General features: G+C 41.8%; 2 protein-coding genes across 2 annotated transcripts; both read right to left on the bottom strand.

Moving 5' to 3' along the window:
* Positions 1-7,453: 7,453 nt before the first annotated feature.
* Positions 7,454-121,096, bottom strand: TP63 (tumor protein p63). The gene is made up of 13 exons (XM_083174732.1): positions 120,972-121,096; positions 59,323-59,577; positions 31,604-31,790; positions 31,365-31,480; positions 31,133-31,242; positions 30,872-30,996; positions 30,328-30,410; positions 28,896-29,020; positions 27,522-27,695; positions 15,697-15,854; positions 12,595-12,739; positions 9,322-9,415; positions 7,454-7,765 (listed from the first exon to the last, which is right to left on the bottom strand). Exons 1-13 carry the CDS (start codon positions 121,017-121,019, stop codon positions 7,469-7,471), a joined length of 1,917 nt encoding a protein of 638 aa, XP_083030858.1. The 5' UTR covers positions 121,020-121,096; the 3' UTR covers positions 7,454-7,468.
* On the bottom strand, positions 71,761-72,874 carry LOC146062662 (uncharacterized). Its single transcript, XM_083174731.1, has 2 exons — positions 72,469-72,874; positions 71,761-72,268 (listed from the first exon to the last, which is right to left on the bottom strand). The coding sequence occupies exons 1-2, from the start codon at positions 72,641-72,643 to the stop codon at positions 71,799-71,801; spliced, it is 645 nt and encodes a 214-aa protein (XP_083030857.1). The 5' UTR covers positions 72,644-72,874; the 3' UTR covers positions 71,761-71,798.
* Positions 121,097-122,635: the final 1,539 nt, after the last annotated feature.

The following is a 122,635-nucleotide window of genomic DNA, read 5'->3' as shown; positions in this document are numbered from 1 at the left end:
AGAGACCGGCACTGAAGAGGAGACCCGGAGCTTAAGAGGAGTCCCGGCGTTGCTATGGAGACCCAGCGCTGAAGAGGAGTCCCGGCGCTGCTGTGGAGACCCAGCACCACCACTGGAGGTACACAGTGCAGATTATACTGGGGGAGGCACAGTGCAACCTGTAAGAAGTAATGATTGCCTCAATTCTTTTAACCTCCTGCTCCCCCCCCCCCCACACACACACACACACGTGCCCCACACACGCCCCCCACAAATAGACCACACATGTTGTTGGCTCTTTAGCTTGGCTACAGATATTTTTCGGCTCTTTACCTCTGACCGGTTGGCCACCTCTGATCTAATACCTTATTGGCCTTAGCTCCTGCTCCTTGACAATGAGCACTACAACTAACTCTGCTGTCAATGAGCATCCCCAAGTCATTTTCCATTAACGATTCCTCTACCCCTACCCAATTTCATTTATAAGTTGAACACTGGTTTTTGGTTCCAAAATGCATAACCTTACATTTATCTATATTGAATCTCATCTTCTATGTTGCAGTCCAATCCTCCAGTTGAAGTCTCTCTGTACATCCTGATCTGATTTTTTTTCACCTTACACAGTTTATTGTCATCTGAAAAAATTTATGATTTGCTCAATAGGCCATCTCCTAAATCATATATATTAAAAAAATAAGTGTCCCCAGCACCCTGAGTTACACCACTTTAGCCCAATTTGAAAAAGTTCCATTTACCACAAGTCTCGAGACCCAGCTCCCCTATTTTGTAGATTAACCTCTTGCGAGGCACAATATTAAAGGTCATAGCAAAATCTAAGTAGACCACATCTATTATATTGCCGTGGTCAAAGTTCCCACTAACAGCCTCATAGATTGGATGTAATATCGTCTCAACATAAAGACATACTCCTCCACTCCTTTTTTACTCTGTTGTTTCTGAAAAAAATATAGTCCTCCCAGTTTTCTGCCCAATCATGAGTATTATTCCACCATGTCTAAGTAATATCTATAATATCTTATATCATATTGCTCCTTCATTGCTACTAGTTCTAAATCCCCCATTTTACCTGAAAGGCTTCTTCCATTTGCAAGCAAACCTTTTAGTCTATTGCCTCCCAATATTTTTTGCGTTGGTGTTTTTATTAATTGGTGTTAACAATAACTTTTTGTTATTGGTTAAGCTTCTACTTCCCCCTTCTCCATCCCCATGAAACTTATTACACCACACCTTACTGCTCTCAGTGTTCATCTCATAATTTATTGCTTTTCCGACCCCTGATGCCTAATTTAAAATCTCTTCCAACCTTCTAACCATCCTGCTTCTTAGCAAAGCAGTCCCCTCCTATTTCTGGTGCAGTATATCTCAACAGTAAAGATGGCATCTGACCGAAAAATCTGCCCAATGCTCTAAGAGTCCAAATCTCCCATTCCTACACCAATCTCTTAGCTATGTCCTAACCTCCCTAATCTCAAACTGTTTCCCCGGACTGGTAATATTTCTTAAAATATTACCTTGGATGGTCTTGCCATAAATTTGCGACCTAGATCCCTAAAATACTTTCTAAGTATACCTCATCTACCTCTAACTCTGCCGTTGGTGCCAACATGGACAAAAACCACAGGGGCATTCCCAGCCCCTCCCAACAATCTGTCTATCCAATCTGCAATATGTCGAACTCAAGCACCCAGAAGACAACACACTGTACAGCGATTGCTGTCCTGGTAGCAGAGTGCCCTATCTGCCTTCATAATGAATATACCCTTACAACCACAATCTTACTAAGTGCCTAAGTAACCTTAGTCCCCTCTATGCTAGAAGGGCCGTTCCTCCAGTTTCTAGAGGAATCAGTATGACCAGATTTTGCACAGATCACAGAGAAAATGTTTGTCACTTCATTTTCCTTGAGGCTTGAACATTCACACTACACTGGCACATCGCTAGGGTCTTTAAGTGACTCCAGTGCTCAGAGTCTGTGCAAATGACTGCGCAGGGGCCACCTCCTCTTTCAATACACACCTGACATTCTTCAACAGTAGAGGTAGCTGCCTAGGCTTTATTTTTTGTCAAAATCAGTCCAGGGTTCGACTGGCCCATAGAGGTACAGGGGAATCTATCTCTCTATGTCGGGGTCCAGACTGTGCTCTTGTGTTATGCAATGTTAAGTTATTAGACAATCGGTTACCTGGTAGAGAAGGAGTGCACACCAGCTTTTCACTGAGATTTAGCAGCCCAACACTCCATTTTCCCTTACATTTTGAAAGAAAGCACATATTTAAAACTGTCTGAAGACCAGTGCATGTGAAAGGGCCCTAACTACATCTAACAGCGACCTGTTTTATTGCTGGGTCGCTGACGTCGTCCAAGGGGGGGCGTCAGGCGGGGATAGGAGAGGAAGCAGCACTAATGTAATGCTGCTACCTCCTCTATAGAAGTAAACAAGACCCAGGTTGCTCGACCTGTGTTACCCGTTTACACTGCCCAGCAACCCAGGTCTGACCTGGGTAAAATCTTTATTTTTACCTGGGTCGGATTGCCGGGTTGCTGGACCCAGGTTTTTCCCAAAAGCCCTTTCACACTGTACAGTGACCTGGGTTATTTGTGCGGTGTTAAAAGAGTTATTAGGCTAAAGCTGGATGCAGTACCAGTCTTGCCCGCTCAAACAGCCATCTGCAGAGAAATTTTAAAATAAAAGCACAGAAAAATCCTGTGGCCTCCTTGTAACCCTTCTTAACTAATTGCCAACCGAGAAAGATGCAACAAGCCGAATAGCTAAGCTGTTTCTGCCAGCAACAACAGCAGTAAATCCTGCTATAAGAAAAAAAAACACTACTTTCAAGCATATTATATGTGCATCATTAACATGCGCTGTTCTCTTTGCAAGACATGATTCTGGGGAATACGAAAAAACTTTCAATTTTTTTTTATTTAGAAATAACTGAAACAACTTTGTACAAAATATTTACATAAAATATTGACATCGATAACAAGATCAATAAAGATATATATTTTTTTGTTTGTTTTAGTTTTTTGTAACAAATGGGAACAAAGCACAAATTATACGGAGATCAGTGCTATACAAAATCCACTACCAGAGAACACAAGAATCATATGAACAGTAACTTCATGTAGCTGGCAATGTGGGTCCTGCAGGATGCCGAGCCAACTCAAGAAATCACTATAAAAAAAAATCATGAATATCCTTTTTAAATTGTGATTTGTTGGAAATTATATAGCTGAATGTATCAGAAAATAGCTTATTATTTAATGCCATCCTGTAGTTTCAATATATTTGAAATATAGGACTTTCACTATGTACAAATGAAACAGTACAATAAAAAAATAATGTGAAAGAAGAGTCCACAGAATAAAGCCAATGTATTAATACAGTAAATCTGATTTGGAAGACCTGCTATCCCACAGTATTAAAACAGGAAGTCAAAACATTGAATGTAGTAGAATACGGATATAAAGAAAGTCTATTTTACAGAAAATAACAGGGTTAGAAACAAAGTTTAAGTACTTGTGAAGCTGTGTCATAACAATATCTTACTCGGTGTAGAGAAAGCTGCTTACAATTCTTAGGTCTGGTCCTCCTACCGTGTTGGGTATCAACCCCTATCTAGGGAAAATGTCTTTCTTCCTGTTTCAACAATGTCTCCATACACACAGCAGTTGGCCAACCAGGTTTTCCTGACTGACTTAAATTTGATGCAACAAGTCATATATAACACAAGGCCCAATGTTGAAAAACTGCCAAAATAGCTGAAAAGATCAACTCAGTTACACTAACAAAACAAAACATGTATGAACTGACATAATTAATTATAGAAACTGGATGGCATTATGTGTTACCCAGGCTAAAGAAAAGGCAGTTATGACTGTATTCTTGCCTAGATCAGGTTTCTAGTTTGTTTTATATCACTAAATTTAATGGAAACCTGCTTACTCAGATCTCTCTGTGTAAGTGTTGGAGTCTTAAAGTTCCCAAGATCAATATTATATATATATATATATATATATATATATATATATATATATATATATATATATATTATTTAACCATTCCAGCTCTGGCAGTTTATGTAGACACTGAGATGGCAGCATTAGCCAATAAGACAGGTGATGTTACCAAAAGCCAACTACTCTATGGGCTGAAGCACCATTCCTAATTTGACTACTAACCATTGCAGACAGCAATACAATACAAATCCTAGTGTTTATTTTCCTTTGTAACAAGTGTAAATCTCATCAGGCTTGGATTGGTTTGATACCACTTTCAAATTGTGGCATGCAATCTTGAGGGAAATCCTGAATCTGAATAGAGACTAACTATGGGTGTGGCCTAACAAGACAAGCTTGTCTGTTCCTGCTATAGTTTGCAACAATGTATATAGATAGAGAGGAGCCTATTGCTATACAATAAAGCTTTAATAAATAGAAAATAGGAGATGTCGGCGTTGAAATGAAGCATCTAATAAAAGAAAATGTGCATACCAAATAGCATGTATTCTAGCCCCGCTCCATGCTTGGTTTGTAAACGATGATACTAAACCATGGGTCCTCCTGGAAAGAGGAATCTCTTCCCCGATGGACCTCACTGACATCTTGTGGCTCCCCCCATCGGAATCTCCAAACTCTATTGAACGCTCCTCTATTCTATTATCCACCAGACGCTCATGGCTAACACTGGTATCGACAATACCGGAGATATCCCTCCCTTCCCCCGACTTGTCCTTAAAGGGAATAGCCCACATGATTCCAAACTTATCACTGGACAACTGGGTTGCCCAGGGCATCCCAACATTAGGAACTATCCTCAGAGAAGGTTCCATGATCCCATTTGGCGATATCCAAACCTCCTTCTCAATCTCAGCTAAGCAGTTTTATAAGTTTCTACAATTGCGACATTGGGTACAGAGCACAAGCCCCCCCCCCCACAAAATAGTGCCAATTCCCAATTACATACATCATAGACTTACAAGAACAAACACCAAGGGCTCCATTTCATGGTGGTACAATGTGTTAACGGACCCGCAGCACCCGGTTAAAACACGCTCCCAATGTAAATGGGAACATGACCTTATGAGCCCTCTGTCGGATGACGAATGGAAAACCATCTTCCACAACTGCTTCCACATCTCCAAATGCCAATCTCATATAGAGCAATTCTTTAAACTGATTCACAGGCAATACCTGACCCCAGCCCTCCTCCACTCAATCTGGCCATCTACCCCCAACACATGCTGGAGACAATGTGGAGGAATGGGAACACTATTCCATATATTTTGGTCGTGTCCTAAGCTGAAGGGAATGTGGACTAGGATATTTACTTTACTCTCAGACATTTCGGGTGTCCTCATATCCCAACATCCGAAAATAGCTATATTCCATCTATTCCCAGACTTTGTCCCTAAGGATACTCAATATGTACTCGGCCATATTCTGATAGCGACCAAGCTGTTTCTGGCCAGTCACTGGCGAACCCCCCTAGTTCCAACGATCCTAACTATCGAAGAAGCGGTCCATAACCACTTCCGATTCGAGACAGAGGGCTCCACCTATGTTAAGCCCTCCACAACTAAATGGTCAGCCTGGCTCGCTTATACAATAGCAAAGGCCTAAACATCCACCCCAAAAAGAACTATTAGCACATATTCCATTTACACACCCCTTCTAGAGTTAATTATTGCTGAAAGTGGGATGTTACCGATGACCTCTGTATCATTATAACCACATGTCTGTACCATGTATGTATATTGCTTATTACTGCAAGTTGTAAAGTGTTGCTCCCCCCCCTTCCCCCTCCCTTCCCTCCCCGTCTCTTCATTCTGTATCCCCCCTCCCCCGTAGCTGTCTATTTGACATGCTGTTGAAAATCTAATAAAAATTCAATCTTTAAAAAAAAAAAAAGAAAATGTGAATGCGCTAGAGTAAATAATTTGTCTAAATAAAAAAAGCTTTAACTGAAATATAATAATACAAGGATGGATGTCCTAGAACATGGTACATCTCTGTGGTTTATAATAGCAAACCTACATAGTGATCAGGCCACAGTATTAATTTATTCCAGCGCAGTTGTGCACAGGTTATTACACAAGTGCTTCTGGGGCTGTAGGAAATAGTTGACAATAGTATCCCAAATAAAATGAAATATAAATATAATATTCTGGTTAGATAAAAATACCTCCCAAAGTAAAGTGTACAATATACCTTACTCAAGATTTGGCAGTGCTGGTAGACATTATCAAGATCAACTGCTTATAGTGTCTAATTAGTCATTTATTTATTTGATCAATTTACTGTACTGCATCAGCATTTTTGGTTTTCCTAAAAAGGACCCTGGTTCCCGTAGTCAACTATTTAAAATGCAATATGTAGTAGGTAGTGATTTACTAACATGGTGTAAAAGTAAAGTACAGTAAGCTGTATCGTCAACGATATTTTTATACAATAGTGTAAAGCTCACAATCAGTCAACGGTTATTACTAGTTGTTTGCTGAGAACCAATGCAAATTTGCACCAAATTAATAAATTATACTAATTATGATTTAATGTAATTATAATAATACATTTTATATGTTATAATGAATGGTCCCAAACAGGAATAAACAAAAATTACATTTTGAGTAACTGATGACATCTCCGTATGCCATGTTTTTTTGTTGCTCAAATCAACACTAAGGATTTAATAAGTGCAACTATATTCATATTAGGTTGGGTTTTTACAAAATATAAACACAGTGTGTTGGCAGTGATTGTTATAGAATAAGGCCTTCATCCAGTGGTGCATGCTGGGAGCCCAGCTAAACAATGCAGGTAGAGAGAAATGACTAAAGAACTGGTATTATTTTGGTGTAGTGGTGGAGGACCAGGGTGCACACAGGAGTAGGGGACTCAAAGCAGACAAAAAACATATCTTAGATTTAAAGGAATGAACAGAAAGTGACGTAATTTTCTCTTAATGTACTATGTCTAGAGAGTACATGTTCATCCATTATCCTGTCAAATGAAATGTAATCTTCCTTAATGATAAATAACACCTTTTTTGTAATAATAATACACTGTATGATATTTTGGGCAGTAGCATACCACCACCTGTTGTCACCCTTGGTATAATTTCCCATGCTCTATTTCCTGGTGCTTCATTCCAATACAGAGCTTCTAGGCACAGGTCCTTGCGCTATTGATGGTGACCTGGAAGACTGAAGCTTGAAACACAAGTGCAACTGATTTCCCTGATACCCTTACCGACATATATGTCTTGTACATCTTCCTATACTCTTGCACAACATTAGATCTGTAAATCTGCATAACATCTCTCCCACATTTACAGTATGTATATATATATATATATATATATATATATATATATATATATATATATACATAAACACACAAGTGGGATGGTGATGAATAATTCAGTCTTAAAATTGGTTGGGGAGAGTTATGAGAAAAAGTAAGATGATAGTCATTCGCCTTCCTCCTTTATGCGCTGCTGTTTATTTCTGCGGGTATCCATATCGAAGTTGAAATCATTCCAATCATCCCGGGGAGGGAAAGATATAGTTTGGCGAAGTGTGAACCTTACAGCATCGATAACTCTCTCTCCGCGAGATTCGTTGGAACCCACACTGACAGTAGAAGCACTGCTGGTTGTTCGGAGTAGGTGGGAAGGTGATGTGAACTCATGGATTTGCCTGTGTTCCACTAGACCCTTCCATATTGCATGCCGAAACTGCTCAGGAATCTTCAGACTAATCAAGTCCTGAAAAACAACAAGATAAATCAAAATGAAAAATGTGCAAAATAAATGTTTTGCCCCATCCTTGGAAAGAAAATGAAATAGAGCTACTGTCCATTAATATGTGTGCCTAACATTAACGTTGTGATTTTGTTTTGTAATATGAACATTTTAAGCATTCTTTGTTCAGATTAAACCTACATGGATAGTTATGAATGTTACAAGAGCCTTAGTTGAGTCAATAGTATTTCATATGTATAGCACAGAAGCTAAGAAGTGTTGGTTCTATCCATGACAGTGGTGCATCATTAGATAGACAGTGTCTAGATGGACAGTCAATAGGTCTACCTCAAAAGATTGGCATGGGAAAGGTTGACAGGGTCAAAATGTCAACAGGGTCAAATGCCGACATGAAAAAGGTAGACACATAAAAAGGTAGACATGAGTTTTTTTTTCCACATTTCATTTGTCACTTTCGACAACTGTGGCTCGCTGTACTCGCCATGCTTCGGGCTCGGTGGCTCACTACCCTCACCTATGCCAACATGGATGGTGAAATAAGAACAGTTAACTATTAAAAAAAATCATGATTTTACCTTTTTCATGTCAACATTTATCCCAATTGTCCTTTTGACCCTGTTGACCTATTGCATGTTGTCCTTTTGGGGAGACCTATTGAGTCTATATATAGACAATGTAGATTTATCAACCGGAACCACATAAATGTGTATATTTGTAACAACCCCTATAAAGTTAACAGAATTGTGGCGGTGCCATGCAACACCGAAAGGAGAAACGTTGCACTGGATCCTATCAGGTTCTTCTGACTTACAAGGGTTTCTAGTATGAAAAGTCAAAAGTCCATAGTACTACTAAGGCCCTTATTCTGGTTGGTGCGGCCGGAGCCGCACACGGTGCTCCGGCCGCACAAACCAATCCCCGCCCACGAGACGGATCGCCACGGCCGTCCGTACACGGACGGCTGGCGATCCGCATAAAAATGGTGGAGGCGTACGCCTCCACCATGGTGGGAGCTGCCCCCTGCATTCGATGGTCGTCGACCATCGAAGGCAGGGCCGCACGCCACAGCAGCTCCCGCAAGCTGAGACCACACGGACAATCGTCCGTGTGATAGCTTGTATGGGGGCTGAGAGCTGACATCCGGCGACGTCAGCTTTCCGCCCCCATGAGTTGCGTCATGCCCTGATTAGCATGCATACGCCCCGCGTTTGCATGGGAACGCCCATGAAACGCGGGGCGTATACATAGGGAAATGAGGGTCTGAAGCCCCTCACGCCCCTATACGCCCCCTTTGCGGCGGACGAAATACGTCTGCGGCGAAGGGGGCTGCACATGCGCAGATTGACCTCTGCGCATGTGCAGAATAAAAACATCGGCGGTACGGCCGCACGCGGGCCGTACCGCCCGAACCAGAATAAGGGCCTAGTTAGGAGGAGGATATTAGTGAAAATGAATTTATAGTCACAGTTAGAGTTTATATCAGTGACAGTCAGCTCCCCTGCTTTATTAAGAGAGAGAAAACACAGCTGAAGGTGAAATACCAGATTATGGAAACTCACCTCCATTGAATAGTGCTCAATCTGATAAATGTTGCTCAGGCCCTGGGCAGTGAAATAGTCCAGACAGGATGAACATCCCAATCTCGCTAAAAAACTGGAGACAGAAGAAAATCATTTATATGACAATGCCGTAAGTTCATGATTAAAATAAATAAATAAGTAAACGGAAGAATGTTCTAAGAATAATACAAGAATTGAGAGAACATAACAATAGTTATGTGCTTTCTGAATCTTTTGATTCCTGGTGTCTGGTAAAATAAAACTCCCTATTAACACTATCATACGTTGCAGTAATAGATATTACTCTTAATGCTGCACTGGAGAATGCCTTCATGCTATATACAGACACAGTCTGCACCGCCTTTGCAGTATTTACATAGGCAGCTTCCAGTTTGGTAATTGTTATCTACAGATGAGGTCTACTCAGTGAAATGGTCAAATACATGCTGTTAAAGGGTACAAAAGCATTTAGGGCTGGAAGACCCCACTGATAGAGGAGTTTGACAGGAGAGACAACTAAGGAACACGATGGCAAGAATAAAGCAACTGACCAAGCAAGCAGCATAGCTGAAGATGGCAGAGTGGTTGGGTACTTTTGGGTTAACCTGGACAGTCCATAATTGACATTTGCACATCTGTATTTTTCTAGCATAAAGTTCCCAAAACACTGCCATATTAGCCAGAAGTCATTTTAGTACAAAGACTAGTGTGGTTGTAGAGGTAAAACTAGCGTTATCTCACCTCACGTCTTTCTTTTACTTGTCCATACGCATGCACAAATTGATTAGGGGCGGGGGATGCATCCATGCCCAGGTGACTGTAAGGGGGTGCAAAATACAACCCCTTACTTTTCAAATATTTTGATATGTTTTAGAAGTTGAGCAATAAAAGATGCAGAAGGCACTTGAAAAAGGTAACAAAACAACCAACTACAGTATGCTAAAGTGGATTACTGTCATGCAAATTGCTATTTAACAAGAACTTGTATAATAACGGGGATTTCCACATGAAAAAAAATATCTTCCAAGATAATGTCCTTTACCGGTAATACTACTTTTATAGGAGCCCCGCTGGCTGGACACCCACCATTCACTGTATTTAGCAGTGTTCTTACACCATTAATAATCAGTTTGTATACTCTCATGCCCCAGTAGTTGTGGAGATTCAAAACAATACTATAAGCCAAGCATGTCCAAACGATGGCACTCCAGCTGTTGTGTAACTATAAGTCCCATCATGCCTTGCCACAGTTTTGTTATTAGGGAATGCCAAAACTATGGCAAGGCATGCTGGGATGTGTAGTTTTACAACAGCTGGAGGGCCACAGTTTGGACATGCCTGCTATAAGCAAACTACTGTAATATACTGTAAGTTATTGTCTGCAAGTGGCGGGGACCCTGATGAATACAGTGAGTAGAGTGGATCCAATATAATTATTGTTAAGGAAAGGACATTTTGTCAAAATGTGTTTTGAAAGTGCTAAACCACTTTAAAAGAATATGAATTCAATGCAATGGTTCACATAAATCTATACATATTCAGTTTGGATGCCACATAAAACTAATTGTACACTAGAAAGATGCACTCAGTAAGAAAGAACAAAGCTGTGGTGACATCATATTTGGATCAGGGCCAGCATAACTTATAGACACACTGGCCATTTTCCCTCAGCTCCACAATTCTAGGAGCCTTCAACACAGTTTGGGTTGCGGTGGCACAATTAGGGCGGGAAAAGACAGACAGACAGTGAATGGCTGTAAAAATGCTGATTGGTAAATGGCTAAAACTATCCACCAATCAGAGTGATGACAACCATTTACTGTATATATGCATGTGGGCCTGCAGGAAGGGCATGTAATGTTTTTTTTTTTTTCCATAAATGAGTATGTACTGTAGGGGCCTTAATGCATTGCATTGACTACGGCCTACAATGCTGTTAGGACAGACTTCATTTGGATAGTCTTGCATTTACAAAACAAACAATACAATATTACTACTGTAGCTGTAGAGAAAGTGGAAGCCATCAGGGACAGATGAGAGCATCCTTAATAAAATACTGTATGCTGACAGAAGTACAGTAGACGTCTAATACTGCAGAGTTTTTGCTGGGATTTATAGCCAATAACTGCTTATACACACATTTATTGTGTTTTTGTGTTAGTCCTTACAGGCTACAGACACAATGTAGAAACTGTCCTGGGAAATGGTGTTAAAGGTGGACTACATAAATCTGAGCTTTACTAGATGGAGTAGCAGGAAGATATCATCTGACCAGTATGTGGTCTTTAGATACATTCTGGAACATTAGTGTATCTATCCAGGAAATAGCTATGGAAGAGATGTTCTACCTGTGAAAGGGTCAATTGTGGGCTTGTCCTATCTGTTATAAATACATTGGTTACCACATACCCGCATAATTAGAATAGTCACAGGTCATCATTGCCTTCACACACAAACTATGGAACTCTGGGTTATGTTGGCTCACTCCTTCTGACAAATTCCTTCTTAGATGGACAAAACCATGTGCACTGCAGGTGGGGCAGATGTTACTTGTGCAGAGAGAATTAGATTTGGGTGGGGTTTTACTTCAAAGTGAGATATATATATTGCAGTGTAAAAATAAAGCAGCCAGTATTTTCCCTGCACAGAAACAAAATAACTCACCCGAATCTCATTCTCTCTGCACATTTAACATCTGCCCCCCTCCAGTGCACATGGTTTTGTCCATCTAAGAAGGATTTTGTCAGAAAGAGTGAACTAGAATAAGGCCCTAAGTTTGGTGGATAGATTGTGTTCCAAAACTATAAATGTTTATAAGAGGTGGAAAATCAAAAAAGGGACTTATAGTATCCATAAAAGTATAATACAGTAAGACTACTACTGTAAATTTGATTCAATGGTAATATAAAACAAGGAGCCCATACACCGGTACGTATTAAATGAGATTTTTAACAATTTTGTTTTAAACTAAAAGTTTAAAACATAAATATTTCCCCTAACAGTGAAATATGTTTTACTTATATTTAATTTTCTATTTAAACTTTGCTAAAATATCTGAATATATAAAAGATACCAGCAGGTGCTCAATATCTACTTAAGCCATGACCAGAGTCTGCTTTCATGTAGATAAATGTATTTCTATATATCCATATATTATATAAACACTAGTAGTAATATTTAAATGTTTATTTTCTATCATCAGAAATAAATCCTCACAAACATTTTATGGTAAGCAGATGATTCATGGGGTACAACATCTCTTGGCACACTTACCTGGATATGCTGCAGTCTGTTGGGTATGGAGGGGGTGGAGTGCAGTGTGATGTGGATGCCATGGATAGCGAAGGAGGCAGCGTCTGAGGGGGGCTAAGCCCATTAAGGTCACCGGGCATTGACATGTGCGCACTCATCATGGGAACTGGTAATAGATAGATAAATACATAAGTACATCATACAGTAGATCTATAGGGCAAACCTATGTCATATACATTTCTGCATCACTATATCTACATAAAATGTTACTGTATTACAATGGTTTACCTATGTGGCTCACATATAAGCATATTGCTTTTGCTGTCAGCAGAATACATTTACAAGAAGATTAGAACCACTATGAGGTGAAGTAAAACCAGTGCCCACTAGAGGCCACTGAACTGACCAAATTACTCCTTTGTGTGCTAAAAGATGTCAGAACAGAAAGTGAAAGCAATTTCTGTATGGGTACTGACTTTTTTCAAACTTGCTGGATATGGAAAGAGTTTGTGAGTTTAAAACTGTCACAGCTCAAAGTGAAAGTAAAAACTGTCACAGATTGAAATGAAACGACATTGCAGAAGCTGTCATTTTGAGAGGCTTTTACCTAGTATTCGTATAACTGTGATCATTACCACTAGAATATAAATAATATGAAATAGTATAGGAATATAGATAATAAAAGTTAAAATGTCCTGTTATCAGAAATGATTGAATAATTATCTCAGTTATAATGCTGTATATGCTGTGAGATAATATCCTGAAAGTTCAGAGAATGCTTTACATTATATCCTACAATTGCAACATAATTAATTGATATTAGCATTGATTCAAAAGACATATTGGATGTTTCTTTGTTATGTTTATTTTTACTAGAACACTCCTGTCACAGGTCTAATCCGTTGTGTAACGTATGAGTGGGAGTCACATCTGTCTCATGATTGTTAGATACGCAGTATACCTTGGCCCTCATTTTACACTAGGTGCAAATCCAGCAATTTTTAAACATGGTGCAATGCATGCCAGGTCATTTCAATTGTTTTTTTTTGGCACAGAAATATCAGACAGATATAACACCATCTCTTAATTTGTATACATATTTTAATGCCCCATACACACAAATCAATGTGGTCTGTTTTTCTATTAGATTTTGCTGATATAAGCAAAATCAAATTGAAATTGAATGGATATAGAACAGAAAACTAATGCATTCAATTTCGATTCGATACCGATGCACAGCATCAAAATCAAATAGAAAACTAGACTGTGCAGACAAGACTATATAGTACAGATCTGTACTATACAGTCGAAATCACATGCGCTTGCCTTGCTGTGCAATTCGATCCCAATAGCACTGCATGTACACCCCTTAAGTTTGACCCAACCACATTTTCAGTACTAGAATCACCAATAAAGATTTAAATAAGAAAAATATGAGAAATGTGGCTTCCATTCAGAAGTTAGATTGTAGAAGATAATATTTCAACTTTTTAATAAACCAAAACACTTCGACAGAAATTAATGGTTCTTTAAGTGCTGCAGAAGAATGTTACGGATGTGTTCAATGGCCTGCAGGACATGCAACTGGCAATGAAATATAATACTGTATATTATTTTGACATATAATTGAACACCTACACCTCTGGCAAATGCTCATAGCAATTAAGAAAGATCGATTTGCCTGCATTTGAAAGAAAATATGTTCATGTTACACTTTTATATTCAGTGTTATGTACATACTGTCTTTTGCAACTATTAAATTATGTTACTTCTTCACAATTTGAAAAAGGATACCTTCCATGCTAGAAGGAAATGCACATAAGTTCACGACATGGTCCAACAATAAGGTAGTGCATCTATATAATGTTACCCTCCACATGAATAAATATTCTGGGAGATTTTGTATCAGGTGGGCAGCATAGATACTCTGACATCTCTGGTCCCCCAGTGCTGTGGGAGTCCAGTCATTGGATGGCTACAGGAGTTCCCCTCCATAATGACAGTATCTCATACTTCATACAAGGTTGGATTTGCCTTGTAAATGATTGCCAATATAAAATATGGGCATTCTCATCTGAAGTCCTGCACTTCAGGCAACTTGGGCCCTATTACATTAACCACCTGATGCTCCTAACTTGACCTCCTGTTTAGTGTCAGATCAAAAACCTATAAAATAAAGTCTCCGGGCACTACTCATTTTCAGAGTATTAGGTTCATATCCTGTAGTCCAATGTCTATTCTTTTACACTTCCACTGTAATACTCTGCAGTCCATACACTAGAACCCAGTTACACAACTGCGACCTGGGTATATTGGGTGCAGCAAAGCCCAAAACCCCTTGCGAGTGTCCTTATTGAAGAGTTGTGACAGTGTACAAGACCAAAAAGGACAACGTGATTAGGTTTTATCAGATGATGATTGAGACTGAGATGTGTATGATGGCTCCATTTGGCTCCATATGCGATATTCCTCCAATTGCACTAAGGGTAACCTTGATGGAGCTAGCTAATTGGCATGAACAGTGAATAGCTGGATCTTTTTAGATCCAGAAATTAGACTCAATGATAGAAGTAGAATTCTAGCAAAGACACAACCTACACCAAGAAGGCTAATTCAACAGATCACCTAAGTCAGGCATTCCCAACCACGGTCCTCAAGGCACACCAACAATGCAGGTTTTAGTGATATCCAGGCTTCAGCACAGATGGTTTAATCAGAATCCCTCAGATACTAATTAAGTCACCTGTGCTGAAGCCTGGATATCTACAAAACCTGCACCGTTGGTGTGCCTTGAGGACCGTGGTTGGGAATGCCTGACCTAAGTTATATTAAATATTTATCTAAATCACTGAAAAATACAATTTGTACAGTATTGTCATCCCAATAGTCTTACTTTTGACTTTGTGACGAGGACAACCTGTCACTGTTACTACTCTCCACAGATATCACAACCACATATTTAAACCACTATTCATGGACCATGTTGGTCTTTTGCCTGCATCTGTGCAATGGAATATAATACAGAAGACTCTGATGCACACTGCATAATTTATATTTATGTAAATAGCGATCAATAAAGCTAGCCAAAGTCAACATGGAGGCTCAGGATTGAGGTAAACTTACTGTTTGATCCCATGCCATCGGACATGGCATTAGGAGTAATGGAATTTCTCTGCTGTGGGTTCATTAGCTGGCTAACAGAAGGAAGCTTGTTCATGTTGTTCATTTTGCCAAGTGGCGGAGAGGCTGACCCAAAGGATTGCTGCCCTTGTAATGAAGACCTGCAGAGATACAAGACATCTGATGTTTAAGAGAGGATATCTAGTGCCTACACAAATACTTTTCTTTGCCACCTTTGAAGTACAGTATCTTTACACCTGCCTAAGCTAAGAGGAGGTTTATGAACAATGTATCACTGGGCCCTAGGAAAAGATTGTGTGTCTCCAAATGCTATTGGGGGAATGTATCAAATCTTCTTAAGAGTGAAAAAGTGGAAATGTTTTCCTTAGCAACCGATTACCTTCTACCTATCATTTTATGGAATGCACCTGATAAATGCCAACTAGAAGCAGGTTAGTTGCTGATAATTTCTCCATTGGTAAACTTTTCCACTCTCTAGGAGATTTAGGGGGTTATTCAATCAGGTTTCTGACTGTTGGTATGTCCCGACAGTCGGATCCCGGGCTGTTTTCTTCTGGTCTGACAGTAACTCGACAGCTGTAATTCAATGTTCTGGCTGTCGAGCGATGGAAAGTCCGTGGATCATACAAAACGCGTGCGTTTTTCAACAAAATGGTTGCAAGTTTGACAATCCGTGTCCGTTTCGGCTAATGCAGACTTGACTCCATAAAGAGGTGAGTCTGTTAGCAGAAAGAAATGTACTCTTAAAGGTCTACACACAATTTTCTATAGGGTCGGTAACCTCAGCTTGGACCAACGAAATTATATTGCTTAACATTGTCTTCAGATTAAGAGGGACATATTAAAATCTTAGGTACAGTATAAAACAAGTGCAAAACTTCTTTGCGAGCTAGTGAGGCTGCTGCCTTGAAATAGATTTGGCATAAGCACAGTATACAGACAAGCCTGTCTTTCCATCTACTCTATATGAACACTTCTCAGCATTCCCATGTCAATGCTCCTATGAGGAAGAGGTGATATTACTTCTAACTCCATCAGTCCAGTAACATTGCATACAGCTTCTGGGCAGGTATGTGAATAGATAGGATCACTCAATTCCCTCCAGGTATATGGCAGCTAACCAAGTGGAGGAGGTAGTAAGCATATACCCTGAGGCGCTGATTGCAGGACCTAGAGATTCAGTTACACACCTCAGATTCCAGACTTATCGTTCACTGTTGTTTTGATTTCGCGTAAGGATAAAAAGGTACATTGCACAGTACTGCTGACAATGATTCTTGCAAGATGAATAGTCTGATTACAGGATGGAATAATAAAATAATCAAAACATATCTGATCCTATTTTAACGCACTTCATGGGCATATACTGTTGGGTTTTTACTTTGCATTAGTGGTAGGTCTCTAAAAGGACCTATTGCAAACTTTAAGCAAAAACAAAGAGCACAATGTGCGTGACTGAAATTCATTTTTTTTTTAAAGTGAACAAAGAATGTTTTTCTGCTGTTGTGAATGGAACTCTGCAAACTGTGCCAGCAAATCTATGTACATTGCTGAACTGCACAGAATGGTTGTTCTCCGCATCACAATGGCAGCTTGTCAAACACAAAGTATTTCTGTTTATACGCTGAATGTTTCAGTTTGTTTTTACATTTATATGTGAATGAAAATGAATAAAATACTAACTGATACATTCTTCCTAGGTACCTTAGCTTTAAAGGGGTTTTCAACTTTAACACAGAATTTATCAACCCCCCATCTGTTCATGTCTAATTTATCCTGTTATTGAAAGCCAGTGGCCGATTGGAGGATCCCTAGGTCGTCCAACCAGCACCCAGTTTCATTGACAGCAGTTCAAATTCATTGAACTTCTCTTATTTTGTGGGACCAAAGATGTTCATCAGAAGTCATAGTTAAAAGTCAGTGGCAGGTGATTAAAATTGATGTTTTCAACTTGTTTTATAGGTGAGGACTATCTGGCCCATGGCTTGTAGATTTGATGTAGGCATCAGCACCTTTCCTTAAAAGCCATCTCAGATTTTACTGTGACTGTGTTCCTTTTTTTATAGAATCTGGCTTAAAAACATGTATTTATACCAAACACCTGGCCCCTGTGTTAAAAAAAAAAACTCTGGGCATCACTGGTTGGTATACAGTATGTGATTCAAGTCTACTTAGTAGGAAACCACAGTGATGCGATTCACATCTAGTCATCAGGCAGCTACAGTGGTGTGTTTGTCTCAATGACCTTATGAAAATCTGGCTTAAGTACAAGAGAGTGAACAGGAACTGGAACAAAAAGACATCCGATGTCCAAGATAAACTAATATAAATATTTATTGGCAATTAGGAACATGCAGCCACTCGAAACAGCACTTCAAGAGGATGCCAAGGGGAAACCCAGTGGAATTTGTCTACACAAAATGAATATTTTCCTACTTTTAAACCATGAACACTTATTTTTAAAAGTCCAATTCTTAGAAGAGTAATTTGTAGCTTTGTAAAGCTATTAACATTAAAGAATGTAATAGAGCAAAGCATGTAAATGCATACAATCCTGTATTATAAAACTGCTTTTACACATTTATTTGTACAGGTTTTTTGTTGGTATTACACATAACAATAAGCAATGGATTTATAAAATAGAAATCTAGCAGAAGCAATTCAAAATAGCACTCAGTGCATGGCTTTAGGTAATAGTGACTAATGGGACCACTGCTAGCCTGCCTACCACACCTTAAATCTCTCTACTGCCCACACAAAATCTGATTGCTTAAATCAGTGGTTTGAAAACTCTCTTGAATCACGGCATCCTAGAGTATCAGCATTTTTTCACGGCACCACTAGGATAAAAGTTTTTATCTGATACATTATAAAAAATGTTTAAATGAAGTAAATTGCGCCTACAGTATCTGTTTTCCTTAGTTATGTGGTGGTGTACAGTTTCATTTATGATTATCCACGTGCGTTATGATTGGCAGCCACTACCTCTAGTTTTGCCTATCACTGTGACCATAAATAATTTAGTCCAGGATCACCAACCCATGGCACCCTGCAAGAACTCTGAGGCACCCCAGGGTGCCTAGGCACACAGTATGGGAACCACTGGCTTAAATACACGATTTTAAAATGACTTATATAGAAGGGCATGTGATGTCTCACACTGATATCACTGTTGTGTATTTTCTCTATCTCCCTTTTACACAATGCTGCAGAGTTTTGTAAATATAAAAATAATATTAGTATTGAGGAAGCTACTGTACAAGCTGTCTTCTCTTCTGGTGCTAACTTCATAAACCTGATGATTTCCTGTTGTACTTAATTAATTCCAAAATACAAGTTTAATACTTAGCTCAGAGCTTTGGGAAAATGAATATTGATAGTAATATTTAGGGGTCTGTTAATTATCACTATTGGGCCAATTACAGATTTGTTATTTAACAGGCCCATTTATTATTAGGATCCAGATAGGGCTGCCTAATCATCAGATTGTACTTGTTCCATGTGCCCCACCCCTGTGAGAAAGAGGTTCTAGAGTTTGAAGAGGGATCCCAGTAGAACATTTCACTTTCTCCACACTGAGAGTTAGATGTATGGAGCCGTGATATAAGTGGAAAAGTGTAACAATGGAGAAGTTGCCCAAGGTAACCAATCAGCTGCTCTGTAAAATGTTATAATAAATGTTACTTTAATGCTGATTGGTTGCCATGGGTAACTTCTCCACTGACCTCACTTCCCTACTCTTATCACTGCATCATACATTTACCCCTGAGTAATCTTTGGTTGTGTGCTAGGGTCACCTAAGGTCACGCATGTAAGTATACGTAAATATCGTTGTTACTTCTGTAGCATTATTAAGGATAGCAGGGACAGCTTCTTTACAGAATGCAATTACGGTAAGTATCCACCAGTGGAATTTGTGGCTAGTGGGATTCTTAACTATTGGAGGCCCGATTTCCCCACGATGATTAACAGACCCCTTAGCGTGTATTCTTGTGAAACCTCCACAGATTTATGGTTGTTACAAATGTCTATTATAAAATAATATGGCATCAATCAGGCAATACTAAATCTCTATATCATGAAATGATGTCAACAGTTTTTAAACATGTATCTGTCCTAAAGGCATGTGAATTTGAGAACATTTTAACTGATTTTATTATTCATGAAATACGCGGTTTGTACTTGAAATAACATAGAGCCTAAGAGGACCTTTTTATACAGTATAAAAGCAATACAAAGCATTTTGCACTTAAATCTGTCCAGCAGCATTTGTAAATAATCTGACATGACCAGCATTCATGAACATCAGCAACTGGGTAAACCATTTCCCAGCACAAAACATTTTTAATATACATAAAATATCTTTAACAAAATGTTTACATTTGAGTCCTGCTCACAACCAACATAGCAAGTTTTGCAAACACCAAACCAAAAATATTTGCCACCAACTAGAAAAAGCTAAAAGGTATGTAATCTACCAAAACAACAGATCAGTGCTTGAGTCCCTTAAAAAATGCTACATAAATTAAAGAAAATATGAAATACAACATAAAACAAACACAGTAAATGTGCCATCTCACACCCCTTAAAATGTCCTTCACTTAATTGTTCTCCCAATGTATAGATCTCCCGATGTATAGATCACATCAGCATATCATTTGCAAACAGTATAAAAAAGTAGCTGACCACTGATCCCTATGACTTGCTGAATACCAAACACATCCCAATATAAGCTGCAGACCAACAAGTGGCTAATGATCTGATTGTTGCTATAACAACACCAGGCACATGCAGATGTGAGTGATGCTTTTGTCATAAGGATCACTGTTTTTACGGACACCTGCAATTTTTGGTTGTTTTTCAGACACTTTACCTATACCTATAGGAATATAAACGGACACTAGGGGCCAAATCTAATAGGGTGTGAGAATGAGAAAGTGAGAGATTTTGGGAGAATTTTATTAAAGTGGCAATCACTTACACTGAAAATCCAGGTTGATTTTGCAATGTAATTGATTGCCACTAACAAAAAAATGGGAAAACTTTAAAAAACTTTTTGATTCTCATACCCTATTACATTTATCCCAAGGTGCTTTAGGAATGTTAGATTCTGACTATACAAACAGATGGCTTGCTCAGGAAAGGTATGGGATATTTTATCTGGAGCCCTGGTATATATTACGAAAAACAAAATCAATAATTGCTGAAACAATGCCATACAGAGGGCCAGATGCATTAAGCTTCAACCGTGATAAAATGGAAAGTGATCAAAACCAACCAATAAGCTCCTGCCTTTCATTTTTCAAACACAGTCTGTGACACATCAGGTAGGAGCTGATTAGCTCTCCATTTTATCACTTTTGAAGCTTAGTATATCTGGCCCATAACAAGACTCTCCTCCTTCTCGGTCACTTTGAGGAGCACTGTTATGTGTATAGGATTTTTGGCAAGGGGCTTATCAAAAAGTTCCAAGCACCTTTAATAAAATTACCCATACCTTAAATTTAATGTTCAAAATATATGTACATAAATTAAGTTTTAAACCTAATTTAAAATGAGCCCCACATAAAAAATGAAGTGCAAGATCTTAAGCCATAGCTGAAATTAGCTGTAAGATTCAGATTCTTCAAAAGACCTTGTCATGGAGCAGTCAAAATTCAAGCAATATAATTTATTCAATGAATTTCGATATATTGCATGATCTGACAGCTATGTAAGTGCTAGTTGTCCTATGTAACAGCAGTATTGTCCATACGATTGGAGAGGTTTTCTCTGCTGCATGGTAGAAGAAGGAAACAGTCTATGTTTTATGGATACATTGAGAGGTGGGGGAATGTAGAGTGTTTTGGGAAGGTATCTTTGTCTTTCAGAAGATCTCCCCTGGGTTCCATGAGTTCATTCCGGAAACAGGCCGTAAGGAGACTGTAGAGAAGAAACCAGAGAAGAAAAGAAGAGAAGATGATGACCATGGAGAGTGGAAAGATGTAGAGACACCTCTATGACCAAAGTGTGACATACTAGTGGGCGGAGGGACAATGTGGAATCATTTGAACAAAGGTCAATGTTTCTTTTAATACATTGGTTAAAATATATTGAATGTACTACTCAGCCTGAGAATGGCACAGTTCCTCATCTTCAGAAGTGAATTAAGGACAACACAAGTAAAAATGGTCCTGGTTACGAGTATCTGCTGGCCAGGTGTAGAACACACTTAAGTCTACCCCTTATTCTATTAGAATTGGCACACAAAGAAAAAATAATCATACAATATTGCCTTTCTGGGAACATGGACGTGAGAGAGCAAGTGTACCACAAAGATCAAAAAACAAAGGCTTACAATGTTGGGATTACAACACGTGCCAGCTCTGTAATTTCCTGAAATTCAAGCCAATTGAGGGAGTGCAGGACAGCAGCATGCTTAAGGTGAAATGAAATATAATGCTTCCTCTACTTCTATATCTTGATATGTCTCCAGTAACAAAAAACTTAATGTCTGCAGTTTGACTTATCATTGAGTCATTGCATAATAGGACACAAAACAGCCATTTATGAAGCTGGATGTCTGGGACACTTTCTGCGTTTTCCAATTGATCTAATCATAATCTACTTTTCTATTTAATAACCAACTGCTTTTGCATTTGTATTTGCTACTGTATGTAACTAAAAGCTAGAAATAGTGTTCCGTTATCAGTAATTTCAATGGGTATGGAATAACCCTCCGACTGTCAGGATTCCAATGGTCATTTCTCCGTCATCAGAATCCCGACTGGGGGGTTCTCGCCACACTGCACTTGCAACGCTGCAGGCTCCATGGCTCGATGCACTTGCCTCCTATTATAATTCTCCCTCTATGGGTGCCATGGACTCCCCATGAGGGAAAAAAGTCAGTGTAAGTCGGGATTCTAACTGTCAGGCTCAGAATCCCGACTGTCAGGGAGTTATCCGGCACCTATTTCAATACAGTGAAGTTGATTCTGTGTTCATTAATAGAGTTTTAGTGCATACAAGTAAATAAAGATGCACCCTGATAACTATAGCTATATAAAGAATTTACACATATGGTAAATGATACTAGTAGATCTATTGTATAAGGTATATTGCATTTTTTAGCAATTAGCGATCCTTTAAAATAAAATTAAGATCTGACACCGGATGTAAACTCTTTTATTTTGACTTTCAATCATCTGTAGTTGCCGGAATGGATAATTTTACAATTGCAGATGAAGGAACAAAACAACAACTCTGCAATGGTGTAATAGAGTGATGCAGATTTTGCAAACTTTGTGGGTGAGCTGTAATTTGAGCAGTCACACTGTGATCACAGAGGTGTGGGGGTTAGTGAAAAACAAAGGAAACACATTAAAAGAAATCCGACATGCAATATGGAAGACATGAAAGAGGGAGAGAGAAAAAAAAATATCCACTACAATGGCAGGCTTGAAAGGACTGTCAACATTTCTGTAGACCGTACATAGACAAAACAAGATAACTCCAAGAAGCTTTTACACATTTACTGGATTACTTAAATAAAATGTGATTTTAGAAATAATTTGTTTTTAAATTTGAATATTTAGATTTTTAAAATCTGCATAGCCTGCTTCTTGGGATATGAGGGTGCTCTGGCCCTGGGGCCAACTCCTGTTGAAAAGTGGCAATGAACAAACCCTTAAATTGAGTCTGATTAACTTGGAAGGCCGGAAGTGTCCTCTTACCACAGAACTGGGAGTGTGGGGTTTGGCTGTAACTTAGCAAGCACCTTATAGAGAGGTAGCTACTAACATCATGTCACGGCTATATCTCCTGCATGCCATTGGCTGGCTTTCAGTGTGGTAGCTCCACAGGGGCATTCAAAATACTGAATGTATGACATTATGCCACTTACTCAGTTTATTGCCATTGATAGACTTCTCTTAAGACCCATAGACACTGGCCAATTTTGAGCTCAAACTTCGTCTTCAGCTGTGTATGGCCTGCCGATGAGCAGTGATGTGCGCTCCCGCATCATCGCCGGGAAAGCCACTCATCTGCTTGTATTGTCAGCAGATGAGCGGCTTTGTGGATGGGTTTGCATGGTGCTGCCCTACGCAAAGCCATCTGCCCCCCCGCTGACAGCGCCAGGCAGGGGGAAAGCTGCTCAATGTGTATGCCCACCGGGAGCCTTTCCCCCAGCGATGACAGCATTCATCGCTGTCCATACACGCTGGGCAAAATCGCCCAATGTGGACCTTTAGTGGGTACAATGTCAGACTTGCCTAAAGATAGATTCTATGTTTCCAAGATATTCCTATAATAATCTGAGACAATGTAACAGCTAACGGTTAATTTGGTAATGGTGTTTCTATAAGTACATTTTAGGTATTAGTAAAATCAACACAAGTAGTTTTATGTTTTATGTAGTTTTATGTTCCTAAACTTTAAATCTTGCTGTCTATTTTGTATCATATTTAAATGATAAAATGTTAGTTCATCTCCTACACTACAATGGATGGGTATTTTAGGAAAGTAAAACGAATGAACTCTGTGTTCTCTAGACCAATGAGTGATACCTGGAACAGACTGTACAGCAGCCCTATATATAGAATTTCTCACTTGCCTTTATAGGACAAATTAGGTTAATACAATACTGTTATTGCTGCTTATCAATCTGCCTCTGTACTTAGAGCAATTTCTTTATAAAATTAAAGACTAAAAGTCAAAAGCAGCAACTTTAATAACTATAAATGCAACTATTTCATTGCCAGCATCAAACTCACTATACCATGAATAATTCTGTATGTAGTGTGTTTGTTTAATGATCTGGCTATTTGGCATATCTGAATAAAATAGGCACAGTAGTAATCAATAGGAATGATGTAATGTATGGAACTATACATCGCCAACTGTGAAATAATGATTCTAGACATTATCCAAAAGTTCCGTGGCCAGAAATAAGCATGCCTAGTAATATTTGAGAGGGTATCTAGATGGCTGACACAGGTTTACAGTCAATATGTTGTGCATATTGGTGCACATATATATGGTCAACATAGTCAAAAGTTTGACACAGGCAAAAGGTCGACATGGCTATATCGACATATGAAAAGAAAAGGTTGACATGAGTTTTTTGGGATATTTTTATTTTTTGTGTAACTTTCTTATACTTTACTATTCACATGGACTCTGTTTGGGAAGTGTAAAGTGTGTAGAGCGCAGCGTTAGTGGAGCGAGGCACTAGGCCCGAAGCATGGCAAGCGAAGTGATCAATGCACAATGATCTTTTCCATGTTGGACTTTGCTTGTGTCAACCGTGTGCTTGTTGACATTTAAATGTTGACCTAGACATTGTCTAATATACACACATTTTACAGAAAACAAAAATTTTGCCCGTAAATATACGTACAGTAAAATGTAAAATTCATCTAATGGGAGAAAGTAAAACTTTCAGCCCAGAGGTGGATTTTCCACAAGGCATATTAGGTCCCTTCCTAGGGCCCAGCAGGTCCCAAGGGGCCCCATTAAGATATCCCCTCCAAAACATTTCACAGAGGAGCATTGTGTGTCTACCACATGACATAATGACATCACATGGACCTGCACACATTCCCAAACTCCCATTGGTAGGATAAAAAATGTTTGGACACACACATTTTTATCATCCACTGTATGTGAGCAGTCTGTTTGCTTTCAATGTGACACAGGTATTAAGGCTGCATCCAAAAAACCTAGAGCCTGATTCAGATTTGTACACAATGCCGATATTCATGCAACTGAGCATTTATCGATAGACTGTGCACGTGCGAAGGTAATCTATCGAAGCCAGCTGCAATCAGCAGCAAAAATAAGGTGCTATGGATAGTTTGAGAGAGGGAGGCTCCAAAGTGGTATTTTGACTAGTGCCCAATGACATCTAATTCCGCCCAAAATGCAAGAACAAATTAATAAGTGCGATTTTGTATCTTTAGCACTGTGTAACATGATTGTAGTGGGTCCAAAAATGGTCAAGTACAGTATGTAAAAGATATTATGTTTGATGGCAGACGATATTAGAGTAAGCGGTGTATACACGGTGAGATATTGGCTAATGGCTAATTTTGACTAAGCAATTTTGAGTAGATGCACAAGAGATTTTGGCTAGATACACTGGAAAATTTTACTATCTGGGGGGAAAGCCGCTCAGTGCAAACACACTGAACAGCTTTTCCCCTGCATGGTGCTGTCAGGGGTGGGGGGGGGGGTGGGGGATGGACGGCTTAGCATAGTGCAGCGCAATGCAAAGCCGGCCACAAAGCCGCTCATCTGCTGGTAATACAAGCAGATGAGCGGCTATCCCTGCGATGATGTGGTAGCGTACAACACCGCTCATCGCCGGGCCATACACACTGGGTGGATTTGAGCTGAAAGCCGCACAAAACACGACGTTTGAGCAGCTTTCAGCTCAAAATTGTCCAGTGTGCATGGTGATGATAGTCTAGTAATCATAGTCTATAACTTAGTCAAAATTGCCTGGCCTGCACAGTCAATATATGCTAACCAATTTACGCTAGATCATATTGACTAAGCAGGAGAAAAAGTGTTTGGCTAACCTTCTAGGAGATCTAGTCAAAATCTCCTGTCAAAATCTCACAGTTTGTACAATAACAGCAAAAGATGTAAGAGTAGCAAAGATAATACCTTTCACACATGTTAAACAGATGGAACTTGTAGTATCTTGAGCGTATAAAGGCATTAGTCCTTTCCTTAGTAATACAGTATTAATAATATACCAATCTAAGAACTACTGTCTTTACAACTAGGACAAGGAAACTATGTAGATCAAAACAGAGAAATAAAGTTGCACAGCATGTTCCTATGAGGCAGAATGAAACTAAATAATTCCTGCCACAGCTAGAAAAACACCATAAATAGTGTGCACACTGATCACTGGGACATCACACATATCATTTCATTATTATGGGTTACCATGCCAAACAAAATGGTTGTTATGGGTTATTATTATATTATTATTATTATTATTATTATTATTATTATTATTATTAATAATAAAAATGAATAGTTCTGGGACTATACAGAGGAATATCGTTGGATTAATTAATGTAGAAAATATAACAGATTTCTGTCAGTATTCAACATTGCTATGTAACACAGGCTACATACAGTATCTGGGTACTGATGACTGGTAATCTGTCAGGGGACCAGGGAAATACTACAGGACATAAAACCTGTAGAGGAGTATCCTATTATCCCTGAAGAAACACCAATAGCGAAAAATGGATTTTTCTTATGCAATGTTTGTTTTCTTCCAGGCAATCAAATTAGACCCCCCCCCCAAATAAAAAAATAAAAAAATATATAAAAGTCTTCCAAATGTTCACTCAACAATGGGGCTGCTTTCAGGGATTTAGCTTTTGGTTTCATCATCTTAAGCTGACCAACCAAATTCCCCTACAAGCCAGTGTGAGCTCCGGCTTAACGTGGCTAATTGGATAGCTCCTGGCAATGCAATTACCCATGATCAATGATTGCTCGTAATTGGATCCCCCCCCCCATAGTGTTTCTGGGTATAAGACATAATACAGCATAAAATACATTACTAGGAAGATATAGCTAAACTATAGTTATATGAAACAGTCCTTAAACATACATTATACATAAATATAATTAAACAGCTACATAGCTGTATACAGGGTGACTAGATACAACAAGTATGCAACATACTGTACACAGCCATACAGTATCTTTATAGGAGGCTATGTTTCCTATAATACATTGCAGGTTATTCCTGAAATTACTCTGAATGAAAGGGATAAAAGATTTTAGTGAAATAGTACCGTTCATTTAGGTAATTTTCATCTCTGACATCTTGTTCTATTGGAGAATGCTTTAGATTGTGTTCCATGTAGTTGGGGCTGTTCTGCATTCTTTTTTGCCATTGGTGTATGGAGAAGGTGTCACTCCTCCCTGTATTGCGAGGGCCAGGCAGGTTGCTCTGTAGGCTTCTGTCCCTGAGCAATTTAATGTCATGTATTAAATGCTTTAAAGCCACAGTTTATGCTATCCCAGGATATTTTAACATACAGTATGACACTACACCAATAACTATAGTCTAGGATAGCAAACAGTCAATTCTCCCTAGATGTAGCCAGAGTTTTTGTAAAACATTGACACAAAAAGAATACGCCTTTTGACTTTGTAATAATGCATGCAATTGGCAACAATATTTCTGGCTGCATCAATTAATTTTGTTATGCAAGGACATATCTACCATAGGTGCAGTAAGTGCACCTGCTATGGGACCCAGGACTTAGGGCCAGATGCACTAAGCTTCAAAAGTGATAAAATGGATAAACAACCAGCCAATCAGCACCTACATGTCATGTCACAGACTGTTTAAAAAGTGTCAAGCAGGAGCTGATTGGTTGGTTGTTTATCACTCTCCTTGAAGCTTAGTGCATCTGGCCCTTAGAGAGGTCTTTATACATTTTTTACCATTGGATGGTGCACAGGAGACCTTACAAATGTTTGCCTTGGGTCTTACAATATATTTTATTATCCTCTTGATTGCAATGTGGTATAATATTAAATGGAGGACATTTTAATATAACATAATATTGTGAGCGGGGCAGGACTGTAATGTGGCACAAAATGGGAAGCCACTATAGTGTGGCATAACATGAACTGGGGACACTGTACGTTATAATGCGGATTGGGTTTACTGTGTGTCATAATGAGTACTAGCAAGCCACAGTGTGACATTATGTGCATTAGGGTACTGCTATAGTTCATAAAATAAACTAAGGCACTACTATGGTCCAGACAATGAACCGGGGCTGTATTATGGGGCAGAAAATTAACGTTTGCTCTGTCTCTCTAGACTTGGGACAGGGACTATGCCCCTTTTGTTATGCAACTCCATCTGTAATGTACATACCCTTTGCTGTGCAGCACCAACCCCAAGATTTCCTAACCCCTTGTTCAAACAAAAACATCTCCCCCACGCTCAGCTCTTAGCACTCACACAGCGTAGCAGCAACACATGATAAAAGCAATGACTCCTGAATAAAATTATTTTTTACAGATAATAAAAACAGGGGAGCAGTCATTTTAAATGCATATAAAACATGCATGTTTCTCAAACCAAGCGCAGAAACCCGCTAACAGGTGACTTTACATGTGGGAACATTTTATTTCCTACATGTACTTACTGTTTCTGAAGTAAATGCTGCTGCTGTTGTCTGTAGTTCTCAATAGTATGCTGAGGAAGATACTGCATTAGCTCCAGAGACTCTTTGATCTTTAATAATGTTTCATAAATCTCTCTGCCTTTTACCTGGAGCCAATAAGAAGGAAGAACAAGAAAATGGTTGAAAAAAATACTCACTATATCAGAATTTCCATTTTCATATTTTCAAGTATATGATGTGTAAATTGTTTCTGAAACTATTGATTAGAATACAAATTATAATACAATACAGATAAAATATGGGACAGAGTTTATTTAGTACATACCACATATCACAGCTACATATTAGTCTTTGGTAAATGAATAGTTGGATGCAGGAATACTGCGTACTACAAGTAGTAATAAATGACTCTCCAACCTCTAGTATGCGCAGAGACCCCTCGGCTTAATAAATAATAAGGGCCCGATTCAGGCCTAATCACAGGCGATTATCGATACACTGCACATGCATACGGGTCGCAGTACACAAGCGCTAGGCCATCCTTCGATTAAATCCTGCAACTATTTCTATACACTAGCCTTCAACTAGGGCAGGGCTGGGAAACACCGGCCCTCCAGATGTTAATGAACTACACATCCCAGGATGCTTTGCATTAGTTTTGCTATGTGGCCATGCTGAAACTGATGCAAGGCATGCTGGGATGTGTAGTTCATTAACATCTGGAGGGCCGGTGTTGCCCAGCCCTGAACTAAGGGGTGGAATTGGACATTTAGTGGGAGTGCTAAGTAAAACGCAGGCACGCCTAAAGGGGAGTGTCAGGGAAAAATGCTAGGCGTGCTGAGCGTTTTAGGGGAGGGTGGATATGCCTTTTTCCATCCATCCACCGAGTAAGTCTCTGGTTACAGGGTGCCTGCAATGAGTTGTGGCCAATGTAAAAATCATTCAAAGGTGAGTCTGTCGCAATGAATTTTGGTCATATTTGAATGGCTGAGAATGGATGTGTATCCATTCGCACAGTGATCACATTAATTCGGAAGTAGGGATTTCACTCTATCCGGGCGGTGGCATAACTTAACACTGGCCGCTGCAAATTCACAACCGTGCAATCAGGTCTGAATCAGTCCCTACTGTATGATTCAGAGGTGGCTGCTATTTGCAGCGCTGCTACATCTGCAGTGATGTGAAACTGTGCTAGTACTGCAGAAGAAATGCAGTTCCTGTGGGATTGCTGAGTGGAGGGCTGCGACCAAGGACCCAGCACCGGAACCCCATCACAACCTACTGAAATCTACATAGGGATGGACGAGTTGCACATTTTTGAAAGCAGATACAAAAAGGAGCAGCTAGGGCAAATAAAATCTTCACTTACAGTACTCCTATCTTTACCTCAGCCCCAGTGACTTAAATATAAAGGTACTGTACTGTATGTAAAGGTGGAAATGTTAGGACTTACAGGTAGGTATAACACCTCGTCATCTGGTGACCGCCGCTTTTTGATTGAAGCCATCTGAATGCCATGTGTACTTTGCCGGAAAGCTGAACAAAACCAGAAATATGTATGTTATGCTTATTTATGTGGGTGTATTATACCTTCTGTGTATCTCGTATAATGGCTTTGTGGGCCGAATATTTACTGGTCACCGCAAAACATCTTCTAAGTGAATATCACACCATAGAGCAACATTTGAGTAGATATCTTTTATGCTTTGCCTCAATTTATTTCTCAGCTTACAGCATTTTTTCAGCATCTGTTGGCTAAAGACTGAAATCTCCAATTGCTGCTACAGTCGATGGGCCAGATTATCTAAGCTTCAAAAGTGATAAAATGGAGTGATAAACAGCCAGCCAATCAGCTCCTACCTGCCATGTCACAGACTGTGTTTGAAAAATGTCAGACAGGAGCTGATTGGCTGGCTGTTTATCACTCTGCATTTTATCACTTTTGAAGCTTAGAGAATCTGGCCCTATATATTTATATAACTTACATTGCTTCATACCTTCTCCATTCTTTGTACTGTCTGTGACTTGCTGTTTTCGGATACTGTCCTCATCTGCCTTACGATCTCTGCCAGGGCAAGCACAAATACGGGCCTCAAAGCATCTGCGACCAAGCACTTGACCACTGACAATTGGACAAGAAAGAGTACTGATGAGTATGGTAAAGCCGCTTATCCTCATGAAGTGCACAGAAAATATACAGTAGGAGTTCAGAGAAAGTTTGAAAAGTAAACTTGGTACAAAGCAATGAAGAAACTCACTCTCTTGTTTCCAGTGTTACGATAATTAAAATAGGTCGGCGGTTCATTCCTCCAACGCAGCTGCTGTTACACATGAAATTGTATAATATCGTTGTGAACTCGGTGCCAACCTGTGAAAGGTTTTGACAAAGAAAATCTATCTTAGGATAAAGAGTTAACTGCATTTATTTTAAAGCTTTGAACTTGACATTATGAGAGACTAATGTCTATATCTAAGAAAAGTAATAAGCACCTGAGGGGGTTCATAGGGCACCAGAACACTCTGTCTCCCGGTGATTGGATCTTCCACGTATTGTGCATGGCTATTCCCTTCAACTCTAATGAGATGGCTGGGAGGTGCAATCTGTCCTGTAGATCAAACACATGAAACACAGAGTAAGAAGATGTTCTGTCATCTTTCCCATAAGTGTTGATCATCGTAAGCAGACTTATAAAACCCAGTTTAATGTTATAGGATTTTTTTGATCATACCCTCATTAAATTCTCGGCTGAGCTCGTGGTTTGGACATCGCTTTACAACTTCTGTGACATGCTCGGCCTTCTTGTAGACTGGCATTGCTCGTATAACTGCTCCTTGTGGTGGCGGAGTCATCACTTTGATCTGAATCGGACACGTTTTGGCAATCTGGCAGTAGAGCTTCTTGAGATCAGTAGAATACTGAAAGACAAACAAACCAAAACTTACCACTAATCTCTTTTCTAGAAAATGCTTGTGCTAAGGGGGCATCAGATGGAAAACATTATATATAGATAGAAGGGTATCCAGATGGCTGATCAGCATGCACAAGGTCAATATTGAGAAGAGGTCAACATTTCATGAAAGGGTTAACATTCATTTTTTTATTACTTTTTCATACTATACTATCTATGTGGACACAAAAACCTCACGTCGGTATCGACCGATTATATGTAGACATTTTGCTTGTGTCGTCCTTTTGTCAGTGTCGACCTGGTGCATGTTGGTTGTCTGCTGTCAACCTAATAAATGTCAATGTAGGCACAACGTCTTTGAGATGCACCACACCCAGACAGTAGGCCTAACATGTGAGCTATCCTTTGCTAATAGAACAGTATCAAGTCTGCCAATTGCCCCCGGCACTCTGCCTACTGTAGGTGTGACAGCACTCCATGTTCTCATACATCAGATTCAGTTGAATCTCCTAACTTACCATATCCCTGGGATCACAAGATCAACAAGATTAGCACAGTTTCAAAAGTTATAAGAACAGGACAAACAGATGAACAAAGGTAAATATGTATTGTTATGTAACCAGGTGTTGGTAGGGTGCAGCAGTAACAGGATTACAATTTAAGATTAGGGCAAGAGAATTTAGTATCAACTTCCATTGGTGCTTTAGGTTAAAAACAATAATTGGCCAAATTGTAATTTTCATGTTCACAATGTTAAAAAATGAGAACTAGAAGAAATCCCCTGGACAAACTAGCAAAATTATGGGGATCTGCCACTTGCTACTGACTATAGAAATATAGAACTATACTCCTCTGAATATAGAAATTGTATTTGGCACTGGCTCAGCCCCATGCAGTAATGGCAGCAATGATGGGAATAGAGTCATATCAAGAGAGGTGGGGGCCCTTGTGAGGTTTCCGTCTGGGCCCCCTCTTCTCTAGCTGGCACTAGAGCACATCACAGAGAACTGAGCACTAGTAAAATACTCAGACTCTGTCTACTGCACAAGTCTAAAGGGAAATGGAGCAGCGGCCATTTTCCTTTTGATTTTCCTGCACATATGGGACTATATAACATACAAACACAGGTTATAGTCTCCCTTTAGGTCTCACTGCTTAAGTTACAGTAGGATGTTATTTGCTTCTAAGTGCCATGTCCTGCTGTAGTCACAGCTGCAGAGTACAGTTAATGTGGAATTTGCTAGAAGACATTGTGCAATATCACTTGATGTCCTTAGGCAACGGATTAATACACAATAGTTTCAAATAGCCTGCGGATACAGCAAACGATGCCAAAATATACATTCATATTTTAAGTGTTAGTTGCGAAATATATTTATCTTCTCTTTTACATTTTTTTCTGAGGAAAAGGGGATGGGTTCATCAGTTAGAGTTACTGGATACCATATATATATATATATATATATATATATATATATATATATATATATATATATATATATATACATTATATATCCTACCTACCTTACTAATTTTGTCTGCCCTGGCCCTTTACAGTCCTATTTATATAGATACAGACACAAAGTCAATAATACTGGTTCTTTTGAGGAACATAAAACCTCTCAATGAAAACAGACTTTGACAAATGAACAGTGGAGGTGCTGCCCATAGCAACCAATTAGATTCTAGCTATAATTTCCAAATTGCATCCTAAAAAAGCAACAGACAGAATCTGATTAGTTGCTACGGGCAACATTGCCACTTTCCACTTTAGTTTTAGTAATTCTACCTCAAGATCTTAATATATTAATTTTTTTTTTTTTTATAAAAATGTGTTATATATTCCACAATAATAGTTACAAGGGTACAGTTACTGAAACAATTGCATATAGCAACAAATTATATTTTAAATAAATGATAGGTAGACCATGCTTGCTAAGGAAAACAACTTCATTTTTCCTTTATACATTTTAGTAAATCCACCACATGCATCGTAGGTAAAAAATGTGTCCAAACCTCCAAAAATGTAGGTTTAAACATTTCTCAACTGTAGAACTCCTGGGTCATAAACCTGGAAGTGTGTGCTGTGTGGGTAGTATAAATCTGTTCACATAATAATTATTCATAAAAAAATCAATAGTAAATATTGCTTTTTATAGAAGCCATCCAAATCGATTTTCTAAACCCACTAATAGGCTGCAACTACTGTATGTCAGAACTGATCTGTCCACAAAGCTGTAGGGCCCTGTACTCATTCAATCTAGCTACCCACGTGTGGGTATGCCACACAGTTATCATGTACGCCAACCCTTGGGATTGTTGTTTGAAATAACAGTCTAACCAAAATTGCACAGAACAACAGGTAGGAGATTGGAAGGAAAACCCATTTTACTGCAGATAGGGCCAGGAGGGGGAAGTTCTTGGTGAATATTGCCTTGAGGGACACAAATGACTTTGGGATGCTTAGAAGGGCAGCATCACTTCTCATGTCCACAATAACATGAAATTATTGAAAAGCTCTGTCCACCTGCAGAGTAATAGTTGTTATAGCTAATTGTTCTTCAGAAGTCTTGATGAGAGAAGCCGGTATGAGTGACTAAGGGGTCTAGTCACTAAGCCTTGAAGACAGATAAAGTGGATGGAGATAAAGTAACAACCAACCAGCTCCTAACTGCCAATTCACACATACTGGGGTCGATGTATTAAGCCTTAACAAGAGATAAATGCAAGAGTGATAAACAACCAGCCAATCACATCCTAACTGCCATGTTACAGGCTGTGTTTGAAAAAAGTCAGTTAGGAGATGATTGGCTGGACATTTATCTCTCTTTGGGACAGATTCTCAAAACTTCAAAATTGATAAAAAGGAGAGTGATAAAGAGCCAGCCAATCAGCTCCTACCTGCTATGTCACAGGCTGTGTTTGAAAAATGTCAGGCAGGAGCTAATTGGCTGGCTGTTTATCACTCTTCATTTTATCACTTTTGAAGCTTAGATAATCTGGCCCTTTATCATTGTTGCATTTATCTCTTTTTAAGGCTTAATACATCTGCCCCTCTGTTAGAAATGACAGTTTGGAGCTTGGTGACTGGTACTTCCTTCCTTTTGATCTCTCTCCGGTAATTAGTACATAGACCCCAAAGTGACATATGGGGTGAAATGTAATAGGATGAGAGAATCAGAAAGTGAGAGATTTGGTAAGAAATCTCCGGGTTTTTTAAAGCGGCAATCATTTACACTGCAAAACCAGTTTGATTTTGCAGTGTAAATGATTGCCGCTTTAACAAAACTGGAGATTTCTTACCAAATCTCTCACTTTCTGATTCTCTCATCCTATTACATTTCACCCAGGGTGTCTGGGTACTGCTGAGCTGTATCTATGAAACGTGTGTCCTCTTGTCCTGCTTTCCAGACCACTTATGTATGGTTTGTGAGTTTCACTGCACTTTTTAGTTGGTTGCAATATTACTATTATCCAAATTGGTCTGAAAATCCAGGTTTATTTCAACTTTACCTGCTAAAATAATCCAATTTAAGCAACCTCTTAATACCAAGGACATCTCCCAAACAACTGTTCAGTATGCCCTTTAAAATAACAGCAAACAGTGGCAAAAAATATAGCCTAAGGAAGTATGTCTTACAAGTGATATCCAGTATTCCTATTGCTGCAATACTGGATCAGATTACTTGGCTTGCAATTTCCATTCAACTCCTTGTTTTCAGGTTCACCTGCAATGTCATGTTTAAATAAGCAATCCTCATGTAGGCAAATCAGAAGAACAACAGCGGATTCGGGTACATTAATAATAACATGTTTTAAAGAACATTCCAGTGAATATGACCTTACCCGCACCAGCTGCCTCCTGAATGACATGGTCTTGGCATCTTACTGTGGTGATTTTTTATTACATGCATGCCAGCTACCAACACCAGACACCTGTCTGCTTTCTCTAAATGCTCAACTTTCTTCTCATACTTATTCAGTCCCTTTTACTGTCAGTAATCTAAAGAAATAAATGATGTCAGGAATGTACAGTGGGTAGGTACCTCCAGTAAAGTGATCAGAGAGGGAAATGGTTTATGTTTGCATTGACAATGAGGGCTGATGTGGAGCTGGACCAAGTCAGTTTTGTGGAGGTATCTTGTGTATTTTCATTTGTGCATGCCTGAATAATAACAGTTTTTACGGAAATTTAAACAGGAAATTAATCACTCCCATTTTTTCTTAAATGACTCGTGTTCATGTACAGTACATTCTTTTCTGTATCTGAAGATTAATAAAGATTAATAAAGAATCCAGTGACAAAAGGTTCATCAATACTGACACACACCAATAGCTGCTAAAACTGTGGGTGGGGTCTGTGTAGGAGACTGAGGGCGACAGTATGCTGTGATAAAGTTTTAAAAAAAACCTTCTTTAGCAGCATATATGTGCGTATTAACAATCTTTAGCCTGGGAATTGTCTTCAGGGCAGACGCCTTAACCTGCAGTCAAGTGGAGCATGCATATGCTTTGAGATGCTACTACTACTATACTTAGGTCATATCTTAAATAGCTGAAAGTTTGAAACCTGTGAAATGGCCAATGTGGGGCGTTTAATATTTTGTTACATAGAGAAATACATTTTCAGAGATTCAAACACACATACAGTGTTCTTTACTGTCTTGAAATTGTAGTAATATCTTGATTAATATCATAAATTAAGGAGTCATACACATTGCTCAACCAAATAAGAAGTTCCATCCAGACCTTACAAATGAGAGAGCAATTGTTAGCTCCAAAACCAGAAATATTTAAACGTAGGCTCAACTGCTGATCAAATTAATAAATAACAACTTATTATCGTATGCTCATCTCTTCAATATATTTGTATATATAGTCTTTATTATATCAACATTTTTCACAATACACTTCAGGGGTGGACACATCCCCCTTACAGACATATTTATTACATATATATCCAAATAATAAACTAACAGAAATTAAATAAACAAACACCCACAAAAATTCGACAAGGCCTAGACATCTCTTCAATATATGTCACTTGTGCAAAGAAAACACCATTTTTTCCTTTTTTATTAATTTTATATCTGAAAACTGAAATGTTGACATATGTGGAGGGAGAAACTAGCACCACAAAGTCACTATGAAGTAGTAACTTCAGCAGTGTAGCAGTGTAGCACCTACACCCCTGCCACCTGTCAGTCAAACTAGATTAATTACCTGGGCGGCCAGTGCTGGGAGCGGCACATTCCAACCTGGTCGCACCCAGAGGTGTTGACATCAGACAGGTGATGTCCCCCTCCTAAAATGCTTGGAAGACCGAAGACTGGCCCCACCCTGCAATGTCCCACTCACTATATGGCCCCTCCAGGCAGAATATGAGAGCAGTACATCACTATGCAGTATCTGGTAAACACTCCCTTAATTCTGAGGTGATTAAGTTAAGGGAAAGAAAGAACTATATAACCCCAGGCACAGTTTGAGAAAAGTCTGTAAGTGCTGTTGTCTACACTGCACATATTTTATCTTAGGGATTCCATATGAATAAATGATGCCGGCAGCAAGGCATATTTCTACATAATTGCAGAACTCCTTCCCCTGGTGCAAGGTTATTGTGTTCTTGTACAGTATGCTTCAGCTTTGCAAAAGCTGTTTATAGTTTTAAAACATATCAAATGAAATAAGCAGCACATAGTATAAAGTACTATACCAAACAAGCAGTGTTTGAATGTAAGAGTTTATAATATGCAGAATATTCATTAATAGGTGTCTTTGATGCAATAATGTAATTTTCTGTTTATAATATATGATTAGGTGAACAGACCATGTTTTACTGTAAAAAGACTTTACATTATGACGGTATAAAGTAATATAACTCTTTGGCTGCACAGGTTGAATCTAGTTATTGCAGATACTGTATGCTGTAGTTCTGTGATGCATCCAAGATGTAAGTGTGAGCTGGAGGAAGGGATGGGGCTGTCGTGTGCCTGTAACTGCAGCACCTCCCACCTGGCTGACTGCCCCGGGGGTTTTGCCTCACCCTGAGGTTTTGGGCCACGTTCCAGCCACGCTGCCCCAGTATAAATGAAAGGAAAGGATAATAATAAAAACCTGATAACTACCTCTAGTCAAACATAGTTCAGTTTACATAGAAATTAAAAGAAAAAAGATTGGAGGGAGGGAACTTCATACTTCAGCTTCTCTGGCATGTATGCCTCAAGGCTACATATATGGACAGAGATGAGGAAAAAGAAAAGAATTGTTTGAAAAAGCAAACCATTCAGTCCATTAAGCAGGAGGAATGCGTGTCTCCCAAGAAGCCAACAAGCATCCCACTCCCTAAATATAATACAGGGGGCTATGCTTGTCACATCACTGTCAACCAACTAAATAAACAGAGACAAGGTATAAGTGAAAAGGAATAAGCTCTCTGGAGACACGTAGCTATCACAGAAAAATACAGACATCGATAACTCTGTATGATACTTCACGTTGCCTTGTATTGTTACAGTGCGTACATGAAGGGGTTAAAAAAAAAAGCCTGTTAAACATGTAGACAGGCACCACCTTATACTTTGTCCTCACTATTAACAGAGCCCTCGTATCGTGTTGGCAGTCTCCATGCAAAAACTGGATTTTTATCAAGACTTCTAAAGAGGACACCTATATGGTTAATGGATCTTACAGGTTTTGCAGTTCAAAGATAAATTTGGCTTTGGTTATCTGTTTTTTTTTTTTTTGCTGTATGGCAGCAAGGTGGTTAGGATTACTGTTAGGGGCGCTGATAAGATGGATGGGAGCTGATTACCCAGGCCTTGAGTTGTTGGAGGCATCTGGGTTAGCTGTTGAGGGGGACAAAAGTAATATTTTTACCGATAAAGGGTGTGGCCACACGTCCCACCTTTGGCACGCCCAGTACCTGGACTCCGCTCAGTTCTCAGCGCTTAATGTCCGCTCAATGTCAGCCACCATTTCTGACTGGGGAATTAGTGTCCTCTGCCTATACAATGCTGACATTTCGGACAGCACTGAAGGCGGATTTCGGCAAAACAGATCCGACTATAAAACAAGTGGGATCTGTTTTTTCATAAACAGCCCTGGATTGTAGAATTCATGGTTGTTTCTTGACAATCCACGGCCGTTTTTCACCAACAAGCCCACTTTTTGACACTCAACAGGTGGATCATTGAATTCCACCTGTCGAGTCTCTGTCAAGCAGAGCAAAAACAGGCCAGGATTCCATCTGTCATAACGTTCCGACACCCCTCATACACCCCTCAGTCTGCAACTGCCCAATCTGAGCTATGAAGCAGCCGCAGCCAACTGAAGCCGTCACTGGGACATAGTCAATAGGAATCAAACTGATTTATTATATTTACTATAAAACAACATAAATAAATATAGGAAAACACAAACCAGTTGAATAACCTCTCTCCACTTTATCTCAAGTCAAGGCTTAGTACATAGACACCTCTATGTCTTTATAGCACTGGGGTGCCACCTCAATAGGATGTGACCGGCCATATAGAGGTGCAGAAATTAGCAGCATCTTACCTGTGATGCTGCCAATGGCTGCTTCTCGGGGTTAATATTGGGCTGTGGCTACAAGTTTGGTCTATGATTTCACAGCCTGGTGCTACATCATGCACCTATGCTCTCAATACAAGGTAAGAAAGCGGATGATGAGGAGCAAAGAATATGGGGGCCAATTCTGACCCATTCGTTCGGGTCCTAATTCGGCTCCTTCTCTGATGAGGGGGGGTATGCGCATGTGCAAACCCCTGGCGCAAACAGCTTCGGCAAGTTTCACACTCGCCGGACCATTCACAGCAGAGGGGGGTGGGCAGATGGCTGGAGCAGAGGAATGCCCAGGGTTTTATGGACGTCTCCGCAAAAACACTGGGCATTCTCCTGGGAGCGCAGGTGGGTCACTGTCTGCTGGAGGCGGGCGGCTGATGTCACATGACATCAGTGCCAGCCCCCTTTTTCAGTGATCTGCAGCGGAAATAAAAGTCAGTTCAGACTGACGTTTATTTCTGAAGGGTCGGCGACCATCGAATGTTTTCTCTCCCCTTCAGCCACATGCGAGGGTATGTGTTCTCGAACACACACATCCCCTCGCATGCTAGCAAGTGGATGCGGGCAATGCGGGTGGTGCGGGGGTAGGCAGGCGGCGCTGACCTATTCGCAAGGCTGCAAGTATACACAGAATGCTGAACAGTTCTGAATCAGGCCCATAGTTAGGCAGTGGCTTACACAAAGTATGTGCGCAAGTAAAAACTAAGGTATCCAAGGGTCACATTCTGTCACTGTCACTAGGTGCACTTTAATCCTTCCGTCCTACAGTCATGACTTCGTACATTAACTAATACAATGACACAAATAGTTGAAAAGACAGAACTTTTTGTTGTTGACTAGAATTATGCAAAACAAGGTTTCAGGTTAGATACAATGGGATGGGGCATATGTATTAAACTTTAACAAGAGATAAATCCAAAGGTGATAAAGAGAGATAAATGTCCAGCCAATCACCTGCCAACTGCCATGTTACAGGCTGTGTTTGAAAAAAGTCAGTAAGGAGCTGATTGGCTGGACGTTTATCTCTCCTTATCACCCTTGCATTTATCTCTTGTTAAGGCTTAATGCATCTGCCCCAATGTGTGTAATTACTAACAGTAGCATACAATTAGACTAAGAAGAAAAATATCATTTAATATACAAATGTAATGATGTCAATATTTGATCCAATATAACATCAAGACTGACTATAGTACAGGTTGAGTATCCCGTATCCAAAATGCTCGGGACCAGGAGAATTTTGGATAACGGATTATTCCATATTTTGGAATATTTTAATATTTCAATGATGTATTTTGAAGTATCTTGCATGTATGCTGTATAAACACATAATATACACACAAATATATTTTATTACCACATAAAATACACACAAATATATTTTATTTGTTCAAAAAACAAGGTTTCAAAACATGAAACAAAATTTGTGTACTATCTCAGATATTGAATTTGAATGGCAAGCAATCATTTTATTGTACATATATAGTGCCAGGTACATATCATGTCCCCAGTGATGCTGTTACATATGTCCTCAGTGAGTTTTTAGCTAAACAAATTTTTTTTTCCACTTTCTGGAAAGTATGGTTTTTGGAATAATTCGGATAACGGATATTCAGATACGGGATACTCAACCTGTTTATCGTTCTTTGCAATAATCATAAACATGATAATAAAAGACAAACTCTGGGTTGGTCTGTATATGTGGGACCAATTCAGAGGTGTACAGTAACTTTGTTGCCACTGCATCTTTAATCATAGTGGTTGTGAGTCCGAAACCGCAGCATCAGATCAACTGCATGAGCATCGGACATCTGAGTTGGTTGCTCAGGATGTCCGGGCAAGTCACGCTACTGGGACCAAGGAGCAGCCACCGGCTTTGGCACGCCCAGAAAATGGGGGAATCCTTCCTGTCCCTGGTAAAGCTTCTAAAAATGAAGAGGTGATGTTGCAACCAATCAGATTTTGTCTACCATTTCTCTGTTGCATCCTAGATAATGATTGACAGAATCTGATTGGTTGCTATAGGCAGCAGCCACTCTTTTCATTTTTAGAGGCTATAGTAAATTTACATTTAACAGTGCGTGTCTCAGGCCATGCAGGTTAGGCACACATACATACGCAATGGAAGGTTTTTGTCGTGGCATTTGCATAAAGATGAAGACCAATAGATGAGATGTAGTATGAGAAAATAGCCACCGCTTTCAAGCACAGAATACTTGTCTACTCTACTGGAAGATTGCTGAATCTCCGATGGCTTTCACCGATACCTGGAAATGTAAGCAAGTCTTCCAGAAGATGCCCACTGCTGTCCACTTTCAAAATGAAGTTGTGTGGTCAGCTGCTTGAAGATGCAATTCGCACTCAAATATGCCATTATGACACCATATCCTACTTTACAATGCTGGTATTCGCATCATCTTATAACAAGGGCAGGCCACGCTCCCCACACCATCTTTTTGACTGAGCCACATCCCTGCATTGCCAGCTTATCTGCAGGAGCCGAAATGTTGGCAAACAAAATTACAGGGGATTTGTGCCCAACAAAGTTTTCTGATTGATTGGAAATGTGTTCTCCATTACTCCATCACAGGCTGTGTATGTGTGTGTGTGTGTGTGTGTGTGTGTTGCTTTAAAGGGAATGCTTGTTGCATTGCAGGCTATCTGTGGCTAAGAATGTGTACTGTAATATAAAGCATGTGTGTTGCTTTTCTGGATGTATTCTACAATGGGGGGGGGGGGCTGTATTGCATAGGATCTGTGCCTAAGGATACGTGCTGCATTACAGGGGCTATATGAACAACCCGGTGGAAAATAGAGAATTAGAGGGAGCTATATCAGATGTTTGGAAATAGAGTGCAGCATATTTTAAATGTACATTTGAATATTTGATTTGAGTCAGTTTTATGACTCTCTTCTCAGACAGGGCAGTACACACCCATGTCAGTGTAACCTGCATAGATAATTGCTTGCACAATCTTCTTAAATGTTTTTTCAAATGTTGTCAAGTATGGATAGTGGTGCTAGATGGCAGTGATTGCAATAGAGCAGAAGTCTGTACCAGACAAATATGACACTATAACCGGCCTTATTTTAGGAGTCAAATGCAAAAGTGTATTCATTCCTTGTGCACAATCTGCCTCCTGAGAGTTTTCTGTTTTACTAAAAACCCATGTGTACTGTCAGTTGGTGAGAGTACTGTAGGTGAGCACCTGGAAGTGTATTATGTGCACAGTCCAAGCCTAGGCCATCCAATGCACATCGTAATTGAGGTTCATTACCTACTTATTGTACATACCGTCCACAAAGCAAGAATAATAATAATAATGATCATTATAATATATTTCTGCAAGGAAGATTTTTTCACATTTGCAATGTTGTTCCTTGTGGAACATTATTTATTTTCAAAAATGTTAACTCTAATTAAAAGGGCAGTTAAAAGCATGTGTCCCAGCTCACAAACAGACTGATCACAAGAGTACAGTGTCATTTCACAAGATCAAACAGTTGTAAATACATCATAGCCTGGGAACCCCTGACCAAGACTGATGCCACAATTAAACCACTTGTTCCTGCTTCATGTATACTGGGAGAAGAAAGTCCTCATAAACCTTTTTTCTCTTAATAAAAGGCAAATCTAGTAATGATAGGTGAATGTTGTGGATCTGTTTATAATGGATTGCTCTGGGGAACAGTTGTCAGTCTGGTGTCTGAATTTAAGGATGAGTCAGTAGTGTCTGGACTGTAACTCTCACAGTACTGAGCAACAATCATTTAATGTTCCTAGGGAACTAGGTTGCACAAAATGTGTTAGTAGTGTTTACACTAAATAATAGGTTTGAAGAGCATATACCTGGGAAACATACTAGTCCAGAAATTCCACGCTTCACACATCGATGACTAATAAAACAGGGCTGTTGGCTAGCTTGACTTGTTGTTAGTACTTAAGGTAGTTTGGCACATCCATGCAGACACAAGGAGAGGCTGGAACACATTACGGGGCTCATCTGCAGATAGATGCATAGAGACTACTTAGGCCAGATTTAACAAATCCGGTTGTAGACCCAATAATTATACATTCTTATCACCGCTTAAAATGGAAATAAAAAATGATTGATTGCTGAAATGTACTAAAATACACACCCAGGAACAGGGTTTCAGTCCATATATGCGATGTGTAAAAGAAAGGTGGTCCTAAATGCTGTCTGCTGACCAAGCACAGATGGGAAGGGATCCAGGGGATCCCTCTCTCTACCCTTTCTGCAAGGTATAAAGTAGACTACAATGGCAAATGCCTTGTGAAGATAGATAGATATGTGGGGCCAAATTCAATGAGAAAACTCTCCCAAAATCTCTCACGTTCTGGTTCTCACACCCTATTATGTTTGGCCCTCGGTATGCTACTGTTTTATATGATAACATTATTGCTTCCAAATTTGACAATCTTATTTAGTGTCATATGCCTAAGACAGAATGTTGTCTAGACAGTGTTATTAAGAACATTACATATTTCATTTACATTGCAATTAAATAAACAATACAAACCCAAAGTAGATTACATTATTTTAAATACAAACATATGCTGTCTTCCCTTTCCTTTAATCAGTAGCCCAAATGGTAATTTAAATAATGTGAGTAAATGGACCCTACTTCATGTTATATATCCTAAGTACTAAGTTACTGTAGGTCTGAGGGATCAATCAACCAACTGGAAGCTGCTTGATGGGGCTGCTTGTAGTCATCATCATCATCTGCTTGGCTTATGGCAGCAGCACTCCAAGAAACATGTCTTCTAAAGTGTGTCCATGTCTAATTGTGCCACAATTACGGGGATAGGTTCAACTTTTATATATATATATATATATATATATATATATATATATATATATATATATATATATATATATATATATATATATATATATATATATATATGTATTAAAAGCAAGCAATTAAATGAATCAGTCTCCAAAGTTGCATGTAATTCCTTAGAATATTTTTAATTGAAACAAATTCCAACAACAAATGATTACATTTGAAAGAAGATCAATTTATTTTAAGATCATTAAAATCATTTCCAGTTAACCTGCAATAGGCTTGCAATCTTTCAGTGTAATGAGGTGTACTCCTGCACTACTCTACAAAACAGTTGGCTTGTCTAGATTTTAATGATTACACGCAAGCCTTAAAACTCAATGAGAAGATTATGTTTCCTTTTAAATGAATCCTGCTGCCTTACTTTCAAAGTAGAGATCTCCGAATATATATGAAACAAAAACAGGAAGAAGATCTAAGATCAGTAACACAAGGAAGGATAAGCCACAACTTAATACTGATTATTTTCCGGTCGGAGTTTTGCAGAAGTATCAATAGACACATCCTTCCAGGGGTAATGGTGTCTCAAAAGTCAAAACACATTCCATGAACTGAATATTACCTATATACTTTGTATACTGGCTTAAGATGTCTTAAAACATCGTACACTGTTACTTTAGGGACAAGTGTAAAATCCCCCTTATGAAAATATTCTGCAACGATCCTTTTGTGTGTTTCTAAGGGTGTGGAAGAATGTTTCCAGCTCCATGTTATATAATTTATCGCAGTGTAATATCAGTTCTATAAGTCTATCAAAGTATCATCACTGCCAGTAAAACACATCATTAGAGAGTGAGTAATTCCCCTGTTTACTTCAAACACTTTTTTTCCCAACAAGGGCAGGTCTGATCAGGCAGAGTCTTGGAACGAGTCGCAGCGTCCCCATTTCTACATAATGCTGTAGGCCACAGGAGAAAGACAAGTCTCAACTGCGCTCTATACAGTAATCAAGCTTTACGGCGCCTCTGGTCTTGCCTTCTGCATATTTCACAAGTATCGTCATGTCTTCAAACTCAAAATCTGTCTCATCTGCAGTACATAAACACACACAAACATACATCCCTTACTTTCTTATGTTCAGATTTGACACAGTCCACTGCTTTTCTGCGTTACGTAGTCATTATTACTTTACATTGTGGCCCCGCTGCAACAAGACATCTGTTAGCAAGCTTTAGGTAATCATTTAATTATGCAGGGTTTTTTTTTTTTTGGGGGGGGGGGGGGATTTTTAAGTAAAAGAGGTAATTAAATATTAACCAAAATGGTACTCCTATACATGTCAAAATTCTCACTGCAATGTCACCAATATACTTATAGTCATTGGCTTTATATGATTTCAAGTAAATTAACTTCAAATGTTCCTTTACTACTGATACTGTACCATTTAGTGTATTATTGAACTTTTATAATTGTAAAATTAAAATTGTCTTTAAAGAAGCCAATATAATGCATGTGATCAGTTGCAGAACCTTCAGCATGTTTTGTTATAGTGCTACACCGGTTGCTCAGGGACACGTTAGTACAGTACAGGATAGAAAGTATAGAGGAGATCTGGTCTTTGTGTTTTATAGGCTGCTTTACTCCATGTAACAATGTTTTCTCAAGGATTAACAACATTGCTGTCAATATGTGTAATTTGTCCCTCAACTATGTAAACCACAGCCAGTAATGGTGGGTAAGCATCAGAATGACAGCCAATTGTCTGGATGGTCTGTCTTTCATTACACTGAACGGCCAGGCATACCATATTATCTGATTGACCGTGCAGGACAGCTGACCAGATGATGTTGCGTGTTACCCGCAGGTAACTTTATACGATTTGTGGCTCCAATACAGCAAATTGTCCCAATATTATTCTAGCATGTACGCACCCAGGGTCTGCTCTACCATAAGGCAGCTCTAGGCTACTGCCTAAGGCAGTGGTAGCCAACTCCAGTTCTCGAGAGCTACCAACAGTTTACATTTTCCAGACAATCTAGCAGCTGCAAGGTGCACTCATTTCTCACTAACACGTTTTAAAAGATCCACAGGTGGAGCTAATTACTTCACTTGTGATTCTGTGAGGAGATCTGGAAAACATTAGCTGTTGGTAGCTCTCGAGGACTGAAGTTGGCTACCCCAGGCCTAAGGGCTCCAGAATGTGGGGGGCACCCCTGTGTCTTAATATCAGGTTTTCTGAGAGGCATCGTTGTGTAACGTAATAAAAATGGTAGGTGTTGAACTTATGAGAAACCACCTCCACATGTTCACCTGAGGTTCTGGGAAGTAGGTATTGGTTTGTGGGTGGTGGGGGGAGCAGTAAACTGAAGTTTTGCCTGGGGTGCTGATAAGCCTTACAATAAACCTGTACCAACAATAAAACTCACTAGAACTTAGTAAGAAGTATAAAAGTTTTACATTAAAAAAATCTGTTTAACATTTTAGATGAGTGATTATTAAATTATAGTTTGTCAGGTGGTCCTCATGTAGTGGTGGTTTACACAATTTTGAAGACAGTCAAGCATTTCAGTACACCAAAATTGACAATTAAAGTAAAGACCAACCATGGGTGCAAGTGTTTTTAGCCCTGGTTTTAAACTATTGCTGCTGGATTTTGCCATGTTGTGTTTCAGTTTAGTTTGGATGGAACCATCATTAATGCAAAAGATATAGTCACTATGGGGTCCCAGATAAAAGGGAAGTTGCCAATGCTGGCTCATCCTCCAGGTCCAAGACCCACACTCACTGCCTGAGGTTGCACATCCCATGAAAAAGCCCTTGCCCCATGTTTGAAGACACCTCTCTGCTCTCAAAATAGCAGAGCAGAAGATTTATACTTTTAGGCATTGGGCCATACATGTAGCGCCTCTCAGCCAGCCCAGGGAATCATTAGATTCCCGGAACTGACGATTGCTGGCGGACAAGCATCTGATCGGGATGCGCGAGCGTCTCACACATGCGCGCGTCCCCTTCACTCGGCGGCGGTGGAAACCCTGCCTGTCTCCGCTTCAGTGGCAGCTGCAGGGAGGTGGAGGCAGGCTCCGTCAGAACGGGCCATTTGAGCGTCTTTTCGTATGCGCCCCTTCTGTGGGCTGGCGAATGGTGGCGGTTGGCTATAGAATCACCAGGAGCAGCTCTAATGGGAGCTGCTCCATCTGTACATGCTCAGTACAGAACCCTCACTTTGCTCTTTAGAGAGCAGAATGTATTTTCCAGAAGGTGGGAATGGTATTGTCAGGCCACTACCCACATTTTGCAATGGTACCAGCAATACTCTGGTCCAGATGTATTTACATAAAACACAAGTAACACTACAGGAAATAGAGTTATCAAATGTAGCTGAGAGATGAAATAGAGCCAAGAGTTTTTCATTTTGCATTATGAAGTGTGCCAAGTTCTTTTCATTGGTCTCTCTGGATTATTGCAGTTCCCCTCCATGTGGGCACCGGGTTCTGCATTACAATGTTTAGAAAATTGTATCCAATCAGCAAGGAGTAAATTCTTTTTGATCACCCAGGTATTTTATATGCATCAAACCTGTACCATTTACAAACAGAAATCTCTGTAACTGATATGAAGAGCAGTATTTTTTGTGTCACATCTGAAGCTTTTTAATTTTACACTGCACTTTCATACTCCTCCCTTGTTATGGCTCCTTACGTCTGTCTAGACATCTACAGTAATAACTTGGGGAAAATTAAGAAGGTGGACCAGGCAGCAACCTGCGATTGCCTATAATAAAGAAAACTGTCTAAACAATACATGGTACCAAGCCCAAGTGTGCTACATGACGTCTCTAACATCAACAATCAGAACAATGTTACAAAAAACCCATTCAATACTGGAAAGGATGTATTTATAAAGCCTATTATTATGTACCTTTCAATTACTCAATAATAAACAAACTTGAATTGTTCTTTGGGGATTTTATGGTAGACTAATATCTGACACAAGGGTAGAAATAGAATTGCTTGTTTAATATGATGATGTACTGTATACGATCTAAGTTGTAGGGGGGTATTCAATCTGGGATTCCGACTGTCGGAACGTCCTGAAAGTCGGAATCGCAGGCCGCTTTCGGTTCTTAACGTAACTCGACACCTGGAATTCAATGTTCCGACTGTCCAGTGTCAGAAAGTCAGAGGAACAGCGAAAATGGACGCAAATAAAAAAACGATTGTGAATTCGACAATCCGCGTCCGTTTCCGACAAAACAGATCCAACTCTTTATAAAGTTGGATCTGACACCCTTCAATGCTATGGTTAACGGCAGCATTGAATAGGTGAGTGCCGATATTTCCCCATCAGAAAATATTGGCCCTATTTGAATACCTCCCATAATCATACAACACACACACACAGACATGCATGTATATATATATATATATATATATATATATATATATATATATATGAAAAAGGGGTTATGGGGAGCTCTGATGAATTCCACCACCTGATAGGATTGTTATCCAATTACATTCAGATATGACACAATAAGTACAATAGTTGGTAAAAACAATATATATTTTCACTTAGACTTCATAATTTCTTTCTTTCAAAAATGATGTGACCCTACATGTTTCTATATAAATAATAATAATAGTAATAATGATAAAAAAAATTACAAGCAGTTCTAATTTTAAGTCCCTGTCAGAATCAGCATAGTGTTCTCATGGCCAACGTAGTTAGCGTAGTCAGTCAGCGGCCAGCGTAGTTAGTGTAGTCAGTCAGAAGTAGTGTAGTGCTCCCGTGGCCACTTAGCGTAGTCAGCATCCATGTCAGAAGTAGCGTAGTGTTCCCACGGCCGCTTAGCTTAGCCAGCGTCACTGTCAGAGCCAGCATAGTGTTCCTGCGGCTATCGTAGTCAGTCAGCAGTACATTGTAGCAGTTATGGCTGTCGACAAATTGACTATTTGGGTCCGCGGAATACATGTAAAGTAATCCTTTATTGTGCATGAGACGCACTTGCGGCCGCACCCCACATTTGTGCAGGAGACGCACGTGCTAACGAACCCTTAACCCTGTTGGCAATGTTGCCATACCCTGCCGCAATACTTGTGTGAGAGGCACTTACTAGGCTTGCCAGGGACAGAGCTGCAGCTCCTGGGGACAGTACGCAGGGCTGCCACGGAGTCACTATGCAGGACTGCCGTGGAGTCACTACACTTACTACGCTAGGCAACCATTGGGTTACGCTGACAATGTAGCTTAGGCTGCCGCCGTGAAACTACACAAGTAAGGCAGCCATTGGGCTACGCTGATAATGTAGCTTCAAACGTAGCGTAGGCTGCTGCTGTGAAACTACACAAGTACCAGAAATACTTTGACGGATTTAAGTAATTTATTATACATATTTAATTTCAGAAATAATTCATGTATTTGTTTTAGAGATACAGGTATATGTGTAAAGTATAATTAATGGCAGCATTGCGGTCCAATTTCCTGAGCCTGCTGAGTCCATCGGTGGCATCCTTGTAGCAACCTCTGTGTTACTCAGATGATCAATGTTCACACAGACCAAACTGATTCTGTGTCTTTGGACTCAGCATTGCGGATCACATAAGTCGCAAGAGGTGTCTATTTACGATGCCTCCTGCTGCCTTTGTATCCAGTCTCACAGTAGCTGCTGTGCATTCTGCCTCCATCTATGAATCTGGAATAAGTTGCAAACTACAATTTCTAACACCACTGCACATAAGCTTTATGAAGGGGTGTAACATTGGCTCACTAGGACCCATAGAAAACACCCACTCTTCTCTTCTGCCATGTGCAAATATCATGGCCTGTACAGTGATTCTTAATGGGGTATTTTATAGCTGGAACAGACCAGTGTTCGATGGACCTGCATTTTCCCGCCTTCAGATTCAACAGGCTTACTATAATATTTCACATTTGTCCATTGTTCACAAATCTGAATATAGCAGATCTCCTCTCCTGTTTTATATGCAAGCTTACCTATGCCTCTGACTCTATCTCTCTTCAATTTCTAACCTACAGTAAAGTACAGTAGATTACATTTTTTTTTTTACCTCCATGAACCCTGTTGCGAAAGAAAAAAACTGCATAATGGAAATTGCCAAAAACATTGACTAATGGACTTTACATTCATTCTCCAGACATAAATCAATATGTCCTGCATGATTTCTTTTCTCTGGAAGTATAGGTATTCTTCTGCTTCATACAAGTTATGACAAGCATCAGGATACAAACAAGTCTTGGCCCCATCTCATACAGATCGGGCTGGCTGCAGATGTTCTTCTGCAAGCTACATCTTGCCCACAGCAAGAACAATCATCTCTGAAACACATCATTTCTTATTCTTTGCCTCCAGCTAAAATGAGGAGTGGTTATATTAATAGTGGAATAAATACTTTCCTACAGGAACTCAAAAAAAAACATGGGTTGTCTACCTGACTCATTTTTTTAAACCATTTTAGACAATAATGATACTTCAAAGTGGGCTGCATATTTTCTATTGGAAAATACAGCTTGGTGGGTTATTATTACTGCCTTAGGAAAGTCTCTGACCTTAAGGAGTACTCCACCCCCATACAGCAGTCATGTTGGGTTCCCAACTCTGGAGCTTACACTGTAATATTACGGAGGAGTTGTAGAAAACTGTTGAAAGAAATAATGATGCCCCAAACAACCAATCAGCTTCTGTCATTTTAAAGACTTTGCTAGATAAATGGTAATAAACAGCTGATTGGTTGCTAGCTATTGGCAAGTTCTCTTTGAAAGATTATATATATATATATATATATATATATATCTATATAGCCTTGTCAATGATAGAACCTTGAGTAGTACATACAGTACTGTAGGATAGCAAGGTAACTAATAAACTTTAGAGCACAGAGGCTCAGATGTAATAAGCCTGGTGAAAAGATAAAGTGAAGATAAACTAAGTGATAACACACCAGCCAATAAGCTATATTCAAAAAATGACAGTTAGGAGTTGGTTGGCTGATGCATTATCACCTTCTACTTTATCTTCCTCACCAGGCTTAATATATCTGCCCCAGAGATCCATAAGAGAATATACATGTGTGCAAGGACATGTTACAGCATTGTAGTCTGCTGTGGCTAGTGTTACCAGCTCGTAGTAACATGGAACTGGAAGAATGGTAGTCTGTATGAAGGAAGGTGTAAATGTTCTGCTTGTCAGGGGACAGCCAATGAGATGTACCTGGATTTACAATCAGGGTGAGAAACAATCCCTTTAACAACCTAGAAATAAACCTTGGAGAATAACAATTGTGTCATTATTTTACAACAATAAACAGTGGACTGTCAGAACTGGAAAGTATCATACAAGATATTTTTGTTCAGGTCTTAGAGTTCAAAAAGAGTTGTAGAAAAGAAGTACAGTAAATGACCACATTAGTTAATTCTGCTCTGGGTATCTTCCAAACTACTACAGGAGAAGATATCTCCGAATTTCCTCTGTGACATACCGAACACTCACACGCACACAGGATAGTGAGAAACAAATGACAATAGGATATGAAAACTGGTGATAGAATCTTCTAGGTAGGTGGTAAATCTCTAAATTATAACTTGGCAAGAGAAAAAAAACCAGGTGCTTCTGTTTTATGACAAGTTAAAAGCACAGGAGCTAATGTCCTGACCACCTGTCTCATCACCAAAAAGTTTGCAGAACTGACATGAAAGAAACCGGGCAAAAAATAATGCAACATCCTTTTCCCTCGTAAAAAGCCAAAATTAAAAGCAGGAACAATATGTGGCAAATGCCTCTTCCAGACAACTTACTAAAAGTATTTATTGAGCAAAATCCTGACTTCTGTCACATTCCGTAATCCAATAAGCTGCCACTTTCAGCAAAGTTTTAACTAAGTTAAAAAAAAAGACTTTATGTGTTATGTCTGCAGTCTCTACTTGGCTTGTAAACTGAAATCTCAGTGCAATATTGCCACAGGCCTTGGAATGTGTTTATTGCTCATCTTCACACGGTGATTTCATTATTTTATACGCTGAAAGCAGTTTTAATCCAGGCTTCCAGTTGCATTTTCTATAATAAAAAAGGGTGGGGTTTCTTTTAGTATATGATAATTAAATGTAATGAAAATCCATTGTGCTCAGTGGCTTATGTATTACCAATGCCTACATAAGCTAAATATTGCACTATTTTACTTATCACAATCATGTTTATCTTCTACTTATAGTATCACAAATGTCTTAAAATGAATTAATTATTTGATGTTTTCATTCTTAAACCAAAATCTCTGCAAATAACATTGACCAATTACCACCCATCTACACCATTCACACAAAATGAGTTTTCTAGTGCACTCAAACAACCCTCTGATCCAACCCCAACACTGTAGTTCGACTTGGTCATATAGCCTACCAAGAACCTTTTACCCCTTCAGTGTGCCTCGGTCAGTATTCAATATGGGTACTTAACCTTATGTATTTAACTCCTGTTAAGCTATAGTTTGTAATCTTAAAAAGTGAGCAGCAGCCACTGGGAAAAATCTGAGTATTTTTTCTTTTTTTAATATTAACCAATTAAGTAGTTACCGAGAATGTAAATAATAATTAGTAAACTTCAGCGCAAAATACTGTATTAAAATAACCTTGAAAGATCATAAACTAATATAACAATTATGGTTTTTTAATACAATAATGTTTGTTTTTGGAGTCAGGCAAAAGCACTTAATAAATGCTTCACATCTGAAACTTCAATGTGCTTCTTTTACCATCTGTAACTGTTCCAATAGAAAGTTAGGTGTAAGCAAGAAAAAATGTCAGCAACGTGGCTACAAGTCACCTGAGGCTTGTCTTGAGGAGCCTTTGGACATCAGTAATTTCTGAATGTTCAATAAGAGCACCTTCCCTTTTGTGCATACATTGGACGTATGCCTGCATTTCACTATACAAGTATATTACATTGCAGCGGAAGATGTATCAAGAACTGAAAAGAGATAACATGTATACATTGCCCATTCAGCTTCTTAATGACATGACCATAAGAAGCTGATTAATTGCATTGGGTAACACTGCACTTCTCCCATACAGTGATAAATGCCTTCTTTATATGATACGCAGTAAAATGCCGGAAAATGACAGGAGGCAACTACATTGCATTGAGGTCTACAGAATGCCTATCAATGATCTTGTTTAGTAATCAGCTGCTGTATAGTTTGTCTCTGTCAGCCCATACGTGACCCCCAAATAACCCGTCTCTTCTCTCTTATTTTAAAAAATTCCATTGTCCACATTTTAAATGCAATGTAGTGAGGTTGACATGTTTGCAAGCCGCATTATTCTGAAAATGATTACAAATACTACTGTAAGTAAGCAATCAAGATACACCTTAACATTGGCTATCCATTGGCTAACAAGGTAAGATGTGACACCATACGGAGGTGCAGTAAGTGCTACTGAAAATTCCTCCCTACGGTAGCCAATAAATGGAGCCCTGGGTGACCGATGACAACACAAGTCTGCTGGACCGAGTTTTAGCTGCACCCAAACATTTTGGCCAACACTCAGGTGATTCCAAGCCAATAACAGCACCTGGCTGGCCAACATTAGTGTTCTCTTAACATTTAGGAATGTGTATTCTATGTGAATAGGGTGAGTCTCACACATAATCTTATACAAAATAGGGGAAGATTAAGAACGTAACAAATGTCAGGGAGGGAATGATTTACAATGTATCTAAAATACAATATATTCTCCTGAAATTATACTGTAGCATATTTTAATGAGGATTACTTATTGTGTATATACTTGAATAACTGGTTTATTCTTGATCAACCTGAAAAAAATCTCCCTTGGCCAAATGTTACCACCTATCTGCACTTACACCTGGTTTAATGAGAATTGAAAACATCAGTTTGTCTATTGAAAACACTGCTGCCATGACACGCACAGCCAGATGCATGAGATAACTGCAATCAGAGAGAGTACAGTATCAGCAACCCACTATACTTTGTACCAACTAATATGAAATATGTGTACTTACTCAATGCTTGATGGCATATATTGCACTTATATTAGATGAACAAGATCCAGTTAGAGATAGTGGACAAGTATGGTGCTTACTTATGGGTTAGAGGAAGAAAATATATTTTTATCATCATTACATGAAATGTTTGCTTTAATAGGTGGAGCAAGTCTGATTGTCAAAGGAAAACTGCGCCTCTCCTATCAGTAACACTATTAGACTGAGTTTGGCTACAAATCTCCCATACACACTGCAGCCCGTCCCTTACTGATGGAGTTTCCCATTACTACGGTTATTAAGCACTGTTTTCTATTGGTCTAGAGCCCAGCAAATAAAATGATCTGCTATTTACAAAAGTCTTTTTACCTTACAGCAACAGTATTACCCTTCTACTTACCAAACTAGCATGTGTCATTTCTGTAATATATATATATATATATATATATATATATATATATATATATATATATATATATATATATACTGTATATACACCTAGTCTCCTTACCCTTGTTGTCTAGATGGCGCCTTCTAATAACTGCTCATCGGCACCTCATCACCCTTTATACCCCAAATTTTACATCCAACTTCAAAGACAATTTTTACACCATTCTACAAGATGTTTACTTATGCCAAGTCCTGCACACTAGCCATAAACACTGCCATAGAGAGTTCCCACTGTTTATTCATTCCAGTAACTACACTTATCATTTCAACCAACCTTCTGAATCTCTTAACCCTATTCCTTCACAATGTCTATGCTCTCTCTCCCCCCACCATATTCCCACCTCCTGCTCACTTCCTCAACTCGTCTCTCTCCACTGGCACATTTTCAGCCTCCAATTAACACTTGTGACCAAACCTACATCTTTTGACCCAGCCTCTCTTCCCACGTAACACCTCCCCTTTGGCTATCAAGTCTAGGGCATTGTTTCCTAAACTGGGTATTTGTTTTAAGGATATCAATGCTTAAGAACAATTAAATCAGTTAATGTAATTAAACCATCTGTGCTCAAGGTTGGATATTCTTAAAACCTGGACTGATGAAGCAATGCTTGCATCTGACATCTTTTTACACAAAATTGGACTCAGAGGAGCACGCAGGTTCAATCGTAGATGCAAGTGGCAATATTATATTGGTAAAATAAATTATACATTATCCATGATAATTATGAGTTCCCAATTGTTTTTTGTTTTTGAAACTCTTAAGATGGGTACACAGTAGACGATAATATGAACGATTTTGCAGATTTCTGATTGGAACAACAAAATCTTCATATTGTCTAGTGCAGCGGTGGCCAACCCGCGGCTCGCGAGCCGCATGCGGCTCGCCTATCACCGAGCTGCGGCTCCCGAGAACACTCCCCTGTCATTGTAATGTGGCTGCTTACTGATACCACAAAGAGTGGGCAAGCGCGTCCCCTGCAGCTGGACGCGCTTGACCGGAAGTTTGTGTGTCCATGTATTATGCACTCGGCACTGCCTAGTGCACCCCTCCCCCGTGGTGCACTTCCGCACTCTGCGTTCCACAGCCCGGAGGCAGCGTGCGTGCCATCTATCCAGGGCTGTCAGATATTGTGCGGCCAGCATTGTTTGCGGAGGCCGGAGGGGAGCAGAGTACAGGAGGGCAGCAGGGGAGAGGACGGGAATGGAGTGCAGGCGAGGAGGGGAACGCAGTTGGCGGGGGCAGGCAGGTGCGCCTGAGGAGATCACGTCTGGCGATCGCTGTACCCAAGGGTCCCAGCCAGGGAGAGATCTTCATTATGGCTCACTCAGAACAAGCACCCACCTTCCACCCTGGTGATCATGTGGGACCAGCTGCGTGAAAGGATAAGATCCCATCAGTATCTTCCTGGGAACTTATCTACAGTATGTATGTGTATATGCTGGTAATCTGTGTGTGTTGTATATCATGTTCTATGTAAGTGTATCTTCATGCTTCCTAGGCTGATTTTCTGTTCCCATCTGTCCCCTGTTTCCATCTATGCCCCCATATGATTCTCTGCCTGTCTATGCCCCCACCCTCTGTCTATGCCCCCTCCCCCCACCCTCTGTCTATGCCACCTCCCCCCCACCCTCTATCTATGCCCCCTCTGCTTCCCACTCGCCATCTATGCACCAGCCCTCCCATTCGCCGCATATTTGTCCCCCTTTCCCTCACCTGTCCTGTGTATGCCCCCATATAATTCTAGGTCTCTCTTTCTCCTCACTCTCTTTCTCTCTCCCACTCTGCCCCTGACACCATCTCTTGCTTTCTAACACTCTCTCACACTCTCCCTCTCGCTGACCCCCTCTTTCTTTCACTGAAACTTTCTTGTTTCCCCCCTTTCTCTCACTAAATCCTGCTCATACCCCTCTCTTTCTATCTTGATCCTCCATACCACCTCATATTGGGTTGCATAGATAGATAGCATATTTGGCAGGGCAGCTCAAATGCAGGTAGCGCCGGTCATTTAAAAATGCACTTTGAGGGGCATGTGATGTTTGGCACTGTGGGGGGCATATGATGTTTGGCACTTTGCGGGGCATGTGATGTTTGGCACTTTGAGGGGCATATGATGTTTGGCACTTTGAGGGGCATATGATGTTTGGCACTTTGAGGGGCATGTGATGTTTGGCACTGTGGGGGGAATGTGATGTTTGGCACTGTGGGGGGCATGTGATGTTTGGCACTGTGGGGGGCATATGATGTTTGGCACTGTGGTGGGCATATCTGGTACTGGGGGCATAAAGTTTTGTCATGTGGCCACTCTCCTTGTGTCATATGACCACGCCCCTGACCACTCCCCTGACCACGCCCCTTTTTGGCGCGCGCGTCTTCGGTGCGCGCATGACGTTGGCTCTTTGGCTTGACAACTGATATTTTTCGGCTCTTTACCTCTGACCGGTTGGCCACCCCTAGTGTGTACAGTCATTGATGATGCATGCTCCTGTAACATCCTCCGTCGTCTGTACATGCAAGACGATGGAGGACATTGCAAGTGAGGGCCATGCTCCTCTTGCTCCATCGCTACTGGCATCAAGTGTATAGGCTTTTGATAATGTTGGCGCAAACACATCTCCAGCCATGATGGAGCAGTGAGATTGCCTTATACAGGGGTAAATGTATGAAGCTTGGAGAAGTATCTATCCCCATAAAAAATGTTATGTGCAAGGTGATAATGCTCCAGCCAATCAGCCCCTAACTGTCAATTTGCATATCGGAGCTGATTGGCATTATCACCTTGCACATAATGGGGTAGATGCATGAAGCAGTGATAAGGGACAAGAAGTGTCCCAATGCAACCAATCAGCACTGTAGTAACATCTAGAATTTGCATAATATAAAATTTATACAGAGCAGCTGATTGGTTGCCATGGGCCACTTCCCTGGCTCACTTCTCCTCCCTTATCACTGCTTCATACATCTACCCCAATGTTCTTTATGGGGATAGATGCCACTTCCAAGCTTCATACATTTACCCCTGAGTACTTTTGGTTGCAAGCTCACAGAATTGCATTCTCATTACATGCGATCTACAACAAGGTTATGTCTATAATCACATATTGTGATCAACTATAAAAAGGTTTTCTTAATATTAAGCAATAGCACCCAATACATTTGTTGGTTTAAAACATGTTTTTTTTATACTATGTGAAGAATGACCCTGTGTCTCAATACATTTTTAATCTAATACCTTTATAGCTAAAATGCATGTGTCATGCTAAACTAGTTCTACAAGTCGTGTGATTGTAGGATATGTTTGAAAACAAATAATAGGTAGGAGCTGTTCTGCCTTACTGCAGTAGGCGGACTAGGTTATCTGGCGAGTGTACAGCAATTCCAGGTGTAGATCATTCATTACTGTCTCATCTTTGTCCACCGGCTGGGAGGAGATGCTGTGAGTGTCGTACATGGGAATCTGAATAGTGTCAGTGTCTCACCAAACATACAGTAGGGTAGAATAAATGATGCATCACTAATTATATGTTACTCCTAATATCATAATGACTCCTAAACAATCTTAACTTATTGTTCCAGTCGTGTGTTTAAAATTGCTTTTGCCTCTTGAAAATACAAATAATAATAATAATAACAACAATATTAATTCATTTTATCTCTTTACTCAATAAATAAGCAAGGATAAAAATCAAAGTTGACTTCATTGAAGCTCAAAAACTAGACTACTAACAAGGGTTGTTTTAGCAATGAATTGACCTTAGGTAACTGAAGCCAAGTCCAGGTATATAAATGGCAACTTACTAGCAAGTTATTGCTTCTAGATTGTAAATAGGAAATGCTTTTGAGTATGCAGCAAGAAATATGAGAGGATACCTAATATTCTAATTTTAAGATTTTGGGCCTGATTCAGTAATCAGTATGAGCAAACAAAAGAAAAGGAACATCATTAGCAAAACCATGTTATACTACAAATGGGGCAGAATTCAAATGTGCAGAGACACTGGAGTTGGGAAGTTTATTGCCACAGTTCTATGTAAAAAGTGCCCAGTATGCATTCACTACATAGTGATGCTGCCAGGCTTCACCCCTCCATAGGGACCACATATTCATTGCAGTTACCTACTCATTCTGCACACTTTACTATAAAGTGCCCACAATGGAGGACGGGTAATCATTCATTCAGGGATGCGGGGGACTACATGAAAAATCAGGTGTGTACCACAAGAACCAGTAGAGCAGGCGGGTATGAAACCAATTACTCTGAATCATGCCTTTTAAATGTGTTGTTAATATAACTGCCGGGGGCAATTGTATTTTTTGTATCAAGAAAGAAAACCCAATACACACACACACATACATATATATATATATATATATATATATATATATATAAAACACTACAGCCACCTGTCACTCAGCATCTATTTACAGAAGGCAGAGGGACTGGGGGATCGCCAGCAGCTCACAGAGCCACTTGTCAAAAGGGAAGAGATATAAAAGCTGCATAAATAGGAGTGCTGGTTCCTTACTTTTTAATCAAGCAAGTGAGTGTGCTTATTTTTTTTATATGAACCTTGTACCATAACTGTATTTATCATAGGTGTCGGTAAGCAACAAAGCATGCTACTGTATATTGCTGCATGATGAAAGGAGTTTCTGAAATTTATAATGCTACTAAATGCTGCTTACCGTCCATGTAGCTGACTTGGCTGTGCTGGATTGTTGAAATGAGACATCAAAGCTGTGAGGTCCTGGGTAATCAGTATTTGATGGGATGGCTGGAGAAGGGGACATGGCATCAAACGTGGAGCTGGGCTGAGCATAGGGTGATGGTGCTGTCACGCTGTTCTGAGCATGCTCATTGGTGTACGGGCTAGTGGAAGAGGAACCATTCTGTATCTGCTGTTCCATGCTGTTCAGGAGCCCCAAGTTTGTATATTGCGGCTAAAAGATAACAAAAGAGTTGGATGAAACAACAAGAAATAAGCTATAGAGCATGATGTTATTTAATGCTGGATTCATAGGACAGAATAAATTGCTTGTTCATTTCTATCAACTTTACGCATGGAATAAACTTTTGTAAACGGCTTCCAACACATGAAAGGAATTCTAACAGGATATAGCAAATTTTCTACAATGAGCAGAATTTATATTTCATTATTTTTTTTTTTCTTTCATTTTAGAACTATATGTTCTGTGAGATATATTTGATCATTAATCTGTATAATTATTGGACAACCTTGCTGCAGATGAGAAGAGTTCATGTGTACTCAGATAAAGGAGCCATTCTGGGGGCTACAAGAATATACATGAAATTGCAGCCTATCAGTATCACTGAAGCGGATGTAGATTCGCTCACAGACAATGACTAGTTAGACAGTCAATGGTCGACAGTGAGAAAAGGTTGACATATGAAAATGTTGACATTAGTTTTCCAGGTTGACCTATTGACTGCCTACCTACACATTTGCCCTTCTTCTGGTTCACTTGCAAAGGCAAATTCCTTCTCAAATGGATAAAACCATGTGTACTGCAGGTGGGGTAGATGTAACAGAATAAGGGCCATTGCCTGTGAGCCAACCTGATACACACGGATGCATAAGGCCCAAAGTGCTGGTAATTGTTGCTGAGCTACAATCTCTGGGGAAATTTACGAAGATGGGAGTTCTTTTTCACGTGTTGCTATGGGCAGCCAATTAGAATCTACTCATTTAGCACCTTCTTGAAGATAATAGTTATTGTTGCCCATAGCAACATTCCATGTTATATAGAACTCTTCCCAATTTCGCCCTCTGTGTTTACTGTGTGTAGATAACAGGTCCACTTTCATCAATGGTGAGAAGTGACCTAACATACTAGGGGCACCTGGGCATGGCCCCACAATTATACAAGCATATGGTTAGGTGCCTCTGGCGTATCTTCAAAGTCAGGTGCTGCCTGGCCACTTTAATTGGGAATTGTGCACAATCTGAGCAGTGCAGGCAGCATTCTCTACTTGTCTCCCAGTCTGCAGCCTGATAATGAATCACTGTCAGCGTGCTGATTGGTGGTTGGCTGCAGCTAATCCACCAAGCAGAATGCAGGATTCTCTACCTGCCTCCTAGCTTGTAGCCAGACAGTGAATGGCTGTGAACAAGCTAAAGGTGGCCATACACACAGATTTATCTTCAGATCTGGCTGGTTGGAATAAAAACATGGTTATGGATGAGAGCAAATGACAGTTGACCATTTGCTTGGAAATGCTGGAAAACTGACAAACTGTCACTCATCCAGAACCATGTTTTTGTTCCAACCAGCCAGATCTGAAGATAAATCTTACTAGTGTATGGGCACCTTAACAGTCATGCACTGAATGGAAGCACATGGAACTGCTCCCAAAACGTTATGATTGTTTTTTTTTAAATGTATTGGGTAGGTAGAGGCCCTAGTGATACACCAAGAATTCAGCCTTTTAGAGGAGCCAGGGAAAATATACTGGACATGTATGCCATCTGTTACTTATAATGTTCCGCAGCTACTGGAAATTTTAACTATTCTGTATTACATTCAGTATACAGAAATGTATCTTATATTATATGCATCATTTATCAGTTTGTACAATATCTAGTTGCAAAAATGTAAATAATACTAAACATGAAAAAAGAACACCAATAATAAACCAAGACAAACAGTCCAAGGTTGTTAATCTGCTATTTGAAGATAATATTCAATATATTTAACAGGCATAAAAACCAGTCTGACTGCTTAAATATTAAAAAACAAACAAGTAAGCCATAATTAATAAAGTACTTTAAAAAAAACATGATGGGCAGATTTGAAGATCAGGGTTTTAAAGCACAAAAGGGACACTCCCAATTATATGAATGATCTTGAAAGCACAGATTAGGTGCAAATGTCAAATCTGCCCAACTGTGATGTAAAGTGCATGAGAGGACCAATATTGTGGGAATACAAATTTGTCCTGGAACAGACTGTTCCCAATTAAGCAGATTTCTTCCAGTTACAAAAGTTGGATGTGAGTGGGAAGACCAACAAAGAGATTGTGACTTGTGATTAGTCTTCTATTCATAGCCCCCCATATCTGATGTTTTTGTTGAGATTGTAAGAAGAATAGAGGTAGGCAGGAAAAAATGGCTGCATGCAGAATTCCCGACTCTGTCCAGGGGGAGGAGCATGTTAGTAAAACATTTCTGTAGGTGGTAATGCATCTTTAAAACTATGTAAATCTAAAATTTGTCGACTCTGCCCATCGGCTGAGTGGCTGGATTGCAGCTAAACTCCACGATGTTAATTAGGTTGCAAGATGATGAAAACTGCTGAAAACAGGGACTACAGTAAAAGTAGTCATGCTCACACCACATTATCAGTAATATATCAGTCATATATATATATATATATATATATATATATATAGATAGATATATATATCTATATATATATATATATATATATATATACAGCCAATAATAATTATTTTATATACATTAGCAACATTATTGGAGCTTTAGTTTCATCCAATGCGCCTATTGCCTGAAACTTATCAAGAATGTTGATCTTTTTATATTTTGGGTAAAGAAAAACACTATCGGTGCTCAACTCATGCAGCTACACAATGTCACATAGGGCCTTATTCTAGTTCACTCTTTCTGACAAAATCCTTCTTAGATGGACAAAACTATGTGCACTGCAGGGGGGCATATGTAAAATGTACAGAGAGAATTAGATTTGAGCGAGTTATTTAGTTTCTGTGCAGGGTAAATACTGGCTGCTTTATTTTTATACTGCAATATAGATCTCACTTTAAAGTAAAACCCCACCCAAATCTTATTCCCTCTGCACAAGTTACATCTTCCCCCCTGCAGTGCACATGATTTTGTCCATCTAAGAAGGAATTTGTCAGAAAGAGTGAACTAGAATAAGGCCCATTGTTTGCTCTACGGTGGCAGGTTGGGATTTCCAGGATATAATTAAAAAGCATATTGCTATACGTCACAAATCTGTCAATAGAAATCATGTGGCAATCACAGTAATATAACAAAGTATATCTCAATGGAAGTGTCATTGTATGTTCCTGCTCTTGGCAAGTCATTTTGCCTCTAAGAAGGTGAGTAAGAGGAACAGGTATTGCTTAATGGGAAATGAATCAGTGCCCCAATGTAAGGAGAGATGATTAAGGATTTTCAAAATTTCTCTATTGTGGTTCTAAACAGCACTTGCCCATGCATTATTGCTAATACAACTAATTAGTAGGTCATAGGGTTTAAAATGTTCCTTTCGTTAGTTAGGTATTGCAGGGTTGTCATCTTAGGTGGAGATGAAAGAATTGTATCTTTCCCTTTATCACACTTGAATACAAACAAATAATAAAAACTATGGATGCTTAAAAGGGGATTGCCAAGCAAAGACTCCAGATAAGAGCCATGAAATATAACTCTATACTTGTGCAGCTTCCTAACATTGCACTTTCACATTCTTCAGCTTAGACTTGAAAGTCAGCAGAGTCCAGGAATCCTAGATATTGAGTTTCAGAAGGTTTGTAGCAGGCTAGGTGACACATCTATATTCCAGACAAGTGTGATACCCAGTTTAGAGAAGGCCAGCATCAGACGCTCTCACATTGCTCAGTTAACAAAAGAAATGTCAACAAGACAGACAGAAGTATTAGGAGCAGGAAGTGTAGAACCCAAAGTCTGAACCAGGTGAAAACCTGAACAAATTCAAGAGCAAAGATCTCATGACAGAATAAACAAATGTCTAGGTCTCACTAACTCTTAGCCTGCTGGAAGGGTCATACTGTGAGGATAGAGTGAATCAATTTGCATATCAGCATGTGCAATAAATATACAGCGCACCATGCATTGCTTGTGTAGGAAATAGGTTTTGCCAAATCGAAACCCTAGAGCAATTATTTAACAAAAAAATAATATCTGCAATTGTATAAAATTACTGATTAGGGGGAGGTGTATCAAAGCTTAAAGAGTCATAAAGTTTAGAGGGATAAAGTGCCAACCAATCAGCTCCTATCATGTTAGGGGGCGTGTTTGAAAAAATAAAATTACAAGCTGTATGGTTGCTACTCTATCTCTCTCCCGGCTTTAATATAGGTTCCCTTTAATTAGGTCTATGCAGATAGATAAACAACATAAAATGATGTCGGGGAACTAGGTGTTATACTTCAGAGGTGCAGTCCAAGAAATTTGGATGCATGTCATACTTGCCAACCTTTCATATCTGCTCACAGAAAGAAGGCGCTGGCCACTTAACAGGTGTGGCCAGTCTGTTACATCATTAGATCCCACCCCCAATCATGGTAAAATGCAACGATTTGTGGGTCAGAATGGAGGGGCTAAACTACGCAATTGTTTCATTCAGTCTCAACCTCTCTACAGGGGGCATTGATTTCCCAGATTATCTCCTCATCCTGTCCGCTTCACTAGGAAGTGGTTGGGCTGTGGGAGATCCACCTTCTCTTTCGGGTTCCAGGAGAGTAGGCAAGTATGATGCTTGAGGTCTTTTTGCTTTTTGAGGTCTTTTAGCTTTTTTGAAGCATTTTGAATTAAGAGCCTAAATATGCACAGAAAATCATGGAGCACTCACTGAAGAAAGGTGGATGTGGCAATTATAGGCTCCAGCTTTAAAAGTGTATATGATGTAGTATATTAAAAATGCATGTCCTTGCACACGAACATGACACTTAATTGTAACTCGTGTTAAGAGCAAGTGAGATGATGTCATGTTTGAGAGCCAATACACATGTACACTTGAGGTGTGTGTTGCACTCGGAGTGGTAGATTTACTAAAGACAGTGAAAGTGGCAGTGTTCCCCATAGGAACAAATTATATTCTAGCTAAAAATGTTCTACTGCGTTCTAGAAAATGATAGACAGGATGTGATTGGTTGCTACTGGCAACGTCAGTATTTTGAAGCATTTCTTTATACTCCAGTACCGGCTATGGAAACATCACCAGATTAATTTATGTATATAACCTAACATGACGTTGTTTTCCATGGTGGGTAATGTCTGTTGCCCCTTTCACTACCCTTAGGGCTGGAATTTATAGGGCAACGACTAGACTCTCTCTAGCACATTCCATGTCATAGAAAACTACCTGCAGGGCACAACTGAAAGTTTACATTTCACAAACATTAGAATGAGAGGTTTCCTTTAGAAAAGTATGAATCCCTGTTATGCTGTTGTCATCACTCATCACATAAACATGGCCAATGACATGTTTAGGAGCAGATCGTATTCACAACCAGTCCCCATGGATGATCAATAAACTTATTGGGACAGATGCACTAAACTTCAAACGTGATCAAATGGAGAGTGATAAACAACTAACCAATCAGCTCCTACCTCACATTTTTCAAACACAGTCTGTGACATGGCAGGTAGGAGCTGATTGGCTGGCTGTTTATCACTCTCCATTTTATCACTTTTGAAACTTAGTGCATCTGGCCCATTGTCTTTTAATATTATTTCACAAGTAAATGTTTTCTAGTTCTTCATTCCTATTTTATTATTTACAGATTACATATAGTCATATGCAGTGAAACAAAAGTAAAGTCCTCCAATTTGCTTAATAAAACATGGGGCATTAAAACCAAAGCAGAGACCTGAATAGAATAAATGCAAAGACACTTGTTTAAAATTACAAATGTGCCAATGTCTAGGACAGTTATCCCATTGCAATGAAGCATCATGAGCAAACAGTGTGCATGAGAAAGGGGAGAATGGAGATGAAAGGTTACTCCACATCTTCCCACCTGCAGTCTGGTCTCACAAGAGTTTCCCATAACTAGTCAGATAATAAGAAGGAAGCACTTTGAAAGCAGCATTTCAATTCACCCATAGACACCCACCCACATGTATAGCTCCCACCAGGATGTGCTTCAACACACTTCAACATTAGCTGGTTACGTGATCAAGACCATCTTAATGCAGAAGTGATTGAAGAAATGACAGAATGTGACAGACGTGATCTGCCCATCATCCCAATATTAATAAAGTCCAAAGAGACCCATGTCATATCTTTGTACAATGCAAATGTCATTAATCACAACCAGTAACCAGCTATTATTTCAGTATTCTACCTCTGAACGTTTGGTCCCTCTTGCTTGTAGTGTTATTATTTTAGATAATTATGAATATTAAGTATGTCATTTGCTTTGAATCTGGTGGTGTCCTTAGAAATAGTGATAGTTGGGAAGGTAGTCCCATGTATATGGGTGTGGATAAAGCATGTTGGTGTTTAAAATGGCCATAGGATAATAAAAGCAAGAAGCTAATTAGCAAATAGAATTGGGTAAATAAAAATACTATCCATTACTGTCCAAAGTGCTCTGCGAAGGTGCTGGGAAGTCTGGATTCAAGTGACGAAACACTAAATCTAACATTTATTTGGAACAAAAATGCTCATTCCCTAGTTTGTTCTATCTTCAGAACATACTTCTTAATAAAATAAAATGATAAAATGGCTATTGCTACGTTTTTCTGTAACTGGTAAGTACAGTATAATTACACGTTAAACTATACTTTTTTATTATTATCAGATAATATAAGGCACATTTTTAGAGGTTTTAGCAACTGTATGCATTTAAGGCCCAAGTTAAATGTTTAGGCTGCAACACTGCACGTTCTTTAAAATATACATTGTCTTATATCACTTGCATGGATAATGATAAAACAAAGCATTTCCAACTCCTGCTTATACTTTGACCAATTCTGCTCTGACTTTCGATCCTAGTTCATTATAGCAACAATTCAATGCTTTATTTAGATCAGGATGCTTCTTTTGAACAGTGAAATAACAACATAATCACCCACATGGGGGCAGCCTAGAATGCATAGGGGTATGTTTGAATTGCAATTTCTGCCATTTTATCTAGGGCTATGAGGTTGTAACCAGTATGGGGGCGGAAGAAAACTTGACAAGTTGAAATTCCATTCCTCCTAAATCCACTGGACACTATTAGCACCTTAATCTCCCAGTCTTATCCTTTGCTTCCTCTCACCTTTTAAAATTGAACCACTGACAACACCCATTTGCAAGAATACAACTCGTGATTCTAATCAAACCACTCACTTATGAAGACTTTTACATCAGACTACAACATTTGTGTTTGAAGTATTCAAAAAGCAGTGTGATGTACCAGTTATTAAAAAGAGAGTGTTGTAGTTTGTTATCAGAAAGAAAACCTGGTTCTAGGTATATGTTTTTTATTTTAAAGTGCATTGGAATATCCTTTTAAACACAACTTATCTTTTGGACATTGCGGTAAAGGCAAATTAATCCTAAATAATCAATTAATAATTTGCTAAATCTTTCATTGCATTTATGAAGAACTTTGTCTCAACAGCACGGGAGAATTAGACACAATAAATATTAACGTACCCAAAGTTTTTGACTAACATAACATCAAACTTGCAGCATAAAGATTATACTTTGACAACTGTTTATAATAATCTGTTTTCCTCTATAAAGTGCCATTCTCTGTTTAGTGCATGAGGCTATTGCTCCGGTTTTGCACAATAATGAGTCAGAGGTGAAATCTTGGCTTTTAGAAGTTGATGCCTGCAGCTTCTATGAAAGTGTATCTTGTACTAAAGTAAAGAAACTAATGAGTTTCTTGGTGGACGACTTCCTTAAACATAATAATTGGAATACACAGAGCTGAATTTCATACTGTTGATGAATGCTGCTAGCTGTATTGAGAAATCATGAACACAATAGACTATCTTACCCTAAATGGAGATTTTCGGTAGATCATAACACATTCCCATTCTGGAAATGAGCCCGCCATTATGAAAAAGACTGTCAACTATTATTTCAAATAGGTATCAAGTTAATTTAAGAGATTTGCTCTATTCCAAAATGTGGATATGGAGAACTGTGAATTGTTGGTGGTTAACATTGCAAAAGACAAAAGGTAAATAATCTGTTGGTATTTAAAATCTCATTATAAGATAAATCAAACCTTCTTAGATCAGTGTGAACAACCACTCTGCTTCCACCTGCTTATAGAACAAATAATGTCACCGCCAACAATTGACACACAAATCTTTGGACAGTTTCCAGTGCAATAAAATACTACTCAAAGCCTTTTGAAATCTTAAAATCAGACCATATGTACTAAAAAAGGGAGAGCATTTCACATGTAACAATAGCTGCACAATTCCTCTAACTACTGTACCTAGTATATAATCTTAACACTTCACATTTTGCCTTGTTGCACAATGCCATATAATCCTGGCCATTCAAATGAGAAAGCTGCAGCTGCCTTTTACTGTCGCACTGAGGAATGTCACATCAGTCTTGCAAGATGTATTTGGATATGGCCAAGTTACTCTTTGTATGAAGTATTCAACTAGAAGCAAATGCAAAGTAACTGAAGATTATAACATGTGTATTTGCAAAAGAGCACTATAGAAATGGTTTATTCAAATGATCTGATATTAGACAAATCACCTAGGAAAACGTTTCATCAAGCCATATAGGTTGACAAGATCATTTGCATATCATTGTTCTAGTTCTATACTTTAAAACTACAATTGTATATACACAGTTTGTATGCAGGTAGGTATATATCACTAACACAAGACAGATATATATATATATATAGATAGATAGGATAGATATCTATCTATCTATCTATCTATCTATCTATATATATATATATATATATGTATATATATATATATATATATATATATATATATATATATATTACAGTACCCTACAATGGTATTCACATGTGTTAAAAAAAGATGAATATTGTAGGGACTATACTTTACCTCACTATATTGCGCCTGGGCATTGTTTTCCAGGTACAACATCTTGGCAGTAGGGTTAATCAGAGATGCTGTCCTCTTTTTAGGCTCAAGGATTCTCTGAACACCCCCCTGACTGGCCCCAAGTAGGTACAAATCATGCAAGACGACACCAGCAATAATGAAGTTTCTCTCCCTCTCTCTGTCACATCATTTATTTAAAGCTCTGTTTATATATACACCTTGGGTTCAGGCATGGAGAGGGCGGAGTGTCTTCCCTTTACCTGTCCAATCTGTCAAAAGTTCCACCTTGGTCCTGATCTGAAATAAGATCAGCCTCTCCCACCTCAGTAGGTAGTTAAAATTCCACACAACTCTTTACAAAAGGAGACAGACAAAAGGAACTTTTGGGCCATCTCCACATGCAAGCGCTGGCCAATCTGACACACACAAAACAGAGTACCACTGCGAGCATGGGCAAAATGAGCTAGTTATACCTCTATACAGATTAATCTTGCTGTTTGCATGTATAATGTCTGATGCAAAGCTATATAAAACAGCAGTGGTTTGGTGCATTACATGCAACTTCACATGCTGTATATGTTCGTCCTATATTTAGCTTCAGTCCAGGTAATACTTTATTATTACTGAAACAAAAGCTTAGCAAATAATACACAGGTTCAAAAAATAATTTATGGCACAAAAATACACCAAAAAGCACTATTCACCTAATTTACTCCTGTCATGGTTTTCAATGTATTTACCCTGTGATAAGCATGTCATTCATTATCATTACCCAGTATATTTTCAGGGAATACTTGTAGTATAAACATAAAACAAAGGATTTTAATAAAAACAATTGCAGTTTTTGAAAAATTCCCAAATAGCAAATGAAATGGCAAATTATATCACATATACCTAAGTAATTCTATTTACTTCTACCTATATAGGCAACAAATAGCATGATTGGCATGTATGCCAATCTCACAGGGTTCAAGTTCCAATAGATGTGGAACTCTCAGACAGAGAATGCGTTGAGCGGTCAGAAAAATGTAGTGTGTATTCTGGTGCTATGTTGTCATTTATAGAAGTGCGAACAAAGGGCCTTATTCTGATTCAATCGGACGGTTGCGTAGTTCGGACGGGCAGCGAGTGTTCTTGACCCCGCCTATTGTACGGATCGCTCACGACGTCCGAATGCTGTAGGACGCTAAGCAAATGGGCCGCGAGTGGATGTTTCATGTGAACACCCACTCACTGGCTATGGGAACCTCCCCCATCCTCCGATGGTTGCCAGCCATCGGATGATGGACCGAGCAGTCAGGCAGCCACGAGTGCTCCAGACCACTCGGACAGTTGTCCGTGCGAAGGCAAGGATATGGGTGGGCAGCTGACATCCGGCTATGTCAGCTGTCCGCGCCCCCAAACGTTCATCAGGGCCACATTTCCATATGCCCACCCAGCATTTTCATGGGAATACCCATGAAACGCGGGGCGTACGCATATTGTAATTAGCCCAAACAGCCCTACACGCCCCTCTCCACCCCCTGCTCGGATGGTTCCATACGATCGTTTTCCGCAGGGAATTCACGCCATGGTCAGACGTGCAAGGGGTGCCCACATGCGCAGATGCAAAACATCGACCGGCCGGCCGCACACGCAGCCGTCCGACTCAATCAGAATAAGGGCCAATGGGGCAGATGTATCATAGCAGCGCTTATCGCGCCGCTATGATACTTCCTGCTTCGCCTCAATAGCGAGGCGAAGCAGGAAGGGACATCGACAAGATGTATTAACATCTTGTCTGCCGAAGCGGGGGAGCGTTAACTCCCCCCTTCGGCGATGTCCCTTTCTGGAGATAGCGCATCAGTTAATACTGATGCGCTATCTCCTGTCCCCCGGCCGGCCGCACTGGGCATGCGCGGGATCTCGCTGTTCACGCGAGATCCCCAGCGCAGCCCAGACCTAACAGCAGGGACAGCGCTGTCCCTGCTGTTTAGATAGGGCTTCGCCAGCCTGATGCTGGCGAAGCCAAAACCGGCTTCGTGCGGAACGGTCAGCGATGCTGACCGTTCATACATTCGGCCTGCTATCATTTTGATAGCAGCGCCGATATGGACAGGGGCGCATAGCGCCCCTGTCCATTATCGCATCCCGGCCGCATCATACATGGGGGAGAAGCGGTATCAGTGCACATAACGTGCGCTGATACCCTTTCTCCCCCATAACGACACATCATACATCTGCCCCTATATTCTGTACATGAGCATCTATTCAGAGAACCAGAGCAATGGTTGCCTGCTGAATGGCCCAACTGTAGGAATATGTGAGTGGGATATTAAATTAATTGTTAATCAAGTACTGATTTGAGGAGGTAAAAGGGGTTGTCCATAACCTCCATTTGCATAATTGAGTAAGGAGGGGAAGTTCAAAGCAGCTGACACCCCTTAAATTAGTTAGTAGTAGATAGATGCTATTAGCAACAGTTGTATTAGTGGAGAAAATGAGTTACATTTTGGAAAGAGATAATGTTCCAACTAATCAGCTTCTGGTATTTAGCCTGTCAAGGCCCCATAGCACCTCCGAAGTGTAAAACCTCCTAACTCCCACAATTCCTATAGACAAGAAAGACACATTTATACAGCTGTCTACAAACTGCAATAATCTATACAGTCTTTTACTCCCAAAACAGCTCACTTATGTAGCATCAGACCTATGTGGCCTTAAGCTACCTTTCTTGTCTAATACCACTTTTACACCAGAATACCGGATCGGACCCGGGAAATCGAACACGGGATATTGCCAGGGCATGCCCTGCCTCAGACCCCATTTACACTGCACTTCAATCCGGGTTATTCCCGGGTAAGGCCCTTTCACACTGAAAACGGATCAGCCCTGTCTTTCCTTGCTGGTGTCATTAAAAATGGACCTTTGGGCTGTTTGAGATAAGGTCACAAGAAAGGGAAAAGGGAGGGGGTGGGTTCTGCTCCCAGCATTGCAGCAAAGATGATTTAATGATTCAATGATTTAAAATAAAAATCAGACAGAAATCTTCCAGTTGTTTGCTTTATAATGAAAATATGCATCAAACTGTACATACATTTCACATCTTGTTTATAGATGTTATTCATAATGAAAGACCAAGATATGAGAGTCCAACTGGGAATAGAGAACAATTGTAAAACTTTGTGCCCATACAGTTTAACGTCATAGGACACATTATAAAATAGAACTGTATGGTGACTGCTCCTATAGAGAATCACACAAATATTAAGCAATAAAGTGCAACCTTTCTAAAGAGTATAAAAACATCAGTGCAACCTTTTGAAAGATTTGAAAAAGAAGTAAAGTGCAACATTTTGGAACAATATTTTAAGAGTAAAAGTTGAAAACTTAGCTCAAATTCCGGTACACGGAAAACTCTGGGGACTCTAGGATTGACGGGTCACTACTAGCAGCACTATTGCCAAAGTTATAATTGGGGCCTCTGTATTCTGGTGTCAGCTGGTTTGGTTGGGTGTTAGTAGATGTGGCAGGATTGAAACTGACACCTCTATTGTAATGATCATATGGGATGGGTGGGTACTTAGGTGGGTGGTGGGGATGTGGTGCAGGTTGTGTGAAAAAAACGCCAAATGTACGTTCTAAAAAGGACATTTGCCTATCTTGCATTGCCAGCAATTGAGACATAAATGCCTGCTGGTTCTGTCTCTCAGCTTCCAAATATTTGTCCATGCGAGCATCCTCCTTTGCTTGGACATCAGTATCCAATTGGCGTAGATGGTCCACTATCACCGATGTCATCGCTTTAGCCGCTACTTCAGACCGATTAAGCTTTTTCTTTTTGGCAGGAACGCTGTACACTGTCATTTAAAAAAAAAATTAACATTATACTTCCATGTTAAGTGTTATATAATAAACAGCAGTATTGTTTGCCAAAATGTGCTAGTGGCCTTCTTCCACCTGCATGCTAGCAACATACTGCAACAGATACTGGGCCTCACCCCACGTTGGTTGTTTTTACTATGTGAAATGGGTGTAAATATATAGAATGTCTACTTACAATTAGAACGTAATGGAGTGCTTCGATTGGGGAGCGTCGTCTGACTGTTTTCTTCCACAACATCATCTGTGGCTGCTTGGGCGCTGTCAGACTGCATGGAAGCATCCATTATATTCTCTGCTGCACCATCATCACCAAACAGCAGCGGTGAAGCCGGACTCATGTGTGCTGACATCTGCGTGGCTTCAGAAGGCGTTGAGACTGGCGGGGACAGCTGGGAAGCCTGGGTAGTCGGTACATCATGGCTGTCCTGGCTGTTGTCCGTCTGGCTGCAATGGGGTGCTATGGAGGAGGACAGGGCTACAGGGTTGCAGAGTGCCGTGTTTCCAAAAGCACTGTAGCACAGGTCATAGTGCACCCAATCGGGCCTAGCTGCACCACTTTTCTTGCGCTTCTGGTCATTCACTTTGCAGAACTACTTCCGCAGAGATTTTAATTTATTTACAACCTGCTGTTGGGAGCGATGAATACCTCTGGATGCCAGCAATTCTGCAATATTGCGATACACCACTGCATCCCGAACGGTGCCGGTCATTTGGCGGCGAATCTCCTCATCTGCCCTGATTTGCAGGAGCTCACGTACCTCCTTGTCAGACCAGTTGGATGTATTGGACATGATGGCTCAGATCAGGCTTGGGGTCAGCCAAAGTGGAAAACACTGCACAGGCAGTGTGTCAGATCAGGCTTGGGGTCAGCCAAAGTGGTTAACACTGCACAGGCAGTGTGTGCTGCAGCAGATGAGACTGGAGTGTGCTTGTAGCGTGGTAGCGCGTTAACGCTGCTGCTGCGCTGCTACATGCGCCCTGTGCGGGTCTCCAGCTGATGACATCATCTGCCAGAGCCGCAGAAGCTCCAATCAGGTCTTTGCGCCCCTCTACCCACCAAATAACCCGGATAATGGCCGTTTACACTGCCCTGAGCCCCGGATAAGCCCCGTGTCCGACCCTGAACATTTGCCGGGTCAGATTCCCGGGGAACAGTACCCGTGTTATTTTTTTTCACCCCATTTACACCAAGCCCTGCCCCGGACTGGAGCGGCAATATCCCGGGTCCAAACTCTGGTGTAAAAGGGGTATAATAGACTTTGGAAGCTGCTTCTTGAGTTACCAATAATCACCATTTATATCAAGCCATGGCTAAAGCATTTACTGCTACTATCTATTTACAAACAATACAACACTAATTGTTTCCATAATGTCATACAAATACTTGTGTGCCTCCCATAATTCCATACACTGCTTGTGTACCTCCCATAATGCCATACACTGCTTGTGTACCTACCATAATGCCATAAACTGCTTGTGTACCTACCATAATGCCATACACTGCTTGTGTACCTCCCATAATACCATACACTGCTTGTGTACCTGCCATAATGCCATACACTGCTTGTGTACCTACAATAAAGCCATACACTGCTTGTGTACCTACAATAATGCCATACACTGCTTGTGTACCTCCCATAATGTCATACACTGCTTGTGTACCTCCCATAATGCCATACACTGCTTGTGTACCTCCCATAATGCCATACACTGCTTGTGTACCTCCCATAATGCCATACACTGCTTGTGTACCTCCCATAATGCCATAAACTGCTTGTGTACCTACCATAATGCCATACACTGCTTGTGTACCTACCATAATGCCATACACTGCTTGTGTACCTGCTATAATGCCATACACTGCTTGTGTACCTCCCATAATGCCATACACTGCTTGTGTACTTGCCATAATGCCATACACTGCTTGTGTACCTGCCATAATGCCATACACTGCTTGTGTACCTACCATAATGCCATACACTGCTTGTGTACCTACCATAATGCCATACACTGCTTGTGTACCTACCATAATGCCATACACTGCTTGTGTACCTGCTATAATGCCATACACTGCTTGTGTACCTACGATAATGCCATACACTGCTTGTGTACCTACCATAATGCCATACACTGCTTGTGTACCTACCATAATGCCATACACTGCTTGTGTACCTCCCATAATGCCATACACTGCTTGTGTACCTCCCATAATGCCATACACTGCTTGTGTACCTCCCATAATGCCATACACTGCTTGTGTACCTACCATAATGCCATACACTGCTTGTGTACCTACCATAATGCCATACACTGCTTGTGTACCTAGCATAATGCCATACACTGCTTGTGTACCTGCTATAATGCCATAGACTGCTTGTGTACCTCCCATAATGCCATACACTGCTTGTGTACCTACCATAATACCATACACTGCTTGTGTACCTACCATAATGCCATACACTGCTTGTGTACCTACCATAATGCCATACACTGCTTGTGTACTTGCCATAATGCCATACACTGCTTGTGTACCTGCCATAATGCCATACACTGCTTGTGTACCTACCATAATGCCATACACTGCTTGTGTACCTACCATAATGCCATACACTGCTTGTGTACCTCCCATAATGCCATACACTGCTTGTGTACCTGCCATAATGCCATACACTGCTTGTGTACCTACCATAATGCCATACACTGCTTGTGTACCTCCCATAATGCCATACACTGCTTGTGTACCTCCCATACTGCCATGCACTGCTTGTGTACCTACCATAATGCCATACACTGCTTGTGTACCTACCATAATGCCATACACTGCTTGTGTACCTACCATAATACCATACACTGCTTGTGTACCTCCATACACTGGGTTTGTTATGCAGGGTTAGGTTAAATCTTTCATTGCAAATACATGGAAAGATATAGCATATAGAAAACATTTCTCAATACTTAAAAAAAACTGTACAGATTGCTTGGATTTATTATTTGTCTTGTACAACACATACAGCATTAAATTAAAGTTACAGATCCAACAAATCTATGTGATTACCTGTTTGGCATCATACTGCACTGGGCATACAGTTAGATGTTAGGGCTTTACAAAAGAAAGATTAAAAACAGAATAGATTCAGCAAAGCTAAGAAATGACGCATCTCTGACCTGCATACACCTAACGTTTATTTAGTGAATAAACCCCAAAGAACCATACTCAATGGTAATCAATCATCAATTCCAATACTTTAGAGCAAGTTACAAAATAAAAGCACAAATCTGAAGAGAAAAAGGGCCTAATTCGACCTGTTTGCACGGCTGCTAATTTCCTGAAAGAGTTAAATACCTCTCCGTGCAAGCCTGTGAATTGCTTAGCACAGCTTGCGAAAAATATTGCAGGCCTGTTAATAGCTGTAAATACATTCGCAAGTCGCTCACCATCTAATTATTTTTCCACTGTGCACAGTCTGTGCATAGCCCAGGACTTACTCAGTGACTGTAATAAAAGCAGGGTGAGCAGGGCCGGAGCTGATGTCACATGACTTCCCCTCAAACACTGGGCACACCTGCATTTTCCTTGACACTCACAGAAAATGTCTGGTTACCACCCTCAAATGCCGGGTTCCTGTCAGTCAACTAGCAAACGGCCAATGATTAAAAAGTACAGGGAGGCGGCAATGTATGGCCCCATGGCAAGCCGCAGCTATTGACGAATTGTCGACTGATTCAGTTACATTGGAGGAATATACGGTACTTGTTTCCTAGCACGGCGCCCGTCGTGGGTCATCGCATACCTTAAGTTAAGGTATGCGATGGACGCGACCAACGCGATTTTAGGGCTATTTTTAGCCTTTTCCCTGACAATTAAAAAATCGTGTCCATCCCGTCCATCGCATGCCTTAACTTAAGGTATGCGATGCGACCGATGCGATTTAACATTGAATGCATTGTATTCAATGTTAAATTCCTATGTAAAATCGGGTCCATTGTATGCCATTATAATGATCATACAATGCGACCAATGCGATGGACCCGATTATACATAGGGAACAATGTTAAATGGCCCAATGGACCCGATTTTTGATTGTATACCCACCCTGATGGCTAATTTGTATGTAAAATGCCCCCCCCCATCGTTAACGCCCCCCATAATTAAGCGTCCTCCGACCTTTTCATACCCCCACTATCCACGTCGACGTGGAGTTGATTTTATATAGTGTGGTGAGCGCAGCGAGCCACCGAGCCCGAAGCGTGGAGAGTGCTCGCCACGCTATATGAAATCAACTCCACGCCGACGTGGATAGTGGAGGTATGAAAAGGTCGGAGGATGCGTACCGCCGCCGCTTGCCACGCTTCGGGCTCGGTAGCTCGCTGCGCTCTACACACTATATGAAATCAACTCCATGCCGACGTGGATAGTGGGGGTATGAAAAGGTAGGAGAAAGCGTACTGCCGCCCCTCGCGGGCTCGCTGCGCTCACCAAGCTTCGGGTTGGCATTAATTGTGGGGTGGCGTTAACAATGGGGGGGCATTTCACCCATCAGGGTGGGGATACAATGAAAATTGGGGTCGGTGGGGCATTTCACATTAGGGCCAATGTAAAATCGGGTCTCAGGGACCATTTTACATTGGTTCCAATGTAAAAATCGCGTCAATCGCGATTTGGTTGTATGCGATGCGATCAACGCGATTTTTTAGGTCCCGATGGATACAATTTTTATCGCTGGCGCCGTGCTAGAAAACAAGTACCGAATATATACTAATTCACTAACCACATATGCTTGCAATTAACCCTGCTGCTGTTACTTATATAACTGACTGACTTATTTTAACTAGCTGGGATGCCGGCTTCTTCAGTTACTGTAAAATGATCTTACTTTTTCTATGTGCTTTATGTATAAATGGAGCCCCTCTCTTTCATTGCCGGTACTCGCCAGAGCGCTGGTGGAGAGTTACTCCATATGACTAGGACGCGAGTCCCAGTCACTCGGCGGCTGGGCGGGCTTGACCCTGCCCATCTCCGCTTCAGGGAGACGGGCAGGTTTAGGGGGGTTTCGGTGTGGCGGTGGGGACCGGGGAGATGGTGGATGGCAGCGAGGATCTCCGTCATAATAGGGTGCGCGCGCATCTCGTGCACGCCCCCTTCCGACGGCTGGCGGGGCCTGGCTAGCATAAAGCCGGGTCTATCTGTATGTGCATGTTGATATGTTTTATTACTATGTGTTTATAAATATTTTTTACATTAAAATTGACTGAGTCTTGTGTCATTATTGAAAAGGTGGACCGTATATATTTTTATAGAAACATTAAATATAATTATAATGCAAGTGTCAGCGCTGTGACTGTTTTCAAATCTTTCTAGCGATTAAAAAGTAGCAGGATGTCGTACTATGGCCCTACGCATTTGCAGCCAATAGATAATCACCTGGCCTGCCAATTTGCAGCTGTGCAATCAGGTCTCAAGCTAAAAGCCTGTGGTAAGTATTGCGTCTAACGAATCTAGCCCTACCTGATGGCAAATGTAGTTGTTTTTTAGGGAAGATATACTTGTACAGATGCATTGGAGAGAGATAAAGTCAACAGTTAAATTACCAGCCAATTAGCTCCTAATTGCCATCTCACAGACTGTGTGTGAAAAATGTTAGTTAGGAGCTGGTTGGCTTGTAATTCATATCTGTCCAATCTTACTACATCTGCCCTATACTGTAAAGATGTATCCCCATACACTTTGACTTCAATCATGCCAATCAGCCGTCTTGGCGTGCCTGGTCCCGGGGGACACAGACGGGGGGAGTATCTTTCTTGCTTAATATAAAAACATAAATAAAATAATTTGAAGCAACAAGATTTCTTTGCACGATTCCACTGATTAATTAGATGAGCAACATTTGTACATGTATGTGCACAGGGCCATAACTAAAGCTTTGCCCAGGGTGCAGGGCCCAGAAACAGCAACTGCCTGTAGCTTCTGTGGTGCCAGCGTGGAGTTGATTTTATATAGTGTGGCGAGCGCAACGAGCCACCAAGCCCGAAGCATGGCGAGCGGACACGTAATACCTGTGAAGTAATGCGCATGCGCTCGCTGCGCTCGCCACGCTTCGGGCTCGTGGCTCGCTGCGCTCACCACACTATATAAAATCAACTCCACGCCGACGTGGATAGTGGGGGTATCGGAGGACGCGTACCGCCGCCGCTCGCCACACTTCAGGTTGACGTTCATCGTGGGGTGGCGTTAACACTGAGGGACCATGTCACCCATGAGGGGGGGTATGTAAGAAAAATTGGGGTTTCGGGGGCTTTTAACATTGGTCCCAATGGTAAAATGGTCTCAGGGACCATTTTACATTGATTCCAATGTAAAAATCACGTTGATCGCATGCGATTTGGTTGCATGCGATGCAATCAACGCAATTTTTTTGGTCCCGATGCTTAAGATAAAAATCGCTGGCGCCGTGCTAGGAAACAAGTACCTATTAAACATGTACAAAGTCACTTCCCAGCATCCCTAGTATACTTCTTCTTTATGGGCAAAACCATGTGCACTGGGGTGAGGTGTGTTCCAGTGACGTGCGGTGAGGTCAGTGGTTAGTGAGGCACTGGCTATTGGGAGTAGCTCTGCTGTGCCCGCTGATAACTGTCATTTTCCAGCTGTGTGCATTCCCCATGCAGGGGAGGTTTGGGCTGCCATGCTGTGAGCTGCGGGACCAGGGCATTTGCACCCCGGGCTAGTCGCAGTTGTGACTGAGGGGAGCATGTAGCTGATCCAGCAGAAATGTTTGGGCCTGGTACACAGACATTTCTAGTCCCCCCCCCCCACCCCTCCTCCCAAAATAAATAAACCCTCTTGAAAAATCTCCCCTGCTTGTGCCACTACATTTATTTATACTGTGCAGGTATATTTTATATATTACTTCCAGTGAGGTGACGGGTGGCAAGAGGGGATGAGGTGAAGGCACGAGAGAAGTTGAGGTGATAGGATGAGACAAGGTGAGGTTATAGGGGATGGGTGGGGGAGGGGGTGAGGTGAAGGAGCAACAGGGGCTGAGGTGACAGGGGGCGAGAGGGAATGATGGGGTTAGGTGGAGGGGGAGAAAAGAGGTTGGAAAGATGAAGCAGGTCTTACTAGCGTCGTCAGGCGTCCTGTTCACTGACGCCGGGCCCCTGCGGTCTGCTCCCCATCTCCCGGATGCCGCTGTGCAGCTCCTGGTCTCCCAGCGCTGGCTGCCGCTGCTGCCGCCTCCTGTCTCTGGCTGCCGCTGCTACAGCCTCTAGTGTTCCGATGCTGGCTGACACAGCAGCTCCACATCTCCCGGCTGCTTTCACTCCCCGTCTCACCGGCCACTTCCGCTCCCTGTCTCTCGGCTGCTTCTGCTCCACGTCTCCCAGCAGTTGCAGCTCCTTCTCTCCCGGCCGCTTCAAGTCCTCGTCTCCCATAACGTGTCCAGCACAGTGCGTCCCGGGGACCCACTCATTTTATAACCTGGGTCCCCGGTGCACAATGTAGTGTAAAATGCAGCGCTATAGCGCCTCAGTGACAGGGGTGTATTTTCATATAGGCAGAAAGCGCATCCCTGTCACCGAGGCACTTCTGTAAGTGCCGCCTATACTGCATTTTCTAATGGGAATTTACAGCCTGCAGCTTCGGACCTCCCCCTGTCCGCCCCGTTTCAGGAACTTTAACACGGACAGCCGGAGGCATTGCTCTCAGTGCCTCCGAAAACCAATATAAAAAAAATATCAGGTAAAAACTAGAAGAATAATATAAAGCATATACTTATGACACATATTATGTGTCATAAGTATTTTCTTTGTAATATTTATTATGTAAATCATTAATGACAGGGGAGGCACTGCCTCCCCTGCCTCCCCTGACTGCACGTCCCAGGTGTGTTCAAGCTGAAATCTAAATTGCTGTGTAAGAATAAAGCAGGCAGGATTTACCCTGCACAGAAACAAAATAACTCCCCCAAATGTAACTCTCTCTGCTCATGTTACATGGGTCCCACCTGCAGTGCACATGGCTTTGAACATAGGGCCAGATGTATCAAGCTTCAAAAAGTGATAAAATGGAGAGTGATAAACCGCCAGCCAATTAGCTCCTGCCTGTTATTTTTCAAACCCAGCCTGTGACGTGGCAGGTAGGAGCTGATTGTCTGGCTGTTTATCACTCTTCATTTTATCACTTTTGAAGCTTGATATATCTGGCCCTGAAGAAGGAGTTTGCTTTTGCAAACCAACCAGAATCACCCCCTTTTAGGGATGCCAATTCTGGGATCGGGATAGGTGGGATCTCGGGATTTAAGGAATTTTTGGCTGATGGAGCTACAGCTCCAGGCCCACTCTCCAAATAGGCCCATTTTGTAGCTGAGGGTCAGGGTATTCCAACGAGCCCGGCCCCGCATCGCTAGCCCCCGGGAACCGGAGAGACTGCCAGGCAAAGCTGGAAAGTTTTCCACATAGGATAACATGAGACCCGCTAATTCCGACCCCCACCCAGTTCCAATGGCTGCCAGTTCCTCCTCCAGCATCACAAAAGCTTGAGGTTGATCTCAGTTGAACCCAAATCACTGAGCTTTCAATCTGATACCAGTCCATATGGGATCATTGGTTCTAGAGATATTGTGGGTAAACTGATTTATGTTTTTGTTTCTGAAATTAATTTCATAGCTGTTCATGTTGTTTGAGAGCAGTTTTCTCTGGAACCAAATGTCCCAGTTTCACGTGACCAAAACATTCAAAGCCCATATGTAAATGGTCAGTTGGTTAAAAAGATATAGCTGGTTGTTCAAAGGAGGGCGGTGGTTTCTACACCAGAAAATGAAGGGACTAGGCTGGTGTAAAAGGGGCCAGCCCGAATGTCCCTGCATGATCCTGGGACCATATTCCCGGGTAAATCCCTGCATTTTCTGGTATGAAAGGGGTATTATTTCAAGAAGCCAGTACCTGCAGTGCTCTGAATACAGCCGTGCAGCCCCCTGCTCGGCTGTCATTTCTGCCCGGCGGCAGCTGCCCCCTAGTTACAGCGAGCATGTATTCCCCCTTGGCAATGTGCATGTAATCCCACATGGCAAAGAGCATGGAACCCCTGGCAATGAGCATGTATTTAAGCAGCACTTATGTAGCATCATTTTTAATAGGCATTATGGTGTTTGGCATAATACGTAATGGACATTATGGTGTGTGGCTTAGCATGTAATGAGCCTTCGGCGCTCAAGGCCCCTGTTTATGAAGCATATTGTGCATTATTGCTCAATCTGTTTGGTATAGTGTATATTTTGGCTCAATCCATGTGGCAAAATGAAAATTTTGCCTTAATCTGTGTGGCATAATATCAATCCTTGTGCCATGGTGTGAATTTTGGCTCATTCCATGTGGCATAATGTGTAAGAGGCAAGTACAGTATAAGGGGGTTACTATTGTGTTGCATGATTTGTATAAGGGGTATATGTTGTGGTAAATTTAGGTGACCACATAAAAGGTGCTGAAATGTTGGCTACCAAGTTTCGGCTTTCAGTATTTTCTCTATGACTGGAGCGCCGCCTCACCCCGCAATTATTTTAGGACATTGGCATCCTGCAGGTGCACCTTTGGAGGGCACCCGCCAATATATCTCCCTGCATTTTTCCTATGCCAGCCATCTGCCTTTTCCAGGCATATATAATTAGTTGAAAGTATTTATACAAATACAGACACACCCATGAGCAGACCACCCAACCAGAACACTGGTAACGCCCCCCACATTATTAGGTGCTGGCCGCAACCCCTATTATTGTGCATAATAGGCCCTTGATCATTTTCAGCTCCAGGCCCCTTTAGAGCTTAATCTGGCTCTGTGTTAAGGTCACGCTGCGCAGCCACACACTAGGATTCCATGCCGCTGCCTCTACTTGCCCTGGACTCCTGAGTAAGCTGCCTCCTCCCCGGCCCACTGCAGTCACCTCGCCTGCTTCCATGCCTCCTTCCCTGCCCACCACCAAGTACAGGGCCCAGAGAGGTAAAAAATGCAGGATTGGGCATATCATGAGGCCAATCCCGAAACCCGGGATTGAAAAAACGGCCCCAGTTTGGCCTCCCTACCCCCATGTTGTATAGATGCTAGGAATTTGAGGACACAGTCTTACATTTCTTTTCATTAAAATATTTTACCCATACAGCTATTGGTTTTTTATTGGCTGTAGTTTATATAAAGTACAGCCTGAAATCATGCATCCGCATAATAAATTCCTATTTATAATGCAGTCACAATGATTAATAAAGGTGGCTATTGAGTCTAATTCAGACCTGATCACAGGCAGAGCCCTGTGTTCTGGTATAAGTCGCTTCGCCAGAGTGAAATCCATCCCCGTGCAAGCCTGCAAATTGCTTAGCAGGGTTTGTGAAAATTAGCTGGATTGGCAATTAGCTGAAAATCCATTCACGAGCTGCTCACCGTTAAATAATTAGTGTACTCAGTCTTTACGTAGTCCAGGGCTTACTTGGAGGCTGCGACAGAAGCAAGTTGATTGTGCTCGGAACTGACCTCATATGACTTCCCCTCAAACGCTACTCTTAGGAAACAGCCTGTTCACACCCCAAACACCAGATTTCTGTCAATCAACTTGCGTACGGCCAGCAATAAAAAAGTAGCAGGATTTTATCCCAGGATGGCCTTCAGTGGCGTAGCTACGTTTTGGGCGCCCCCCCGCCGTTAGGGGGCGTCCATACCCACCCCCCGCCGCCCCGTCAAGCACCCCCCCGCCCCGTCGCCTATGCTAACCCCCTCCCCCGCAGTCTTACCTATCGCGCTGCGCTGGTCCCGGCGGCTCCGTTCTTCTGCTGAGGACCACCACAAAATGGCCGCCCCCATACAGCAGACAGTTTCAGAGAACAGTGTGCTATATGGGGGCGGCCATTTTTTTGGTGGTCCTCATCAGAAGAACGGAGCCGCCGGGACCAGCGAGATACGTAAGTCTGCGGGGGATTGGGGGGGGGGGGGGGTAACTATAGCACCGCAGCCCCCGGCGCCCCCACATGCACAGCGCCCCCCCGCAGTGGCTGCGGTGCTATAGTTACGCCCCTGATGGCCTTGCTCATGTGTACTACGGTCCATACGCATGTGCAGTCTATCGATAATTGCCCAGCCTGCTAATTCGTAGTCCTGCAATCAGGTCTCAATCAGGCTTATTGTAAAGTAAAATATAGCAAGTGGTATCAAAATATTCCCCACACTACTTGTATAACAGAGCTGGCATTTATTGACCATTTTGACAAAATACAATTATAGCCAGGAAGTAGAAGACTTTTATCTCTGAAAACATGTAGCACCTCAGCAAAATGCTGTTTTATAACGTCATCCGCTTATGTTAACACATGTGTCTGTGTGTAACTGGAGTTGTATGAGAAAGAGCACTTCCTGCTGAATGATGGATAAGTGCCCTCACTCTTCTTACCACATTCTTTCCCCACAAAATATCTTTTTACAGGTGTTCTGGAAGTGTTAGTGACCTGAAGTCAATATATGGTAATAGATGCTTTATGCTTCATGTATTCTGTAAGTAACCAAATAAAGAGGTAAATGCATTCTCATATAAAAACCAAATAGGAAAAGCTACAAACATAGCACGTAATAAAAGAGTCCCAAAGTGCCATTACTTGGCCATCGGTCTGCTGGGGCCACTGCACCATATTGTGGGTAGGATGTACTAAAGCAGAAATGCTGTACTTACCCAGTTTCCGGGTTATTTACTGTATTTCCAAATGTACTAAAAGCCCCAATGCTGCCGCTCCGATGCAGAAGGGGAACATAAAATGGGGAACATAAAAATACATTGATTTCTTGCAAAGGATTTAAGATTGTGTCTGTGAGTACTTTCGCATTAGATCTGAACCCGCTCCAGTTTTCAAGTTAATGAAAAATTCTAAAATTCTATGATGTTCTTCATTTGAAGTACCTTAATAGTCTAGGCCACTTTACATAACAGAATTGATTTAGTTGTTTATTAAGAACTGCCTTCTTTCAACAAATCAAGAATCTGTTTTTTTATGTAGATGGTAGTCACGTTTCTAATTAATTCATTAAATTAGAATGAAAAAAAAATATTTGTAACTTTTTATCATTGTGTAATTTAAGTATTCATAAATATTAAAGACATACTGTATGCATACAGAGCCGGCCTTAGGCATAGGCACACTAGGCAATTGCCTAGGGCATTTGGAATGCCTAGGGGCATCAGCAGCTTCTGCTGATTAAAATGATATGCAGCATGCCTATATTCTGTTTGTGAGTGAGGCTGTATCTGCATATGAAATAGTGTATTCATGGAAATCAATAACATAGCATTCTGTATGCAGGTACAGCCACACACAGAATATAGGCATGCCACATATCATTTTAATCATTGGAAGCTCCTTGTGTGCATTAGTAATGTGCAACATATGTGTAAGGGGCATTATGTGTGTCATTGTGTGTATGAAGGGCATTAATAAAGGTTGGCATAATGTGTAAGGGGCATTATGGTTATAAGGCTATTAATAATGTGTCATGTGTAAGGGGCAATACTGTGTGGTATTATCAGGGGTGCCGAGAGAAAGGGGTAGGGGGTACAAATTACCTAGGCCAAAGTCTGAAGGAAGGGCCCAGTGGGGGCCCCGGGCCCCCTCCCTTTAAGTGACAGCAGCAGCTGCAGCTCTTCTCCTCTGCCCAGCACACACTGCTTTGTGCTGGGTTGCAGTGTGGCCATGGAGGTGCTTAAAATACATTATTTTCTCAGGATTTTTTTCTAAGGGTATAATGTGAATAATAATGTACATAAGGTAAAGTGGTACTACTGTGTGATGTAACGTGAATAAGGGACACCCTCGCATGATATAATGTGAATAAATTTGCACTACTGTGTGGCATAATTTTAATTGGGGGTACTATTGTGTGGCCATGCCCCTTCCCAGCAAGAACACACCCCTGTTTGGGCTGCGCACTGAATGTGTGCACTGTTTCTATTTAAAATATTGCGGGTAGGAGCACCAAAATGATGACTGCTATGATGAGGGTTGATCGTGCTGGGAAAGGGGAGCAGGGTCAGATGCGGAACTAGTGGCGGTGCTAAGGGGCACCAGCCAAAATCTTGCCTAGGGCATCATTTAGGCTAGGGCCGGCTCTGTACGCATAACTCAATAACTAGAGCCATGGGCCTAATTCATTACTGCTTGTTTGCTGCTTAATGACCGGCTTAACGCCACCACCCCATCCCACCGTAGATTCCCCTCTGTAACATGCGGGGGATGTATGTGAACACATAGCCTCGGATGCGGCCGAAGCTGAGACAAATCATACAATGGTTGCCGACCATCTAATAATTTCTCTCTCTTTTGGAAATAAAAGTAGGTCTAAACTGAGTCGGAGTCCACCGAAGAGGGGTGAGCGCTGACGTCATGTGATGTCAGCCGCCCATCCTCCCAGCAGGCATTGGCCCACATGCGTTCCCAGGGGAACACCCAGTGCTTGAAAAGTGATAAAATAGAGATTGATAAACCACCAACCAATCAGCTGCTAACTTCCATGTCACAGGCTGTTTCTGAAAAATGACAGGTAGGAGCTGATTGGTTGGTGGTTTATCACTCTCCATTTTGTCACTTTTCAAGGCTTAGTAAATCTTGCCCTTGATGACATATGTAGTACCCAGTGAGATTGCAAGCGATGGGACCTGGTGGGGGAGCCAGCATCAGGAAGTGCATACACACCCGCAGCGATGAAGTGCTGGTGCCAGCCATGTTGTATTCTGCAGTATGGCCCTTGCTAGTGACGTCTTCTATCAATATGCATGTACACATAATAACAGAAGATGTCATTAATGTCATCATGAGTAACATTGGGCCTGATTTAGCATTGATTGCTTATGCTGAGCTACTCATAGCATTTGCGATACATAGCAATGCAAATGCAGCAATATGTGCATACCATCTCCTGCCCCATTTGCAAATATAACTGCATATGAATCTCCTTTGTAGAGGAAAATTGTAACCATCGTTTGCGATGTTCATCTGCAATGGCTAGCCGGAGAGTCTGACCTCAGGTTGTCCACTACAATGTGGCTTGTGAGTCACCAGGGGCGTGGCAAAGGAAACTGTGCTTTTCAAAAGTTGTAAAGTATGCATTAAACAGGTATAAATGCTGAAGTATGGAAATCGCTAATCATCAATTTACACAGTTCACCTGCGTGCTGGAGTGCAAATGTGTAAGCCCAGAAGCTGCAATTACAGGCTATAGTAAAATCAGAGCTTGCGGGGGGTGGTGATGTATCATTGCGGGGATCATTTGGTCAAGTTTTGTGGGAGTAATCTGGACAACGTAGGTGAGAAAGTTGTCCGGACAACGCAGACGAGGAAGCCACAGCTAGGCTGTACAGCCAAGGGACAATTGTTAATATGCAAGCGCATTTTGTGGGCATATTGTGGGGAGGGACCCGGTGAGGGGGGCCACCTTTACCTGTGTCTTCAATCCAGTCAGAATTAGGCCCTTAGCTAGGTACCGAAAAGTTATGTTTCATTTATATTCCATCAGCCGTAAATGCAATATAGAGTAGACTACCTAATTGAAACAATTACAAGACAAAAATGTCTGGTATGGTTAAATGTAAGAAGGAAGCAAGGTATTTATTCTAGAATAATACCTCTCAAACCTTAGTGTTTGTTACCCAAGTATGCAATGAGAAGCAGCCCTGCCACACCCAGGCAGGAGTGTGCCATCTCCCAACAGTGTCACAATAGCTCTGCCCTCTGACCTTCTCCAAACATCTGCACAAGCTGGCTCTTTCAGCGGTAATAGTTTACGTTGTACCTTGGCTAACTGCCTTCCAGCCATAATTAGAGGCTTAAATGATGTGCAAGGTACAGATAACACATAAGAAAGACTGAAGCTGGTAACTTTTGTTATCTGATGTTTTACAAGATTTTTTGTTTGCTTTTGTTTGCTTTGGTCTTTACAATAGGAGCATAAGGTGCAGACGCATAGTGAGATTTTAGCTATGTATGATTTTGACCAGTGGTGGTATTTACCTGCAGCCTCCCCTAGGTAAAATCTGCCACTGTGAGACTACACTGGCTTCACTCACTGTGACTGGCAGTGACATCCTATTGGCAGTCTAACCTCTCAGTCATTTAAGGCAGTCCCATTGGGAAAGTGATCCCTCCCTCTGGGTTGCGACTGACTTCTATGGGCTGCCGCCGAAGCAGCAGGACCAGGGGCATACACATGCGCATTACCTACGATAGTACTGTGAATGTGCTCGTACCTGTGCCTGTCGTCTGTATTGTACACGTGCTGGACTCATGATTTTACTTCTATGGGCTGCTGCCAAATATATTCCGACAGTCGGAAAGTTGGCGAAAACAGGCTGCGGTTTCGACAATCCAGTGGCCGTTTCCAACAATATGGATTCACCTCCATAGGGAGGTTAACCTGTTGCAGGCAAGACCGGCCAGGATTGAATACTGTTGGCTGATATTTCCGCCCGGCAGAAATAGCGGACGGGTTTGAATAACCCCCATTATTGCAAATCATATAAAGATAATAATAGAAATCAAACAGTTTAGAGGAAATGCAAATCAATGATTTGTCTACTTAGTGATAAATCTGGTATCTGGTAGCCTGCTAGGAGATATACAACTTAGTTGTCATGAAAGGAAAGGTAGGCTTTAACTGAATACACTACACATTTAATGGCTCATTGGAAGCATGATGGCCTCGGGCTGGTGCAGGGATTACTACTAAAGGACTCTAACCAGACATATGTTAAAAAGAAAAAGAAAAGGAGAGAAATGTTTACAGACAGGAGAGAGAAGGCAGATAAGACAGAGCGAGAAGATAAGGCAGACCTAAGGCCTTGTTAGCATTAAGAGTGTTATAGAAAGGGCAGGGAGGAGTGATCTGTTCTTCAACAACTCAACTTTGCATCAACCTCCAAGTGAATTTCATTTAAGCAAATATTTACTTTCTTTCTTTTTGTCAGTCTGGCAGCAACAACTATAACTAATTAGATCCTGCTAAACGAAATCCACTAAACAACTGTTGTGAACAAAAGTCCAAATCCTAAATAGAATAAAGTCAAGTTTAGTTGATGTCTGGTGTGGTTTTACCACAGATTGGTTTATAATATAACAGATAACAACATTGCAGTATTCATTATAAAACAGGACAATGACTGAAAATTCTCCACATGGTTTCCTATAGATGCAGACTACTTTTTCATTAGCTATAAATTATATATGAATAAATTCATAAATGCCTATCCATGTATACTAGGGTGGTCACAAGAAATCAACGTTCAACATTTATTTAGGGGGACCCCCTAATAAGTTACCAATTGATATAAAAAGAAATGTGATTGCTAAAGTTTGAGCTTGATCGGATAACGTTAAACTGTTTCATCAGCCCTAAAGTTATGAAAAAATTAAATTTTCGCAAAAAAAAAAATTGCAGTTTTTTTTTTGTCCTAGGATTTGGTGTTATTTCTTAGATAATGTTCCTGGCTTCAATTTTGATTCCCACCATTACTTTGCCAAAGTTTATAAAATTTAAGATATTAAGCATATTCAGAACCGGAAGAGTTCCAAACCCATAAAATCGAAACTAAACACGATAATTTTTTTTTAAAACTTTTTTTTATCATTTGTGTTTCATTTCACATCAAAGCAGTGCCAATAAGGTGCTTTTTAAAAATAAAACAATCCAAGATGTGAGTGAAAAGTAGGCTTCAGAATGAGGGAGGAGAAGATAAAAAATACAAATATTTGAACCAACTCTTTATTGTATTCATTATTGTCAATTTAATTACTAGAAGAACAACGTGGTACAACATAAGTCAGGGTTTTATTTAAAAATTTTGAATCTTATATAGCTTATATTTAAAAAAAATTCTAATCATTTGCCTGTTTAGGAAGAGGTTTGGAGAGGGTAGCTTTTGAGTGATCAGGATAGAGCCTTTGACATTCAGAAACTACTTGCAACAGGTATTGCTTTTGTTCTTCATTTTTGTAATACTTGTATTCAAATCTTGAATTAGTATAAAGGGGTCAAAATATTGATGTCGCTGCAGAAGATAAGCCTGCGGCCATCCCCAACAGCAGCCCACATGTACAGCAGAGTAGACTGCAGTGTCTAGTCAAAATAATCTTGCCTGCAATGTCTATTTGGCGGGCGATAGTGACAATGCGGCGATTCAGGCAAACCTTCTAATCAGCTTTACACCTCTTTCTGGAGTGTAATTTACGACTCGGAGACCCCTGACTATTTTCTTCCCCTTCAAGAAATCTTTTTTTATCAAACCAAACATATTGATCAGTATATAAAAAGTCTGTTGAGATATAGAATCTCTTGAAGAAGTTCAATGTTTGAGGTGAAATAAAGAAGTCTATCCCAAAGAAATTCGAGCTGCTACCATATTGAGCTTTTATTATCTGCCATGCTCGGAATTTTGTCAACGGTGGTTTGCCCAAAAGACAATAGTTGGTACTTGTGTAGTTTCACGGCGCCAGAACTTCCGGGTTCTACGCTCGCCACAAACTATGTAAAATAAAGTCACTTAACTCCATGCCAACATGGATAGTTCATACCTCCACTATCCATGTTGGCATGGAGTTGATTTGAAATAGCGCGGCGAGCGTAGCGAGCCACCGAGCCCGCAGCGTGGGTGAGCGAAGCGTGCCCCGCAAGGGGAGTCAGCCGCACGGCGCCATGCTGGCGCCGTGAAACTACACAAGTACCCAATAGTTTTAATGCCATATTTATTTTGATGTGTTTGTCTAAATTTTCATTAAAAAAAAGCAAAAGCTACTTGCGCTGCATTCAAATACCACAACTGATTGATGATAATAATGAAAACCCTATTGGGCTGATGATGCAGGTCTTACCGTTATCCAATCAAGCAGAAACTTTGGAAACATCATTTTCATGCCAATTGGACACTATTTTAGGGGGTCCCCTGAAAGAGATCACTTTGTGTGTGATATGAATGATAATTTGTGCCCATTTTCCAGTGTTTGGGAGCATACAGCTGATTGTACTTCGATCCTATAAATTACCAGACTTTCACTGAAACCAGCGAACTAGCTGGATGATTGGATGAAAGTTGGTTCCAGTACTCTAATCTGTCTGACGCAGCACCACTCTTCTTGCAACACCACCACTATCCACTCACTTGTTGCTCCATTGTGTCTCTCCATGATTGTGGCATCGCACACCACGCCCTCACACATCCCATTTGAACCTCCCCCTCTGGAAGGGCACAATTTAAAGCTAAGTAAATATTGTGCAGTACTAACGATGAGACCGATAGTTCAATGGACAATATTTTACTAGCTGTATCTTGCTAGTGAAATCATTCCACTTTTACATTTTAGGCATAAACATTGTCAGAAGTCCCAGGTTTAACAACCCAAAACCCCTTTGTGATAATCTACACAGCAACTAAGGCCCTAATTCAGGTTGGTTCGGTAAGCTGTGAACATCGCAGCTTACCGAGCACCTGAGACGGTGCCCACCGAATACCAGGCGCCACCGAATCCCCTTGATACCATGTGAGGGGATGTGTACGAGAACATATCCCCTCGCATGCCTCCGCTAGCAGGAGAAATCATTCAATAGTCACTGACCATTCAATGATTTCTCCTGCCTTCACAAATAGATGCCCAAGGAAATTCTGAGCGTTCCCACTGTCCAGCAACTTCACCACCCCTGTCCGCCCCTGGCCCTCCCTCCCCACAATGAACGGCCCAAAGAGTGTATATCTCTTCAAAGCCATTCGTTCCTGTGGTCTGCACATGCACAAACTGCTGCATCATGTGAGTAGTCCATAAAGAGCGCAGATGATGTCATTAGTGGGAGGAGTTCTGGACATTGGGGCCAATTCAGACCCACTCATAGTGTACCAAATTTGGCCCCTTCCCCGATGTTTGGGGCTTGCGCATTTGCTTGCATGTTTATGCGCATGTACAAACCCTCGGAGCGAATGGCTTTGGTGTGTTTCACATTCTGCGGGGCGGCGGGTGGCGCTACCTGTTCTCTAGGCTGTGAGTATACGCAGACTAGCAAACAGGTCTGAATAAGGCCCGTAATTCTTTCCAATACAGTATGTAACAACAGCAGTGTAAAGAGCTGAAAAAGACTACAGCCCTCCTTAACTGGTCACTGAAGCGGGTAGGAATGTATGTCTATAAGCGTATTATATGTACTCCTTGAGAACCCCCTGCTTACACATATTGCAATCTCCAGATTGCAGCTTTCAGATTTAAGAACCAATAGACTGTGCCTACTAAACCCTTCTTTGCCTATAACTAGGTCACTCATATTTGCAACAGCATTTTGGGACCCCACTGCACCTACAGCCAATAGCACTGCATTAGTGCCCGCTGGCCACCATTTTGTCTGGGTACACATTGTTCCATGGTTCACCTTGCATTAATGTCAGTAACTCTGCCTTTTAGGTGTGACACCATTGGGTATATTCAATACGGCCGGCGTGGTTTTTTTATGGTGAGGAGGGCTTGTTTTTGGCGAGGATCTCCGAAAAGAAGTCCTCCTTGCCATTTAACCCCCTCGCCAGCCATTCGCCCTATTCTACTTTCCAGAGAAATCCTCCCCGTCAGAGGATGGAGAGAATTCTTCCGAATGGCGAGGTTCCACGCAAATGCAGTTAGACATTTGACTGCCACACTCTGTGTTTCCATCTCGCTTTTTAGAAACAGCAAGGTGGAAAGGCAGAGTGCAGGTGGTGGGTTGAATACTGAGGGCGGGCTACGACGGTGAGCAATAGGCACTGCTCGCGTCATAGCGCGCCGAAATGCCATTGACTATACCCCCATGAGTAGCAGTCACATGGCCAGGGCCCTGGAGAGCACTGAAACACCGATCACCACAGCTTGGGGCATGCAAGTAGGGGAAAAAAATGGTCATAAGCATTTGGTCTATGTAGGCCTACTCTCAAGAAGCTACCAAGAATCAGGTGATCCTCCTGGCTGATTGGAAGGTTCGGTCAAGCTTCATGCCTGTGATTCACACTGTCTCAGAACAGCATTATTATTACAGAGCTGTCTCCCCAAAAATTTTTTACAATGTCATTACCAGTATGGGAAATGCAATAAAAAAAAATACTAATACAAATAAAAAGTTAATCAAAGGGTTTGGAACAGTTTTTTCATTTATTTATTTATTTTAGGAAAACTGCTTCAAAATCCCTTTAATACATTTAAATGAAAGTAAAATAGTATGAAAAGGTTGTGTAAACACACCCTTTCACATTATTATTAGTAAAAATAAGGTCGAGAAGTCTGCCCCTTAATGTTGATCCATTAAAGTGATTCAGTGAATGTGAGTCAGAATTGGCCCAGAAGGTAATTCCAGCTGGTTGCTATAGCTGTACACCTTACTACCATCCTGCAGGGAAGGGGAGTGCATCAGGTAACAATACATAATAATAGTCACAACTAATATACAATAGTAGAATGTGCAACCAGACAGCACCCCTATGATGCACAATCTAAACTGTTGAGCAACTAAAAACATAAAATCTAATGTATTGTTGTATTGTATATCCTTTATAGCTCATATATGCTCTGCACTGAACTTTAGGTTCAGAGCTGAACAATCAGACTGTTCGCAGTCTCTGAGTCACACAGTTTAATAACAGTGTTGAGCTGAGTACAATGCCTGGGGCTGTCTGGCCAACACCCACAGCAGGATATTCTAATATAAAATCAGAGCTGTCCATAGAAAGTGACAGGTCGGACACATATCTGAGGTCTCATCTGGTTGGAGGACCCCTCTTAGCTTGATGACAAGGTTATGAGTATTCTTGTTTTAGGCCATGCAATGGGCCTGTTTCAGTGATGTATGCAAAGGCATTAGAGGTTGTGCAAAAATATGTTAATATTGCAGCCCCTGGGAGTTGTATAGAGGTACCCATAATTGGTATTTCTGATCCGCTGCTTGTGTATGAAGACACAACATTGAATGGACATCGGGAAAACATAAGCCATTTCAGTAACTCTTTGGTCACGTGGAATGGCCACAGGAAGTAAGACGCTGGTGCCATTGTAACTGCATATGTGATGTAGTCACAAACTGGTATGCACCCCAGAAGCAATTGTGAAATGTCTGCTTTTGAGATGGCACTCCAAATTAATCTTCTTTGTGACCAATGTGGCACATGCATAGTATGCTTTATAAGCATGTGCAGCGGCAAAGTATTGCTCCACTGCATATAAAATTGACATTGTATGTACATCATTGAATTAGGCCGAATGTTCAGACTTTCAGCTGTCACTGAGTTGTGTGTGTGTAAGGTACACACAGGCTTGTCACTACTGGATATATATAAAGAAATAAGGATCAAAAAGGGTTGAGATTACCTGAAGGATAAAAAAGGGGCAGACTAGATGGGCCAAATGGTTCTTATCTGCCGTCAAATTCTATGTTTCTATGTTTCTATCCACTATAGAGACAGGACTGGTGCTGGATTTACTTACAGGGCCCTAGACACAATATCGTTACATCCCCTTCCCTCTAACAACCCAACTTTTCATTCCTGATTCATGACCCTTACATTATTTGTTGTGAAAAGGTATCTGTAATACCCTAACCCAGGGCCATAAACTAACACTAATATTCTAACTCAAACCCTAATATACTATCTGTAGGTTTTGCAAGGAAAAAATTCACACCTATAGCATTAAAAACACAATCATGGTCTCTCTCTCTCTCTCTCTCTCTCTCTCTCTCTCTCTCTCTCTCTCTCTCTCTCTCTCTTTTTACTGATCCACCCCCAGACCTGGAGTTCCTGGACCTATGGTACTGGCCACACATAAATAGCAGCAGATCTTTCGATGTGTATGTTTCTGATAGCTCAATAGATGAGGGCACTCACATCTCCATAGTGTACAGTATATTAGACCCAAAGTCCCACGGATAGTGAGCCGAAGGCAGTAGCAGCTGGCTGCTTGCCAGCGCAGGATATGACTGTGAGTGAGTTGGGTAAGTAATAGCTGTCTGACCCATCCCTAGAGATGCTGGGAGATTAGAGAGGCTCTCACAGATATCCAGATGTGGAGATCGCTTAAATAGCCCAGTCAGGGGGCCCCTGGGCCCTAGGAGGCTGCATAGGTTGCTTTGTCATAAATTCACTACTGGGTAGAACTCAAGGCATATGTATGAACTTCACTTACTTTATTACATGTTATTTATATAGCACATACATATTCCGCAGCACTTTACAGTGTATGTTTGGCCATGCACATCAGTCCCTGCCCAAGTGGAGCTGACAAACTATGGGGCCGATTCAAATCCTTTCATTAGGGTCCAAATTCGGCCCTGTGTCCGATGGTGAGGGTGTACACATGCGGGAATATGCGCATGTGCAAACTCCAGGAGCGAATAGCTTCCGTGAGTTACACACTCACTGGCCTGTTTGCTCCAGATGGGGTGGACACGGGGCTGGAGCAGGGGAACGGCTAGCGTTTAATGGACATCCCCATGAAAACTCTGGGCGTTCCCCTGGGAATATAGACTGGTCAATATCTGCTAATGGCAGGCTGCTGACATCACATGACATCAGTGCCCGCCCCCTTTTTCAGTGATCTGTGGTATAAATAAAATAAAAGTTTAGACTGACCTTTATTACCGAAAAGGGAGAGAAATCATTAGATGGTCGGCAACCATCAAATTAGTTGTTTTCGTACACATCCACCTCACATGCTAGCTGGGGGGAAGCGTTCGGTGGGGCAGTGGGTGGCACTGATCTGATCGCTAGGCTGCGAACAGGTCTGAATCAGGCCCCATATTCCATGTACATGTACACAAAGCACACACTAGGATTCATTGGATTGTTGGAAGCCAGTTAACTTGCACACATTTAGGGCCATGGTTTGTCCTAGTTGGTATTAAACACCACAGTGCTGTGAGTGAGTAACGCTAACCATTAGACCAACCGTTATTGACCATATTAGATTATTTAGATGTAGAAAAATTACATTGCACACAGGGCGAAAACCAATCAAATTGAATGTTTTTTCCCCGTTCACAGGTGCTGTGATCACCGTGGGGAGATGGAGGCCGCTGCTCACATAAGCTGCCCACCTGTCCCATGGCCAGGCCCGCTTGCGTTTTTAGGCAACACTCCCAGAAACTGCCGCCGGCTGTCAATCACCTTGCGAACAGCCAGCAATTGCTGACCTTTGCTGTTTTGTTCGCACAGAAGGCCCGCGCAAGCCCTCTGGAGGCCATGTCTATGCACAATCATTTGATAATCGCCTTGGGCTGCAAATTCGTCTGAGTCAGGCCCTCTGTGTAGATAAACTGGTAAGAGCAAGTGATACTAGAAAGCTTGCCTTATCCTAGAACAAGCTGGAGCAGACGGAACATCGGTGCTTGCTGCGCATAAGTTACTTCTCCCTACATGACATCTTCTGTCATGGAGAGTGGGGTCCCAAGAACAACAAGTTTTAGGAGTTGCTCAATTTATATGGGTGGTACTGTCAACAGTGTTGTTGTTGGACAAATAGCAACTTTTCGGTGATAGATCTATGGGCTAGATAAGTACAGCCTTAAGAAGGTCTTGCACAGTTTGGGGGGGATTGTAAATCTATTGAGTGAAACCTCTCAGTGTAGAAGAAGCATTTGACTTTTGGATACAATCATAGAGTTTATGTTACTGAGGCCCAATTACATTTCATTGGCTGCTGCATTTTTGAGAGGAGCTCATAGGAGAGAATCATTCTGGATGATTCGCTCAGATGCAAATTCCCCCCCTTGTGAGTCAGCCAGAACCCGCCCTGCGAATGGTGATACGCCGGCCCCCCCTCACAGCGTGTGTTCGCACGCAGGGCCTGCGAATGGATTTTTTTACATTAACATCCATTCCCATCCTGTGGGTGAACAGCCACATCATTCGATGGTCGCTGACTCTCAGGTCACTTAGGTTTGCGTGCACCCTCGGGAGGAAGTGGACGGTGATGTCAGCTGCTGCCTCCAGCACCAACGTCACGGTCAGGTATCCATGGGAAACGCCCATCGACTATCCGCTGCCACGCCCCCCGGCCGCAGCCTTGGGTGCGTGCACCCGGTGGACAATTAGTTTGCCGTGGCCTCACGCACCCAACGTATGCACATGCGCAGAAATGCAGTTGCTCATGCGCATACACAAAACATTGGTCCCCATGCGAATGAATGCTGGTTGCAAATGGACCAGAATAAGGTCCCAAGTTTTCAGTGCACAGAATTTGTTTTGGACCGCCCAGTTTCTGTTCTGCCAAGTGATTATCATAACTGACAGACATATTCTCATTCACAGGTAATAATAATACGCAGACAAATTCAGAGTTAAACTTTGTTCGCTGTCTTGTCTGCTGTTGATAGAATGGATGTCCCACCACAATGTATACCCTCCAGGAGTTTTGTAACTGCTAAGAAATCTGTTTTTAGATAAACATTCCTGAAAACTGGTTTATCCGGGACTGACTTAAAAGTAAGATGCCTGGGGGGGCTTCATAAGAAAACAAAACAAATACAGGTACCCTCTTCTGGAGAAAAAGAAAAGCTGAACTTTGCAAAACGTCGTATTCTTTTGGTGCAGGTGCACGTTATTTTTATCTACACATGACTGTAATTTACACCTGCAATGTGCTATAAATGTATTTAAATGTGAGATAATTAGACTTAATTGTCTTAGAAGACTTATTATATTATATATATATATATTATAGAATTATTTATGCTAAAATAATGTGAAAAGGGGTGTTTTCACACCCATTTTAGCATTTAAGGCCTGATTAAGAGCTGATCGCAAATGCTAAATCTTTCTGAAATGGGCAAAACCATGTGCACTTCAGGTGGGGCTGATGTAACATGTGCAGAGAGAGTTAAAGACCATACACACTGGGCGACTTTGAGCTGAAAGCAGCTCAGTTTTGTCGTTTGAGTGGCTTTCAGCTCAAAAGCCTCTCAGTTTGTACGGGGCAGCGATGACTGATGAGCGCTGATGCACGCTCCTGCATCATCACCGGCGGCCACCACTTATCTGCTGGTATTACCAGCAGATTAGCTACCAGTATGTATGAGGCTTTAGTTTCACCTGAATGCATTAAAGGGCTTTTGGAGCAATTTTCATAAAAAACTGCTCCAGTCCCTTTAATTCAAATATTTTTGTACGCAGATTGCATTGTACAGTATTGATAATGAGAAATGCGATCTGGCCAAATTTAAAAAATGTAAAGAAGAAATTGTCACTGTCCCATGGCCCTTGCTTCTGGCTACCACATATCTCCCAACATTGGACCCTTGCAGTTCAGGACAATCACGCGTGCCTGAAAAGGGTATGTGGCCTCCATCAACGGTGGTGTGCCCTTGCGGAGATAATAAGCCATAAGCCACCCCCCCCCCCCCCCATTTTTGGCACTTTGGGGCCTTGGACAGCTCTGTATGGTCATGTGAATTGGCTCAAGCAATTGTGAAGAATTTATGAAAATTGATTGTGGATTATTATATAGACCTTTACCAGTTACCAAGCTGTGACCAGCATATGGGCACCAGTCCTTCTATGTTGTATATCTCTAGTTCTTGATCCCTCCCAACAAAGGATCTAAAGGACATGGGGCGACCTACAAATTGTATACTTCACCAATAGAACAAAATTGGATATTGTGTCCGTGTGACTCCGAAAACACTGCCATCAGGCAGCAACTGAAACTACATCTACTAGCTCTCGAAGCATTTGCTTTGAACGGGCTTACTAGTAAATGTATATATGTATTTATATACTTACAGATGAAGCCCCTCTCATTCATCTCCAGCGCCCGCCAGAATGTCCCCGCTGGCGAGCGCTGGCTGAGAGGAACTTTAATCAGACTGGGATGCGCGAGCATCTCTCACGCACACACGTCCCTGTCACTTGGGGGCTCAGCGGCAGAAACCCTGCCCGTATCCGCTTCAGGGAGACGGGCAGGGTTAGGGCGGTTGTGGGGAGGCAGTGGGGACCGGGGACAGTGGACGAGGAGGCAGCGGACGGCAGCAGGGAGCATCCCCCCCCTTCCGACGGATGGTGGGACCTGGCAGCTGGCAAGGGCTGGCTATTCTATCGCCAGCCCTCGCAACACTGAGAGGTGCTCCATCTGTACCTTTCTGTCCTTTTAAACAGGGACACTCAAAAATGACAATGGTTCTGTGACTTCAAATCTTAATTCCACCTGGTTTTAATCAGCCACCTGTGTAATTCATTTTTGTACGGTTTTAAAGTCATGGTAAGCTTACATATAATAAGGAAACACAATAAAAGAGGAGTAATGCATGAATTCCATCTAGATGCCTGGAGAAACAGCTTGTGCACTCCTTGATTACGTGTATAGAGAAGACGCCTTCAGGGTAAATTCAGTATATTTAAAGCTGTATTTCATGACTGGGTGGACATTTTATTTCCACACCCCGTAAATTACCATGTAGCAAAGCTCTATTACTATGTTTTTTCTTCCTTCAGAATATTGACATCATATCAAAGCCCTTTTTCCTTATAACATAACCTCCTATTCTAACTCCCACGTAATATACAGAACACTTACTACAGTGTAATGTACCCTGCTGCTGTGTTAAACTGTATGAGACTGAGGAATTCATATCTGTAATTATAAATACCGCAGTTTGCATATATGAGATGAAAGAACCAAGGGTAGGACAGGCTGGAAGGAAATTAAACCTTGAAAATGGCCATTGTGGTCAGTGTAAATCTTATGTCATGGGCACAACTGAGGTTTCTGTTGGCCAATCAGCTAGTGATGGGGTGGTCTATTTAATCTTAGGAAGGCAGCACTTAGAACTCTACCACTTTGCAGCAATCAAGCTTTGTATTGATATACCTAAAAACTGCACCTCCATCAAACAAGTGACTATTGGGCACAAACCACTGGGCAATCACCGGGACTCTACTATACCCTTGTCATCAAGGACACTTGGTGTTGATTTGGACACAAAATCGATTTCTCCCAATACACTTGAATACTAGCTGGAAAAAATCCTTTTTAACATTGATATATATTTTTTATACCGTTTCCCCTTTTTTATCTCATGAGAATTCTCAATTGAAATGTCTATTGTGTGATTTTTTTATTTAATAAAATAATCTTTATTAGATATTTGAATAAAATTCATTTCAGAAAAAAACAGCGCTGTATCATACACTTTTTCTTGTTTTGCAATTATTTGGGAGCTTTACACCCTCCCAATACAGCAGCTTTAGCAACACCGGTGGTTCCCATTCTTTGTTAAACAATCACTCAGTCCCGGAAGTCCCTGTTTGCATGTGCAGAGTGATGCATTTGGCTTCCGGGACTGTTTTTACAAAAAGACGCAGTAAAACCCTACCACAGTTGTAAGTGATGTGTTCTGGTCAGCTCTACATGCATTTCAATCTGAGGATATCGGCAACGACCGCATACTCCTGGATTAGCCACTGGCAATCTAATTGATCTTTTGCAAGATTGCATAGCACTGTAGCCTTTGTCCAGGAGAGCCAGGGAAACCATTGACAACATTGCATTATTTGCAAGTGGTCTAGTGTGTACCCAGCTTTAGATATTCAATCATCCCAATTTCAACAGGTCTTTTCCTGAGGTCTCTTCACACAGGCCTAGATGGTATGGAGAGAAGGGGTATATGCGCATGTTATGTGCATGTTATGTGCACTGATACGGCTTCTCCTCACATATGAATGTGCCGGTGTGTATTCAGTGTGCTGAGATTACTACCTCCAGTTATGAAAATTGATTTTTATCTCAGAAAAAGTGAACTGATGGAGGAATGTGTGTGTGTCTGTGCATGACCCTGCAAAGTGTGTTGACCAAGCACAGCAGACCATGGGCCTGATGGAGCGGGTGGTGGGCAGATCGGCAGCCCTCACAGTCCACACTGCCCTTGCTGCCCTGTGCAGAAAGAATGCAGCCATGGAGAACCATTCAGAGAGGTGGCAGAAAAGTAAACCCCCAGGGCAGTGTGGCAGTGGACCTGGACCGAGCCGCAGCCCATCAGCTCTCCAGCACTGCCCACAGAGGCCAACCTGGATTAAGCCGCAGTGTGTACCTGCCCTGGTCATGGAAGAGAGGCTGTCGTGCCAGTGCCTTAGTGAGGTGGAAGTGGAGGGGGCACCGGTCTGCACTCCCCGTGATCCTGCTCTCAAACGTGGGCTCCCTGGCAAACAAGTTCGATAAGCTGTCCCTCCTCATGGGAAAAACAAGGTCGAACATTGCAGGATCATCTATCCTATGCTTCACAGAGACGTGGCTGGACGACCACATTGCTGACCCCCCCATTGTCCCTGCCAGGATTTGGACCCTACAGAGCTGATCGCTCCAAGGTTCTCTCAGGGAAAACAAAGGGTGGCGGCATCTGCTTCTACATCAATGATAGATGGTGCACCAATGACACGATCCTAGGCAAATCATGCAGCCCTCACCTAGGACTGCAAACCCTAATATTCCCCCCAGAAATTTGCCTCGATTGTCCTAGTGGGAGTGTACCCTTGCCTGCACAAAGGAAGCCCTGCACTACCTGGCCACCAGCATATCTGACATGGAGCAAAAACACCTGGACTCTCTGTTCATAGTGCTGGGTGACTTCAACAGAACTAACCTAAGCTAGGATCTACCCAAGTTCAAACAACAAGTCACATGCCCCACCAGGGAAGGGCGTACCGTTGACCACTGCGACACCACCCTTAAGTCTGCCTTTCAGTCAACCCCCCTGTGCTGCACTTGGACTATCTGACCACTGCCTCATCCACCTACTCCCTCCCTATACACAAAAGTTGAGAGCGGCTAAGCCTGTTGTCAAGACAGTTAAGAAATGGACTAATGTGACTAAGCTGAAACTCCAGTCCTGCCTCGACTGCACAAACTGGAGGTTCTTTGAAGCCTTGGCAACAGAGCTGAATAACCTGACTGACACCGTCACATCCTACATAAGCTACTGTGAGGACATGTGTACACCTATCAAGACCTACCGCATCTTCAACAACAACAAGCCTTGGTTCAACGCACAGCTCAGACAACTCCGCCGAGCCAAAGAGGAGGCCTACAGCAGCGGGGACAGAGCACAATACAACCGAGCCAGGAACCCCCTAACAAAAAAAATCAGACTAGTAAAAAAGCTGACAAATGACCTGTCCACTAATGGCCCTGCATCTGTGTGAAAGGAATGCAATCTATAACCAGCTACAAGAAAACACCCAAACCCACCGCCATAACCAAGACCTAGCTGATGAGCTGAACAACTTCTATTACAGGTTTGCAAAAGTAGTCCACTGTGAACCAAACCATACCCTCTGTGCTGCCCCAAATGTTCACAGAAGATTCTAGTCACTTCAGGTTACCCAAGTAGAGGTGGAGGAGAGGTTTAAGTGGTCCAAAACAAGGAAAGCCCCAGGTCCTGACAGGGTGTCACCATCTGCCCTGAGAGTATGCGTGGGTCAACTTGCCCCCATATCTTCAACAAATCACTGGAGCTACACAAAGTCCCCAAGAAATCCACTATTACAAATCTGAACCGGATAACTCTGATGTCTATGATCATGAAAACATTCGCGTGCATGGTACAAGCTGTGACTGGCCACCAGCTAGACCCCCTCCAGTTCGCCTACCGATCGAATTGAGGTGTAGAGGATGCAGTCAACCGGGGCCTGCACTACATACTGCAGCACCTGGATATGCCTGGTACCAATGCAAGGGACCTGTTTGTCGACTTCAGCTCATATTTCAACACAATCATCCCCAACATCCTCCACCCCAAACTACTCCGCCTAGGAGTCCCTGAAGCTATGTGTTCTTGGATTGTGGACTTTCTGACTGATAGAAAACAAGTTGTGAAAGCGGGAAAATTCACTCCCAAGTGCTGTCCATCAGCACAGGAGCCCCCCAGGGATGTGTACTCTCACCCCTGCTCTTCTCCCTGTACACCAACGACTGCACCTCAGAGGCACAATCAGTAAAGATAATCAAATTCGCCGATGACACTACCGCCATTGGCCTTATCAAGGACGGGGACAAATCGGCCAAAAGACAAGAAGTGGAGCAGTGGTGCAGCAGCAACCATCTAGAGCTCAACCCACTCAAAACCGTTGAGATGGTAATGGACTTTAGGAAGAAGTCTGTTGGTGTTCCTCCGCTAACAATTGCTGACAGTGTGGTGTCGCTAGTGGACTCCTAGGAACCACAATCTCCTGGGACCTTAAATGGGGGCCCAACACTGATACTATTGTTGGAAAAGCGCAGCAGAGGCTATTCTTCCTTAGGCAACTGAGGAAGTTCAACATCCCACAGAAGCTTCTGCTCCTCTTCTACTCCGCGATTGTGGAGTCTGTACTGTGCTCCTTGATACTGGTCTCGTATGGGGGGGTCAAAGGGGACACTTGTACTGGGCCCCAACCTTGTGAGGGGCCCCAAGGCTCTGAGGGGTTCAGGGGCTGTAAGCATGGCTGCGGCAGTGCAGCCCTAGGTTTATAAAGGTGCTGGCTGCCCACCTGGGTTCCTGGAAGGAAACTTACATGGACCCCAATCCAGTAACCCCTCTCAGTCTGAACAACTGTCCGGCTATAAGTACTAATGCGTTGAGTGACATCACACAACACAGCGAACCACACAATGCACAATGCTGCACCTTGGCATCTGCCCTGCCGTATTATATGGCACAGTGAATATTAATTATCAATTTTTTTCTAATAATAAAAACAGATTCAATGTAATACATATCTGGGTGTGCAGTTGGGAGGGCCCCAGAGATATCAGTGTACCGGAACCCAAGGTATCTGTTGCCGGCCCCGGGGGTCGGAACCGGGGCTGCAGGTGATGCGGGTGAGGAGGAGGCAGATACTGTAAGTGGCTCAGCTGCTTTTTATATACTGCACACTGGTGGAGGACACACCTGCTCAGGATGACAGAGCCCTGGCTCCATGCAACAGTAGCTCCAGAAACCCTGTAGCTCCTGTGTGAGTAGCAAAAGCCCCCATAATTCAGTCCTGGTGTTCGTCATTTTGATGGTCTTTTTAGTCGGCAATGGTAGTTACTGTCCACCACAGTGATCCTACAAAATCCCACAACAACATCATGTTGAACATAATGCCAAATAGGTGTTTGTTTGTGAACACACAGAGGAACATTTGCTAGCTAGTCAGCTATACTGATTGGCACAGTATCTTTAATTAAGTACATGTCTAACATGATATTCTCTGTGTACTGATGCTAACTAAATGGACTGATCTCTATCTGTACACTGTGACATAACCAAGCTTTCACTGCTGAATTCCATTGTACGCATCTGCCCTTCTCACCTCTCCCTGCCAGAATACAGGCTCTGCACTGCATCTCTGAGACATCTTTTAGACTTTTTCAAAGACAGGTGCTGGTGGAATTATTGGCCCTAGGCTAAAAAAAATCGTAAGGCACAGAAAGAGGTATTTCAATTGACACAGAGCTGTGTCCCCTCCCCTAACCTTCAGGACATACTCGCTGCCAGTGTAAACTGAAGAAGAAGAAAAACACAAAACCATAGCCACAAGGAACAAAAACACACTTTTATTCACCTTACGCACAATAAAGATCATTATTACAGTAATTTAGCGCAAAAACAATATATTATTCATTCCGTTGGCAGTTGTTATAAAGTAATAAGAGGACCTTCATATTATATCAAAACATTAGGCGTGTACATTTAATTCTTCTCTGTTCTCTGTGAGGGGCCTGTTCTACTGATGGTAAGAGCAGTTATCAAGGCTATGTTTTGCACATGTAATTGTATACTAATATAATTATAATTACTGTTGAACGTATACGCCTATCCAAGTAGCGCAGTGGTGAAGAGATGCTGAGTTCACGCACAGTGGGGGAAATTTACTAAGGGATTTCATAAAAAATAGGCGTATTCATATCCAGAAATACACCTATTTTTTACAAATTCGTATATTCAGGATTTACTATCCCGAAAATACAGCAATTCATATTTGTATTTATGGCACATTCGTATTTGTATTTACAAATACGAATGTATACGCCATCAAAAGAATATGAATAGGAATCACCATTAAAAAGAATGGTGATTCCTAATTTACTCCTCCTAGTTCATGATTGGCCTCTAGGCGGGCAAAAGCGGCATTCGGGAGGAGGAGCCGCCGGAGGTAAACAAACTTCCTCCAGCTGTTCCTTCATAGTCCGGTGGTTCGGGTTTAACTGGACCAAAGAGGACGTGATCTATGCCAAAGGACCCTGGTAAGTATGGTTTCCTTCCACAGGTACCCCTATGGATTTCTTCAGGACCAGACCACCGGACCGATGGACGGAGGGTGACCAACGGGCTCAACATAGGTAAGTATCAGTTTGAAAGGGCTCTGTGTGAAATAAAGTTTTATTTTTCTGGTGTGTGTGTGTTTACTTATCTATTTGTCTTGCTGTGGATCTACAAGTTCCAGCGGGCCCTTAAATGCCCCACATGCTAGGACTTGTGGTTCTCCAAGTCCCTGCATGCAGGGGGGGGGGGGGGCTTGCTGGGACTCATAGTTCACCAGCAATATACAATAGTTTTAATCTATTTTTGCACAATTAATCAGCTCGATGCCCACTGTCCAGGGGCATCGAGGACAGCCCCAGGCTTCAGCATGGGCAGTAAGTTTTGGAGGGGTGGACCCCTTCTTTGGGGGTCCCACTTCCCCAATACCCCTGCCCATGCTGACCTGTCAGGGGGTTAATGCTTTGGCCGTTGGGATTTGTATAAAAAGTCTCCCCTGGCTGTGGCATTACCCTGCTGGCTGGTTGGGCCTGGTGTTGGTTCTTAAAATACGGGGGACCCCTAGTCTGGTACTGGATGTAAAAAATAAGGGGAATTTTTCCATGATTGTTTACAACCAGGACCGGCTCTTATCCATGCATCTCCATGGAAACGCCCAGCTCAAGTGGTGTACTGTATTTCTGTCCACAGTTACAGCTTATCATTAGTATCAGAACTTCTATTCCTATCCATCTGAGACAGGCATCCTTACTGTTTCATATATTTTTTTAAGTTGTGATATTTATAGTTACATAAAGAAAGATACTTTGGGCATAATACAGAGGTGGTGCAGAACGGATGTGATCATGCACAAAACCTCTGGGAAACCCTTACTGCGCACATGTGTGAGATGGTATTTGTGTGAGATGGTATATGGATTTACGCATGGTTTTGCTATTTATTAAGGTGGCTTCTGTAATCCATGGGTGGTTTTGGTTGGAGAGTGGTGGGGAGCGATGTAAACTCTTCCTAAAATGAAGATGTGTCATAGGAGTATTACAGGCTTTCTTCGTTATATGACTGCAGTCTAGTGTTCATTCTAGCACCCGCCAACTTTGAAAACCCATGCAGTTCCACTTCCCTGCCTGGGGTGTCGCTGTCTGCTGTGGTGTTTCTAGCACAGGTCTTGTTTGCATACCAGTGCTGATATACAGACCACACTGTGCTAGAAGCACTACAGAAGACAGCGACACAACAGGCAGGGAATTGGAATTGCATGGGTTTTCAAAGTTGGCGGGTGCTAGAATGAACACTAGCAGTCTATTTATTAACACCACTGCCACATCTTAAGAAAGTCCCAGGGGCATGTTTGAGGAATCGATGTTGTGTTGATGGTGGAGATATCAGATCCACCAGCATGCATTAACATTGCTCAATTAAGCAAAGTAGGTGTTTTAGGATTTTCGGTACTTATGTAATATCTGGGCTCCCGTTTTTCTTATGAGACCGCATCCTCTCACAGGGCTCGCTGCGTTTGCCACGCTTCGGGCACGGTGGCTCGCTGCGCTCGCCACACTATATAAAATCAATACCATGTGTAGTTGGATAGTAGAGGTATGAAAAAATGGGGTGCATTTAACATGGGAGCCCAGATAATACATAAGTACCGGATTTTCTAAGCCCGTTGCATGATTGTGCACAAGTTAAAAGCTTAAAAATACATCTGCATTACAGACTTCATGCCAAATTGCAACTGGGCATCTGCTAGCACCTCTGAAACAGTGCCCGTATTCAGATCTGATTGCAGTACAAATTTGTTCTCAAAATGGGTAAAGCCATTTGCACTGCTGGTGGGGCAGATGTAACTTGTGCAGAGAGAGTAAAATTTGAGTGGGGTGTGTTGAAACTGAAATCGAAATTGCAGTGTAAAAATAATGCAGCCAATATTTACTATGCACAGAAACACAATAAATCACACAAATCTAACTCTCTCTGCACATATTACATATTTGTAAGGTCAAAAAGTAATACAATGGATGCAAGCTGAAAAATAATATAATACGTTTTAGTCTAAAGAACCATAACACTAGAGAATATTGTGAAAGATATTGCTAAGAAAGGGTCTTCTGAGAGATATCTTTAGCAATATGACTACACACAAAATTGTTAACGATGCGTGCTCCCATGCTTCGTTAACGAGTCAGCTGTCTGCTGAACATGCAAGTAAATTTTGCTATATAGCCAACGACCTGCATGTGCATTGGATCATGCTGACGTCACTGAATGCCATTGTTTGCTGATATCATTCAGTATGTTTGCTAAATATCGGCAAACAGTGGTCGATATTGCTAACTATATCAGCTGCAGCCAGCATCGTATAGTGTGTAAAACTATTTTCTGTTTGAGAAAAGTTAAGTGAGCTAATATACTGAATGCTGAACATTCCCGGTAATGTCTTACTGAGCTTTAATACTTGGTAATTTGCAGCTGTACACTTCTCCAGGAAGAGGAGTAACCCAACCTGGCAACAGAGTTTTTTATGCACCTCTAATACCCCTTTCCCACTGCAGCTCTTAAACAGTAAATTGCCGTTTTTTTTGCCTTTTTAAACAGGTAGAGCTGCAGTGGGAAAGCTACAGGGTGCTTTATCCGTTTAAACAGGTAAAAAGCAGTGTCCTAACCGTTTAAGACCCGTTTTTTTGGCAGTGAGAAAAGGTCTTAAACAGTATTTAAGATACCACACTGGTCTTCCCCCCTCCCCTGGTACCTGTCCTGCCCCCCCTCCCTTCCCCCTTGGTACCCGGCAGCTGGTACCCCCCCCTCCCCTGATACCTTGCAGCTGGTACCCCCACCCCCCCTCTCCCCTGGTACCTTGAAGCTGGTACCCCCCTCCCCTGGTACCCTGCAGCTGGTACCCCCGTCCCGCCCCCTCCCCTGGTACCTGGTACCCCTGCTCCCCTGGTACCTGGCAGCAATCCAGGCAGCGCAGTAGGCAGAGTAGGCAGCGGGCATGCCAGGGCTCCTAGTCGGCAGGTCCCTGACTGATGCATGAAAGCATCATGCAGGAGCTTGATGCAGGAGGGGGCCGCAGCTGGTGCACAGATAGCGGGGGCACTGGGGATCCGGGCAGCGCGGTCCGTGCTCAGGAGGAGGAAGCGGAGGAAGCGGGTCCATAAGAAGATTGTCATTTAAACAGCGGGGTCCCTGCCGCGAATGGGAACTAGCGGACCCGCTCATTAAGTATGTGCAGGGCAGCCGAGAGGGGGGGGGAGCGGGTACTAATTACCCGGGCCCAGGCTTGAGGGAGAGGCTCCGCAGGGGCCCTGGTCTGACCCCTCCCTTTCCCCTCCATCCCTCCCAGGTAGCAACAGCAGACACTCCTACAGCATGTGCTGTGCGGACAGCAGGCTCAGCATGAGTGTCTGACTGACAGCGTGAGAGGTCATGCTGAGCCTGCTGTCAGCACAGCACATGCTGTAGGTGTGTGCTGCTGCTGAGATTACAGTTTTTAGAGGTTTCTTTCACCCTCCTCTAAACATTTTGGGGGCGTGGCCTAAGTGCGGGAGGTGCCCCCACCCCCACACTTAGGCCACCCCCCCCCAAATGTTACCGGGGCCCGGCATTCCTCTCGGCTGCCCTGAGTATGTGCATATTCATGCATCAGTCGGGGACCTGCCGACTAGGAGCCCTGGCACGCCCGCTGCCTACTCTGCCTACTGTGCTGCCCGGATTGCTGCCAGGTACCAGGGGAGGGGGGGGGGGGGGGCGGGGGTACCAGCTGCAAGATACCAGGGGGGAGGGGGGGGACGGGAGTGTGGTACCAGGGGACAGGGGCGGATTTAGGGAGGAGGGCGCCCCTAGGCACAACAATAATGTTTACTAAGTAGGACAGTTTATAGGGGCAGTATCTGCATGTCCTATCCATTTACACTCTATTTAAGATGGAATATAGTACAGTACAGTGGATATTTTGCAGTTATTGGTACATTTTGGGCTGACAGTACTATCACAGGCATCCAAGTGCCGCCCCCAAACATGTGCCGCCCCTAGGCCGGCGCCTCACGTGCCTAATGGGAAATTCGGCTCTGCCAGGGGAGGGGGGAGCGGGGGTACCAACTGGCAGGTACCAGGGGAGGGGGGGAGCAGGGGCACCAGCCGCCAGGTACCGGGGGGGGAGCAGGACAGGTACCAGGGGATGGGTGGTATATTACTGGTGAATTACCGTTTTTATACCTTTCAGAACGGGTTCAATGTAAAAGGTAAAGTAATATACCATTTACAACATGCAGTGGGAAAGACCTGTTTTAAAGTCCCATTTAACAATGCCGGGTCTTTACCGGTTTCTGCAGTGGGAAAGCAGCATTAGGGAACACGGGGAAATTGTTGTTTGTAACATTGGAGGTGAAGGACATTAGCCAGAATGCTGGGGTACGGAACATAGGGTGGACATAGGGTGGACATAGGGTGGACATAGGGTGGACACTATGAAGGTCATCATACATTAGATTTGACCACTAAAGGTCGGCAGTGGTTAGGTCGACACATGAAATAGGTTGAGATGGCTAAGGTTGACATGGTTGGAAGGTCGACACAAGTTTTAGTTCAGCAATGGGAAGGTTGACAGTCAAAAGGTCGACATGGATTTTTCCTGGTCGCTGCGCTCGCCATGCTTCAGGGAACGGGGTCTCGCTGCGCTCGGCACACTATTATATCCTCCCACCCTAGTGGATAGCAGGGTATGAAATATCACCTGTCGGCACATGTCGGCCCCAAAAAATTGTGATTACCAAACTATTGTAAATACATAAATGAAAACGTGCTGCTTACGTCTAACAAGTAGAACTGTAGAACTGCTAAATATTCACCTTTATTATTGTGTAACATCTAGTACGTGAATACAGCAACCGATTAACCATAAACAGCTGCTGCAGTATGCGATGCTCCAGAGGTAATTCTAATAGCAAAATGATAAACACACTGCTCTTATGTCAGTGGTATAATATATAGCAGAGTTCCCTCTGCTGGACAGTGTCAGAATAACAGGCTGTATTATAGAATTGGATGAATAGAGCCACTGGGGGAAATGTACTAACGTGAATACGCCTATTTTAGGCATGTTGGTAGGCAAATACTGTACAACTGCCTATACAGTATGTATTTTCGGCATTTACTATGCCGAAATATGACAATTCGTATTCATGCCACATTCGTATTGGTATTTTGGTAAAAATATGACAGATGGCGGTCGTATTCAGTCGTAATAAGAACATGAATGCAACTGAGTCGTATTCGTATTCTTAGTACATTTCCGCAACTGACCGCTTAGTTTGGGAACTGAGACAAAATGCAGGCTCAATAAAGGACAGACTAAAATAGATTAAAGTTTGTTGGTCACAGCAACACAGATAGGTGTCTCACAACAACAAGCAGGATCTTAGAAAATACTACATTATATTGTTCACATAACTCTAATATATTTGACAGTATATGCCAGTAGTGTGGGGCATTAATGGAAACAGGCCACATTTAAAGGGCGGGATTCTCTAAGCTAAAAATGCGGTAAAAACCCCGTTATCAAGGTTTTTACCGCATTTTGGGATGCTGTAAGCATCCCCCACTGGGTTACCGCGGCGGGGGGCATCGCCAGAAAAATCTGGCGATGCCCCATAGAAGCCAATGGGCTTCTATCGCAACCCTCCGCCGCGCCGACCCCCCGCCGCCCCGCATAGCCCCCTCCCCCCTCACCTGTGTCCGGGCAGCACAGCGCAGTGCTGCCCGGACCTGTGACCTCCTCCCTGCACTGATCCTCTTCCGGGTGCAGGGAAGAGGAGAGCCCGGCGCAGCAGCAGCAGCGCCGGGTGTGGGAGGGAGGGGAGAGCCGCCGGGACCTGCTGGGACCCGGCGACTCTCACCGCATAGGACAGCTCTTAACGCAAGAGCTGTCCTTTGCCTTAATTATCGCATATGTTACAGCATATGCGATAATTAAATATGCGATGGGCGGCGAAGGGGGGGGCGGAGATTCTTAGAGAATCTCCCCCACAATGAGAGATTTATCAAGGTAAGGTTAATCAGGTTTTAGCTATAGTTTATATAGTACATACTGTAAAATAGCTATTATTTTATTGGTTACTATGGGCAACACCTCCACTCAGAGTTGGTTTACTCTACGGGGGACTATGGGGACATGGGGCGCTTAAAATAGGGAGGACTTCTAAGATCTAAATCAGGTCTGATCAACTTGTGGCTCTTCAGATGTTGTGAAACTACCAGTCCCAGCATGCCCTGTGACACCTTTAGATTTCCCTAATAAAAAAAGTGGGTACTCTTTACCTAGAACGGCGCCTATCGCGACCATCGCGACCATCGAATGCACTAAAAAACAGGTGCGATGCGATGCCCGGGATCAATGTTAAAAGTCAGATTGGACGCGATTTTAGTGTTAAATGCCTCAATGCCCGCGATTTTTCCATAGGAAACAATGTTAAATGGGCCACAGAGCCCTAATAGTCCCCCTGAAGTCTGAAATGGCCCCCACAATTTTTAACGGAACCCCACGATCAACATCAACCCGAAGCGTGGCGAGCGCAGCGGTACGCGTCCTCCGACCTTTTCATACCCCCACTATCCACGTCGGCGTGGAGTTGAGAATAGAATAGTGTGGCGAGCGCAGCGAGCCACCGAGCCCGAAGCGTGGCGAGCGCAGCGAGCCCCGTGAGGGGACGCGGATACCTTCACAGGTAAACGCGTCCCCTCGCGGGCTTCACAGGTGTCCGCGTCGCCACGGACACCTGTGAAGCCCGCGAGGGGACGCGTATAACTGTGAAGGTATCCGCGTCCCCTCGCGGGGCTCGCTGCGCTCGCCACGTTTTTAATGTACCCGCGATGCCCGCGATTTTTTATCCCCGACGCCCGCGATGCTAATCGCGGGCGCCGTTCTAGGTAAAGAGTACCAAAAAGTGTGACATGGAATTCTAGCAGGGCTCCTGGGACAAAGACAATGAAATATACAGAAGCAACTCAGAGCTCCATTGGATCCCGTTGTGAACCACACGGATGCTGCTGTACATGCAGGTGCACCTTCTGAGTTTGAAGCTCAGAGGCAGGCGACTCCACTGCCTTTGGGAGTTATGCCCCTGACATCATACCCCTCTCTTAAGTTTTATGGGCAACTTGTCATGTACTGTATAGAAGGTTTTAAAAACTTCCCCGCTTAACCCTAAATATTTATGGGTGGAAACATGCAAATATTTCCAACATGCAATTATCCTTAATAATATCAAGGAGAGATATACTGTAAGTAGATTAGCACAACATAGGGCCTGATTCTAATTTGCAAAGAACTGGGTACAATTGTGCTGCACTGCAGGAAGGGCTGATGTACAGTAACAGGTGCAAAGATTGGTGGGTAGTGTTCAAGCTGAAATCTTATTTGCCATGTAAAAATAAATCTGTCTAACCCTCCACTGAAAAATATAAATGTGTTTGCTCTCCTTGCATGGCAACATGTTTTTTTCCAGACAGTGGTGTAACTATCCCATGTCACCCCCCGCCCCCACTCCAACCAACCCCCACCACCCCCTTACTTGATGCCTGCTCATTGTCTGGGGTACTCCCCAGCCCTCACGCATCCCGTATGGAGTTCAGCTTATGGTCTGTCACACCTGCCCTCAATACAAATGTCTCTCCCAAAATGGCCACAGCCTCCTCTAGCATTGCTAATAATTATCTGCTCTGAGGTGGGGTCCATTTTGTTATTGACATTTTTTATAAGGGTAGGCGTGATGGCTCTGCAGACAAATATCTGCAAGTCCAGCAACCGAGTGCCTCCAAGTCAATGCAGGGTCTGTAGGAGCTATATTGTGAAACTACACATACAAGCATGGCTTGCCTTAGTTTTAGCATTCCCTAATAGTAAAACTGTGGCAAGGCATGATGGGACTTGTAGTTTCACAATAGCCATAGAGGGCCATAGTTGGCCATGCCTGGTCTATAGTGAAGAAAGCTTCTTTTACTGAGCATTGGAAGTCATTCTGGTTGACTTGCACAGCTTTGTAAGCCAACTAAACGCTGCCCGCAAGAACATCCTCCCGCTGCACGCACGCCCGCCTGACTCACGCACGCTGATTTTCCCTGCACTCATGTGAATGGATGATTTGCATAAACATCCGTTCGCAACTTGCGTGCGGGGCACAAATCGATTTCTAAAGTGTTTGCAAATCTAAGTCAATCTCTGGTGACACAGATTTGTGCGCCCTTTTACAGGGAAAAGGGCGGGCATCTGAGATATGGTGACGGATGTCATGGGAACGCTGGGCACAGGGGAGTGATCAGACTAGATAGAATGACCTCCAGTGTGTATTATAGCTGCAAGTCATGTGCAATATATTATTAAAAACACACAAGATATTTAATGAACTACCAATGAACCAGAAAGTAAAAACTGAAGCTTCTGTTATTCTGTTATGCAATCTTACAGCAATAAACGCTCCCTTCTGCCATTGCCCATACACCATTTTATATATAATGTTTAGTGTTTCATTTCATCTTAAATCAGATCTCAAGAGGTTAAATAATCACAGACTAATGGATTTTGAAGACTAATGGATTTTAAGAAAAGAAAAAAACAGAAGCCTGCTCTGCCAATAGTAATAGTAATGTCTGACAATATTTGCACTTGAATGTTAATGTTTAATTAATGAGGAATGCATGTTCTCTATTCATTGTGCACCTGCCCATAGAACAATGTCCAGAGTACTAAATATACAGTATATGGCCAGGAAACAGCCTATTACAACAGAATCGGGTCATAATTGCAACTGTAAAAAACTGTTAAAAACCTTTACATTTACAAGATTTCATTAAATCGGGTATTAGCTGAAACCATCTGAATTTTTTTTAAATCACATCAATACGACAAATGCCAGGGGCCAAATGTACTAGCCAGTGATTTGTATAAGCTGGTGTGATTCCTAAAAAAGTGTTGTCAGGTTTAAAAAGGGAAATGAGTTTAAAGGCACAACCAAGTTGTTTTTGTCTGTAAACTAATTGCTGGTTTAAATCTAGTAATGACAATATCTCGCCAGAAGATGGCGCTCTTCCGGGTAATTACATTTGGCCCTAAATCACAAACTGCTTCTTTTCTGTAGACAGTGACCATTATACCAAATGAACTAGAGCAGTGGTTCTCAAACTGTGGGTCCTGACCCCAAAGTGGGTTCCGACCTTCTCAGCATGGGGTCGCGACTACATGTTGCTGACCATCAGGCTGATGACTTTTCTAATCTCAGTCAGTGATTCAAGGAGTCTGAAAAATCGGTTGAATTGTCTGTTATGTCAGACTCCTCCCATTATTTTGTGCCTCCACAATTCTGCCATGTATGTGTTGTCTGCTGACTACATATGTGATGTGATAACCTTAGGCTGTAACTTGCTGGGGTAATATAATTATTTTTATTGTCTGATGGGGTCCCAGAGCCAAATAGTTTGAGAACCCCTGAACTAGAGAAAAGAAATGTAAAAAAAAACAATAATGTGTTCTTCTCATCTTTTATGGATATCCAGTAGAGGTTGTTTTTTAAATGCTCCTGATGTGCTTCACAAAATGCCATGGTGTTGTACTGGGTGAACTGTCTAGTGCACATCAAGGTGCACTTCTGGACTCAATCTCAGAAGAAATGTGTGCAACTGAGAAATGCACCAAGCTATATGGGGGCAGTATTGCTTCCTGCCACTTTTTCTTGGTGCCATTGTTAGGTGTTTAGTATTACTGTTCCTTTAGCTGTAAGGTCTTGCTTCTGTGATCTTTTCCATCCTGCCACCCTTAATTTTCTATATTGCTGTTAGTGTTACTTGTGTTAAGGGGGCAGATGTATTAAGCCTGGCGAAGAGATAAACTGGAGATAAAGTGGAGAAAAAGTGTAAGGAGATAACGCATCAGCCAATCAACTTCCAACTGTCATATTTCAAACACTGCCGATTGGCTGGTGCATTATCTCCTTCCACTTTTTTTCCACTTTATCTCCAGTTTATCTCTTGGCCAGGCTTAATACATCTGCCCCATTGAACTGTAGCAGTCACTGTCTTGCTGTAGGTATTGAGATGCTCTCCCTGCCCAGTCAGCAACATAGGTTGATTCTACCCTGCTGGGGTCAGTGACACCATTGGCATAGGTGGGCTTCTTGTGTGTCATTGTGTGATGAATTTGGATTCCTTAAGTTATTGGTGGAAGACTGGCAGTTTCCCCCATTTAGGTCTTGGTGATTGATGTCATGGGCTGGCAGCTGGCCCCCCTTTAAGTTTGTTTAATCAGACAATCATCTATATTTCTGAACCACCATATACTTCCACTCTTTCTTAAAATAAATAAAACTGACCCTTCCCCCACCTATCTGTCTCTGAGTCATTATTTGAGATAAAAAAAAAAAAGATGTTTAAATCTGGGCTGATATACACAGATATCCCCTCAAACGGCTGATTGGATACCACAATAATGGACTTGGTCATTGCTATATCCACCCATTTTTATCGGCCAAAGCGCCATATGGATAATAGGATATCCCCTTAAGACTTAATAAATCTCCCCCGCCCCATGAGAGAGGCCTTAAACCAGTGGTTTATAACCTAGGTCCTAAAGTAATCACATCAGTTTCCAGGGCTCTACACAGAATCACAAGTGAAATACAGTAATTGGCTCCAAATGTGGATTTTTGAAAAATGTTGTAGTTAGTAATAATGAGTACACCTGCTGGGGGGGGACCATAAACTGTTGGGGGTACTTGAGGACCACTGCCTTAACACACAAAAAAAAACGAAACAAACTTTTAAACATTTATATAAATGGATGTTTAAAAAATATATATCTGCAGATAAGAGCCACTTGGCCCATCCAGTCTGCACACACTTACACACTAGGATTAATCTTGTCAGGAGCCAATTAACCTACCAGTATATTTTTGGAGTGTGGGAGGAAACCAGGTTACCCAGGGGAAACCCTAACAAGCACAAGGAGAATATACAGACTGCACACAGGCCCTTATTCTGGTTGGTGCGGCCAGAGCCGCACACGGGGCTCCGGCCGCACAAACCAATCCCCGCCCACCCTACGGATCGCCACGGCCGTCCGTACACGGACGGCTGGCGATCCGCATAAAAATGGTGGAGGCTACGCCTCCACCATGGTGGGAGCTGCCCCCTGCATTCGATGGTCGTCGACCATCGAAGGCTGGTCCGCACGCCGCGGCAGCTCCCGCAAGCTGAGACCACACGGACAATCGTCCGTGTGGTAGCTTGTATGGGGGCTGAAAGCTGACATCCGGCGACGTCAGCTTTCCGCCCCCATGAGTTGCGTCATGGCCTCATTACCATGCATACGCCCCGCGTTTGCATGGGAACGCCCATGAAACGCGGGGCGTACACATAGGGAAATGAGGGCATGATGCCTCTCACGCCCCTATACGCCCCCTTTGCGGCGGACGAAATACGTCTGCGGCGAAGGGGGCTGCACATGCGCAGATTCACCTCTGCGCATGTGCAGAGTAAAAACATCGGCGGTACGGCCGCACGCGGGCCGTACCGATCCGATTAGAATAAGGGCCACAGTTAGGACCATGGGGGGAATTAGATCTATGACATCAGTGCCATGATGCAGTAATGCTAACCATTACACCATCCATACTACACATATGTAACGTTCTTTGTACAGTAAAACTGTACAACTTTATGCAGTATTTTGTAGACCTATAAACATACTTGAAGTACACTAACTATATGAAAAGAAATTATACAGTATATATATTGTTGGTATTTATTTTCAATGCGAAGGAGGGAAATTCTCATTATGGTATTTATGCTCAATGAAAACGAGGGGAATTCTCGTTATAGCACATATCACTTTTACTGAGGTTCCATTGTAAAAGTATTGCTCTGGAATGAGAGAGATATCCATTGTATTGATCAGCTATGGCAGTGGGCAGTGGCACTGTTCTAATATAAGCTCTGTCTAATTTAAAGTGAATCACCACCAGAAAATAAGATTCTGTATTGGAAATGGAATTTCTAATGCAGCCTATTATTGGATGGGGCTGGATTCTTAAAGGTGTTAAGCAAACTGTCTACAGATATGAACATATCAAGGAGACGGCAAGGCTGGGGATAGGTCACTCAGGCCTGATCCTTGCAGCACTGCACAGTTTTTTTTTTGTAATTTGCTTCCAAAGTCAGCATGGCTACTCCTCCCAGATTTCACCTTTATACCCCCCTTTCACCGTCACCACCACCAGGTATCAAGTTCCATTTCAGCTCTCAACTGCCCCTGGGTTCTTTGTGATAGCAAGTGTGAAGTGCAGTGCTGCATATTCTGTGTGTGTAGACACACTGCTGGTAATTGGCATTGTATTTCTGTTGCACCACTGGTTTTTGCCCCATTTGGCAATATTGCCGCATCACTGCAAAACAGAAAACTAAATTGTGCAGGTTAAGTTATAATTAAGAGGGCATCACATCCTAGTTATAATTAAGAGGGCATCACATCCTAGTTATAATTTAAAAAACAACATAATTAGTTAGAACATTTGCATCCTGGATGCCTAGAGTCAGTAGGATAGTTTTGTTTCTATACTGTATCTGTCTACAAATGATAACAATCAATAAAATAAATAAGTTACACCAGCTTTGGCTGATAACAGGGTCAGTGGTGCTCCCAAGAGTCCAGAAATGTCCAGTAACATCTTCCTGATCATGGTCACACTCAACCAGCCATTAACTGCCTCCGACACACCACTAGTCAGTAGCTACCAATGGGAAGACCATTAGTCCTCCCACACTAGCTCTATTAATATCTGACATTTTCATAGCATCCTCCCCACCAAGGAATCCTACTATATTCCTTTGAGATGCTAGACATAGAAGATTGATTTTTAATTACCTAGGGTCTCCTTTTTCATTGTGTAAATATTCGCCATGCGTCTTATTTACTCACCAAATTCTGGAGAATGATATTTGTATAACCCACATGGGTATATTTGCTTACAAACCAGGCCTCAACAATGCAGCCAACCTAACACAGTGGTTAACAGGATAGATTATCCACACGATTGTGATTACTACACTTTTGGGCCTGATTCAGGTTGGCTGCCTAGCGAGCCCATAAATGCCATCAGGCTGACTGCCTGCACCCCTCCTGCCGCCGAATCCCCTTGCGAGGAGATGTGTACGTGAGCATATCCCTTTGCATGCGACTGAAGGGGAGAGAAATCAGTTGATGGTTGCTGACTATCGAATGATGGCAAAGCAGCACTCAGGCCATAGCCCAATAAGCACAGCTGCACTGAGGCTGATATCCAGTATACATGTGCACGTGCCACTGGCAGTATGCCGTATGACATAGATACTTCCAGACAGAGGAAGACATTCATCTTGCATGCCCAGAAAATATAGACACTTAGCAAGGAGATAGTGTGCTACACATATAAAAAATGACTTGGCTTTAGCAATATAGAAGATAATTTGTTTCTATTCTTTGGGCAGTGTAAATTGCAAAGCATGCACAATGCCCTAGGACTTGAGGTAAGTATGCATGTGAAAGTTCAGCATAGGACAGGGATTTATGGGATGAAAACGATAAAGCTGTGAATGGAGCACAGCAATCTCATTAACAAAATGAAGGATGGAGTTAGAGGAGACTGCCAAAATACCAGGATCACAGTAAGCAATGCGGGAGGGGGCTTGTATGAAGATAAATTGACATGCGAGTTAATAAAGTAAGTATGCCAAGCAAAGCTCTCAGGAGTTACAGCCTGAAGAACTGAAGTGGTGAGACTTTCTAGGGAATACTTTTTGTGAAAGTGAATTTATTTGTAAATATAGAAGTCTGGTTAAGTAATTGAGAAGCCTAACTAAAGAGGGGCAATCAATACAACAGAATAAGAATATTATTTTTAGCATAGGATTGCCTTAAGGATTGTAATCAAGATCACACAAGAGGTTTGCGAAGCCTTAGGAGGAATTCTAAATTTGCACCGTAAAAGGATGGTACATCAGGAAACAGGGATATATAACAGGTAGCTGACAATCTAGTAAAATGAGATTACAGTTATTTTTATTTACTTAAATCAAAAAGCCTTAAGCCTAAAAGGATCACATATAAACACAATCTACAGTACTTATATGTTAGTTGGGCGCCCACTATAGTAAGTACGCTCATACCCCCACTATCCATGTCAGCATGAAGATGAACTTATATAGTGTGGCGAGTGCAGCGAGCCACCGAGCCAAAAGCATGGCGAGCGTAGCGAGCCCCGCAAGGGGACGCGGAAAACTAAGCAAATAGCGTAGTGGGCGCCCAACTAACATATAAGTACCCAATCTACTTAATTTAATTTAATATTTTATTGTACATTTTTTTTTGGCCTAAGGTGCCTTAAAAATTCTGATACTCTAGGGTGCCGTGATTCAAAAAGATTGGGAACCCCTGGGATATGGTATAATAAATCGAAAATGCTATGGTCAACAGTTAATAAGTCAACACCAAAAGATCGACATGCATTCATTAGGTACACAAATTCTGACCACACAGTGGTTGACACAGAAATAGTCAACACATTTTTGTTGGGGGGTTTAACATGTTTTCCCAACATTTGCTTGATGTCCATGTGAATAATCATACACATGTTGGGAAAACGTGTCAACTCTAATAATTTTTCAGTGGTGGTTGCAGAGGTGCGGCTGCAGCACAGTCCAAAATTCACACAGGGGAGCCTCACCATCTGCCACTCCAAATGCTGCCAAACTTTACAGGCCAGGACTCACAGGCATTTTGTGTGGCTTCCCTATATGATGTATGGACTGTGCTGCAGCCCAATACTGCCTAATGATATTGAATGATATGGAAAAAATGCATATCTAAGTGACTCTCAGGTCCCTTAGATATGCGCGCACCCTCGACAGGAACAGGATGGGCAGCTGACATCCGGTGATGTTAGCTGCCCGACCCCACGATTTTTATGGGCTAATCCCCCGGTTGGCCGCCCCACACCCGCCGTGGCCACATGCACATGCACATGAATAGCTGTTCGGAATCCTTTGATCATGTAGTCAACATTTAGTACATACCAAGCATTGGAAACTTCGATAATTATATTAATAAAACAGTAGCAAGTTTTGTATATAGAATTTGTATAGTACTGGTAAAACGGTTGTTTAATAGAGTTATTATTGTACCTCGAAGCAGTATTTTTATTTTTAGTTATTTTTTCATACAAAAAGATACTGGTACTCAGTATAAAGGGACCTAAAACTCACCTAAACTTACAAATTTGTTATAATAGCTTCCATGCTATTATAATATTGTATTACAAGTCTTTTTTTTATTCATTACTGAATTTTGTATTTACCTATTACTACTGTATTTCTAGAACTACAGTAGCTATAAAACTGAAAAGTGGTACTAGGAAAAGAGTTGCAGGTAGTGTGTGTGAGGTACAGGCCCGGCGACAGTGGTACAGTGAGTGAGTAGCAGAAAAACTACTGTAATTATGCAAATGTTAAAATTATTGCCCTATTTACTTTCATTGCTTACACATGCATAAATGCTTTTTTCTTCATTTTCCGCAATGAAAGCATCAGAATCCATATTGACAATTTAGAAATTTTTTTAATTAGTCAATATTTTACAGATTCCGCAGTTCTATGCTTAGTGATACAGAATCAGTGAGATGTCTGCCCTGTTCCCCACCCCCTTATAGACACCTGACAATCAGTAAAAACAACTGTAAATAAATTAAATCATATATATATATATACTGTATATATATTTTTTTTTAGGCATATTTAAGAGTTGATCAAAGTAATGGTCTGTGCCTTCCACATCCCATTCATGTTACAATTGTATTAGCCCTGTCATATTACTAGAACATCCATTAATATAATTTATACATACAGTAATATATTCCCTGCTTGTACAACAGGCTAAACAAGCTGGATGTGTTTATATAAGACAGCCTACCTATTCCATTTTATTGATGTGTCTTATATGTCTGCGTTAGGTATTTCACTGTTGATAGAAGGATGAGACTGCATTGGCAACGGGCGTTAGGTAGACTAAAGTGTACATTATAACAAAGGGCTAGGAAAACATAAGTGCTATTGGAGAAAGTTAAAACATTGAGAGCTTTTGTGAAAATGGAAAGGATTTGAAGCTTTTGTTGCTCACACTGCAGAGGAACTAACCTAATTCAGAAATCTGGGTGTGTATGTGTGCTTTCATATTTTATGAATGTGAACTAATGTTTTCACAAGCTCTAGTCACGGTTTTAGAGGCAAAAGAGAAAAGAATTAAAATAAATAAATCACATCCTGGTCCTTGAAGAGTCCTAGGGTCAGTTGTGAACGGTGCATAAAACAAGCAGTTTTTGCCAATCACTCACCCACATGGGATCAGTCAGATCATAGTCCTGCATCCTGATACAGTCCATGCTAATTTCAATTTTATTTGTAGGACCTTTCTCTGTTGCATCACTGGTAAAATTCAAGTCAATGGGTTGTACAGAATGCATTGGTCTAAAAAATAATAATAAAAGGAATATGTTTAATGAGTACATGTATAACTGACTACCTTTAGCTGGAAAATCTAGGGCAATTTAAATGTTATTTTAATTCATCAACAAAAGAGATTGAGACTAATACAGGCAGTGCATACTCATACACAAACCAGGGGGTATTCCACTTGCAAATTAAGTGGCATGATTGGGCTATAATGGAGCATTTTCGGGTGAGTTCGGTAAGCACATGATGACCGAACTGTGGTTCTAGAAAAGTAGTGCATATCTGCAGTTCTGTCTGTTTCAGATGGAACTTTTGCACCAGACATAGCACTGGTGCGTGGACAATAATCACAGGTATCAAACATGGGGGGGGGGGGGGATCTATTCTCTATGCTGCACTTCCGCAGCCACCGGACTCATGGGTTTTTCTTTTAGACTGGTGTTAGAAGGGGCCTCAAAAGGGGGTTGAGCTTGGGTGCTGTTGCAAGCATTTCCATGCCACTACTACCAGAGGCGGAACTACCAATTGGTGCAGCAGGTGCAGAGGCACCACTACCTCTGGCACCCTCTTCATGTCATCCACCGTTTTTATATCATTTTGTGTCTCACTCTCCCTGTCATCCTCTGCCTCTCCTGTCACCCACAGCCCTGTTGCATATTGTCAACTTGGGTTTAAATGGAGGATGGGGGCCCAAATAATATTTTTTGAACCTGGCTTGCCACCCACAAGTTCTGCCACTAGCTACTATAGCCTTTTTACCCCCTTTGCAGGGAATAGGATTCCCCCTTAGTGCTTGCGTAATGGCTTCCAGCTGCACAGAAGCATAAAACTGTGCACACGGACCAATATACACATTTGGTTCTGTGCACGTAAATCAGGTCTCCCATATATTTTGCACAAAAGATAAAGCACTATCCATACAGCATGCTCTGTTATAGCACAGTAGAACTGCACAATGGTCATGGACCAGGTATCTACGTACCACAAAATGTTGAATATTATGTAATTCTGCATATAGCAGCCACTTGCACAAATAGGCCAGATGGTATAAATAATAAACATCAGTCTTCCAAAGCCACCATTAGTCGATAACATTGAGTAATGGATTTAAAATCGCAATTGTAATGCGCACAAATTCAAGCTAGTGTTGCATATATCACTATTTCCCTATAAAATGCAGACTCAAAGCTGTGGAGAATTGTCAGCTTTGAAACAAATATTTTTATTAAATATACCACAAAGTGTAGGCAGTTAAGTCAAAGGAACAGGCACTGTCTAAGGTAGTCTGTGGAGATACTGTGCATTTCCCAGCATGCCCAAGGAGGGAAGTAAAATACTGTACATCAAACCTAGCCAGGAGCTGGCACATTAGCGGCAAAAGATGAAAGAAGGAGTCCACTGAGCATGTCAGAGAAAAGAGAATTTACTAAGAGAAAATTTACTGTGGAAATAAGGGCTGCAAAGACAGAAAGGGCAACATCATTACAATGCAACTAAAGGCAACGGGAGGGGCTGCAAACCCCATAGAAAACTGCAATTCCTACAA

The sequence above is a fragment of the Crinia signifera genome, chromosome 3 (genome assembly GCF_055691185.1).
Source record: "Crinia signifera chromosome 3, ASM5569118v1, whole genome shotgun sequence".
NCBI lineage: Eukaryota > Metazoa > Chordata > Amphibia > Anura > Myobatrachidae > Crinia > Crinia signifera.
This window is presented reverse-complemented; position numbering and strand designations above follow the sequence as displayed.

Coding starts and splice junctions, on each gene's coding strand:
- TP63 (XM_083174732.1), bottom strand. CDS start 121,019: ATGGACTGTATCAGGATGCAGGACTATGATCTGACTGATCCCATGTGG. Junction 31,791..59,322: donor CCAAGTCAGCTACATGGACG/GTAAGCAGCATT, acceptor TTTGTCTTTCAG/TATTCTACTGATCTCAAGAA. Junction 15,855..27,521: donor GAAAATTACCTAAATGAACG/GTACTATTTCAC, acceptor GTATCTCTGCAG/GTCTTCATTACAAGGGCAGC.
- LOC146062662 (XM_083174731.1), bottom strand. CDS start 72,643: ATGTCAGCACACATGAGTCCGGCTTCACCGCTGCTGTTTGGTGATGAT. Junction 72,269..72,468: donor CACTCCATTACGTTCTAATT/GTAAGTAGACAT, acceptor TTTAAATGACAG/TGTACAGCGTTCCTGCCAAA.